The sequence below is a fragment of the Dipodomys spectabilis genome, unplaced genomic scaffold (genome assembly GCF_019054845.1).
Source record: "Dipodomys spectabilis isolate Male_0828 unplaced genomic scaffold, ASM1905484v1 ptg000069l, whole genome shotgun sequence".
Classification (NCBI taxonomy): domain Eukaryota; kingdom Metazoa; phylum Chordata; class Mammalia; order Rodentia; family Heteromyidae; genus Dipodomys; species Dipodomys spectabilis.
The window spans coordinates 1581867-1726045 of NW_024870746.1; the positions used below are offsets into that span (position 1 = coordinate 1581867).

The following is a 144179-nucleotide window of genomic DNA, read 5'->3' on the forward strand; positions in this document are numbered from 1 at the left end:
GAAGTGACTTATGATTTCTAAAAGTTTGGGGATGGAGTTTTTGGGATCGTGTAGGTATAGTACCATGTCGTCTGCAAAAAGGGATAGTTTAACTTCTTCTTTCCCTATGCGGATCCCTTTAATGTCTTTTTCTTGCCTTATTGCCCTGGCTAAGGGTTCTAGGACTATGTTTAAGAGGAGTGGAGACAGTGGGCATCCTTGCCTTGTTCCTGATTTTAGGAGGATTGGTTGTAGCTTTTCCCCAATAAGTATAATATTGGCTATTGGTCTGTCATAAATGGCTTTTATTGTTTTTAGAAATGTTCCTTCTATTCCTATTTTCTCCAGAGCTTTTAGCATGAATGAATGTTGAATTTTATCAAAGGCCTTTTCTGCATCTGTGGCGATAATCATGTGATTCTTGACCTTGGCTCTGTTGATATGCTGGATTACATTTATTGACTTACGTATGTTAAACCATCCCTGTGTCTCTGGGATGAAGCCTACCTGATCATAGTGTATTATATTTTTTATGTGTTTCTGGATTCTGTTAGCTAAAATCTTGTTAAGGATCTTTGCATCTGTATTCATCAAGGAAATTGGCCTGTAATTCTCCTTTTTGGTTGGGTCTTTGCCTGGTTTGGGGATGAGTGTGATATTGGCTTTGTAGAATGAGTTTGGGATAGCTCCCTCCTTCTCCGTTTCTCCGAAGAGCTTGAGGAGTATGGGTATTAGTTCTTGTTTAAAGGTCTTATAGAATTCTGCTGTGAATCCATCTGGTCCTGGGCTTTTTTTTGTTGGAAGACTTTTGATAGCTTCCTGTATCTCATTATAGGATATTGGCTTATTTAATTGGTTAACTTCTTCTTTGCTCAGTTTGGGTAACTTGTATTTCTCTAAAAATGCATCCATTTCCGCCAGATTTTCTTCCTTTAGAGAGTATAGCTTTTGAAAGTAGTCTGTTAGAATTGTTTGGATATCTTGGGTACGTGTTGTGATGTTTCCCGTGGCATCCCTAATCCTATTAATATGGGTTTCCTCTCTTCTTTTTTTAATTAATCTTGCCAACGGGCCATCAATTTTGTTTATTTTTTCAAAGAACCAGCTTTTTGTTTGGTTTATTTTGGTTATGGTTTTCTGATTTTCTAATTGGTTAATCTCTGCTCTCAATTTGGTTATCTGGCTTCGTCTAGTAGCTTTAGGTCCCATTTTTTCTTGTTTTTCTAGCTGTTTTAGTTGCAACATGAGATTATTTACTTGGTCTGTCTCCATTCTCTTGATGTGGGCACTGAGGGCAATAAATTTGCCCCTCAGGACTGCTTTTGCTGTGTCCCACAAGTTTCTTTGTGAGGTGTTTTCATTTTCATTGAGTTGTAGGAAATGCTTTATTTCTTCTCTGATCTCTTCTGTTACCCAGGCCTTGTTAAGGAGTGTGCTGTTCAATTTCCATGTATTAGAGAAATTTCTGCGGTATGCTTTGTTATTGAGAGCTAGCTTGATTCCACTGTGGTCAGATAGGATACAGGGGATTATGTCGATCCCTTTGTATTTGCTTAAGTTCCTTGCATGAACTATGATATGATCTATTTTGGAGAAAGTTCCATGAGCTGCTGAGAAGAATGTGTACTGTGTTGTTTTAGGGTGAAATACTCAGTAGATGTCAGTTAATTCCGCTTGAAGTATGGCCTCACTTAAGTTGGTAGCTTCTTTGCCAATCCTCTGGTTGGTAGACCTGTCCTTTGGTGAGAGTGGGGTGTTAAAGTCTCCTAGTATTATCGTATTGGGATCTATTTTATTCTGTAAGTTTGAGAGCATTTGTTTGACATATCTGGGTGCACCAATATTTGGGGCATATAAGTTGATGATGGTTATATCCTCCTCTTGGATTGTTCCCTTTATTAATATGTAGTGTCCGTCCTTGTCTTTCTGTACTGATTTTAATGAAAAGTTTATTTTGTCAGATATCAGGATAGCTACACCTGCTTTCTTACTGGGGGCATTTGATTGGTAGATCCTTTTCCACCCCTTCACTCTGAGTTTGTTTGTATGTTTGGCTGAGAGGTGGGTCTCCTGAAGGCAACAGATGGATGGGTCTTGTTTTCTGATCCAGTCCTCAGTTCATTTTCTTTTAATTGGCGAATTCAGCCCATTTATATTAAGAGAAAGTATAGAGAGATGCATTGTTATCCCTGCCATTCCGTTTTCCTAAGTTTTTCTTCTTTCCTTTCCTCCTGTGCTTGCTCAGTTAGATTTTGAGTAATGCCTGTTTGGGGCAGGTCCCAGCTCCTGGTTGCTTTCTTCAGGTTGTGTCCCCCCTCTTAGAATTCTTTGTAATGCTGGCTTAATGTTTATGTATTCATTTAGTTTTTCTTTGCTATTAAAAGTTTTCAGTTCTCCATCGAATGTGAATGCTAGCTTTGCCGGGTATATCAGTCTGGGTTGGCAGTTATTGGCTCTCAGGGCTCATATGGTGCTTTCCCAGGCTTTTCTTGCATTCATTGTTTGTGTGGAGAGATCTGCAGTGATTCTAATTTTTTTCCCGTTGTAGTATAGCTCCTTCCTCATTTTTGCTGCATGCAGGATTGTTTCCTTATTATTCAGATCTATCATTTTTACTATAATGTGTCTAGAAGTGTTTCTCCTGGGATCTTGCTTGTTGGGTGTTCGATAAGCTTTTGTGATGTAGTTAAGATGGTCGTTTTTGAGGTGGGGAAAATTTTCATTGATTATCTTGTTAAATAGGTGTTGCATTCCCTTGCTCTGGAATTCCTCACCTTCGTCCACTCCAATTATGCGAAGGTTAAATTTTTTAGCATTATCTGCTTGCTCTTGAATTTCCCTTTGGTTTAATTTGAGTGATTTTTCCATATCTGTCACTTTTTGGTCCAGTTGGTGTATTCTGTCTTCTGTATCTGACACTCTACCTTCCATTTCATTCACTCTGTTGACCGAGCTTCTATTGTGGTTTGCATGGTGGAAATGGATCCCTTTATGGATTCAATGTTGGTTCTCAGAGTACTGATCTCACCTCTCAACGAGGTGAGATCAGTATGCATTACCTCTAATTTGGCATTTATCTCACTTCTTACTGAGGTTTGTGCAGCTTCTATTTTTGCATCCAACTTTTGTTTGATATCCTGTATCTCTTTTGATAGTTCATCCTTGTGCTCTTTCAATTTCTGATCCATTTCTCGCTTTATTTCTTGAGTCATTGCCTCCAGCAACCCTTGGATGTAGCTTTTGTCTTCCATTCCTGCTTTGCTCCCACTGGGGCTCTCCCCTGCGTGGCTACTGGCTTTTGAGGTGAGCTTGCTGTCCTGGGTGGTGGTAAACCTTGTGATTTTTCTCTGTGATTTTCGCATGGGGGTTCAGGAGACTGCTCTTCAATTTTGTTTTGGTGTGTCTGTCTTTGCTTGGTTGCTGATTCTGTATTGGTAGAGAGAGTCTGTGCCTGATCTGGGTTCTGTTGGGAGCCTATTTCCAGCTGCTATTCTGACTTACTTAGGATTCTCAGCTCTCTGCTGTAGATTGCTGGCAATTCCCGCCTTTGGAAGGGTTGAGCAGCCTAGACTGCTTGTGTTTGCTCCTACGGGTGCTCTTGGGAAGATCAGATGCTCTGGATGCACTCTCACAAATACTGGAGTCTGCTATGGGCTCCTGATGTGTTTTTGTTTGTTTGTTTTGGGCTGGTTGTGGGCTTGAACTCTAGGTTTGGGTGCTGTCCCTCAGCTCTTCAGCTCAAAGCTGGCACCCTACCATTTGAGCCACAGCACCACTTCTGTCCCTTTTTGCTTTTGTGATGCTGAGGAATCAGATCCAGGGCCTCATACATCCAAGACTATCACTCTATTGCTGAGCCGCCTTATCAGCCTGAGCTCCTGCTTACTATCAGGTGCTGGCAGCCTGTGTTGCCCAATTCCCAGCCTAGGGTATATGGGTGGAGTTTTGGTGGGGTTTGGGCTTCTCTTGTCCTGAGCCTCCAGGTCTTTTGTTGTCACAGGCGTGCTTCCCGGGGAGTGTTGTTTCCTGGTTTTCTCCCCTCTGTTGAGGCTTTTTACTTCAGTTGGGAGGAGTTGGTTGTGTTGTTCAGGCGCCGGATCCCCGGGCCTGGTTCCGGCCCCAGCCTGGAGCGAGCTCGTTAGGCCTGTGCTGATGTGTATACCACCTAGGTTATGCAGCCTGGAGGACACAGTTCAAATTTCTTCTACTGTTGGTAGTCTTGACCCAGGGGCGCTGTTCCTGGCTTGGGCATTTAAGCTCCCTTCCAGGGGTGCTCTTGCTCTGGCCTGGCCAGCAGAGTGTGCTCCACCGGCTGGTGGAGCTCTCGAACAGTTCCCAGTTTTAGTGGGTCCTGTGGTCCGGGTGTTGGGGTAGGGAGTCTAGGTCAGGGTCTGGGGATTCCCTCCAGCTCTGGTCTCCCTTGAGGGATACACTGTCCCCTGTGGGGTACTCACTCTGGAGCTGGTTGTTTCTGTGTGGTGTAGGTCGTCAGTTGTTGCAATCCGGTTCAGTTGGGATGGTTGCGGGCTGGGTTGGGCAGCCCCCGCCGGGTCGTTGCGATCGCGATTGGGCGGGTGGTCTGCCGACAGGTCCCTTTGTCGAACTGCTGGTGCCGGGCGGCTTTGGCGGGATGGAGCCTCTCCACTCCGGTGGAGAGTGAGGGGTGGGGGTGGGATCCTCGTGGAGACTCCCGGCTGGTAGGTTTCTCTGTTCCTGGCGATCCGCTGTTCTGCAATCCGGTACCTGGTGATCTGCAAGCGGCCCCCTGTGTCTCTGTGGCTCCGGCAGCCCCCGCCGGGCCGGCTGGCCAGCGGCTTGGCGCACTGCCGCGCGGCCAGTAAAGGTTGGGGGAGGGGTCTTCGCTCTTCTCTGTTCTAAAATTCTTCTTTTCCTCTCTTTCTTTTTTTGTTATTTTCCACCTCTGGTTTTTCTCTGAGTGTTCGTCTTTTTGTTGTTGTCGGTCTCTTGGGGAGATTAAGCGTTGGAACTCGAACTCTCTTTTTGGTTGGAGAGAACTATGGCATTTCCCTACTGCCCCGTCGCCATCTTGGTCCCCCCTGTCTCTCATAGTTTTTAGCCCACTTTTTAATGGGGTGATTGTTTCTTTTGAGGTTTATTTTTGGGGAATTTATTTTCTTGAGCTGTAGGTATATTTTAGATATGAGGTCCTTGTCGGTTGTATGAGAAGCCACATTTTGAAAAGTCAAATTGGGAGTCTTTATTGGTGAGCTGGCAACTGTAGGTAGACTTTTGTCATAAAGATCTGCAGTTCAGCACAGAGCTTGCACAAAGTTTTTAACACAAAAACATGTTTGAGGTGGAGATCCAATTCCAACAGAAGCAGACTGTAAAGGGAAAACTCAGGGACAAGCAAAACTTTCCTAAGGCTAAACAGCATGACATCTATATATTCTCTGAAGCAGAGCTCTCCTAACTCTCCTGGAACTAAGCATCTGCAATTCAAAGAATGGCTTGTCTCACCTCTAGGCTTTTGATGCTGGGTGAAAAGCCCTCACCACCCAGCCAGACACAAGATGGTGTGAGGACAAGGCTTGTTGCTTAGACCCAGTATCCTTATTTCAGTTAATTTGTGAGCCCAAGTAAAGAGTCAGTACTTTTTAGCAAGAGCAATAAGTATCTGTCATGTTGTTATCTGTCCATCTCTCATCTTCTCGCACCTTTAACTATATTCCATTCCATCCTGCTGACACATTTCATTGGTTCATTGACCACTTATGCTGCTTCTTTTTTTTTCTTTTTTCTCCTTCCTTCCTTCCTTCCTTCCTTCCTTCCTTCCTTCCTTCCTTTCTTTCTTTCTTTCTTTCTTTCTTTCTTTCTTTCTTTCTTTCTTTCTTTCTTTCTTTCTTTCTTTCTTTCTTTCTTTCTTTCTTTCTTTTGGCTTGGCCTCTGATGCTCCAGCTGGGATTTGCACAGAACCTGCTAAGTGGTGCCTTGGTTGGCTCCTTTCCTCCCTTATTAAAATAGAAAATAAGTCTACCTGATAAGTGTCTCCCAATGACCTCTTGAATCCTAGGCCCAGCTCATGCAAAGGCTTCTAAGGAACACATTGGTTTGGTCTCTGGACACATGTTTACAACAGAATTCCTGAATGGACTTTCCTTAATGTCTCATTACCTAGAGCTAGAATAAAGAGATTTCACATTGTAAAGAGAACTACAAACTAATTGGGGATACAATCAGCTCTAAGACCTAGTGAAAGATGACTAAATTGGTTTAGTCACTTTTCATCCCACTCCATATAAACAGAGGACTAAGTTCAGAGGACAAGAAAGGAATCTGCAAAATAAATTTCTAGAGTAAGGAGAGTCCTGTAACTTCTTTCTGCTCTCCCCATGGGTAAGGAGGAGTGCCACTTGAGATGTTCAAGGTATGCCAAAGAAGGGGAGGCTAACACCTTATTTCCTGCTCAGGCAATGGATCTATTGATCTTCTCCATGGTAGAAACATGGCATCAGAGGAAGATGTGACACAGTCTGTACAACCACTGTTTAGCAGGGTAAGGATGCAGGAGTACACATAGTGGACACCATCTTGCTACTCAAACTACTAGGTAAGCAGATCCTTGCAGGAAGAGGTTGTGTAGTACATTGTCAGTGGGAGCCAAGTGAGAGGAAGACTCATATCAGCATACTTTTCAATGGAAAGTTCCCTACCCCCATGCCCATCCCCTTTCAGAAACCCCTGTATCACTCCCTTTCATGCTTTATTAATAAGACCATGCTTAGATGCCTGCCACAGACAGCACCCACAGACCAGCATTTTCTAGAGAAATGGAGACAATCCTCACAGCCAGGTAACTAAGAAATAGTTTGGCCTTAATAGCCCTACACTGTATGGTTTGAGAAGCTGCAATTTGATGAGGTAAATAAGGAGGGAAAACATCAGACCATACTTTCTTCCTTATTACAGAGTTTTAAACCATAAAACTGAAGTGACAGGAAGAGGCACAAGGGGAGTTTTACAGTGAACTGTACTGTTAAATTACTGGAAGTGATAAAAATGAAACCGAAGGATTTGCCTGAGACATCCTTATGTGATAATGGAAGGCAGATCTGACTTTGTTCTCATTGTGAATAGGAGGTTGAGGAGGGGAGACTCTAAGGTTAGTTCACAACCAACCAGGTTCAGAAACGTGATTTCAAAAAAACTAGTTTTATGTGTTTACTGAGCAGCTGCTGAGTTAGGCACCATTCTTAATTTAATACAGAAAGTAGCACCATTCTTGTCTTCATGCAGATTACATTCTAGACTGTAAGATAGCCATAAGGAAAATTACGAACTTAATTTCAATTCCATCAACAGATATGTGTGTCAAACATGACTTATCAGAACTATTGAGAACTGAGAAAAAGGAAATCATAAGGAATAGCTCTAGTTTTGAGGGCCAAAGAACACTTTCTATTGGAATCTAAGACTGAAAAAATTGAGAGGTGTTAGCCAAGGGAGTGTGTGTGGAGGAATCTCAAGGAAGAGAAAGGAGGGTTGATGCAGGGATGCCCTGGGAACAAAACACCAACCCAACTGCTAGACAGAGTTAGAGTAAAAAGGTTATCTAAATAAAACTACTGCCTTATTGGCTGAGTGCTAGTGGCTCACACCTATAATCCTAGCTACTCAAGATGCTAAGATCTGAGGTATGGGGTTCAAAGACAGTCCAGGCAAGAAAGTCCATGAGACTCTTATCTCCAATCAATCATCAGAAAACAGGAAGTGGAGCTGTGGTTCAAAGTGATAAAGTTCTAGCATGGAGCAAAAGAGCTCAGGGACAGTTCCCCAGCCCTGAGTTTAAGCATCATAACGGTAAAAACATATATACATACATACATACAAACATACATACATACATATTGCTTTATTTACAGATGGCAAGTAGAACCAGCTTGAGTGGTGACTCTTTATAAGTAGACTAGATTTTAAAGGAGCTAATTTGTTCCTTAAGTATAATCATTCTGAGATCATAATTTTACTAGTCAGCATCATATCAATAAGAGAACCCTCATTTCTAATGAGACAGAAGCCTGCTTATTTCTTTGAAAAAGTAGTGAGAAAATCAGTTACAAGATCTAACCGATAAGGTATTCAGCTAGATTGGAGTGGACCTACTCTTTTAGACTGGGTTACCTGTCCCCACTCCGGAACCAACTTTGATGAAGCAAGAGGGTATTCCAGTTAACATCTGGATAAACAAGTGGCATTTCACATTTGCAAAAGATAAGGATAAAAAGGACTGTACCCTGTGCCAATATCAACTGGTCACATGCAAAATATACACAGACAAAATGTGAGGAGCCTGTTACCTGTGCTCGTGCCTGTAATCCTCAGTAGGCTGAGATCTGAGGATTGCAGTTTAAAGCCAGCCCAGGCAGGAAAGTCCATGAGACTCTTATCTCCAATAAACTACTCAGAAAAAGCCAGAAGTGGCACTATGGGTTACATGGTAGCACTAGCTGTGAGCACAAAGAGATGCAGGAACAAAGCCCAAGCCCTGAGGTGAAGCCCCAAGACCAGAAAAAAAAAGTGAGTGAGAATTTTACTGAAAGATTTGTGAAGTAACTTGAAGAATTAGAGGAAAAGCAAAACACAGTCTGTCTAGCTAGCAACATTTAATGGGTTAGCTTCTAGACTTCTCCACAAAGATGAATTAGGTCTAATAATTTTCCAGTCTTGTGATACTCTGATTCATGTAAAAATTCCTACAATTATTCCTTCTACAGTTTCTCAGACTCCTAGCCAGAGTAACTTCATCTCAGAGCAAGCTACCTTTTAACCACTCTACATCCCAGACAGGAGCAAAACAAACCATCCTTCTTATGGTTGGACAGTGTTTGCTAAGATTGGTAGAATCCCTGATAAGAGCAGGAACATAATCTAATCTTCCCAGAATCTAATCGATGTTATCTGAGCCTATATTCACCTCTCATAGGTAACAGTCTGAGCCTGTCCAGGTTCACATTAATTCTGCTGCATATTTAGAGCCATATGAAATAGGAATTTAATAGGCAGGGATCAGCAACTTGAGATGAATACAATTAATCACCTACCACTCTGCGAATGACCTTAAATAAACTCGTTCCCAGTAATCCATTTTTAAGAGCAGAGGGAAAGGTGAGGGAAAATCAAACCATTCTATTGTAAATTTCCTAGAAGAGAAGAGGAAAGAAAAAGAAAAGGAAGCCAAGTACTGGTGCCTCACCCCTGTAATCTTAGCTACGTAGGAGGCAGAGATCTGAGGATTGCAGTTTGAAGCCAGATAGGGCAAGAAAGTCCATGCGATTCTTATCTTCAGTTAACCACCAGAAAACCAGAATTGGCACTGTAGCTCAAAGTGGTAGAGCACTAGTCTTGAGTGAAAAAGCTCAGAAACAGCACCCAGACCCAAGCTTTGAGTTCAAGCCCCACCCATGACCAACTAAAAAAAGAAAAAAAAAAAACCAGAAAAGGACAAGAAGTTAACAGAAAAAAATAAAAACAAAATTAGATAGCTTCTGTACAATAACAGATAGTAGCTATAAGTTGATATTGGCTATGGCTCTGTCCCACTTCTCTTTGCATTTTTGGATGAAAGCTTCTCTCTCCACCTTGCTATCTCTAAGAGAGAAAAAACACAAAGCAAAAGGATATTTTTGTTTTGGTATGTATGTCAGTCCTGGGTCTTGAACTCAGGGCCTGAGTACTATTTCTGAGTTGTTGGGTTCCCCACTGCCCCCTCAAGGCTAGCACTCTACCACTTGAGCCACAGCTCTGCTTCCGGATCTTTGGTGGTTAATTGGAGATGAGTCTCATGGACTCTACTGCCCCTGCTGGCTTGGAACTACAATCCTCAGATCTCAGCCTCCTGAATAGCTAGGATTACAGGTGTGAACCACTGGTGCCTGACCTGCAGGAGGCTCTTTATATTACTTAATATATATTGTAGTGATGGGGATTGAACTCAGTGCCTTGCTAGGTGTGGGCCACACCTCCAAGCCCCCAGAAAGATCTTTTTAAAATATAAACTTGCTGACTACATTCCCATGATTAAAACCTTGAAAGATAGAGCTCTTAAAGAGACTAAGTCTACTATGGATCCTTACATGACTTAGTTCCTTGTATTTCTCGTGTTGTTTTTCTAAATTAGTCCTTCATTTTACCAAATGCTCCACCCTTCCCATATTTGCAGTTCCCTGGAACTCAGTGCCTTTATTTAAGCTTTTACACTTACCAGAATTCTCCTCCCTCATCTAACTGACCTTACAAACTCTAACTTGTTACGACTCAAACCAATTGTTCACTCTTTTCAGGAGTAGGATATTCTCCCTCCTCCATGCAACAAATCTTCCCATCCACTATGTATGTGATAGAAATGATGTTATGGAAAAGATTTTGAATCATCAACAGCGAAGTCTACAAAATCTTCATTTCCCTATTTTCTTCAGTCTTAGAAAAACAAGAGAGGGAAGTAGTCTCTCAAGATCATTTGGCTGGTTACCAGCAAACCTGAAGCTGGAAGTCAAAGACAATTTCTCTTTCTACTGGATACCCCTTATGGTTTGAGCCATTGTGTATCTTCTTCCTGAGAGTGTCTAGAATTCTCCCAAACTATAGACCATTGAACTGTGCAGGCCCCTGTCAGCATGGGCAAGATTGGTGGCTTATTAGCTCTGGGAGAGTGTGCTGGAATGAACATTTAGGTCTTCAGGTCTATTATGTAATAGGCCTGAAACCACCCTTAGAAGATTACATATTATAAGGGAAAGAACATGTTCTTTGAAGTTATATAGTTGGGTTTTGTGTCCCAAAACAAACCATTTACCAGCTTTAAAACTTTGGAAAAGTAAACTTTTTAAGGCTAAGTTTCCTTGGGTTAAAAATGTAAACATTTTTAAAAATCAATTTTGAGATGATTTCAGTAAATCATTCAACACAGTCTGGTATACAGTAGGTAGGTGCCTTCTTTGGTCCTATACTACTTTCTCAGGACTCAACTTTGATTAAATCATGACAAGATCTCTTAGCCTTTCTCCAAGTTTACAATATGATAGAATTGATAACAGTTTCTGTGTCTCAAATAGTATCTTCTTTCTACTTTTGCTTTTATCACTCTTCCTAGTCAGAAGTGTATACTTAACACAAAGCCTGCCCCTGGGTCTGACCTGAACAACAGAGGCTCTGCTCTTAGAGGAAATGAGAAGTTAGAAGTTAATTGGGGAAATGTAAATTTAGTGGCTAAATTGGACTTCCCTGGGTCTGATGACTTCCAAAATGCCTCTGAAATATAATTCCAGTGACTATGTAGAGATGTACTGTAATTAGTATATTCATTCTATACACACTAACTGTATGTCAAGCATTGTTAGCTTAGGGAACATGAAGATTAATAGACCATAATGACACTCACTCAGGAGATGAGTATAGTAGCCTTAGCCCAAAGAGATCTTGTTTCTTTTTTTTTCTTATTGTGAAAATACTGTACAGAGGGGTTACAATTACATGGGCAAGATAGTGAGTACATTTCTTATCAAGCATTGTTGCCTCCTCCTTTGTTTCCCCTTCCCATCCCCATCTCCACCCTCCTCCCACCCCCGAGATCTTGTTTCTAGTTATGACTTTGTCAAGACTGGCCTCTTGGCAAGTCCTTCAAGGGTGTGAGCTTCTAAGTCTCAAGAAGAAGGAGTTTAAGGGATGAATTCTGAGTCTGTTTGTTGTGTTTTTTTGTTTGTTGCCTCTAAATTATTCCTTTCCTCATAGATCCATTCCATTCAAATACTCCCTAGAAATCTTCATTTATGGATAAATCATAAATGTTTCCACTGAATATATCCCAAATAAACAAAACTTATATTCCTTGCTTCCAGTTTTGCTCTAAATTTTCTCTACTTCCTGTGACACCTTTCTCAGAGAAGGGCATTGTCAACTTCCAGTAGACTAGACCACAAGTCTAAAGGCCATAATATATGAGGCATTCTCCTTCATCTCTTATTTAGACACAAAACCCTGCCAAATCTACCAATGGAATAACAGCTGCCAGTGTTGCAGCTCCACTGTCATCTGCTGCTGTTGCTGCCGCTGTAGCATCCCAGGGTTCTTGTCTCAGGAATTGAACAAATTTCAGGACAAGGGAGAATGAATGTGAAGAACTTTATTCAGAAGAGGACTGTCCATTTGTGTGTGTAGGGGGGAGTGCTTGTGTGTTCTACTATTGTGTGTTCTAGTATCTCTGTCTGTTCTCCTATTTTCTTCTTTCACATGGCTGACCTAGAGGTTTTTATTTCAGGCTAAGCTTTGATTGGTGGCCCTTAGTAATTAGGTGTTTGGTAAAGGTCCTACAACATTCTGATTGCTTCTCAATTCTTAATCAGCTTCCTTTTGTAAATCTCCCAAGGGTTGTGGGAAAGTTATTGGAACTAGAAGACACTAAGGATGGGAAGAGGCATGCTGCTTTGAAACAATGGGTGTCCTAACTAACACACTTTCAACTCTGGGTGGGTAAAATGTGTGAGACTCACCCAAAACACAGGAAACCTTCAGGACTTCCTTTTGCCAGACATTGATTTATTCCATCTCTATCAATTTAGAAAGAGTTCTTAGATTTTTATCATTTCAAGGGATAAGATAGATTTAGATGGTCCCTATAAGAGTTCAAAGTAGAAGGCATCACTTACATAGCCCCTCTTATACCTCCTAACCTTCTAGCTTAACGTGGAAAAAGAGGGATGGTTCTAGGGGAGTTTATCAGCCTTTTCACTGTAATTCCTGGTTTAACTTCAGAATCTTGCTCTTTTGGTATTTGTTGAAAGTAATATAATTGCACTGTCTCCTCACCTATCTATCCTGCTTCAAGTCACTTCTGGTATTGAGGAAAGGTTGCTTTGGTCCTGGGAGAGGGAGATCTGAACATCAGCACATTGGGAAATAGAGAGGAAAAGGGAGGGAATAGGAAAGCCAGTGAAATGTTAAGATAAACCCTTTACAGAATGACCCCTCAGAGAGCCAAAGAGAGCTCTATTAAAGCATGTACTAAAGAAGACAGCCATGAAAATTATACCAATAACATCAATGATGTTAAATGATAATATGCCCTTTTTTCACCCTCTGCCTGTTTGTGGTCACATAGCAAAAGATAGGAACCATTAGATAAGACTAACAACTGGAAACCTCAGGCAAGACTATGAGTGTAGTTTAAAAAAACAAAAACAAGTCTTTCCATTTCCTTACAAATGACGAGGTGTCATTCCTTCTGATGTAAGCATAGAATTCCATTATATATAAGATGATACTAACCTGAAAAAGGAAATTAAAGCAGAACTTAAGAAGTGGAAAAAGCTCCCATGCTCCTGGATTGGGAGGATTAACATCATGAAAATAGCAATACTTCCAAAGGCTATCTACAAACTCAATGCAATACCTATCAATATTCCAACCTCATTCTTCAAGGAAATAGAAGAGGCAATCCAAAAATTCATATAGAACAATAAAAGACCCCAAATAGCAAAAACAATCCTTGGCAGAAAGAACAATGCTGGAGGAATATCAATACCAAATTTCAAACTCTACTACAAAGCCATAGTCATCAAAACAGCTTGGTACTGGCACAAGAACAGACCTGTGGACCAATGGAATGGAACTGAAGACCCAGAAATGAACCTACAGACCTATAGCCACCTAATCTTCAATAAGGGAGCTAAAAAAAATAGAATGGAAGAAAGACAGTCTCTTCAATAAATGATGCTGGAAAAACTGGTTTAATACCTATAGAAAACTAAAGCTAGATCCTTTTATTTTAAATCCGTTTTTTATTGTGAAAATACTGTACAGAGGAGTTACAGTCACATGAACAAGTAATGAGTACATTTTTTATCAAGCATTGTTACCTCCTCCTTTGTTTTCCCCCTACCATCCCTGTCCTCCTCTCTCCACAACTACATTCCCCCCACCCACCTAAATTGTGAAATTCGTTTTTCAACATAGTGTCTTGTACTTCTCATTGTTGCAAAGGGTCAACCTGTATCCCTATTTAAACAATTTGTTTTTTCCCTTCTGCTCCCCAAATTATACCAACACCAAATACAGTGAAAACAAGGGTTATACCATGGGGGAAGAATATACAAAGCAACAACAACATCACAAGATACTTTATAAATACGTTAGAAACAATAGCAAGAAAGAAAAAATCACTTGTGTCCTTATCTTGGGGTTCATTTCGCTTAACATCATCTTATCTGACCTTTTCTGCTTGTCTCAGATATTTACTAGTTATTGCAAATAAGGGAAACCATGGGACCTGTGTTTCTTTGCACCTGGCTTACTTCATTTAATATAATTTTTTCCAAGTCTTTCCATTTCCTAACAAATGGGGCAATGTCATTCTTTCTGCTAGAAGCATAGAATTCCATTGTGTATATATACCACATTTTTCTTGATCCATTCATCTACTGAGGGGCATCTGGGTTGGTTCCATATCTTAGCTATGAAATAATGAAAAGCTAGATCCTTATATATCACCTTGCACCAGAATCAACTCCAAATGGATCAAAGACCTTGAAGTCAAAGCAAACATCCTGAAAACATTACAGGAAGGAATAGGAGAAATTCTAGGGCTCCTTGGCACAGGTCAAAATTTTCTTAATAAAGACCCAGAAACACAACAAATCAAAGAAAAGTTGGACAAATGGGATTACATGAAACTGCAGAGCTTCTGCATGGCAAAGGACATAGTAGCAAGATCAATAGAAAGCCCACGGATAGGGAGAAGATCTTCACTAGCCATACAATGGACAAGGGTCTCATATCTAAAATATACTTAGAACTCAAAAACTTAAAACCTCCAAGAACAAATCCTCAAAGAAACAACTGCCCGATAAATAAGTGAGCTAAAGACTTAAAGAGAAACTTCTCTGAAGAGGAAATAAGAATGGCCAATAGCCACATGAAGAAATGCTCAACTTCTCTAGTCATAAAAGAAATGCAAATCAAAACAACATTGAGATTCCACCTTACCCCAGTTAGAAGGCTATAATCAAGAAATCTAATAACAACAGATGCTGGAGGGGATGTGGCCAAAAGAGAACCCTACTGCATTGTTGGGGGAGTGTAAACTTGTTCAACCACTTTGGAAAGCAGTATGGAGTTTCCTCAAAAGAGTCCACATAGGGCCCCCCTATGACCCAGCAATCCCACTTTTGGGCATTTACCCAAATGATCACAAAGAAGACCATACTAAAGCTACCAGCACAACTATGTTTATTGCAGCATTATTTACGATAGCTAAGATATGGAACCAACCCAGATGCCCCTCAGTAGATGAATGGATCAAGAAAATGTGGTATATATACACAATGGAATTCTATGTCTCCATCAGAAAGAATGACATCACCTCATTTGTAAGGAAATAGAAAGACTTGGAAAAAAAATATATGAAGTGAAGTAAACCAGGCCTAAAGAAACATAGGTCCCATGGTTTCCCTTATTCTCAATAACTAGTATATGTCTAGGACAAGCAGAGGAGGTCAAAAGCTATGTACATATGACCATATAAGATGATGTTAGGAGAAATGAACCCAAAGATAGGAACACAAGTGTTTTTATTTCTTTCTTGCTATTGTTTTTAACGTATTTATAATGTACTATGTGATTTTTTTTGTTTCTTTTGTATGTTCTTCTTCCATGGTACAACCCTTATTTTCACTGTATTTGATTCCGGTGCCCTTCATCTTGTATATACATTTTTCTAATTTGGGGAAGAGAAGGGAAATAACAAAATGCTGAAATAAGGGCACAGGTTGACCCATTGTAACAATGAGATGTACAAGACACTATGTTGAAAATGAACTTTACAACTTGTGGGGGCGGGGGAGTTGGAGAGATGGAGAGGGAAGGGATAGTAGGCAAAAAACAAAGGAGGAGGTAACAATGCTCAATAGGAAATGTACTCATTACCTTACTCAAGTAACTGTAACCCCACTGTACAGTCTTTTTACAATTAAAACATATAAAAAATAAGCAAAACAAAAAAAGATGATGCTAAACAAAATGAACTCTAAGACATGGACACAAGAGGTTTTTCTTTGTTGTTGTTGTTTTTAATTACTATGTGATTTCTTGTTTCTTTTGTGTGTTTTCCCCCCTATGGGTTAGCCCCTGTTGTATTGACTTTGATTTTGATACCCTGGGTATGATATCTATGTTTATCTGAATTAGGGAAGAGAAGGGGAACAACAAAATGGTGAGACAAAGGATAAAGGGGGAGCCAATGCAACAGCAATATTCACAACACAACATGTTGGAAATGATCTGTACAACTGATGGGGAGGGAATTGTGGGGAGGGAAAATGGGAAAAAGAGAAAAAATGAGGGAGGGGATAACAAGAAATGTACTCACTACCTTACTTATGTAACTGTAACTCCTCTGTACATCACCTTGACAATAAAATAAGACAAAACAAAAAAAAAAAAGGAAAAAAGAAAAAGGAATAAAGGATTGGCCAGATAGTCAGTACAACAAAAATCAAGATAGATCAAAACCCAAGAATATAGCATTTACACATACACACTTTTCAAATATATACTTACTATTCTTGCTGAATAATAAATCTGTTGAAATCCAACATTTGAATTATCCTTAAATTCTTTTCTGTGATGAAGTCAATACCTCTCTTGGCCTGATAACCCCCTCTGTTCCCCAAGGGACCTGTTCTGAACCCCATAATCACAGTGATGTCACTATATAAGGTAACTTGCGTTGCACTGTTTTATAGATCAGAAAACCAAGTTTCACCAAGTTTCACACCATGACTTATCTTAGGTCATAATTGAGTGCCTACGGGTCTAGTCCTTATTCACCTACATTCTTCTTTGGCTACATTGACTTCATCAACTTCATTGGTATTAAATTTTCAGTAGCGTAAAGACAAATTGGAACTCCTGGGTCCTTTGAAAGCTCTCACAAACATTAATCATTCAAGGAATAACTAGAGATGTATCTAAGTTCCCAAATAGAGATTTATGCAAACAGACAAAGGAAGTGTCAGCCTGTGGAGCTTCGATGTATAACTCAGAATAAAGAGAGCAGGGCCATGCTTCTGGCAGCTCAAGATGTGTCTTCATAGAAGACTGCCAGATCTGCAGATTAGTCGGCAGTGACTAGAGACTTGGGCCATTGGCCAGAAATGACCTAGAAGATAGAGGGCTCAAAGGTAAAGGAAGATGGAGGACAGAGGTGGAAGAGAGGCTAAGATCAATACCAGGAAAGTTCCTAAGCAGATTGGAATGACTACAGGAGGTCAAGGATCAGAATATCCTACATGGATAGGACACAGGGTCTAAGTCCAGAAAGGGATGCTAGAGCAACACAGAATCACAGCTATTCTCTGACCTGGGTCTCTCCTAGTCCAGACTTTTTGCCTCTGGGTATTAAAGGCTGTAGAATGCTCAAATTATTCAGATCCCATGACATAGCACACGTGTGTGAGAAAGCTAAACTAAGGACTTGTAAGTTCATTTAAATAAAATAGGAAGCAACATGATTGCTTACCTTTTTCCTGGACTTCTGTCACGGAGTAGGGTTATATAATGGTGTGAGAGTCCTCTTAGGAGGAGAAGCACATGCTATGAGATACAGAAGGAATGTCTATGCAGAAATCCCTGCTGGATGCTTTCTGTTGGAGGCCAAGTCAAGTGTATAACTTGGTCTCAGGATGCCATCCAAGAGTGTGTTTTTATATTCTAGACACTTAGAGGGTAAATGAAATGAGGGCTCAACATTTTAGTGACCTTCATCTAGGTTTTGTCATTAGAAGTAGGAGCAGAGTCATCCTTCTAAAAGAAAACATAATAGAAATACAGGCCTCTTCTTAACTGATTATCTACTCCTAGAAAAATTTTTTAAGATGGGATCTACTTCCTATTGCTTTACTTTTATTATTTTGCTCAACAAAATTTAGAAACAGTAAAAGAAGGAAACATTTGTCTCTGAGTAGAAGACCTTCCTCTACCCAGTAGAATGTCTTCCTGTATTTGATATTTTAGTTAAGCTCATGATATTCATTTATTCTTTTTTCAAAGCAGGATTAAGAATATAATATTCTTTAAGAAATTTCTCTTCAGGCACTTGACTGCCCTCAATTTCCTCTGGGAAGTGAACTATGGAACTTGTGATCATTCTGTCTTTTTTAACATACAGCTTTACATAAAATAAAAAATTAAAACCTAGAAATTCCTCTTCATCAAACTAGGTGAAAGCATGTAATTTTTGTGTATCATGTTAAATAAAATAACACAAAGTTTGTGCATATATGTGATTTTAGATGCAAATGTAATACTAGAATGAGAAGCCCACTGATACAAAATAAACTTTATTTAAGATACTGCTCTGTAAGGTGCTCTGATTTCAATTCTCTACCCCTGCACTGGTTCAATGTCTGATTGTAATTATTATTTGAGATTAGTCTCAATATCATATGCTTACTTATGATGATACCCAGAGGCATTTTTTTGTCGGTTGTGGGGCCTGAACTCTGGGTCTGAGGAATCGAACCGAGGGCCTCATGCATGCAAGGCAAGCACTCTCCCACTGAGCCACCTTCCCAGCCCCTCAGAGGCATTTTTGGACTTGAAATTGCATGAATTCCAATGTTGGTTTTGGACCTGAATCTTCCAAAAGAATAAATGTAAGTGATGACACCCATCCTACACAAAAAGGACTCTATAGATGTTTTATACAGTCTAAATAAATAATGTTTGGAGGTTGAATCAAGTGTTGAAAGAGTAAATTAGTTAGGATCCAGGGCCCCTTGGATATCAGGTAGAAGGCAGATGCAAAAGAGACATAGTTTCAACACATTTTGCTTCAGCCACTCCCCAGTCTTTCTAGTTTCCATGGCCCTGGGGAAAGGATTTGCAGTGGGCACCTGATTAAGAATAAACAACCAATCCAAATGTTGTGGGACCTGACCAATAGAGTGTCACCTTCCAAAATATTGAATTATAATAGGGGTAACCAATCAGAGCACAGCCCAGGACATAAAATCCATTAGCCTCAGAGCTAAGAAGAAAAGGAGAGAGGGAAGGAAGGTGGGAAGGAGAGCCAGCCAAAGAGGGAGTCAGAAAGGAAGCCAGAAAAAAAGCCAGTGAGAGAGCCACCTGGGGAAGATGAAAGGATGGGTGAGCAGTGGCAGATATTTCTCTTTGCATGAAGTTCTTTACACTTACCCTTGGCTTTCCAGGACTTCGTTCCTCAAATTCCTGAGACAAGACCCAGAGGAGGCTACAGCATCAGCAGAGCTGATGGCAGTAGAGCTACAATACTGGCAGTCATTGTCTGCACTGAGCTGCAACACTAAACCCATCTGCTGAGCCCAGAGGGCTGTGGGCTCTGCCTTCTGAAATCAACAGAAAATTCTTCATCAGTGTGGTAAAAGGTTCAGTTCATATTTTCACTCTGCTTTACGTTCTTGGTTATGATTCTCATTTTATTTATTTTATCCCATGATTCCTGTTTTATATTATTTACTGCTATTTTTCTTTAAGAAATAGAATAGTATTGGCTAAAAATTTTCACTCTCTACGAAGATGACAGAAATATATTACTAGTAAGGTAGCATAAAACTGGGAGAAATAAAAGGGGAGAGAGAAAGCACCCCTTGGCATGCCCAGGGTAAGAGCTGAGACCTTTGAAGTTTTCAATTTTGTCTATTAGGAGCTTCAAATACTCAGGACCAAGCCAAGTGCTGGTGGCTCACACCTGTAATCCTAGCTACTGAGGAGGCTGAGATCTGAGGATTGCGGAGCCAGCCCGGGCAGGAAAGTCCGTGAGACTCTTATTTCCAATAAACCACTAGAAAACCGGAAGTGATGCTGTGGCTCAAGTGGTAGAGCGCTCGCCTTGAGCTGAAGAGCTGAGGGACAGTGCCCAAGCCCAGAGTTCAAACACCACAACCGAGAAAAAAAAATACTCAGGGCTTTAAGCATGCTAGGCAGGTACTCTACCACGTGAATCACACATCCCATCCTTTTTTTGCTTTAGTTATTTTTCAGATAGGGACTTGTATTTTTCCTGGGGCTGGTCTTGGACCTCAATCCTCCTTCCTCTGCTTCCTGTTTAGATTAGGCAAGGTGTATACCACTTTGCTGGGATTATTGGTTGAGAAAAGGGTCTTTGGCGACCTAAAACTAGTATCTGCCTCCAAAATAGTAGGAATGACAGGAATTTAAAACATGTATACATAAAACCCAGCTCTTGGGCTGGGAATGTGGCTTAGTGATAGAGTGCTTGCCTAGCATGCATGAAGCCCTGGGTTCAATTCCTCAGTACACAGAAAAAGCTAGAAGTGGCACTGTGGCTCAAGTGGTAGAGTGCTAACCTTGAGGAAAATAAGCTCAGGGACAGTGCTCAGACCCTGAGTTTAAGCCCCAGGACTGGCAAAAAACAAAAAAACAACAACAAAAAAAACCCAGCTCTTGTTTTTGATGGTTAAAAGTTCTTAAGATTTCAAAATGTGCTTCTGTCACCATGCCCACGGCCAGGAAACAACAAATATAGTGGATACCAAGTGTAAAACAGCTACTTCATACCAGACACTGTGCCACACACTTTACTTGCATTTTTATCATTTAGTTCTCCCAGCAGCTCTGAGATGGTTCCTCATCTTAACTCTATTACTCATGAGGAGAGAACAACTCAAAGATATTAAACAAGTTGCCTGAAGTGGATTTATAAGTATCAGAATATGAACTTGAACTCAGATCTCCATCTTAGGACTTGCACTCATGTTTGATCACTGAGCCAGAGTTCTAGACTAGTCTACCACACTGTTTAGAAAGAAAGATTTGGAAATTTGCAAACTTGGAAGCAAATATGACAGGCTTTATCTTATTTTACTTTATTTATTTCTTGGAACTGATGTTTAAATTCTGGGCCTTGCACCTGCTAGGCAGATACTCACTTAAGACAACGTCCCCAGCCATTTTTTGATTACTAATGATTTTTTGGATAGGGTCTTGTGATTTTTTTTTCTGAAGTTGGCTTAAGACAGAAATGTGATAAGATTAGAAAACTACAGTGGATTCTTTTTTTTTTTTTTTTTTTTTGGTCAGTCATGGGGCTTGAACTCTGGACTTGGGCACTGTCCCTACATTCTTCAGCTCAAGGTGAGCTCTCTACCACTTGAGCTACAGCGCCACTTCCGGTTTTCTGATGGTTTATTGGAGATAAGAGTTTCATGGACTTTCCTGCCCTGGCTGGCTTTGAACCACGATCCTCAGATCTCAGCCTCCTGAGTAGCTAGGATTACAGGCGTGAGCCATCAGCGCCTGGCAGTAGATTCTACTTCTTTTACATTCTTTTCTTTTTTCAATACTGGAGATTGAACCCAGGGCCTCATGAATATTCAGCAAGCACATTACTATTTAAACCACATCTCCAGCCCTGTATTTTCTAAGTCAATTAATTTAAAAAAAAAAAAAAACCCAGCATTTTTTGTCCCAGTCCCAGGGCTTGAACTCAGGACCTGGGTACTGTCCCTGAGTTTTTGTGCTCATGTCTAGTACTCTACCACCTTAAGCCACAGCACTATTTCTGGCTTTTTAGTAGTTAATTGGAGATATGAGATATGAGTCTCCTGACTGGCTTTAAACCATAATCCTCAGATCTCAGCCTCCTAAGTAGCTACAGGTGTGAACCACTGACGCCCAGCTTAAAATATTTTTTTTTTTTAAATTTTATTTTATTTTATTTGAGAACATACTGTACAGAGGGGTTACAATTACATGGGCAGGATAATGCATACATTTCTTACCAAGCATTGCATCCTCCTCCTTTGTTTACCCTTCACCTCCCTTCCCAGCCTCCCCCCTCCCTCCCACCCAATCATACCCCCCCTCCCCCCCCCCACCGACATTGTAAAGCTGGTTTTGACATGACATTTTGTACTTCTCATTGTTGCAACAGGTCCACCTGAATCCTTAAACGACTTGTTTGTCCCCGTCTCCTCCACATGTTATACTGACATCAAATATAGTGAAAGCAGGGGTTACACTGTGGGGGAGGGACATACAAAGCAACAAAGAAATAATCTTATAAATGCATTAGAAACACATGCATGAAAGAAACAAAAACATTAAAATACATATTTGAGGTTTTGTTTTCCTAACATCACATTATCTGACTTTTTCTGCTTGACTCATACCTATACTAGATATTGCAAATAAGGGAAACCATGGGACCTATGTTTCTTTGGGCCTGGCTTACTTCACTTAATATAATTTCTTAAAATATTTTTTAATTAACATACATCAATAAGTGTTTTGTTAAGATTCCACATGTATACACAGTGTGCTTTGAACATGATCACACTCCCTCCTTTATATTTTCTTTTGAACTTTTTTTTAAGCCAGGTACCAGTGTCTCTTGTATGTAATCCTAGCTATCTGATGATCCTGGCTTGAACCATCCTGAGTAGGAAAGTCCATGAGACTTTTCTCTAATTAATCACCAAAAAGCCAGAAGTGAAACTATGGTTCAAGTGGTAGAGTGCCAGCCTTGAGTGAAAAGCTAAGGGACAGTGCCTGGCCCTCAGTTCTAGCCCTGCTACTGCCACAATATGTATATACATACAAATAGGCATATATGCATACACAAAAGGAAAATAAAATTCTCTTTAATGTTATATTACACTTGCAACTTTAAAAAGAGGAAACATCCATTAGGATTCTGCTAAGAAAAACAATCTATAGTGTGTGTGTGTGTGTGTGTGTGTGTGTGTGTGTGTACACATACGTATGTCTGTACATATAAGCAGACTTATTATTAGGAACTGGCTCGTGTAATTGATTATGGAGACTTAGAAGGCCTTTGATTTACAATCTGCAAGTTAGGAAATCCAGCGGTATAATCCTAGTCTAGGTCTGAAGAGCAGAGAAACAGAGAAACAGTCCAAGGGCATGAGATAAATGAGATGTTCCAACTGAGGCAGTTAGTAAGAAGCTACGTAATAGAAGAACAAGGCTGAAAGTAGTTATCCAGATTTCTAGGGTACTTTGACAATTATTTATCTCTCTACCAATCTGCCTAAGAAGGTGGGTCAGGGTTGTGGGAGACAGTTTTGTGTGCACAGAAAAAGCCTGATGACTCAATAGCCACTGTCCCCAGTTCCTGAATGATGTTCCTTCCTAGTAGGAGCAGCATGACATGGGCATTTCCCTCTCTCTAGCAACAATGCCAGTACAAACTTCATGACTGAGGAGAACTAGGAAACACCCAACCCTACCAAGAATGCTTCTAAAGAGGCTGGGAAAGAGTATGAAGTAAGCGACACTCTCAGCTAGAGTTATTCTCTATGGTATGTGAAGAGTTGATCCAGGCTAACCTCAAAAGAAGTTAATGTGGTGTGGATTCCACACCTCTTTAGTTATGGGGTCTAGAAAGATGGCTGAGGCATCAGTAAAAATGAAAAGTGTTTGGAGAGGAAGTTTTCTGATGACATCTCTCTCTCTCATCTCCTCACTTCATTGACTCGAACTAAATCTATAGCTATGGAGAAGGTACTGTTGTGAGAGGCCTTGAACTGGGCAGTCTCAGCATTGTATATGTGATCAGGAACAGTGTTTTCAGTTCCTCTCCCAGAGCCTTTCAGCCCACCCATCTCCTCAAGCAGGTGACTGCCTGGCATGAACACTTAATGTAAAGGAACTGGGTAAAGTCTGTACTGTCTAATCTCTCCCCTACCCCTCACAGTCTTAGCTTCACAATAGGACTTTCTGGTGGACTGATCTGCTTAGCCTCCATGTCAGACACCTGGCCCATAGGCTTCTTCATCTCACCCTGTGGGGTGTACCCAAGGGTGTTTTTCACAGTGCTTTCCCCAGCCAGTTTTAGACTCTGCAATTAAATCTCCTAGGAGATGTTCCATTTGGGGGAATTTTATATTTATATTTTTGTGGGGTTTTTCTTTTTTTGTCCAGTTATAAGTGTGCTTATCATGAGACCCATGTGGCCAGGTAGACTGGCTTGCCCTCAGGAGCATTTGCCTGGAGGTCTGGCTCATGTAACATGTGACATCTGGTTAGAGGCCATGAGGAAGGCAATTATTTGCTAGGAATCCAAGATGTTCAAGGTCTGTCCAACCCAGACATTATCAGGCAGATCACTTTGCCACTAACCCTACAGTGCCAGGAAAGAAAGAATTTCTAATCTTAGAAGCCATCATACCTTCACTTTTAAGAGTTAGAGATGGCCTTATTTGAAAACCTGAGGTGGTTTGGGGAAAACTTTTTCTTACAGAAATATGGTCCTCCTTACTTCAGGCTGGGCTGTTGCATAGCCAAAGGGAAATGAGTGGTGTTATACCACAGATGATGGAGGCTAGTAGCAGAAAATGATGGTCACCAGGAGTCTCCTGCTGCCCATGCATTGGTCTATGCCAGAAGAAATGTTTTACAGATAATGGCCCATTGGCTATCATGTCTGAAGACTAAGGACCTTGCTCAGTATAATGGAAGCGGTATGGTGAATAGATTCAGTATAGACCCTGGAGTCGGATGATATACAATTTGAACTCCTGGCTGAGCACTGGTGGCTCATGCCTACAATCCTAGATACTCAGGAGCCTTGATCTGTGAATCCTGGTTCAAAGCCAGCCAGGCAGGAAACTTCATGACACTCTTCTCTCCAATTAACCACCAGAAAACTGGAAGTTGAGCTGTAGCTCAAAATTGTAGAACATTAGCCTTCAACATAAAAGAAGCTCAGGGACAGTACCCAAGCCCTGAGTTCAAGCTTCATTACTGACAAAATTATTAATTAATTAATTAATTAAGATTTGAACTTCCCACCCCCTTGCTAAACATTGAGTATAACAACTCTTATACCTATATCTGTAAAATGGAGAAAATTGTGTCTACTTCTTACTATAACAAAGATAAATAGAATAACATATATGGAAACTCAAGACATTCAGGGATATTAATTAATGAATTTTCTCTCCTCTATGCTCTTGGGCAGTTATGAGGATAAGGAGTACATTACAGCAAAGGGAAGAGTTTCTGACCCAGATCCCAGAGTCAGGATTTTCCAACCTCTGCTTTATAACACTAATAGCTTTGCCTGTTTCGTAGGGCTGTTATGAAGATCAAATAAGGTAGTAAATGTGAAGACTTTTGAAAAATGGCTTCTCAAACACAAGACATCATCACTCTCGTATCTTTTATTGTTGGCCTGTCAATGTCTTCTCTTTATAGCTGAAAGAAGCAGCTTGATATAACCAGTTTATGATGTTGGCAAATCTTGTTAGTCATATTGCCTAAGTCCTACATCCATTTCTAGTAAGTGGTTGTAAAAAAAATTAGCAAAAGCATGAGAACCTCTGTGAGAGCAAACCATTCTCTTATAGTTTTGGAGGCTGGAAACACAAATCTAAAGCATCTGTAGGGCTAGAATCTCTAGAAATTTTCTAAGGGAGAAGACTGTCTTATCTCTTGCAATTTTGGATGTTCTCAGCTATTACTTGGACTGTAGCTGCACAAATCCAATCTCTGTTTCTGTCTTTACACAGTCTTTTTGTTTTGTCTGTCTGTGTTCTTCTCTATCTCTTCCAAAGATCTTCTCCTTGAATTCAGGGACCACCCTAATCAGGTGCATATGGTCTCATCTCAATCCTTATCTTAATTATATCTAGAAGACCTAATTCAAGTCAGCCCACATTCTAAGGTTCCAGGTAAATAAGAATTTGAGACACTGTTCAATCTACTAAAGGGTCTCTGTCCCTATATTTAAAACACCTCTAGCCTTCACTCAATGTATACGTTTACTGGGTTTTAGGTTGAGCTAAAAAGTAAGTGCCCTCAGACTAATGCTCAGAGGGTATCAAGGGTAATGGAAATTACATACCATTTTTTTTAAACAGTACCAGAGTTTGAACTCAGGGCCAAGCATTTGGTAGGCTGGTGCTCTAGCACTTTGAGCTACACTTCTATCAATATTTTTCACTGATTATTTTTCAGATAGATTCTCTAGAACTTTTCTGCCTAGACTGGCCTCAAACTGTCATCTTTCTACTGTCCAAGTAGCTAGGATTATAAACATGAGCAACCAGCACCTGGCTATGGCAGTTTTTGGTTTTTGGTTTTGGTTTTTGGTTTTGGATTTTTGTTTGTTTGTTTGTTTTTTGTCAGTCATGGGCTTGACCAGAGCCTGAGCACTGTCCTTAAGCGTTTGTGCTCAAAGCTAACACTCTACCACTGAGAGCCATAGAGCCACTTCTGGTTTTCTGAAGGTTAAGAATCCCACAGAGGGGGCTGGGAAGGTGGCTCAGTGGTAGAGCGCTTGCCTTGCATGCTGGAGGCCCTGGGTTTGATTCTTCAGCACCACGTAAGCAAAAAGAAAAAAGCCAGAAGTGGTGCTGTGGCTCAAGTGGTAGAGGGCTAGCCTTGATCTGAAGAGCTGAGGGACAGCGCCCAGGCCCAGAGTTCAGGCCCCATGACTGGACCCCCCCCAAAAAAAGTCTCACAGTTTCCTGCCTGGCAGGCTTTGAACCATGATCCTCAGATCTCAGCCTCCTGAGTTGCTAGGATTATAAATATGAGCCACTAACATCTGGCTATGACACTTTTAAGTTTAATCCATGTTAGTATGTTTTTTTCATCACTTTTTCACATTCCAAGCAATCAATAAAGCAATAAATTGAAGCTCTGATTTTCAAATTTCCATGCTGATTTAAAATTTCCATGCTAGTTTCAAACTCTCAGTGTGATGTCACTGAATGGAGAAGTATGAAGAGAGGCGCCACAGTACTGATGATCTAATATTTCATTTCTTACCACAGAGATTCAATGACTTAAGAGCATGAATCAGTAACACCATAAAATAGTACAAAGTAATGAGATATGAAGTTTCATTTTCTTTTCTATTCTTTCTTTCTTTCTTTCTTTCTTTCTTTCTTTCTTTCTTTCTTTCTTTCTTTCTCTCTTTCTTTCTTTCTTTCTTCCTTCCTTCCTTCCTTCCTTCCTTTCTTTCTTTTTTGGTTGGTCGGGGGGCTTGAACTCGAGCCTGGGAGCTGTTCCTGAGCTATTTTGCTCAAAGCTAGTGCTCTACCTCTCAGCCACAGCATCACTTCTGGCTTTCTGGTTAATTGGTGATGGAAGTCTCATAGACTTTCCTGCCCAGGCTGGCTTTAAACTGGGATCCTCAGATCTCAGCCTCTTGAGTAGTTAGGATTACAGGCATAAGCTACCAGCACCCTGCTCATTTTCTTACTTTTAAGTATAATTCAATTGTAATTTATATAAATGCATATAAATACAATTTGATATAAATGTGTATAATTGAATAATGATTCTGTTTATCAATCAGCTCAGAAGAGACTTCAAAATTGGCTCACATGCAGTCCATCCTACCATGGTGTAGTTGAGCATGAGGGAGGGAGAAGAAGAGAGGGAAACAGTGAGGAAAAAATTCCGTTCACCTTTATTGTCATCTTTGTTATCCTGATGCCTTTGCCTCTGACTTGTTCCATTGAATGAAAACACTAGTCTGAGTCAGGCATGGTAGTGGACATACCTACAAACTCAACACTTGAGAAACTAAGGCAGGAAGAATAACAATAAGAATCAGCCTGGGCCATATAAGAGATACTGCCATAAACAAAACAAAAAATAAAGACAAAAAACACTAGCCTGGCCTTTCACAGTTTCCTGGTGAGGACTGGTCATGCATTTTCTGGTGTTCTGTTCTTTTAGAAGAGTCTTTCTTCTGTCAATTTCTAATACCTCTCCTCAACACATAGATGCTCTAAAATAAAAGCCCCTCCTCAAAGCACAGTCTGTGTATTACACAGTTCTGCTACACTGTTGCCAGTAAGGAAATGGGATTTTGAACAATGGTCCTAATTCGCTCATCCCTTCTCTCTGTGACTTTGGTACCAAGACCTGATTTCACATTAAGTTATTCTCTGAAATCATAGAAACAATCTAAAGAAGGTCAGGTATAGTATCTCATTAGAAGAGTGATCTAAGTGCATCTTTGAACTCCTGAATTTGTAGATTGGTCTGACTCAAATCCAGCTTTTCTTTAGCACTGTAAGAATAGTGAACAAAGAGAACTGCTCAGAGAAACTGTGACAACCATTTCCTGAAAACAGTTCAGAAAAGAAGGAAGGGAGCAGCACATTTCTGCCCTAAATCAGAGTTTGACCGAGGTGACTACACAGCTTCTTTCCCAGCTTTCATGGCCTAAAAGCGCCTGACACATAAGCATTTCTTGAAAACAATAAAGTGACTGAAGTCTGAGGAGAAATGAGCAATTCCCAAGACAGGGGCAGAAAAAGCCCCAGTGAGACAGGAAGCTGCTTCAGAAGACTATTGGTTCCTGCTGGGTAAACTCAACAGCAGAGGCAGTAGAGACAGCACTGTCTGATCCGAACTTGATTCTGTTGGGGCACCTGTGAGCAGCTGGCAGGCTCCTGGCCAGGCCCCCTTCCTTCTCCTCTCTTGCCTGATGGATCCTAAGTGGCTCCTTTCCTTGAGCCTCCTGCTGTTATTTTCCCTGGCTTTTGAACTGAGCTACGGAACAGGTGAGTGTTGATCTGTTTGCCGGTCAGACTCCTGTGATTAGGTGCCAGGAAAGGACATAGCCTCCCAGATGGAGAAAGACATCAGGGCTCAGAATGACAGTTCCATTGGCTATTCCTTGGGGACTGGCTCTGAGTTTCTTCTGTTTCTTGCAAAGAGGAAGGAACATTAAGAGTTCCTAGGCCTGTGGGTTTCAAGGCTCAGTTCTCCCAATCCTAGTTTTCAAGGCAACCAGAAGCCACAGGCACCTGTTAGATCACCAAAGTTTGTTGTCAAAGTCCTAGTTGAATGGTCTTCTGGCAAATGGAACTCTAGAAGATTTGTTCTGTGCCCCCCTGCCTTGGAGGCAGACCCTCATGAACATACTAGAAGACAAATTGGAACATTATCCAGTATAAAGCCAGGGCGACTGTGGGAAGAGAAGGTAGAAGTAAAAACCACAGGCCTTTGGCTGACAACAGACAGTGGCTACAGTATGGTCATACTAATGGCTATCTTCTTGGAAGAAAAGGTTCCAAGGCCAAAAAAGGAAGGAGAGGTTTGGATTTTTAGAACATAGGGTTGGTTACAGAATGTGGGAAATGCAAATCAGGAACTCCCAAGGCCAAAGCAACTCCTGCGTTAGAACCAACAGGCAGCAGCGGTTGTGGAGATAGGTTTTGCTCCTGTTTCCCTGGTTCACTTTTCTCCCATAGCAAACTATGGTTTTCTATTTATTAATATCAGAGCTATGAGAAAAAGCATTTGAAAATGAGAATACCAAGTGAGAAGTGGATATTGGGCTGATTGTGTGAGAAGAGCAAAAATTTATCTCCGTTTACATGTCTTGGAACTTTGGTTAGACTGTGGCAGGCAGAGTGGAGTAAGAGAAGTCATGAAGGACATGGGGGGAAATCCTGAGCTTCAGGGTGTTTTGGGCTTGTGGTTTGCAAGACTGTAAATCCATTATGGATTTTTCTGTATCTCGGGGAAGCCCTACAATATGCCAGGGATATGGGGGTTCTGTATATGGGGCTATCTCTTGCCAGATTCTCCGATGAAGAGGCCCCTACAGCCTCATTTCCTTCAGTCTTAGCAGGCTCATGGCTCTTACTTCCTGAGATCTAGGAGAAGAAATGAATTCGGGGCTTAGAAAGCCAAATTGAACCATTTCAAATAGTCACAGAAAAAGCCAAGCTTTCCTTGCTTGCCCCTTGCTTGCACTCCATTTTTGGCTTGCTTCTTGGTAACTGTAAGGCATGAAAGGGCTGAACTAAGAGCTAGATTTTTTCTAAGTCTCTGGCTTGCCTGACTCCTGGCCTTGTTTCTGGCTGCTCAGGTGCAGCTGGCAGTGGAGGCTTCGGAAGTCACCGGTTAGAAAGAGCTCAGCCACAGAAGGCCCAACTAGTGGCTGCTTCTTCCGCACATGCCATTTTCTGAAATAAGTTCAAATTTTTTCAGTGTTTTCATTTTTAAATATGTGTTCTTTTGTGGAAGACCAATAAAATCTAAATGGAAACCCTCTGTAAACGAGACAGGTCAACCATGACATATTTATCCAACCAAGAAGCTTGATGCTTGTAAAATCAGTACCCACTTCCTGTCTATCTCTACTTAGCTCATTCTCCAATTTCCAGTCCAACTTATAAAAGTTTAAAAGTCCATATGTTCTTTCCTTCAATATGGTGAGTTCATTTGACCCTACTCTTAAAAAAAACAGGCTTTAAAAAATGTACTGTTATTATAAAAGTGATGTGCAGAGGGTTTACAATTCAGACTTTACTTTTTAGAGCAATTTTAGGTCCATTGCAATATTTTGTGGAAGATACAGGTATTTCCTATATCCCCTGCTACCACAGATGCATAGCCTCCCCCATTACCAGTATCCTCTACTACAGCAATACCTTTGTATGATTAATGAGCCTACACTAATGAGAATTTCCCTCACAGAGAGGGTCCAATCTTGTGTGTTCACTGGTCCTGTGTGTGCCAAATGTCAATCCAGCCACCTCTATTTCTCAAAAGCTTTAATACTGTGGTATGATTCTCTCTTCATTGTCTCTAGACAACTGGAATCAGAACATCAAGGCTCTTTTTAGTTCATATTGACTTTTGGTGATTCCATTCAGGAAGAATTTATTAAAAACATATGGTGTGACGGGCACTATGAAAGATGAACAGCCATAGTCTCTCTCCTACCCCTGACACAGTGTCTGGTATACAACAGCCCATCCTCAAATGTTGGTTGAATGAATAATAGGAGTGCTACTGCATACTTGATATAAACCTGGAACTGCACATGCTAAGTGCTTTGTGTGTATCAGTCATTTAATTTTCATGCCACAACGTTTTGTTTTATTATTATTATCATTACAACTTCATAAATGAGGAGAGGCACAGTGTAGTCTAGTAATTTCTTTGTGCTCTCATAGCTTGACTTTATCCAATTTCATTTGTGAACCAATATTCAAGAAGCAAGAGGGATAGTTAAGTCTGAACCTAGGCCCCACTATAAAAACTAAACTATGTTGGCTATGATTGAAGTATATGAATTGAAATTCAAGAACAGAACATTTTAATGGTCAGACTCATGAAATCATAGAATATAAAAGGCATGTAAGAAGCATTTGATTTGAAATTTGGAAAGAAGATAGGAACTGTTTTCATCAGGCAGGTTTACGCTTAAATCTTTTATGAACTAGTCTGTTTGTTGGAAGAAAATCCCATGTATGTCTCTAAAGCTTCCACAATACAAAAAGGAATAAGAGTGGAGACTAACCAGACTTCCACAGCCATTGCTGAAACTATTATTATTGTTTTCTTTGTATCTTCCAAATATGTACACACACTAACATACACACACGTGTGTTATACATGCTCAGGAAATGACAAGGAGTATGTTGTTCCTTAGATCAAGGGTTAATAACTGAAGCCCTTCATCTCTTAATCTAGAAAATGAGACAAAAGTTCCCATCATTTCTCCCATATTATACTGTTTATGAATATTATGAAGATAAAGTAAAGCAGAGTACTTTCTGACTGTAAAAAGAAAAATTAGGTTCTGTGTTGTCATTTGTTCATGCACTCATTTGTTTATTCATCCCATTCTATTTTATTCATTTATTTGAGCAGTAAGGATTTCCTAAGCTCCCATTATGTCTCAGATGTTAGGGATAAAACAAATGAATTAAACAAAGTCCCTACCTCTGGAACATGATAAACTGAGTAAGAATGGCAGATGGTGAACCAGTTATAAATGTGATGAGTGATACAAAGGATAGATGCAAAGGCCATTGAAAGCATGTGGCAGGAAAACCTAACCTAAGCTAGGAGCTAGGGAAGTCTCCCTCAAGAAGAGATGTCAAGATAGGGACATGAAAGAAAGCAGGAATTAGCCAGGCTAGCAGTGTGTAATAGGCTTAAAATCTAAGGAATGGCAAGGGCAAACAGGCTAATAAAGACCTAGCATTTTCAGTACTATCAAGCAATCGGAGATTGAGTGATGGTTATGTTTAAAAAGCATTCTTGGGGCTGGGAAGGTGGCTCAGTGGTAGAGTGCTTGCCTTGCATGCATGAGGCCCTGGGTTCAGTTCCTCATACTACATAAGCAGAAAAAGCCAGAATGGTGCTATGGCTCAAGTGGTAGAGCGTTAGCCTTGAGCTGAAGAGATGAGGGACAGCGCCCAGGCCCAGAGTTCAGGCCACATGACCAGACCCAAAAAAAAGCATTCTCAAATTATCATTTCTTTCTCAGTCAAAATTTACCACAAGAAGCATAGGACCAATATGTTCTGACTTTTATCTACCTGAAAAATAGCATTATTATATGTTAATATATATAATATCTTATGCATAATATATTATCAGCATATGTACGCTGAAAGTACATCAGAAATATCTGGACAAAAAAAAAAAGAGGTGAGAGGGGCTGGGAAGGTGGATCAGTGGTAGAGTGCTTGCCTTGCATGCATGAGGCCCTAGGTTCGATTCCTCAGCACCATATAAGCAGAAAAAGCCAGAAGTGGTGCTGTGGCTCAAGTGGTAGAGCGCTAGCCTTGAGCTGAAGAGCTGAGGGACAGCACCCAGGCCCAGAATTCAGGCCACATGACCAGACCCCCCCCAAAAAAAGCATTCTCAAATTATCATTTCTTTCTCAGCTGAAATTTACCTCAAGAATCATAGGACCAATATGTTCTGCCTTTTATCTACCTGAAAATAACATTAATTATTATATGTTAATATATAACATATTATGCATAAAAAGAGGTGAGAGAAAAAGAGAAAGAGAGAGGTAGAAAGAATAAAGAGAGGAAAGGAAAGGAGAAAAAAGAGAAAGAGAAAATAGAAGAAGGAAAGAAAGGTAATATTGGTACAATCCTATGTTGTAAAATGGTTGGCTAAATCCTACAAATTCCAAGCCACTATACATGGGCCCCTGTGAATCACTCTAATTTCAAATTTGAATTTCCCATGAAGGAAAGTGAGTTGGTGTTTCCTCCTAGACTCTCTTGGTAAATAGGGCTGACTGAATCACAGGCCCGTTGGAAAACACTCATGAGACAGTAGGGAGTTGGGACTCCACTTGAAGGGTTTTACAAACCACTTTAAAGCAGCACTTGTGTTTCCACTTGTGCTTGGGTAGATGATCTCAAACACCCCCTCCAGGCCCAGCCATTCACAGGCACTGGCATTACATCATCATTCTTCACGTGGGTTGTGTTAGGGTCTCTTCCCAATGAAGTTTTGATTCCATTTCCTATTTGTGTAAATCACTCACCCTGTCCTCATCGGCTCCTTTTCTTTTCCTATTCACCCCCTTATTTTATTTTTTTTCTTTAATATTTTTGTGTGATTTTCCCCTAGCTTATCTTAAATTTCCTCTTTCTCCTTCCTTACCAAGCCCACACTCTGAAAGCAAATAAATGTTGGTGAAGGGGTGCTTAGAGACATTTGGGAGAGTAAAGGTTTATAGTCTATACTTTCCATTTTTTGGACTAAAAATTCAGCACTGTCATAATGACTACTAATTTTTTTTTAATTTTTATTTTTTGTGAACATACTGTACAGAGGGGTTACAATTACATGGACAGGATAATACGTACATTTCTTCTCAAGCATTGCAGCCTCCTCCTTTGTTTACCCTTCACATCCCTTCCCAGCCTCCCCCCCCAATCATCCCCCCCCACCAACGTTGTAAAGCTCGTTTTCCACATGACAACTTGTACTTCTCATTGTTGCAACAGGTCCACCTGTATCCTTAAACGACTTGTTTTTCCCCATCTCCTCCACAAATTATACCGACATCAAATATAGTGAAAGCAGGGGTTATACTGTGGGGGAAGGACATACAAAGCAACAAAGAAATAATCTTATAAATGCGTTAGAAACAAAAGCATGAAAGAAAAAAAAACATTAAAATACATATCTAAGGGTTCATTTTCCTAACATCACATTATCTGACCTTTTCTGCTTGACTCATACATATACTAGATATTGCAAATAAGGGAAACCATGGAACCTATGTTTCTTTGGGCCTGGCTTACTTCACTTAATATAATTTTTTCTAAGTCTTTCCATCTCCTAATAAATGGGGCAAGGTCATTCTTTCTGATGGAGGCATAGAATTCCATTGTGTATATATACCACATTTTCTTGATCCATTCATCTACTGAGGGGCATCTGGGTTGGTTCCATATCTTAGCTATGGTAAATAATGCTGCAATAAACATAGTTTGTGTGGTAGTTTTATTATGATCTTCTTTGTGATCATTTGGGTAAATGCCCAAAAGTGGGATTGCTGGGTCAATGGGGAGCTCTATGTGAAGTCTTTTGAGGAACCTCCATACTGCTTTCCAAAGTGGTTGAACAAGTTTACACTCCCACCAACAATGAAGTAAGGTTCCCTTCTGTCCACATCCCCTCCAGCATCTGTTGTTGTTAGAGTTCTTGATTTTTGCCATTCTAACTAGAGTGAGGTGGTATCTCAATGTTGTTTTGATTTGCATTTCTTTTATGGCTAGGGATGTTGAGCATTTCTTCATGTGTCTATTGGCCATCCTTCTTTCTTCTTCAGAGAAGTTTCTCTTTAAGTCTTTAGCCCACTTATTTATTGGGCAGTTGTTTCTTTGAGGATTTGTTGTTGGGGGATTTAATTTTTTGAGTTCCAAGTATATTTTAGATATGAGACCCTTGTCCATTGTATGGCTAGTGAAGATCTTCTCCCTATCCGTGGGCTTTCTATTGATCTTGCTAGCTATGTCCTTTGCCATGCAGAAGCTCTGCAACTTCATGCAATCCCATTTGTCCAACCTTTCTTTGATTTGTTGTGTTTCTGGGTCTTTATTAAGAAAATTTTGGCCTGTGCCAAGGAGCCCTAGGGTTTCTCCTATTCCATCCTGTAATGTTTTCAGAGTGTCTGCTTTGACTCTGAGGTCTTTGATCCATTTGTAGTTGATTCTGGTGCAAGATGATATATAAGGATCTAGCTTTAGTTTTCTACAAGTAGTTAACCAATATTGCCAGCACCATTTACTGAAGAGGCTGTCTTTCTTCCATTCTATTTTTTTAGCTCATTTCTGGGTTTTCAATTCTATTCCATTGATGACTACTAATTTTTAAATCCCAGAAAAATCTACATACCTTTATCTACATTCTTATTGAAAGCAAGTTCAAGACCCCATACTTGAACCTGGATAGCTCTCAATTTTCTCTCATTCCTTTACATATATAGAAATTTTGGTTCAGAATTCAAGAAGTAACTGCTAAGTACTGTTCATCCTATCATTTAGGAATGAGGCCATCTGGATAGTCAAGCATTCCTAAGTATAGTATGTATCTGGATGTATTGATGTAAAATCACCACCAACAACCATAATAACAGTAACATCTCTCATCCCATCAAGCAAATGGGTGAACATTGTTTTAAGGGTTAATATAGTAGTAATATTAAAAAGAACAAATGCCTAATCACCTTTCTCATTTTCCACAATAATTATGTTCCTTGACCACACTGATCCTGATTTTGGTCCAGGGAGACCACCTAGACACAAATTTCTAATATCAGTGGGGTACTTACTGGAATGGGGGGATTTCAGGGCATTTTGGTATCAAGAACATTTTGGCCAGTTTACTCAATTTTCTAAAAGCTCATCTTCACCAGAGCTGAACTGTCTTTTCTAGGTAGACCCATGATTGAGGCAGACAGTTTTATTTTACTCTTCTGAATTTCTTATCAACTAGTATCATCTATGTTCTCTGAGTCACATACTCCTGTCATGAACACTGACTTATGATTAAATTCAGTTACTTACATCTTAGGTAAAGCCAAATAAGAGATTTGTCAAATAGGTTTTTCACATTTGTAAGTTAAATAGGTATTTATTAAAATTTTCCTATGTGCCAAATGTTTCATTAGAATCAAGGCCCAGAACAGTACTGGATGAAGTTCTTCTGGAGGGGAATTGGTTCAGTGGGGTAAACAACAATAAAATGAACAAATACCATAACATAAGGCAGTGGTAAGAGCACAGTGGTGCTATTTGAGATACATGAACAGAGAAGGCATTTCAGAGACTTTTTTAAAAAGCAGAAACCTAAAATCAACCAAGAGAATGAATCAAGCAAGAGAATGCGCTATTGAAGTACCTACCGGGAGAAATGGCATGTGCAAGTGCTGAGACAAGATTGTTTTCTGTGAGTTTACAGAACAGCCAGAAGCTGAGTCTTCACCAAAGTGCCATGATTGCTGAAGAGAGGGCAGGAAATGGAATTGGAATGATACCAGGGATGATTTATGAAGAGTCTTTGAAGGTATATCAGTGTAGGAATGTGAGCATTGTTCTGTGAGTGCTAAAAATCCCAGGAAATTTAACAGCAGTAGAGACACAGAATGGGACATGGCTTTAAAGGATTACTCTGTGCACTGTACTGGATGCTCCGGAGATCAGTTGGAGACAATGGCCATCCTAGGCCTGTGATGGTAGGAATGAAGGAGAGCTGAAGTGCTCAAATGTGAGCCATACTTTGAAATTAGAGACAAGAGAATTTTCGGTTAGACTGAACATGTAGTGTGAGGAAGAAATAAGTCAAGAATGTTTCAGTTCATTGGTCTGAGAAATTGGGTGAAATGTGATGTTTGCCAAAGGAACTACAATGGAGAGTTGACAAATTTGAGAGGGCCTTTAAACCTCCACAAACTGTTCTGTGTAGGCAGTTGAGAGTAAAGTGAAAGGGTTAGCTGGAAGATCTAACTATAAGCATTGCAGAAATAGGTCCAACTATGTGACTGGATGGGTGTAGATAAAGAAGAGAAGAAATTGGAACGTTGAGCCCTAGGTATTCCAATCTTTAAAAGTTTGAAAGAGGCAGAAGTTTCCCCAAGGAGATCATGAAGGATAAACCAATGAAAGAAAAGTGAAGTTAGGAAAGTATGGTGTCTAGAGACCAAATGCAGACAGTATTTCTAAGGTAAGGTGTAATGAACCTTGAAAAGTGCTCCTTGAATCTAGCGAAGATATGATGGAGCAACAGGGACTTTGGCAAAGGCAGGTCCAGTGAATGAAGGGTAAAAACATGTTGGAACGGGTATATATAGGAAATATTGGGTCAGGGACTGGCATAGAAAACACTGAAGGGCATATTAAAGGACCTTGTGTAAAGGATGCTTATGCATGTTGATGAAACTAATTCAGATGATCCATACACTGGGAAAGAAGAGGTTATGGAGGCAAGTGGAGAAGAAGGTGACTCTTCTATCGGGGCAGAAACACGGGCCATTCATCAGGTAGGAAGGCTGATTTAGGACCATAATAAAATGCATGTTCTGTTTCTATTTCTTCTATTTTGTTTCACTGAAACAAAATGCAAGCACAGGAGGGAGAAAAAGCTTCACTGAAACAAAAAGCTAAGGTCGGAGGGAGGAAGGCAAGTTGTGGGTTTAGCAGGGACGAGGTGTTAAATAATCAGCAGGAGGATCACTTTTAGTGGTTTGAAAAGTTATGAGATTTTGAGTCTTTTTTCTTGTTAATTGACTTAGTTTTTCTTCAAAAAGGGAAATAAAAGAATATGTCATCCTTAGCACTAATAAGTTTCTCAGATGTGTTTAGAGGAGTCCAGTTTGAGCATTAGGCTTACCACCTCCCTGAAATCAATTCCTCAGATTTTGCAGTTTTTCTCATTACCAGACATATTCCCGTATGAAATCAGAATTAACTTCTATAAATCCAACAGTGGCAAGAGCCCCAGCAGATAGATTCTATTCCTAACCTGGCCACTTTACTCATGTGACTTTAGAGAAGCTCTATACCTTGTTTGAGCTCTGTGTATCTTAATTAAACATCTAGTTGGTAGAAACCCAGTGTTGTAGTTAGTCTGCACAGCTCCATTGGGAAATTTTGAGAGTTCTGTTGAGATTTTTGAACTACCGAGGATATGGTAGGGACCCATGTGGCAGTCCTTACAGACCTAGCAACTCCAAAACTAGCTGCAAGAGGAGGAGGAGAGTCAGCCTGCCATTTGTAACCTAACACATGATGCGTTTTCCCCAAGTCTCTAATGTAAGGAATTCTCTTCTTCCACAGGTGGAGGTGATATGAACTGCCCAAAGATTCTCCAGCGATTGGGAAGTAACACATTGCTGCCGCTAACACATGAACAGATAAACAAGAGCATGAACAAAAGCATCCGCATCATTGTCACAATGGCAAAATCTCGTGAGAGCAGCACCAAGACGATAATTGTGTCTCTCCACACGTCTAATAGGGACTCTCCTTACCTGAAAGTTGGATATCAGTTTCACCTGGAAAACCTGACCCTGCAGATCCTGAGAAGTAGGAAGGAGAATGAGGGGTGGTACTTTATTTCCCTGGAGGAAAATGTGTCAGTCAAGCAGTATTGTGTGGAGCTGAAGCTTTATGGTAATAATGGGGGTTTCTCTACTCCATACAACAGGGCCAAGATGGTCTCTTGCCCAGGAATTCAGTCCTTTCACATCAGCGAATGATATTTGGAACTGGAAGCAACTTGAAAGATCATCCAATCCAAGGAGTACTTAAACTGTGCTTCATGGAAAGGGTCTTTTCCCCTTCAAGTTACTCACTATGGTAGCTGATTCGCTGTAGCTACTCATCCTTTCAAAAGAAAAGTTCAGTTGCTCATGAGCTGAAGGGTATAGAGTCCCAAGAGTCTTCATTTGAAAATGAGATTTTGTTGGAAAAAAAAAGAATAATTTCCTGGTTTTTAAACAGTTTAAACACCACCTAACCTCTCATAGGTGAGAGGAGACTGAAATGCAGAGAGAAGTGATTTGTGTATGCTTCAGCATGCACTTGCTTACTTTCGTGGAGGTAGTATACTACACTGGGGTTTCTGGGCAGAAAGACCTGAAATTCCACCCACACACCACTCAGCCAGCCCGGAAACCTGGCTGAGGATCACACCTACCTGGTGGAAGAACATTTTTATTTTCTGTCATTTAAACAAAAGCTCCATTTACTGTTACAGCTAGTTAGTTACAGTTCTCAGTTCTTAAACTAGAACCTGCATCCACCCAAGTCCAAAGCCAATACTCTTTTGAGCTTCTTTAACTGCCATCTCTCCTTTAATATCTCCAGAGTCTGTGCCTTGGGCCCAAAGGCTTATCTGAATTATCATGTATTCTGGCAGCCTTATGGAGCTTTCCTGATTTTTCAAAGTGACTTCCTTATATATGGGAATAGAACAGGAAGTCCTATCCCTCAGCATGCCTTTGAAATCCTTAGGTATCTAGAGGAGGGACAGAAATAAGCTCCCTGTCCCTCTCCTTTCATAGCATTCCCATTTCTGCAAATAAGACAAACAGAATTCTCACAAACCTCTACTAGTCCCTAGGAGTCTTGAACAAGGTTGCTATGAATGTGGAAGCCTCACACCATGCGTTTTTCAAAATAATGTATATATTCTGTGCTTTTGTTCGTACAAGTTAACTGCCTTTGTCACACCTGTCACACTTTCAAAAGTGTGATGTGTGCAGCCATGGTTTTCTTCTCAAGTCAAAGAAAGAGACCAGAATTTGAGTCAGATGGACTGAGGTTCTGATCTCAGTTTGGCCAACTCAAAAGTTGTGTACAACTATGTAAGACATCCCATATCTCTCTGACTTGATTTCTTTATCTATAAAGTGGGAGTAATTATAGCTAGTTATAATTTCTGAGAAAATTAAAAAGATGGCAGGTCCACAAGTCTAGCACTGTGTTTGTCCTATTGAAGTTGTAAATAAACAAGATTGTCCCTTTGGGGTTGGAAGAGTGGTTTAGTTGGTAGAGCATTAGCCAATGAGCAAAAGTGGCAGATATAGAGTTCAAATCCTGGTCTTGGACCTAAACAAAATGAAGACTGCCCCTTTTAACTTGCACATTTCATGACAGTAGAATAGGTAGTAGAATAGGTTGATGGCTATGATTAAAAATATATCTCTAGCCAGGCACCAGTGGCTCACGCCTGTAATCCTAGCTACTCAGGAGGCTGAGATCTGAGGATCACAGTTCAAAGCCAGCCCAGGCAGGAAAGTCCATGAGACTCTTATCTCCAATAAGCCACTAGAAAACCAGAAGTGGCGCTGTGGCTCAAGCAGTAGAGTGCTTGCCTTGAGCTGACAAGCATAGGGACAGCACCCAAGCCCAGAGTTCAAGTCCCACGACCAACAACAATAACAACAACAACAAAAATATATATATGTATATATGTACCTAGATCCTCAAAAGCACTTGTTACACACGCACACACATACACACACAAACACACCACACACACACACACACAAACATGCACACATTGTGTATGGAATCCTACCACTGAAAACTCTGGCTTTGGAGTCTATGAAGTCATACGTTAAGCCAATTACAACCCACTTCACTTTGATGGAATAGAGGAGAACTAGAATGACAACACCAGGAAGGGTAAGGGTAGTCCTAACAGTACTGACAGAGGAGAAATAGAAAACAGAATTCTTCTGTGTTCCCTTTCAAGAGGAACCTGAAAAGAGAATAGTGAGAGATGGTATGAAACAACCATTCCCAATTAAAGATAATTCACACTGAGGCCCCTTTAGGAAGGGAAAATGCCATTTGGCTGCATTTTGTTTTGGCAGAAGGTCAAGGGTGAATTCCACAGGGCTCCTTTTGGTAATGGCTCTCTTTCTCCTCCTCCTGACAGAACAGGTCTCCACTCCAGAAATTAAAGTTCTAAACAGAACCCAGGAGAGTGAGAATGGGACCTGTCGCTTGATGCTAGCCTGCATGGTGGAAAAGGGGGACCATGTGGTTTACAACTGGACTGATGAGGGAGGCACCCACTTGGAGAGTCCCAACAATAATTCCCACTTCCTATACATCACCATTGGCCCCCAACATGCTGACACTATTTACATCTGCAATGCGAGCAACCCTGTCAGCAATGGCATCAAGACCTTCAACCCATCATATTTGTGCAGGTCAGACTCCTCCGGTGAGTATCCTGGTGGCAGATAGAGTGCCACAGCAATGAGTAAGGGCAATGGCTCTATTTCCATAGCCAAGGTCTTCACCTTGGCAACAGCACTTTACATCATCTTTATAATGCAAGAGCCTCTGGCGAGCATTCAATGAGCATGCACTCAGTGATTCTCATGTTAGCCCTGGGAGGTGTTTTGTTTTGTTTTGTTTGTTTGTTGGTCCTGGAAGTTGAACTCTGGGCCTGGGCACTGTCCCTCAGCTCTTCAGCTCAAGGCTAGTGCCCTACCACTTGAACCACAGCACCACTTCCAGCTTTTTTCTAATTATGTGGTGCTGAGGAATCCAACCCAGGGCCTCATGCATGCAAGGCAAGCGCTCTACCACTGAGCCGCCTTCCCAGCCCCCCTGGGAGGTTTTATATGTTCAGCTCAGAACCAAGGGGAAAAATGCAGAGCCAGACTCAGAGGTCAGGTCTCCAAGGTGTGATCTTTCTTCCCTTTCCCTAGCTCCAACCTGCAAGAATGGCTGGGTGGAAGGAGTACAGGCAGCAGAATCTGACTCCCAAGTTCATGTTATGTGAATGGTGAACAGCTTTACACTACCAATAAGTATTTATTGATCACCCATGCTGTTAAAGACTGGGAGTAGATATGATATGTAGTCTCTTCTCTTGAGCAATACATGATAAAGATATGAAACATTTTCTAGATAATGAAACAGAGGATATAATGAAGAGCTTCATTTTATAGAACCAATTGTGAATCTCATAACAGGCTCAAGGCCAGAAGAATCAGAGAGGTAAAACTAAGACCTGGGATGTGAAAGTGGAGGAATAAGGACTATTGTGTCTCACTTTGTTGTTGGCAAAGGACTTTGAACTGTGTAATCTCTTTAGATTCTCACAACTTCTTGCCACACAGGTGCTTTCATTAGACTCATTTTACAGTTGAAGAACTTGGAAGTTCATGCATTGGACTATTGTCTTCAAGCTCCTTTAACCTGTGGATAATGGAAGTAGCATGGAAACCTTGATCTTTTCACTAAGATTTTTTCTTTTTCCTCAAAGAAAGCATCATAGTTCTGTTAGAAGAGAAATCTGATTAAGTAAGCCCAATGAGGAACAGGACAGAACACTACCCCCTGCACCAAGGTTCCTGAGTCCCTACTCCAGACAGTTCTGAGGACAGAAGGACCAGGCTGCTGAGTCTGTGAGGCATTGCTTAGGCTTCAATATTTTCCTCTTTGTACCCACTGGGAGAAAATAAGTCACTCCATGGAGATTTCTGCCTGCAGTTGACTTGGTGTCAAACCTTTCTTAGATGACTGGGAATGGCAGAGGCAAGAATTTAGCTAGGTTACACCCTCAGCATAATGCCTCCTACAGTTGAAACCTTTGGAGGATTCTCAGATGGAAAAACACACCTTGATGTTGGGCATGTGCCTCAGAGTTCTTCTGTGAACCTAATGCATTGGACTAGATTCCAGTTATTTTATGGCAATGGTCAACCATTTGTCCATTTTCTGAATGTGTCTGAATGCTTGCCACAAATCATTTTCAGAGAGGCTAATCTCAATCCAGATGTCTCTCCCTGCCCACAGAATTCAGAAAATGCTAGCAGAATCAAGAAAACAGTGTTACAAAGGAGGAAACATTTCAGAATGGCATCCTAGCAGTTTTAGATGCAATGTTGCCCATTCTAGTTACAAGGATAAATCATCCAATCTCTCAGACACAGTATCTCGGACACAGGTGCTTATCTATAAATAAGCACACTGTCAGATCTTGCAATGCTGGGGCTTTAACTCAGGATCTCATGTTTGCTAGTCAGGCATTCTATGACTTGAGCACTCAGCTCAAAAATGGGCAGGCCTTGATTGTGTATTATATGCCAATTATATCACATCTTATTTAATTCTCACAGTCACAAATAATATACATGTTATTAATATCTCCTATTTTATAGATGAGAAAACAGAGTAATAAAAAGATTAAATGGAATAAAAACACAGAAAACATGTTATGGAGACCCTGGAATCCTTATAGGCATTAGTAGAAGAGAAAATGTACTTCAAATGCCTCATCAGCCATAATGAAAAGGCCGTGTTTCCTTGAGTGGAGGTAGAAGTAGCTGTTGCCCTTGCATAGCCCTCTTTGCTTATAGCAACCCAATTAAAGAAAAGGCACTGGAATTTTTACCTTGGCCTATCCCCAAAATGGGAGAGATGATTCCTTTTATGCTCCATAAGAATCTAATGTATAACGAAGTCTTGATATGCCATAAAGCTTACACTAAGATACATTGACTCTAGACATTCTAAGACAGCACATGAGGATGCTTCACCCATATAACACTTTGAAGACTAAGCAGACAGTAGTATGAACCATACTATTGGGTTTGTAGTAAACTCTTATAAGTGTGGTGAGCAAGAGAAACATGGTGCTATGGGTAGACCTCTGTCAGGACCTCAACCAGTTGGTAAGAGAACTACAGACACCAGGAAGTCATTACCCTCTCTCTAGCCACTGTTTCATCAACAATAAGGGAAAAAAGAGTGAACTATTACGTTTCCTTCTAGAGGCAATAGTCTGAGATTCAGTTCATGTCTATATCAGCAAGAACTTATTCATTAAGTTTGCCATGGTGTCTTTGCTAGTTTGCCTGTCAAAATAAAAGGCCACAGACCAAATGGCTTAAACTGTTAAAGTTTATTGGAGGCAAGAAGTCCAAGGTCAAGGTATTACAAATTTGGATTCATACCTTCCTTCCTTCCTTCCTTCCTTCCTTCCTTCCTTCCTTCCTTCCTTCCTTCCTTCCTTCCTTCCTTCCTCCCTCCCTCCCTCCTTCCCTCCCTCCCTTTCTGTCTCTCTCTGTCTCTCTGTCTCTGTCTGTCTGTCTCTGTCTGTCTGTCTGTCTCTCTCTCTCTCTCTCCCCCCCCCTCCTTTGGCAGTACCAGGGTTTGAACTAAGGGCTAGGTAGGCACTCTACCACTTGAGTTGCTTCCCTAGCCCTTTCTCTTTTCGTAACTTTTTTGAAGAGGGTCTTACTTTTTGTCAGTGCAGCTTAGACCAAGATCCTCCTATTGATGCTTCCCTAAGAGCAGAATGACAGGCACATACCACCGTACCCAGCTTTTTACAGGCTGAGATGGAGTGTTGCAAACTTTTTGCCTAGACTGGTCTCTGAATGTGATTATTCCAATCTCAGACTTCCAAGTAGCCAGGATTACAGGCATGTGCCTCCAAGATCAGCTCAGATTTAGAGTCTTCTAAGTCTTCTTCTTGGTTTGCCTAGGCCACCTTCTCACCCTTTGCCCCTGTGGTCTTTCCTTTCTACATGCACATCCCTGCTGTCTCCTTGTGTGTCCAGATTTCCTCTTCTTAAAAGCACAGCAGTCAGATTAGATTAGGGCTCACACTAATGAGTTCATCTTAACTTAATTATCTCTAAAATGACCTTTTCTCCAAATTCAGCCACATTCTGAATTACTGAGGGTTAGGGTTTCAACATATGAGTTGAGGAGCAGGCACAATTAAATCCATTACAACACCCTGATTAGACTAATTATATAATCTAATTATCTCCGTAAAGACCCTTTCTCCAAAGGAAGTCCCATACTAGGACTTTGACATATGGATTCTAAGGGAATACAATTCAACCCATAATACAAGCAGAGATCCTGCCACCTGCCCCACTCCCAGACATGGAGGACTCTGCCACATCCAAACCAGATCACACAAAGCTGTTTGCAGCATGTCCTTCCCACTATACCATATTGCCTAAATCACTGAAAACAGAGAATTACTTTATTTGTATTTGCAAATGAAGCTACTAATTTTCAAGCCACTAAGCTTAGTTTGGCAAGACATTTATTGAGGTGTTAGTATATTTGTAGATTGTGCCAGATGCTGAGTACACATGATCCTTGTTGGTAAGGAAAGCAATAGTTCTATAATTAAATAATTATCCTATATAACATTGTGGTCTGAGTCACAAAACAGAAGCATGTACAAAGTAACAAAGAGCCAGAAATGGACAATACTGTCTCAAGGAATCAGAGTGGGATCATCACAGGGTTTGAAGAATAGAAATTATCCAAGCTGACAAAAGACATTCCACATAAAGGGAAAAGAAGATACAGCCAGGGCTTATTCTGTATTATCCTGGTGGGTGATAAGAACAAATAGAGGTTTAAATAGAAAAGTAGTTCCCTCTGTTTTACATTTCAAAGAGAAAATTCAGTGCTATAGAGAATAAACTGGGGAAGGGTAGGGAGGAGGCAGAAGACAAAGAAACTACCTATGAGAAGTAATGACTACAGTAATCAATCAAGAGATGATTGAGTCAAAGCAGCAACTGTTACCTTAACAAAGACTTATTTCATTCTCTGTAGAAAGGGAAATCTTAGCCTTGCAATGGAGTGGTGGGATCTGAGGGTTTATTAGAGGTTGCTAGCTAATAAATTAGGGTATCAAAAGGTTTGGCTGTCAGTGTCAGGACTCAGTAAGACTAAACCACTCAGGAGTATATGTGTATTATGAAAAATATGTATAATGGCATTTTTCCAAGCTTTCAGTCGTATGTTTGTCCTTGCTCCCACAGGTATTTCCGTGTCTTATTGTCTCTTTAATATGTATCATAATGAAGCATTTACTCCATAAAGTCTCAAGTCTTGGGTGCCACAAAAGTCTCTATCGAGGTCATGTGAAGCATGTTGATATAGCCCAATGGTAGACAGTGTGTGACCCACTGCTGTCCTTAATCACTACGTTTTAAAATAGTCACATTTGTGCTAAGAGAGTTGATATAAAACCTTAAATTATCCAAGTACCTGGGAAGCTCCTCTTGAAAGGGTAGCCATTTTTAGGAAATTAGAAAAAATACTGGCTCAACAAGTCTACCCTGGCTCAATGGAAGAAAAAGCTGGTACTTTCCAGCAAACCCCAGAGGGTCGCTCTGTCTAATAAGAACATGTCCCCAAACGGTCAGTACCCATTTTTCCTAGTCACCTACAAGTTCCATGTCCATAGTAAGTTCCTTCCTGTACTCTTTCCAATTTTGTAATGGTTGCCAGTGGTTGGACAGTGACTAGAAGCTAGGCACATTTGTGGGCTTTAGAACCTTCTCATATGGCCATACTTGCCACAAGGAAAGCTGAGAAGTATAGTTCTTAGCTGAGGAGCCATGTGACTTGGTAAGATTCTTTCTTACCAAGAAAGAATGGGAGAAATGGCCCCTGGGGACACAACTAGTTTTCTCTGCAATTCAATCTGGTTAGGAAAGGCAGATTTGTCCTGAAGCTGAAGATTCCACAAAAATGTTCACTAGGATGGTCCCAGTCCTGACATTAATATGTCATTTGTAAGTGTCCTTTCCTACCCTCCAGTTCTGAGTGGAAACTGCCACCAAAGAGTAGGTGTCTCTTGTAGCTGGTTGGTGTCTTCAAGGAGCTGTGCTCCACGCAGCAATGTTACAAACCACATGAAAGGCAGGAAAGAGATCCGGTATTCTCAGACCGTTACAGGAGCACTTCAGTGTCTCTTGGGGTCAGTTACATTTGTCTCTTGGATTCTTTTTTATTTTCTTTTTTATCTTCCTTTAAAAAAATCTTGACTTTTAAAATGGGGTTTAGGGATTTGAGAAGAGAGTGAAAGAAGCTGTTTTTGTTTCTATGACAACAGTATTTCAGAGACAAAAAAATAAAAGAGGAGGAGGGAAGCATGTGACATTTTCCTTGGAGGTATGGCTATGTGCCAAGTTCTCTTGATTAAACCACAAGCAATAGTGGAGAGAATGAGAGGGTGGAGACATCATAAAAGGTACAGAAGTTCTCAGTCAGTCTGCTCAGCTGCCTCTAAGAGATTCCAGAAAAAGAAGCCCATAACTTTTGGTTCAAGAGTATTCAGGTAGTATTTCTTTGTGAACAGAGGGCTTTTATGGATCCTAAAAATAACTCTTATCTAAATTCTGAGATTCACAGTACTGACAGGCTTCACTACATAACTGAGCAAAAAAAGAGGGAGAACTGGAGCTTCCGGTTTGAAAATGGGAGCACAGGTGTTGTATTGAGGGCGCAGATACACACTTTCCTTCTGGCTCCACTTTGTTGTTACTAAGCATATACTAAGTAGGTCATTGCTCTTTCCCTTCAACTGATGCCTTGGGGGTATTGAGAAGGTGACCCTGGATCCCTTCTGAGACCTTCTTGTATTTAGCATTGTTAATTTTTAACAAAAGAGTTATAACAGATTTTTCCCAGACCCATTCTTAGGACCTTAAATTTAATTCAACTTCAGTTAGTCAAATACATGGAATTTCTTCCTGTCCTACCTTAGTGTATATGGAACAAAGATACAAAAAGGAACAAGGCATGGAGTTCCCTTTATAGAACTTCACTCCAAGTATGACTTTTCTACTTTATAAGATGGAAAAACATTGTCATATTGAAGAGACTTCTACTAAAATACCTTTTTGAAAACAAACTAATTATTTAGAGTAGTACTTGAATCAATACTGGAAGGCAGAAAACGAGACTCCAGATGAAGATTGGATGGCTCTGTATGAGAAAGGAGGAGATGTTTCTGATACAGAAATAAGAAGAGAAGCTAAGCAAGGTGGTACATTCTTTTTTTTTGGGGGGGGGGTCCAATAGTGGGGCCTGAACTCTGGGCCTGGGCGCTGTCCCTCAGCTCTTCAGCTCAAGGCTAGCGCTCTACCACTTGAGTCACAGTGCCACCTCTGGCTTTTTTTCTTTTTTGCTTATGTGGTGCTGAGGAATCGAACCCAGGGCCTCAGGCATGCAAGGCAAGCACTCTACCACTGAGCCATCTTCCCAAGCCCCAAGGTGGTACATTCTTAGAATCTCTACAATTGGGAGCTTGACACAGGAGGATTCCAAGTTCAAAACTATCCTGAACCACATAGTGAGTACCAGGCCAATCTGAGCAACAGAGGGAGGCCTTGTCTCAAAATCAAAAACAAAGAAACCCAAGAAGACAAGATAAAACAGAGTAAGAAAAGAAATACGAAGCGGGGAGAGCCTGAGCTTATCAGATGGTAAAGGCTGCCTGGAAGAGTTGACCCACCCTTAAGATCTTCAGTAGAGGATCAAAACCCACAAATCCTGAGCAGAGGATTTTTGTTTGTTGTGGAAACCAATGAGGGGATGGAACCTTGTATCCATGGCAGTGCAGAGAAGAAATACGGTGATGAAGATGCAAAGACTTAGAGGACCCTGAAGGCACTATTTCCAGAAGTTACAGAATTCATGAGAGGCTTGACTTCTAACAAACTAGAAAAGCAACAGCTTGCTCACATGTATCCGAATGCCTGAGGACACTAAGTCCCTAACATTTAACTCTCATTTAAATACTCAAATTAGAAAGTAGTACCAAATGGATGAACAGTATAGAAATACTTGGATCTGATATACAGAGAGGAAGACTAAGTTATAAGCAAAGAATTGGATAAGATATTACTATCGCACATCTGGACATCAGTGAAGAAACACCTTTTGTATTTTGGTGCTTCCAATCAACTAACAAGAATTTACCAAGTACTGAGAATGCTACAAAAGAGTACTGGGTAAGAGATGGTTTGGGATCTTCAAGAACTTAGCAACTGTTTGGAGCAATTGAGGAAGATGACATTTATTTACCACATCATAATTCTAGATATTGTTGTGAACACTTTTTTGTTTGCCTTGGTTCATCAGAGCAAGTCCGTGAATGGAATATTGTTATGCTCATTTTACAGATGAGAAAACAGGCTTCAGAAGGTATGATAGTTCTCTGAGGCACATAACAATTAAATGATATACTCAGTATTTTACTATCTGTCTTTATCCCAAATACCAGCAGTTAACATGGTCTCCATGGCATTGGTGGCTCACACCTGTAAGTTTAGTTCCATGAAAGGCTGAGAACAGGAAGATCATTGTTCAATGCCAGCCTAGGCAGAGAAGTTTACTAGACACCCCCAACACATAACTGGGTGTGGTTGTGCACATCTGTTAGCCTAGCTTCATAACAGTCTAAGATTGGAAGGATAGTGGTTGCACACTAATCCTGGGCAGAAAAGTCCACAAGACTGGAGACTCTATCTCAATGGAAGAAACTGTGCATAGTTGCAAGTACCTATGATCACAGCTATAATGGCAAACCTAAAATAGGTGGATGAGGATTCCTCCTGGGCATCCTATCTCAAGAAATAAATGCATTAAAAGGGGCTGGAGATACAATCTAGCAGCAGAGTTGTTTACGTCACAAGTCCAAGATTCTTTAGTTCAAACCCTAGTACTAACAAAAGAAAATTGGCAAAGGCAATGCTTAAAAACACAGGTTCTAAGATAAACTGCATCAATCACAGTTGCTTTAGGAGAAGTAAGAGCTAGGAAGGAAGAGTAGTCTGAGCGTCAAAGTTGGAGGCATGGTGGATAGCTGAATACATTGGGAAGGAGAGTACTGGATGGAGCACCTTTGGATGGAGCATGGTAGGGATGTATTAGCTACCTCAAGTGACTTTGACTCCAGGAGCCTGCCACTGCCCCTAATGTGGACCCAATGTGGTCCTTATCTCAGAGATAAAGTACAAACGACTGCCACTTCCTAGAACTTTAGGTATATGCATCCCAGCTTCAGTTTCCTCCATATAAAATTGAGTAAGTACTATAAGTCTTTTAAGGATTTTATAAGCCTGTGGTTCTATAACTTAAATTCCCCAATAGATCTACATTGATATCCAAAGATCTGGAGAAAAGTTAAGAGTTGCTTAGATATTCTTCAGGATTATGGCTGGGCTGTCTCTCAGACCTGAATGAACTGACAGAAGCTGGTTGTTTATGTCATAGTACCAGGGTAGAAGATGAATTTTTTCTGCTACAGGCTTGTCATGTATTACTTTCCAGTTTTAGAACAGCCACCTTGTTTTTCTGTTTTTATTATTTTTTAATCACAAATGAAATTTGGGGAAAATAGCTTTTTAAATTCATGGCAATGGTTGAGATGTTTGCTCTCAAATTAACTGCTATTTTAGATGTTCCTAAATTAAGGATTAGAGGTGTATAGCTCAAGTGGTAGAGCGCTTGAGTTCAATCCCCTGCCATACCCCTTTACAAAATAGAAGCACCCAAAATAAATACAATAAAAAAGAGGAAATGGTTTCAAAATAGTCCTTTTGTTGGAGCAGTTCAATGGCTGATGAAATAAGCTGAGGCTGCTAGTTCTGCTCCTCAGCTTAGCATTAGAAGGCTTCTTTATGGCTGTGGTAGTTGATGAACTGTGAACCCATGAGATTCTCTCTCCCTTTCTCTCTCTTTGGTCACACACATATCCCTGTGTATACAGAGGATCCTCTCTAGCCACCATAAGTCATTCCAAGTGAGCAGCTCACAGGCACTCCAGCCTTGGCAGCAATTCAGAATACTGTCATGCTCTATCCTAACTCAGAGGCCACCTTATAACCCTCAGCTTATCCTTGTTTACTTTTGGAACTGTTTATGTTGAACTTGAATTCTCAGGCTTCTGCTTCTCCTCCTAGATGCTGGGATTATAGGCATGAACTACCACATCCATCTCCCTTGGCTTTTTTGATCAAGATTATATGACTGTTAAAGATTGTACTTGGCAGTGTTAAAACATGCTTAATTTATGGAAGAGAATCACTGGTCAAAGTCTGCTCAGTGAGTTCCTTACAATGACTTAATGCATGAAAATTCTAGAAAGAAAAAGAATCTTCTCAAACTCAGAAGCAAACTTCTGGGTAGCCATCAGGCTGGAGGCCCTCTTGGACCTTGATGGGAGGCCTTTTACCAATTCAATGAGGTTTCACTCCATAGTTTAGTTACTTCTATGAATATTTGTATTGTGCCTGCAATTACTCTGTTCCTTTGTAACAGTACAACCACAAGCAAACTTTCCTCCAAAAACATCCTCACAAGCTAGACTAACACATTAAAGTTAATATCTGATGCTTCACTACTTAGAAGATTACTACTGTTAGAACCTTGGTGCTTCAGGATTTTTCTTAGCATTCTGCCATGTTTCTCCTCAGCTCAAGCTCTAGTTCTTACAGTTCTCCAACCTTACTTCCTTACCTATAAAACAGGACAATGGGAGTATCTGTCTCATAGGTTGTGAGGATTAAATACACTGATGTACTATGTACTAGTATATCAATACTTTATGTGCCCTGTGTTGATGCACTACCAAAATGTCTGGCCTATTTTAAGCACTCAGTAATTAACTATATCTTATTGAGTTATATGTCTTACTTATTGTATCAGCAGGGCTCATTCACTACTTACAGTGTTGTCTCTGGTTAAAAAGATTTGGTAAATGGGCTAAAGGAGAGCAAGTTACATATGTTGGTTTTCTGATTTTGAGCTTGGGTAGTTTTAAATAGGACACTGATTTAGAGGAACTACATGCTTCTGTTTCCGTTCAGGTCTGGTAGATTCAACATAATTATTTACATGGAAGGATGATAATAGCACTATTATGCTTATGTTGAAAAGAAAAGCAGATTGCTTCCTCCCAGTGTCTCATGAGAATGGCATGGAGATATCAGGACAGCATGTGGAAACCCCATGTTCATTTTATTCAAAATAGATTGAGGACATGCTTAGAAGTTAAAAATAGAAGAAGCCAGAGAGATTGGATTTAGGAGATAAAAATTTACATTTAATTTTAGGTATTTTTATGTATTAGCTGAAGTGATAATAAAGTATTTTTAATAGAAAAGAAACCTTTATGGAAGTTAGAAGTATGAACACCAAACACAGTGAGCCAAGTTAGGATTGGAAAACAAAAGATAGAAATGTTCAGTGGTCTAAATCTGATCTCCAAAATGGCACAGATGAGTATTTCCCTGGGAAGATGGTGGAGAAGCAGAAGTGCTTCTAGGTAGACTGTTTTTAAACTCCCAGTGCTGCTGAGATTGACCTTTGACTTTCTTTTCAGAATCAAGACAATGGACACTGTCTGCTGGACTGTTCTTAGGGGGCTTTGTGGGTTTCATCACAATTCTTATCATGGTGATCCAACTGTTAAGGAGAAGAGGTAGGTATCTGACAATAACAACTTTTTACTAGATTCCCTGTGGCAAAGCAAAGGAGTTCATCCGCAAGTTCAGGCTTGGTCTCACCATTTTACCTTTCTGCTTGAGCCACCTTTGAAAAATACTAAATAACTCTATCCTGACTCCTTGCCCAACTAAATGTAATGCAACCTATCTTCCTCCCTTATGCCGGGCTAAGGGAAAAGAGAAAAGAGTCACAAATGTCTAACGTAGGACACATTATGCAGAATATGTCAACTCAGCACTACAGTAGCGCTATACAGGATGCTTAGGGAGGAGACTTCAGAGAATTCTTGCATCTTCTACAAAAAGTCTCCCAGGATAAATGGAAACCAGTAAGGCTTGGTGATTCCCCTATAGTTTAAGTGGTAAAAGGAAGTATCTCCTCACCTCTCCTTCCAATTGTCCTATGATTCAATATCTCAGGGCAATGAACCCTCTTAGCCACATTAACTATAATCTACCCACCATGGAGTCAGAATGTCCTGGACATTCTGGACATTAAGACCAGGACAGTGGCTCTGGTTGATCTCCTCGGGATAAGGATAAAACTTGCTATACCTAGCACAAAGCCTGTGGCTGATCTTATTCTCAAGTAGACCAATGTTATCAACATACAATCTTCTTAGAAAAGACCTTACCTCAGCATTCTGATGTTGGTTTTACTTATATAAGAACATTTACATCACAGCATAGATGCCGACTCTTATCTCATTCTTTCCATCTAAGAGTTCACCGAGCAGGAGTTGGGAGGGGTAGGTGATTCAGATAGAAAGTCTTTTGAGCTAAAGTGGTAAGAGGCAGTCTACCAGGTATGTGTGTGGGGCTCCCACACTGAGCTTCTATTATAAGAAAACAGTGAGATACTAAAGGTGAGAAAACCCTGCACCACATTAGCCTCGTTGGCCATAGTGCTGGGATTCTAACCTGTGTTCTTTCCTCTGCTACATTCTGCTTAGTACAAGGCTCACCCTTATCACACTTCCCTCCATCCTCATCTGCCATCAGCACTTATTACCGCAAACCTGGGGCATACATCTATATTTAAGTGCTATCCAATCCACCGAGATGATCTAATTTGCCTAGCACCTAGTAGCTAATGACGGCTAAAATAAGATACCCTAATATTAAGACCAAGATTTTCTTTCTTCATGAGATCCTACTAGCTTGCTGACTTTGAGAGGGTTCAGTTGGCCTCCAAAAACCTGTTCGTGCACTAAAGAAAATAGACAAGATTATCTTGATGGAGTGGTCTTGCTGAGCCAGCCTTACTATTTAATCTCACTGACCATTTAGGACTGTACACCCAATTTAAATTGCATCTTGAGCTGACCTGCAAGATCAAATCAAGGTCCTTCGAGACTGGAGTCTGTTATTCATACCCCAATAGTGCCTAGCAGAGTGCTGGGCAGGCATGTCTAACTGTTGCAAACACTCATGAACTGGAACTGAAAGGGTATATTTCACAGAACTACCCTGCAGCCCTCTATCTCCAACCGCTTTTGTGTCTATGTACACACACACACACACATATGCAGTGCACTTACACACGCATACAGCATGTCATGTCCATACCCACTCAGAGAAATCACACATCTTTAGAATTCTTTAATTACTCCAGTGGCTGTTCATCATCTCCTCCCTAAGATTCATACCCTCATACAACACATTCCACCATGCTTGCTACCCACACACTAGGCCTTTCCTTTCCAAGTGTAAGTATATTTCTTTTCAGTGTTATTTCTTCAAAGATATGCTCCCACCTTTATAGGTAGAATTTAATTGTGTTAAAATACATTTACCTTAAAGGCTGTAATTTCCATTGCCTCTGCCTAGACTTTGCAATAAGTCCCTGGAAGTCCTCCATGCTTCTGACTGTTTATTTTCCCTGTTGCATAATGTTTGAAAAGAATGCCATGCAATGTGAGAAAGATCAAATATTGTGAGAAAGATCAAATATATCTACTGCATAAACATGAAAAATTCCTTGAACACCTTTAGATGAAAAGATTAAATTATAGGGGAATGTGTATAAAATACATTTTTGTTAACAAAAAAATCTATGTAAGTATAGCAACTAGAGCCAGATAGGGGTAACTATTGACTTAACACATCAGTCATAGTGTCAGTGCTGTGTTGTCCCCTATCTGTGGCTTGTGACTGACTATGTTAAGAGTATTTAGATATGGAACCTTCCATTATTTCAGAAATACTGTATTGCACAGAGCTGGTCTAAAAAGACATGTTTCAGAGTGGTTACTTCTGAGAGTGAAATTGAGTTGGATACATTTTCTCTTATGTTTTTTGTGCATTTTCAGTTTTGCGATGGGAATGAATTACTCTTGAGATTAAAAAAAGAAAACTTTAAAAATTGGCTAAGAATTAAAATGTTTTGCAGCTTATGCATTTACAGAGACCTTAGGCCCTAAACAAAATTTTAGATAGTGAGCAATAAAATAGATAACACTTTTATTTTCCAACTAGTCCCAAATACATCACCAACAATCCTAAGATCACATGTGGATCATTCCTCCTACATACACACACACACACACACACACACACACACACACACACACACAGAAATCAAGAGATGGGCTCTCTGAAGGAAGCAACCTGCTTCCAGCTACAAAATACAAATGATCTATCCCTGGCCTCCAAGAACCCAGAATCCTCCTACAAGACCCAATATGCACATAAAACAATCGATTAAAATAAGTAGCACACCAGTGAGAATAGGACCCAACACATACTGGGCATTTATGATGTGCTAAGTGTGGTCTTAAACAGTTTAAAAGTAACATCTCATAATTAGCACAATGCCCTGTGAGAGAGGGTATTTCAGTTCCATTTGACAGGTAGGGTGATAGGCCTGGAGAGGGCAAATAAAACTAACCTCAATATGCAGGGGCCTTGGGACTCAGTGCTTTGCTCCTGTGGTGGTCTTGAGGAAAGTTAGGCATGCAATGGAGGGATGAAGACCTGACAGATCTGAGCAGGGGGATTATGTGGGGGATCAGAAGGAGGTAACCACTATGGTTTCTTTCCCCCAGGTAAAGAGAATCATTTTCAATCACCAATTAAGGAAGAAACTCTTACTATCTATGCCCAAGTCCAGCAACCAGGTGTAAGTTCTATGCTTTCTTTTGGACAGATATACCGTGTTTCCACAGGATTCCATGTTCCTTGCATGTCTGACATTCATGGTTCTACATGGGCTCTAGAGCAGATGAGATTAGGGAAGCAGGAATCAAGAACAAGAACTCTCCTAAAGGTCACAAAACCAGTGTCACGGGGGACTGTTGATTATTTGAAATAATGGGAAATATTTGGGTAATCTTCTGGACAACTATTTTTTCATTAAAAAAAGAATAAAGAGGAAGCTATAAACACATGACATCTGATGCTTTCCACCTCTGGCATTCTAGGAGTTTAAGGTCCCATGTTATTTAATTCCCTTCTCTAGGGAATTTGAGGAGAGGGGAAAGATGCAGAAAAGCTGTTGTGTGTTATGTGCAAAGTGCAAAGAAGACAAAGGAAGGAGTATCTTGAATTCTGGCTAGAGGATGATTGAGATGGAAGATGCATGTACACTGGAGATGGAAGAAAGCAAAGCTGTGGTAGCATGACCCTTAGACTAGGAAGAGAGTGATGAAGGCCAGGTTCATGCCTATAACCCCAGCTACTTAGGAGGTAGTGACTGATCATCCTACTTGCTCCCACCTCCTCCACCACCACCACCCCCCCCCCCCCCGCCAAAAAAGAAAGAAACTAGAGACCTTCATCTCAATAAACAAGTTATATATAGTGGTTCACAACTGTAATCTCACCTATACAGGATTGCAGCCTGAGGCCAGGCCTAGGCAAAAAGCATGAGGACCTATCTAAATTTAAAAAAAAAAAAAAAGAAAAAAAAGCTAAGGATGTACCTCAAATAGTAGCAAGCATACGGTCCTGAATTTAAAACTTCAATACCAATACCAAGCAAAAAACAAAAGAGAGTAACTTGAAAGATAATGGCTCTGAGGAGCAGAGACTCTAGAAATAAGAAATGGGGTTAGGAAGAGCAGGCTGAAAGCATTGAGGCTAGATATGGAGACATTGTGGTCTGTTGGACATGAAGATTTTGGTGATTTCCAGGTCACAATCTGCCCATTTGAGATATGGAGAAAGGCATATTCTTGAGAACAGGATATGGAGGTGGTGACAGCTTTGATTAGTACTTTGGATAAATGCTTCAGATGACAAAAAATTCATTTCCAAGATTGATTTTTAGACCAAGTTCTCGTTTCTGCTAACGCCTATCCTGGTAGTGAGACCATGTTCCAAAAAACCCTAACCAAAATATATGATGGGAATGTTAGGGCTAATAATGACATCTTTGTAAAGTTCCAAACAGAAGGAAAACTTTTCATATCTTACCATTGCATGTGATGTTTTTACTGAAGCTTCTTTTGTAGTGACATTTTTGCCACATTAAAAATATTTTCAAGTATCTGAGACTGTGAGATTATTGTAGACTATTGTGCACTCTTGTGGAAGTCAATAGCAACCAACATAAATGACAAACACAAATGCAGGACTGCTACTTCCCAGTGATAATTACACTTTTAGATAGCAACAAAGATTATGTCTCTGTTTGCCTATACAACAAAGATTATGTCACTGTTTGTCTATACAATATTTTCTTATTCTATAACATTCCTTGCAAAATGAGAACCAAAAATTAATTAAATAAAAATCAGAAAAGAATAATAATAATACTGTATTGTCAGGGGCTAGGAATGTAGCTCATTGGTACATTCTTCTAACACAGATAGCAAGCTGAGGAGACTCCCGAGTTTAATTCTAATACTGCAGGAAGAAAAACACATCACCTTCTATTCCTGGTTTGTTAGACATTTTATCATGCATTGGCATTGAAGTTTATTAACACTCTCTGCGATTGTCAAGACCATCTTCTGGCTGCTGTTTCTCATCTGTTGGCTGCTATAGAGAAACTATATTGATTTGCAAAATCAGACCTACTTGCTATTCCTAGAATAAAATCAATTTTCCCTGGTCCTTTAAAATATGATATTTGTTATTACATAATTTATTATATTTTTATGGTACTATTGAATTCGGGGCCTGGGCCAGGTCCCTTAGCTTTTATCCTTAAGATTAGAGTTCAAGCATTTGAACCAGAGCCCCATTTCTGGTTTTTTGGTGGTTAATTGGAGATCAGAGTCTCATGGACTTTCCTGTCCAGGCTGGTTTCAAACCAAGATCCTCATATCTCAGTCTCCTGAGTAGCTGGGATACACAGGTAGGCCACCAGCATTCCAGAGTCTGTGAGGTTTTGTTATCAAGATTATGCTAAACTCATACAGTGGGGTGTTTGTTATGTTCTAGGAGTGCCATCACAAACATTATAAACTTGAACACAACAGAAATTTGTTCTCTACCCATTCTGCAGGCCAGAAGTGCAACATCAAAGTGATCTTTACCTTTTGATTTTATTTTATTTCTCAGTATTGGAATTTGAACTCAGGTCCTTGCACTTGTTAGCATGTCCCCAGTCTCTCTTTGCCTCTTTCAGCAGCTCATGGCTGCTTGGCAGCCATTTTTGGCATCTCTTGGTTTATGACCACATGCTGTAATATCTGTCTTGGTTTCTACACAACTTCCCTGTCAATGCCTCTATATCTTCTCCTTTATCCATCTCTAAGAAGAAGGACAGGGTGACCTCATTGTGAAGCGCTTGCCATAATTACATTTGCAAAGACTTTCACTCCAAATGAAGACACATTTTGAGACTCTAGGTGGATATATCTTTTGGTCACCACGATTTGACCCATTACCACATCTATTTTCTTTTCTTTCTTTCTTTTTTTTTGGGGGGGATCCGGTCGTGGGGCCTGAACTCTGGGCCTGGGCGCTGTCCCTCAGCTCTTCAGCCCAAGGCTAGCACTCTACCACTCGAGCCACAGCGCCACTTCCGGCTTTTTTCTTATGTGGTGCTGAGGAATCGAACCCAGGGCCTCGAGCATGCAAGGCAAGTGCTCTACCACTGAGCCACCTTCCCAGCCCTACCACATCTATTTTCTTTCTATAATTCTCTGGAAATGTTGGATAGGAGTGATCAATATTATTTCTCTTCTTACAAATTTGGAAGAGCTTACTGCTAAAGGACTTCCAAACTGTGTTTCTTTGGTGGAGATTTGTTGTTGTTGATGGTGGTGGTGGTCGTAGGGCTTGAACTTAATTGCCTGAGCACTGTCCATGAGCTATTTTGCTCAAGGCTAATACTTTACCACTTGGAGCCACAGTTCCACTTCCAGTTTTTGTGTGGTCAATTGGAGATAAGAGTCTCATGGGGACTTTTTTGCATAGGCTGGCTTTGAACTGTAATCCTCAGGTCTCAGCCTCTTGTATAGCTAGGAGTAACAGGAATGAGCCACTAGTGCCCAGCAAGAATTTTTTAAACTATATATTTATTATTCCATCTTATGTTCTATTATATTAGCAATTTAAGAACTCTCTCCTGTTCTTAACTGGCTATCCTAGAAATTATAAAATGCATTCCTCACATATTAGTATTTTCTCCTTTAGTACTGTATATTACACTATACTGTATTCCCTTTATATTACATATTCCATTTACATTGCAGTTGTAACTTCACCTTCATATATGTATGTTATGATGTTATTATTTTAATTTATGTATAAATATATAAAACAGAATTATTATTGTTTTATATATCAATATAAACATAGTCAGCCATATCCTTATAATTTCTTTTGTTTATAGTTAAATGCTTACATTAGAAGAGAGACTACAACAATCATTTAAAAATTAGCATTCGTTTGCTCCTCCTAATAATAGGTATATAATAATATATGATATGTAATAATATAATAAAGGATATTGTAGATTGGAAAATTATTCAAATGTTTACTGTCTGCTAGGTTACTTAGGTTAGGTTACTGCCCTAGTTACTGACTTAGGTTCTGCACAAAGGGGCCACCACATGTAGAAACAATGTTCCTACAGTTTCTTGTATGTGAAAGTACTTCAGCTTTTTGAGCTTTAGTTTCTTCATCTGTAAAGTGTGAGTTATAACATTTGGCCTTATGGTGATTGTAAGGCAATTAAGAAGATATGTTAGGTTGAGGAATAGCCAGAACTGCAAAAACCTGGAGTGCTGCTTTCTAAGGAAGTGATGAGAGAATTCTGTGGAAAGAAGGTTGGAACAAATGACTCAAGGAACTAGCTTTTTTGCTCAGCTAATTGGCTTTATTTTCCTTGCATCTTTTACAGACAACATCTGCATCTCTTCCACATCAGGATCCCTGCACAACAATCTATATGGCTGCCACAAAGCCTGTCCCTGAGTCTGTCCAGGTGAGGCATCCCTCTGTATCCCCACATGTCACAATGGATAGGTGGAGGAAGATTTTTTATTTTGTTACGTTTTTGGTAGGGACGACATGAAATGGACTGATGAGTACTGGACTTGAAAGGTAGTCCATAGCAAGCAGGCACCAAGGAGTAGCTGCCAAAGCACAGGTTTGGTTTGGGACTTCATAAAACCCACATGCCCGCTCAGAATAAGCTGTGGTTTACGCCCTTTTGTCTGTGTTTCGCTGAGAACTGTCTAAAGACATCAGAATCAACTAGAATAATTGTTAGAAATCAAATTTCCTGGGGCCTCCCACCTAGGACTCTACTAAACCAAAACATATATGCAGAGTGCCCAGGGATCTGCATACTCCAGCACAGCATCTGCCAGGTGATGCTGCTGCACACTCAAGTTTGGGGATTGCACTCAAATGCAATTGCACTCAAATGTGTTGTCAGCTCTACCTGCTGACCAGAGTCGCTAGGGAGCTTTGTGAAAATGCTCATGCTTTAGGTTGGAGCATCACGCTGTACCCCACTAATAAGGACAATTATTACCTGTTAATCGAAAAATTAAATTTGGTTTTAGAATTGTTCTATAATTATTTAACACTTCTCATGTCTAGAATTTTTTTGTCAGTCATGAGGTCTGGGAGTTGTCCTTGAGCTCTCTTGCTCAAAGTTAGCACTCTACCACTTTGAGCCACGGCTCCACTTCCAGTTTTTGAGTGGTTAATTGGAGATAAGAGTCTCATGGGAGCTTGCCTACTTGGGCTATCTTCAAACCATGATCCTCAGATCTCAGCCTTCTGAATAGCTAGGATTACAGGTATGAGCCACCGGCCCCCCAGCTTCTAGAGGTTTATACCCTCCATTTAATCAGAAGATTTAGGGTGGGGGAGAGCTTCTGCATTCATGCCAAGACAAGAAGAGAAGATGATATGCAAACAAGAATGGGAGACTTGCCTAGAGCCAGATTGGTGGTAGGGGTTGGGGGGCGGGGGAGACCCAGGAGGAACCAGGGCTTGCACTCAAGAGGGGTATCTCAAGCTTCCCGTGATTGAGTGTTATCAGTGAGCCATACCACCAGCCCTGTTTCTCAGGGGTTATTTTTAGGATAGAATCTTATTTCCTATTTAGGCGTGTGCTTGAGCCAGAATCAACCTACCTTAGGCCTATCATCACTGGGATCAGAGGCATGTGCCACTACATCCAGTCTCCCTTCCGTGGAGATGGCGTCTCAGGGACTTTTCTACTTACGCTGGCCTCAAATTGTGATACTCTCATTCTCAGCATCCAAGTATAGACTTGAACCACTAGCTGCTGGCTTTCTTCTGATAGGAATCTTTACTAAATGACCAGTAACAACATATTTTGAACTGAAATCTTGGCTCCATTTGGGTCATGTTACCAAGCATTCTAGAAGAGAGGTCAGGTTTACAGAGGCACGACAGAGGTTTACAGGTCATTGAAATACTACATCTATCCCTCTCCTTCAGGGCTCCTCTTGCTCAGGCACACTTTCAAATAAGCCTGGGCCAGTGCCCTATTTCAAATAGACCTTCACCTTGAGATCTAGTTTCTTGGGACCTTGTTATATTTAACAAAGAACAAAAATACAAATCTGACTTCAAAAGCCTGAAAAAATAATGTTGAGGTTTTAAATGAAGTTTAGGAAAGGAAAACTGGACATTTCACATCTGCAACGAATCCACTTTACTTTCCCATTCTCTTCCTTTTCCTTGATCTATAGGAAGTCTTTTTTTTAATTTTATTGTCAAGGTGATGTACAGAGGGGTTACAGTTACATAAGTAAAGTAGTGAGAACATTTCAGGTCAAACTAGTTACCCCCTCCCTCATTTCCCTCAACTTTGCCTCCCCTAACCCCCTCTCCTCCAATTGTACAGATCATTTCCAACATATTGCTTTGTGAGTATCGCTGTTGCATTAGTTCTACCTTTATCCTTTGTCTCACCGTTTTGTTGTTCCCCTTCCCTTCCCTAATTCAGATAACAATACCCAGGGTACCAAAAACAAATACAGTGACAACAGGGAATATACCATGGGAGGGGAACACAAAAGAAAAAAGAAACCACGTAGTACATTAAAAAAACAACAACAACCAAGAAAAATATCTTATGTCCATGTCTTGGAGTTGGTTTCTCTTAGCATCATCTTATATGGTCATACAAACATAGCTATTGAGCTGTTCTGCTCATCTAATAGTATTATCCTAGACATAAACTAATTATTACAAATGAGGGAAACCATGGGACCTATATTTCTTTGGGTCCGGCTTACTTCACTTAATATGATTTTTTTCCAAGTCTTTCCATATCCTTACAAATGGGGTGGTGTCACTCTTTCTGATGGAAGCATCTGGGTTGGTTCCATATCTTAGCTATGTTAAATAATGCTGTGATAAAATAGTTGTGCTGGTAGCTTTAGTATGGCCTTGTTTGTGGTCATTTGGGTAAATGCCCAGAAGTGGGATTGCTGGACCATAAGGGAGCTCTATATTCAGTCTTTTGACTGCTTTCCAGAGTGATTGAAAAAGTTTACACTCCCATCAACAGTGTAGTAGCATTCCCTTTTGGCCACATCCCTGCCAGCATCTGTTGTTATTAGATTTCTTGATTATAGCCATTCTTATTGGGGTGAGGTGGAATCTCAATGTTGTTTTAATTGCCATTTCTTTTATGGCCAAAGATATTGAGTATTTCTTAATGTGTCTATTGGCCATTCTTACTTCCTTTAGAGAAGTCCCTCTTTAAGTCTTTAGCCTTATTAATGGGATGGTTGTTTCTTTGAGAATTTTTTTTTGAAAATTTTAATTTTTTGAGTCCTAAGTATATTTTAGATATGAGGCCTTTGTCTGTTGTATGCCTAGTGAAGATCTTCTCCCAGTCTGTGGGCTTTCCATTGATCTTGCTAGCTATGTCTTTTGCCATGCAGAAGCTCTGCTGTTTAATACAATCCCATTTGTCTAACCTTTCTTTGAAAATTTCAGACTGTAGCAAGGAGCCCTAGACTTTCTGTTATACCTACAATCCTCTCCTCCCCTCTCTTTGCCCACTTCTTTCCCTCTTGTACTACTTTTTCCTTTGGGTCTTGCTGGCCATTTTTAAAGTGGAATAATTTTAAATGTTCTGGGCTTCTCTAAACTCTCCATACCTTTCTTACAAGAGAAAGGAAGAAGCCGGGAGCTGGTGGCTCATGCCTGTAATCCTACCTACTCAGGAGGCTGAGATCTGAGGATTATGGTTCAAAGCCAGCCCAGTCTCCATGAGACTCTTATCTCCAATAAACCACCAGAAAACTGGACCTGCAGTGGTGCTGTGGCTCAAGTGGTAGAGTGCTCGCCTTGAGCTGAAGAGCGCAGGGACAGCGTCGAAGCCCAGAGTTCAAGCCCCATGACCAACCAAGAGACAGAGAGAGAGAGAAAGACAGGGAGGAAGGTAGGGGGTATCCCAGTTCCCCAATGGCATGTTCGTGCCTGGAAGGAAGCTGTAGCTCTACTTACAGGAGACCTGAGCACTGCCACTGGCAATTCCCCATCTATGATAGACTCTGAGCAAGTATCTCTGCTACGTGATCTTAGAGACTCTTTCCTTTCCTGTGTAATGTTACTACATTCAAAGCCTGTAAGGCTAGCACATTGTCCCTCCACTCACAGGTTCCTTCTGCTTTGCCCACAGGAACCCAATCTCATCACAGTCTATGCCAGTGTGACACTTCCAGAAAGCTGACACCAGAGACATAGCCAAGAGACTTTCTGAAGAAAGATGGAAGAACCAAAATAAGCACTGAATGTGGCCCAGATTCACAGGTTCTCAAGGCAGACACTCTGCACATCTGTATGCTTCTCAGATCAACTCCTTGGTGATGCTTCTCCACATACACCTGTGAAATGAGCAAGAAAGCAAGGCTTTCCAAAGCTTCTATCTGTCCTTCAGCCAGCACAGACACAGAACAGAGAGCTCCTTGCTTGATACAGTGATCCACCTTTGCAGTATCTCAGATGCAATGAATACTGGGAGTCCAGACCAGAACACCTCATTCTTGGCTAGAAAGGATAATAAAGGCCAAAGACAGAAAGCCGAGACATCTTTTGCCTATCTCAGACAGATGGCCACTGGTCACCAAATCTGAAAAAGTTTACATTTTGACTGTCTGCGCTTTGTTCAGACAGCTGAGCCTGATGACCTGTGGACCTGATCAAGGCCCCGTGCCTCAGTTTCTCTCTCTGGACAAGGGTGAAGGGCGAATTCTTTATTATATGTAAAACACTGATGTTATTCTATAAAAGAAGCTAAGATAATCAGTATTTTATCTGTAAAATTCATGCTAAACTGAAAATGACTTTGGGGTTTGTAAGCTTCAAACAGTAGAATGGAAGCTTGAAAATAGAGATTAAAATAGAGATTTGGGGAGCCTCAAAGGACTTTGTCCCAGAGAGAATTTTCAGTTCTCAAAGTATGTGCTGAATGTTAGTTCTCTGTGGATTCCCTGGCTGACAAACCTAGCATCTTAGATAAGACTCCATCCTGGTTCTGATCCTACTTCATATCCCAGATCTTCTGTGGAGCTTCAGGCCAAGGCACTTCTTACTTCAAATCACACTTCTCTGTATGGAATTTATCTCCATGTAAAAAATTAAATTATTTTGACCCAACAGTTTCGAATGATTGAATCACTTATATTACAAACTGCAGGTAGAATCTCTTTTAATAAAGTTCTGTTTATTTTCTATCCTTTGCTTTTAGAAAGGCTATCTTTCCATTTATGTTCTTCTTTTTCCTTGTTCTTGTATAACTTCTGTGAATACTTCAGGAAATAACTATTGCACCATTACCTAACAAGGAACACCAATTCTCCAGCTCAAAATCTAGAGTCCTGTCACCTTACATCTTCTCTCTGTTTAGCCAGTTCACACATTTAGGTTCTCTCATGCTAGTACAAACTTTTGTAGCAGGAGTCATATTTGCAGCCAATAGCACTGACTTTGGATATTTGAATGTACAAAGTGAACCCACTGAAAAGATATCAGTTCTTTCAACTGTTTTCTACAAAAACATCTTTGAAAGGGAGCAAGATAAAGGAAGGGTAGGCTGTGATTAGGACCACAGCCAAAGTTACAAAGCAAATCCAAGAGTGAAGATGCTAAGCACCATAGTTTCATAGCTACCGTCCCCATTTCTAGACACACATTCCATCACTGCCTCACTTGAATCTGCTGGACTTACAAATAGCATTAACTTTTGCATTGTCTGCAACCAAAACAAGTACTCTAAGGCCCCTTCTTCGTCTTTTCATACCGGCTTCCAAAATCTGAGACTTGGGAGTGGCCAATCCTAGGTCACACATCTATGTCCTACCTCCAAGTAATGCTGAGAATGGGCTACCTGGCATATTTTTACTTTTTTAGTGGTTGATTGTCTCTGCCTTTTATGAATCAGAGAGTTCCTCCGACAGAAAAAGTGATGGTTAGGGTTCAGGTGCTGGACAGGAAAAAAGAAAAAGCCTACAAAATTATTCTTGTTTAAGTTTTGGTTCATTTGCTGTCTATCTTTTTTTTTTTATTGTTCATAGATCGTGAATTCAGGGCATTGGTACTGTCCCTGAGCTTTTTCACTCAAGGCTAGAGCTCTAACTCTTTGAATCAGGTCACCACTTGCATTTTCTGGTATGGTAATTGAAAATAAGAGTCTCATGGACTTTCCTACCCGGGATGGCTTCAAACCCTGGTCCTCAGATCTCAGCTTCCTGAGTAGCTAGGATTACTGGCTTAGCTGTCTAATTCTTAAAACTATGGGGCAACAAACAGGGATCTGTAAACCCTGAGCTATACGTGCTCATTCCTCTACTACAATTTAGATTTCTCTAGAAACTCAGCTTCTGACACAAGGGTTTTTTTTTTTTTCCTTCTTTTTGTTTTTGTTTTGCTTTGTTCTTGGTACCAGTTCTTTGGCTCGAACTCGGGCCTTCATGCTCTTTCTTGGCATTTTTACTCATGGCTGATACTCTGCCATTGGAGCCATACCACTGCTTCTAGCTTTTTGATGGTTTATTAAAGATAAGAGTCTCTCAGATTTGCCTTCTTGGGCTGGTTTCAAACCTGGATCCCCAGATATCACCCTCCTCAATGACGAGGATTTTAGTTGTGAGTATCCAGCAGCCAGCACCACTGCGTTGTTTTCTGTGGCTGAATTCTACCAGATGAAAGTGCAGAAACAAACAGGAGAAGCTATTCCCTCATAATTCCTGAATCCCCTAGGCTCCAAACCCTACTGGGGAAGGGTGGTTGTGTCTTCAAAGGAATACTTTGGGCCATTTATCCAACAATACTTGCACGATGCCACAACCCCAGGCCTGGGTCACAGGTAAGAATGAAATGAACCCCTTTCAGAGATGTTCTTGCCCTTCACCAGTCTTCCCCATAATTCCCTGCATGAGTCAGCACTTGCTTTTTCCTCAGGCTTTAACGGTAAAGAACGAAGTTGAGTCTTTAGAGTCAGAATTCCCCGCATTGCTACGCACGTTTTCTTTTGACCATGCCCATCTGAATTCTGGAGAAGTGAGGAGGAACCAGCCTACTCTCAGTCGTAAGGAATTTATGTTGTGAGACACACCTAAACTACACAAGTCCCAGGCTTCTACTTGTCACACAGGGAGTATGTGATGGTTATAGCACACACATGTTGATGGAAAATAAGTTTTCTGAAGCTTCTATTTCTACCCTTTTTCTTTTTTAAGATAGGCTCTTATTTTGTAGCCATAGACTGTCCTTGAATTTGTGATCCTCCTCCTGCAGCCTCTCAAATACTGGCATTAAAGATGTGTGCCACCATGCCTGGCTTACAGTTCTACCCTTCGGAAATAGAGAAAATAGAGTCATTTCACTAAGAAAATAGTACTTTGGTCTTACAGTTCCCAGCTGATTTATTAAGATAGAAGTATGGCTGTTTCATGGATTGGGCTTCTACCACTTCAGTTATGAGCACTGAGGGTGGTTCCTTTTTTTTGTCAGCCATTGGACCTGAACTCTGGGCCTGGGTGCTGTCCCTGAGCTCTTCAGCTCAAGGTGAGCGCTCTACCACTTGAGCTACAACACCACCTCCGGCTTTCTGGTGGTTAGTTGGAAATAAGAATCTCATGGACTTTCTTGTCTGGGCTGGCTTTGAACTGCACACTATCCTCAGATCTCAGCCCGTCCAGCAGTGGTGGCTCTTTTGATTGTTTGAGTTGTGAGATTTGTCTTTCTTAAGGGATGAACGTGAGTTAACTCACACCCATTCCACCAGCGCAGGAACCACTCTCTTACAAAGCATATAATTGTGTTTAAAGAGCATTTAATATTTTCATTGCCCAAATAATCCCCTCTCTAAACCACCCCGAATTCCACTTGTGGAGAAATCTAGAGCCAGACTTCCCAACAATGTCAACAGTGAAACAGTTGGCATTTGCGGCTGGATAGATTTTTGTCCTAAGGTGTTGCTCTGCTCACTGAAGGATGTTTAGTAGAATCCTTGGTCTTTACTTCCCAGATGCTAAGTAACACATCCCCTATCACTGATCATGACAATGAAAAGTGCATCTGTGGGCTGGGGGTATAGCTCAGTGAGAGTGCTTGGCTGGCTTGTGCAAGGCCTGGAGTTCAGTTCTCAACACTGGGGGAAAATGTGTCTTTAGACATTGTAAAATGTTCTCTGGTAGGCAAAACATTCCTCAGGTAAGGACCCCTGATGGAGAGCTATCTTGGTCCCTTGTCAGCTTTGAGTAGACTAGATACATGTCTATGTAACAAGAAGTAGGTCTTTCTAAAATCTTAATTTGGAAGCTGCCACCTGGGTCCCTTGAAGAATGGCTCAAACTGCCAAGTATGGTGGCTCATACCTGTAATCCTAGGTATTCAGGAGGCTGAGTCCATGAGACTCTGACAGGAAAGTTCCTGAGACTCTGATCTCCAGTAGTCCACCAAAAAGCCAGAAATAACTGCGGCTCAAGTGGTAGACTGCTAGCCTTGAGCCAAAAAAGCTCAGGGACAGTGACCAGGCCCTGAGTTCAAGTCCCAGGCTGGAACACACACATATACACAGAATGCCCCAAACCTGTCATTGTCCCAAAGTTATGCAAATACTAGAATTGCCTTAGAGGCTTTTAAAAAATATTTCTCACCACCCCACGCCAGATGAATTCTACACACTAGCCACAAGAGGGTGGTGTGACATTATAATCTACCCTACCTCAATATCACCACAACAGTGTCCTTCATATCTAAAAGATGTAAACTTAGCCATATACTCCTAAAACAGTAATTAGATTTCCATCGGCTTAGGACACTGTCAGGCCAGAGAGAGAGCTGCTCCTAGATAAGAAGGGCTACTGTGGATTGAAGACAGACTCTAATCACAGTTAACTACAATAAGGTTATTTCACCTTGAACTTTAACGAATAGTTTCTTAGTTCCTATGAAGTGTTAGAATTTGTTATCCAGTGGGAATTATAAAGACATGGGTAATTAAAACACAGTCATGTGTCACTTAACAATGAGTCCTTAAAAACTGCAGTTAGGCAATTCCATCGGTGAATAGCCATTACAGAGCATATTCATTCAAGCCTAGCTGGCATAGCTGACTAAATATTTACGCTATATAATATATGCATATCGGTATACATACATATATACATACATATTTGTGTCTATATTCATGTAGCAGGTGCTTATGTGTGTGTGTGGTCTATTGCTCCATGCTGATCAAAACAACATGAGTTTAAAATCAAGCACAAGAGAAACCCATGCAACCAAGATACATAGAAGCATATGTACATATAATATGCATACTGTTTTGCAGCAAACATTTTTCAGTAAGTAAAAGTGAGCAACCTAAAATAGTGATTTAGAAGCACATGAGCTACTGACATAGTCATTCATTATCATTATCAAGTATTACATACTGTACATAATTGCAATGCTATATTTATATATGTATCACAACAAATGTGATTTACGCATTATGCTACTGCTTAGGACTGCTACAACCTCATTAGGTGACGGGAATTTTTTTCAGCTCTGTTACAATCTTAAGGAGCCACTCTTGTGTGTGCAGTCTGTTGTTGACTCAAACTTCATTCTGTAGTACATATCTGTAGTACATACTTATTAGTAGGTAACTCTGTGATCTACTGGGATCAATTTGCAAATTGATTCCAAATTCTACTAATAATTACACTGGGGTAATTACAAGAACGTGTGATCACTTCAAAGATAGAGGAAGTGAGGGGTCCTCAACACAGAAGAGGTGCAGCCACCTTAAACTTCGGGAGTAAGGAAGGTAAGTTTATTAGAACAAAGTTTGAAGCAATGGAAATAGAGTAGAAAATTTCCATGAGGTCATCAAAGATGAGGCACTGTGTCTCAGAATTAAAATAGAATTGATATATATGAGCAATGCCTTCATGGAAGTCACACTTCGAAGGTGAGATTAGGAAGACAACAAAAAAAGGCAGGCCACAGATGCTACACCCACATTTAAAGGGCAGAGAAAATTAAAACACAGCCAATGATGCAAATAAGAATACAAGAGCAGAATACAAGAGCAGAAAATCTAAGGAAAACACAGCAATCACCTGCATCAGACACTGTTGTCAAAGAGAGCTTGGAAAAGGCCAGAGGATTTGGCAGCAGATTAGAGAAAGAAGGGGATATGTGAGGTAATTTAGAAAACAAGGAAGTAAAATAAGATACCTAAAATCCAGCAAAGATTGCTGTGCTTTCCCTCTTTTTTTTGTCAGTCATGGGGCTTGAACTCTGGGCCTGGGTGCTGTCGCTAAGCTCTTCAGCTCAAGGCTAGCGCTTTACCATTTGAGCCACAGTGCCACTTCTGGCCTTTTCTGTCTATGTGGTGCTGAGAAATAGAACCCAGGGCCTCATGCATGTGAGGCAAGCACTCTACCACTGAGCCACCTTCCCAGCCCCCCCAACAAAGATTGTTAAGTGCAATAAGCAGTGGTATTGTTTTCATTACCATTTTTTGCCCTACCCTAATCTTTTGGGGTCATAAAGCAGACACTTCTATTCAGAAGATGTGGATAGTTTGTGTTGGATGAGATCATGATGGCAATCAGTGCAATCCATACATTGGTCAAATTCAGAATCTACTAACACATCATAGTTCATGTGTCACAGCCTCAGGGAGTGAGGCAATGATGAGACTTCTGACAACTCAGAGTGCAACTTTGTTGTATAACAGAATATGGTGGCTTCACCTCTTGATGAATGCAAAGCCAATAAGCACACCAGGAGATAAAAGAGTGGAGAGTGGTTACTACTTAAAGAAAGTAACCAGAGCATTTACTTGCTAGAGATAATTCTTTTTTTTCTTTTTTTTTTTTCTTTTTCTGTGTGTGTGTGTGTGTGTGTGTGTGTGTGTGTGTGTGTCTATCATGGACTTGACCTCTGGGCCTAGGTGCTATCCCTGAGCTTTTTAGCTCAAGGCAAACACTCTACCACATGAGCTAGAACGCCACTTCCGGTTTTCTGGTGGTTAATTGGAGATAAGAGTCTCATGGACTACCCTGCCCAGGCTGGCTCTGAACCATGATTCTCAGATCTCAGGCTCCTTAGTAGCTAGGATTACAAGTATGAGCCACCAGCTCCTGGTGAGATTATTCTTTTATTTGGGGAAACTTTGACATGTCCATGCAGGAAAGACTTATCACATGTACAAGTGGGCACATTTCTAAGCATGCTGCTTGAGGTCATATATAACATATTCCAAAAAATAGTAGAAATGAATACCTCCAGGCAGAGAATTTAGTATTGTAACAAGAATATTTTTCTCTAGATTATCTAAATAGAATGACTTGAAATAACTAGCAATTTTGGTTACTTGTTTCAAGTTTTTTTGAAGGGCTTTATCTCACACAGACAAAAGACTAAAATAAAAACAACTCTGAAGTCACAATAAGAAACTTTTGGGAGGATTTTTTGGTGTTGGTCCTGGGCTTGAACTCAGGCCTGGAAGTATTCCCTGTGCTTTTTTGCTCAAGGCTAGCATTCTATCTCTTAAGCCACAGCTCCATTTCCAGCTTTTTGGTGATTAATTGGAGAGAAGAGTCTCATATACTTTTCTCCCCAGACTGGCTTTGAACTGTGATCCTCAGATCTCAGCCTCTGAACAGGTAGGGTTATAGGTATGAGCCACCAGCACATGGCACAGTAACAGAGTTTAAATGGGACAGTATCACCATCACCAACACCACACCCCGCCCCAGGTGATTACCCCTAGAAGAACCTGCCTACTGGCTACGTTGTTAGAAATTTCTTTAAATGGATGAAGCATCCATCCTTCTATTCTTCTCTCTACTCACCTCTTATATCAATAAAAGACTCAGACTCAGTTTCTCCTATAAAATATACCCAACACAAATCACTTCTGTAAACTCTCAAAGTGTGAGGATCCTCCCCATTGAGAAGCAAATGAGCAGTACTACAGTGGACATCTAGTAGACATCCTCTAACTAAATTCCAACAGTATCTACCTAGAAATAGCACCAGAGATTGACGGTTTAGTCCCTAAGATTGTGCCCTCACACTCTAAATGCCACTCAAAAGCCCCAGGATATTTTACCTGTGCTTCTGATGAACTGGTGATAAGCCAATCCCTTCGTGTCTTCAAATAATTTACTTGAGCAGCTTATGAAACTCAGAGAAATACACTCACCAATTTATTGTAACAAATATTATAAAGGTTGAAGATGAAATGATAGAGGTATGAGGTAAAGCTGGAGAGCTTCCATATCCTGTGAGCACCACTGTCAATGCTTAACCCCTACATAAACCTCTCCAAACTATGCCTCTGGTGTTACTGTGGAGCTCTCAATGCTAGCAAGCTTGAAGCAGAGACAACTATGAAGACAGGTTACTGGACAAAATGTTTAGGATCTAGTGCTAATAGACCAAGTGTGCAATCCTTGGCTTTTCTGTGCAGCATTCCTTTCATGAAATGGTCTATGATCAGATAACGTAGATCAGAGAGTTTCTTTCTGGCTCCAAGGGAGGGGAAAAAATAAGAGTTTTAGTTCTATGATCCATTTAGAGGAAGAGAAATTCTAGTTACTGTGGTCTGACTTGGGTAGAATTTATTGAGCAGAGCTATGCTAGTAACAGATTGACACATTTGTGTCTTTCCACAATGTCAAAATGTATTGAGCAACTTTACCAAGTATTTACAGTTTCACTTGGTAGTCATGATCCAAAGTCACAAGTACTCTATTCAATTCCAGTCTTATTACTAATATCTATAACACTCAGATCACACATAACACTTTACAGAATGATATATATTATAGAAGGGCTGAGAAAGAATTAAGGCAACAGAATTTACAGACAGCAAAAGAAAGATACAAAGTCATTTAGGGGTTTGAACAAAGCAGATCTAGAGGGCTTTGAAGTAGGCAGCATTATGTTAGAAAACATGGTATTGAAACATGGTATTGAAAATGTGGTATATATACGCAATGGAATTCTGTGCTTCCATCAGAAAGAATTACATTGCCACATTGGTAAGGAAATGGAAATACTTAGAAAAAAATTACATTAAGTGAAGTAAGCCAGATCCAAAGAAACATAGTCTGCATAGTTTCCCTCATTTGTAATAACTAGAATATGTTTATAAATCTGCAAGTTAATTCAATGAATAGTAAAAGACAAATGATTATACTTGGACATGATTAATTAAACAGTACTCTAAGCATCACACAGTGAAAACAAAGGAGGATGTTCTTAGGAGAGGATCATAATGGCTCAAAAGCTATGTGCATATGACCATATGAAATGATGCTTATCAAAATGAATGTCAAGAAACGGAAACAAGAGGTTTATCTAGTGTGCTGTTTACAATTTCCTTTTTATTTCTTTTTTTTCCTTTGGTTTTTTCCTGTTGTCACTGTTTTTTATTTCTATACCCTTTGTCTTGTATACATTTACTGATTTGAGGAAGGGAAGGGGAATCACAGAAATGGTAAGACAAAATGGTGAACCAATGCAACAGCGATACTCAATAGACACTACATTAGACTTTACAACTTGTGGGGGGGGGGATCAGAGAGTTGGGGAAGTGGAAGAAAATGAGAGAGGAGATAACATTGTTCAAAAAGAACTGTACTCATTACCTTACTTATGTAACTGTAATCCCACTGTATATCACCTTTACAATAAAATTTAAATTTAAAAATGGTATTGAGCTGAATGAATGTAGGGAAAGAGTCTAAGTTTATAACCATGGTTATGATAGATATACTGGATGGCCCAGGACAAGAGAGAAAGCTGATTGTCTTACCTCTACTTTTTCAGGTGAATGGTTTGCACTATCCATTGCTCTTTTGTTTTCTATAAGCTCTCAGGCTTATAGAAGCCATATCTTTGATATGGTATGATAAGGCCATGTGCCTATGTACCCCTGATTTAATTCAGTAAGTTTATAGATGGTAATTTTATTAGCATGAATAAGTTATTTGTCAGCCACATTACACTTATTCTGTATAGACAGTGGTTGTTCTTTTTTTATATAAGTTCTGTGTTGTCTGCATGTGGAGGTTATCTACTTGTCCAGACAAGAAGCTAAGTCATTCTGCCTTAGCACTTGAACTGAAAATAGAATATTCCAAGGAACATTGCTGTTTTATAAAATAGAGTAACTCAGGGAAAGTCACAGCATGAAATCTGATCTTTTTTTTTTTTTTGGGGGTCCGGTCATGGGGCCTGAACTCTGGGCCTGGGCGCTGTCCCTCAGTGTTTCAGCTCAACGCTAGTGCTCTACCACTTGAGCCACAGTGCCACCTCTGGCTTTTTTCTTTTTGCTTATGTGGTGCTGAGAAATTGAACCCAAGGCCTCAGGCATGCAAGGCAAGCGCTCTACCACTGAGCCAACTTCCCAGCCCTGAAATCTGATCTTCTATACAATAGTAATTTAGGGAAGAAAGACCCTGCTCTACAGAGGAAAAAGTAGCAAGTAAAAGAAGAAAGACAAGAGAAGGTCACAGAGCTAGAAAGACCTGGCTTTCTGATTGCTGATTCTGAGGGCTAAAGCACTCCGAGATTATAGGAAATATCAAGTCAGAAACAATGGAAAAAATCACAATCTCTCACAAGTACTAGTCTCATTCTTCTCTTTGAAGTTGAGTAAAATAAAATCTAATCTTTTTATCTTAAAACTCTTTGAACATTGGTTCCATAATTTCTACTCCTAACAATCTGTAATTATCTAATAAACAAAATTATCCTCTTGTTTTTACCACTTATTTTGCCAGACATTTGTATGTAAATTAGGATTGGGGGGTTCCGCCACTGCTTAACAGAAAAGACAAGGAAAGTCAGGGGAGGTTTTAAAGTAGTTTTTGTTGCTGTGCTCTTCCATCTTGGCATAGAATCTATTGAAGGCCTGTATATAGTAACAAGATTCCTTATGACATTCCCACATGCATACAGTATACTTGGACCACAATCACCCCTCCATTGCTCTTATCTACCTCTTCTTCCCCACTTGAGCCACAGCGCCACTTGCGGTTTTCTAGTGGTTTATTGGAGATAAGAGTCTCACAGACTTTCCTACCTGGGCTGGCTTTGAACTGTGATCCTCAGATCTCAGCCTCCTGAGTAGCTAGGATTACAGGCGTGAGCCACCGGCGCCTGGCTTCAAGACCTTTTCTTTTCTCTTTTTCATTCTCTCTTTCTTTCTCAGCTTCCACATATGAGAGAAAACATTCAATTCTTCCTTTTGTGGGATTGGCTTATTTCACTTAATATGATGCTCTCTCATTCCCTCTATTTTCCAGCAAACAACATAATTTCATTCTTAATGATTGAGTAAAACTCTATTGTGTATATAGACTTTTTAAATCCATTTATCCACTGATGGATACCTAGACTATCTCCACATATCTGATCAGCAGTGCCAGAATAAAATGAGTATTCAGGTATTACTACAGGGAGCTGACTTTGCTTCTTTGGGGTATGTACCTAGAAGTGGTATTACTATATCATATGAGAGTTCTATTTTCTTTTCTCTCTCTCTCTCTCTCTCTCTCTCTCTCTCTCTCTCTCTTTTATTGTGAAAATACTATACAGAAGGGTTACAATTACATGGGCAAGATAATGAGTACATTTCTTATCAAGCATTGTAGCCTCCTGTTTTGTTTCCCCTTCCCATCCTTTCCCATCCTCCCCCCCACCCCCCACCCCCAGTTCTATTTTCTTAAAGGAACCTCCATACTAATTTCTGTAGTGGCTGCACTAGTTTATATTTCTAACAACTGTGTATCCTTTCCCTTCTCTTTTTGCAGGTATTCACTGTTGTTTGTTTTCTTGATAATAGCCATTCTGACTGGAGTTTGAATTTCAGAGTAGGAGTTTGAATTTCACATATACACAAGAACAGAAGTTTATATGCATACATACATATCCACATATTTCATTTGGGAACTTTAGATCTATTTTTTTATTACAAGTAGATACAAAGTGCCTAAGGGTATACAAAACAAAACTAAATTTAAAAAAAAAGAACCTCGGGGAAGGGAGGGAGGGAGGGGATGGTAGGGGGAAAACAATGGAGGGGGTAACAATGTTCAAGAGGAAGTGTACTCATAACCTCACTCATGTAACTGTAACCCTCTGTATAGTAGCTTTACAATAAAAAAAAAAAATAAAAAAAATAAAAAAACTAAATTTAAGCTTTTTTACACAAGTGAAAAGCCAGGGAAATAAAATGTATGGCTGTATATTTTTAAATATACATATTATTGTTAACTCTATCTGGTGTTGAAACTTAATAGTTTACCAAAAATTGTATCTGATCCAACTACATGTTAGGATTATGGTGGACAAAACTGATGGAATCCTAATCAACAACCTGTAACAAGAAAGTATTATAAAATTCCTATGATCTTCAACTAAGTACTCTTGCTATAACTTTTTTCATTAAAACTCTTAGGGAATAAAACAGACTTTACCACTATTTCAACAAAGAATTCATAAACATTTATAATTTAATCTTCAAGTTCAACAGTGAAAACTTAAAGCTCTAAGTATTTCTTCTGCTCTGAAACTATCTTTGGTTATGACTAACTTTTAAAACTTATTAAAGACAATCAATGTAATTTCAGGTTGTTTTTGTCTTCAGAGCACTCATGTTTTTCATCCCATTTCAAAGCAGTAAGGCAAGAGGAGTGGCGGAGGGGTGGAGCTTTTTGTTTTGTCTCCCATGCCATATCTACCCAGACCACTTTCAAAGGTTTTTATCTTGCCACTTTATCATTCTAGTCTCCAGCATTCTCTTGGTTCTTTTTTCTTCCTGATCACCACTGAAACACTAGTGTGTGCTTGGGGTGGCTTTGTTTTTTCCTTTCTCTCATCTCAATTGCCCAACCCTTTGCTGTTGAATGTGCTCTGTCAGGCTGAGCTCTCTGCCTGCCACTAGCTGTCCACCAGCGTTTCCTCTGTTAAGCTAACACCATCCTTTTTAAAATATGGTTCTAGCTATTTGCTACTGAAACTTAAGTACATCCCACTCTCACCTACTTTGAAAACTGGCTGTCCCTCACAATGTTCCTGGTCAATTCCCCAGACCCACTAGGAATGGGCGAATGTTATCAATCTGCCTTCTCAACTAATTCCTTTCCCTTCTTTCATTAAATGCATGTGTATGTGTGTGAATGCATATAGGAGAACCTTACTGTTTTTATAGCTTTCTCCAAGCAACTTGAGAAAATACAAGTCATCCTCAGCTGCTGTTACATCTTTCTGATCAACTGGTAAGAACACAACCTTTTCTGTGTTCTCATAACCCCAAAATAGGTTGCCACAGGTTGATATTTTTAATGCTTATTTTCTTCAGTTCCACTTGCATGCGGAGATCAAAATTTTTTGCAGAGTTTTTCCCTTCCCTCACTGATATTAATCTTTTTGGCTATCCCTCATGATGCTGCTGGTGGTATTTTAAAGCCACCATCTATTAGATAAGCAACATCTAAGCTTATAGCCCTGCAACTGGGTGTTTGGCAAGATTTCATAAGAAGTAAACAGAATTAAAATTTTTTATTTCAGAACATTCAAGGTTCAAGCACATAGTGAGAAATTCATATAGTAACACACATATCAGAGGTCCATGCAGTCTTGCTTAGACTCTCCTGTCTTTTGTAAATTGAATACAGTAAGAGGGAGAAATCATGCAGAACTAATGTCTGCTTCCTGGAATATCATTCCTTGTGACTTGTGGAGACCTTGACTAATAGCTGCTGCATTTCCAGTCACTGGCCCTAATTATTATGTTGTTCCTTTGCTGCCTTTATCCCAGACCCTTTTCCAAGTTTTCTCTTCCTAAGCTAATTATCACCAATTCCTAAACAATTTCTCATTCAGAAATGTTTAATATCATTCTGAAAATGAACTTGTGCACTCAATCGATAATAGTCATGTGTCTCTTGTGTTCTGTGCCTGATCTTTTATCATCACTTACCACTTTTCCAGATCATCAGTGTTTAAATGTTACTTATTAGTAACAGTAAGGTTAAAAAACACTAGTATTAGTGAAAGCACTTCAAATATTTTTACTGAGTCTCCAAAATAAATGTAAGAAACTATTTTGATTATCTTTATTTTATAGATGAAGAAACAGACTTAGAGCACTTAAGAAATCTGAGCTTGGTAAGACAGCAGAGGGCAGGGTCAGAGCCCTCCATAGCCCCTTCCACACCTCCATCTACTTTCATCACACACAAGTATAAAGCGCCTTTCCTTGTTGCCCTTATAAAGTACGACTTCCTCATTTCACTCTCCTCTTGACAGTTTTATCATAAACTTCAATGAATAAGAAATGTACTCATTATCTTGTCCATGTAATTGTAACTCCTCTGTACAATATTTTCACAATAAAAAATAAAATAATTTAAAAAAAAACTTCGATGAAATGACCACATAGGTAAAATTTTAGAGTCTGTTTATGCTATTTTGTTTAGGGTTGATTACTTAACTCAAATTCTAATTTTTGCTTAACACTATAAAAACTGTAAAGACTCTCATTTCCCTTTTGGTTATTTGCAGAATTAAAAATGTCTCAATAGTCTTCTCTTACTTAAATGCTTCCTTGTTTGGATTTCATGATACTGCTTTAACAGTTCTTCCTTTGTTTGCTTTTCTTTCACTCAGTTACTGCCCACAAGGTTTTGTCCTTAGTTTTTATTTTTTTCATGTACACTTTCTTCAATGTATTCAATGTAGAGAATTCTTCAATGTAGAATTGAAGGTGTTCACAAAACAAGACTCAAATGCAACTGAGAGAATGAAGAGAAGATCTAAAAATGAAAACTTACTACCAAAATTTAAAATTCAAGTAAATAGCTAAAAAAAAAAAAGCATAATGGACATACCTGAAAGATCATGTTAAGAAGTCAACATAAGGAATTCCAATTCCATATGGAATTCCATTAAGAACTCTATCCAAATGCAAAGCAAAAATTTTAAAAATTAAAAAAAAACAAAGTTGGGAGGTATTAATTCAGCAATGTGAAGCATTAGAAATTAAAATTAAAGAAATTACATTAAAACTTAGAATCTCCAGCTGAACACAAGTCAGCAAAGAAGCAAAAATCAAGGAACTAGAAGAAACTGTCCTGTGCCAAAGATACACTTAGACCATCAGACTGCAAATAAAGAAAATGCAGGAATATTTAAAGAAAGCACATCAGGATCCATCCTGGTAGAAAGAAAATAATAAATATTTCTTGACAGAAAGATTAAACAATAAGAATCAAGATGGTAAATCTTGTTTGTAAATCTAAATTAAAATAATTACTATTTAAGAAAATATATTTTCATGAACTCAGATATATACCAGCCAGGTATACTTTTAAAAATTTATTTGAGGGGAACTTTTTCTCAAGGGCCTCTTAAATGTTCTGAAATTTTATTAGTCTCTCAAGATGATCTCTCTCTTTCCTGGACATATATGGCAAAAAGATGTATAATCCCACTTGAATAGTTTGTTTCTTGTCATGCCAATGTGATTGTGTCCAAGTTCTTAACTGTCATAATGAATATGTGCAGTTATAAAAGAAGCCTAGTAAATTGACTCAACCCCATATTTACTATTGGGAGACTGAGACCTGAGGATCCAGTTACAAAACCAGTCCAGGCAGGCAGGAAGTTTGTGAAGCTCTTTATCTCTAATTAAATACAAAGAGTTTTCACTGGAGCATTTTTTTCATGCTTCTCCATAATGTGGCAATGTCAGGTCCCTCAGTGCTGGATTACTTTTTGCAAACTGGCATCAGACTGCCATCCTCCTAATTTCCACCTCCTGAGAAGCCCTTGTCAGCAACCTTTCACTGAAATCCTCCTCTTTAGAAGAAAACCAGCTGCTCACCTTGAGCAGCTTCTGTGGGTTTCATATCCAGTGCCATTTGAGTTCTGAGGCTTAAGGTGTGATTCCCTCTGCTTTGTTTTCTGGCTCTGTCTCTTTCCTGCACAATTCAGGCTGAGGATGACCACAAGTCGGAGGTACACCTGCTCATCCCTCAAGCTGGTCTGGGAAGTGATACTCAAGAGACAAAGTGACTTGTTCTATCCTTGAATATACAATGTGCTGGGCTTCCTCCCCTCTCATTCTTCCCCTCCCCAGTTCCAGTGCCACTGTGGGCAGGAAGCATCTCCACATCCCCACCTCCATGGTACCACTGCAGAAGATCCAGGAGAGCAAAGAGAATAGGTACTGTGCCACGGGGCATGAGGAGGGACTGCCTTCCGCTGAGCCTGAGCTCAGGGAATACAAAACTGTGGCTAAGGATGGGAAGTTTTTCTGTTTCCTTATTTTTATTTTATTGTTATTGTAGAGTTGGTATACAGAAGAGTTACAATCTAGTGAATCAGGTAATGAGCACAATTCATTTTGAACCATGTCTCCCCTTCCCTTTCTCTCTCCCAGTTTTTCCATCCCATCCCCACAGTTCATTTTCCACATAGTGTCCAGTGAGTGCCACTGTTGTATTTGTTTCCCCTTTGTTCCACCTCTTCTGTGCCCTTCTTACCCTTCCAAATACAGACAAGACAAAAGGAAAAGAAACAAAACAGCAACAACAGCAACTAAAACATATCTCATGATTCCTTTTCTTGGAGTTCATTTCACAAAATATTATTTTATATGGTCATATGCAAATAGCTATTGAGCCTTTGTCAACCATTCCTATGCATATTCTCCTTTAGCTCCCAGTGTGTGAATGTCTAGAGTCCTATATAATTTATCATGTCCCAGTGTGTGTATATATACATATATATATATATGATAGATGGGATTTCATCAAACTGAAGAACTTCTGCATGGCTAAGAACATAGCTAGCAAGTTAAATAGAAAGTCCACTGAATGGGAGAAGATCTCAACTAGTTATACATCAGACAAGGGCCCCATATCTACAATATACTCAGAGCTCAAAAAATTAAACCCCTCAAAAATAAACCCTCAAAAACTCAACAACCCAGTCAATAAATTAGCCAAAGACTTAAAGAGAGACTTCTCAGAGGAAGAAGTAAAAATGGCCAATAGACACATGAAGAAATGTTCAGCATCTCTGGCCATAAAGAAACACAAATCAAAACAACATTGAGATTCCATTTCACCCCAGTTAGAATGGCCATTATCAAGAAAACTATAACAAATTCTGACGGGGATGCAGCAATAAGGGAACTCTATTACACTATTGGTGGGAATGTAAACTTGTTCAACTACTCTGCAAAGCAGGATGGGGGTTCTTCCAAAGACTAAACAGAGTTTCCCCAATCCCACTCCTTGGCATTTATCCCACAGAACACTAACAAAGCCACACTAAAGCTACCAGCTCAACTATGTTCATTGCCAAGATATGGAATCAATCCAGCTGCCCTTCAGTGGACGAATAAATCAAGAATGTGGTAGTATATATACACAATGGAATTCTACTCATCCATCAGAAAGAACAATATTGTACTATACATAAGGAAATGGAAAGACAGAAAAAATTACATTAAGTGAGGCAAGCCAGAGCCAGAGAAACATAGGTTGCATGGTTTCCTTCATTTGTGGTAACTAGAATGCACTTATAATTCTACAAGTACACGCCCTGAACTCTTTTTTGCTCAAGGCTAGCACTCTACTGCTTAAGCCACAGTACCACTTCCAGCTTTTTCTGTGATTGATTGGAGATAAGAGTTTCATGGAATTTCCTGCCTGGGCTGGATTCCATCCATGACCCTCAGATCTGTCTCCTGAGTAGCTAGGATTACAGGCATGAGCTACCAGCACCCAGCAGGAATTTATTTATTTATTTATTTACAGTATTGGGGTTTGAAGTCAAGGCCTTGCACTTGGTAAGGAGACACTCCACCAACACCTTTTTGTGTTGGTTATTTTCAAGATAAATAAGGGCTTCCTTTAAGCCAATTCAGCCTAGACTATGATGCTCCTAATTGTGCTTTCCTTTGTCATTAGAATGACAGGCACACACCACATAGCCAGTCCTTGTGCTTACTCCATAACTTGGGATGACAGGCATTCACCACCCTGTCTAGCCATTAACTGAGATGAAATTTTGCAAAGTTTAATGGCTTCAAACTCAATCCCACATCTCAACCTACCACGTAGCTAGTAGTTACAGGCTTGGGCCACCATCAACGCCTCTAATTGAAGATTGCTAAAAACATAGCCAAAAATTTCACAGAAATAGAGGAAGGCACAAGCCAGCAGGGAAGGGAGAGAAAAGAAATTGGATACAAAATCAGGCTTTCAGTTCCTACACCTTCACGTTTTTCTCTTTTTCTTCTATATGCAACTAATACAAAATATATGCATGGTTTTGTACATATAGACACATATTTCAAGAAGATACATTTGCTAATATATGAAAGCAATATGATTTATTCTTGTGAAACACAATATAACTAAATTGGGAAACGGCATTTTTATTTCCAGGCATTCTTTAGTCCCAAGCAGCTGCCCAGTTCACTATATCTTCATAGAGACAGCTGTTTAATATAAAGCAACCATATATGGGAAATGACCCTTCAAAGGCACACCCCCAGGGATCTGCTTTCTCCAATAGGCCCTACCTCCTAGTAATCCATTCAGACCGCAACCCCTCAATAGTGCCACCTGCTACGGAACCTCTGAAAAGGTTGTATGTACGTATGTATGTGTGTATATATGTATGTGTGTATGCATGTATGTATTTACTTGCTTGCTAATTACTTTTGGTAGTACTGGAGTTTGAACTCTGGGCCTGTGCTTGCTAGATAATATTGTTCTACCACTTCAGTCTACCACTCCAGTCTAAGAAGATTTTGTATCTAGATCATAACATCAGTCTTTCTCAATACTATACAAATCTGTTGAGCCCAGCTTCAAATTGCTTGCTTTCTGGCCCCAATAGTTATTCTCACTCATTACTACTCCCTGACATACACCCTCTTCACAAGGCTACTTTTCTGAGAAGGATGGGGACCCTCTACTAAAGAACAGTAGTGTGTTATATCTAGGTCAGTCACAGTTAAGCTTACCTCTGTACGCTTACCATCTCTTATCTTCATGAGCTTCAGTCTACACCAGTGTTGACATCTGCCAGCTTTTACCCCAGAATTCACTGTATAATCTTGGGAAAAATCACTTCTGCTCTGCTGAGCCTGATTCCTAGCTACAAAATAGATTAAGTAGTCTAAAAGTCCCTGTTAACTTCAAATTTTATAAAATGCTTATTATGTCCCTAATTAAAGGTCTAATCATAATCATAATATTTAATTATAATAACATACATAAGCCGGGTGCTGGTGGCTCACACCTGTAATCCTAGCTACTCAAGAGGCTGAGATCTGAGGTTCAAAGTCAGCCCAGGCAGGAAAGTCCGTGAGACTCTTATCTCCAATAAACCACTAGAAAACCGGAAGTGGCACTTTGGCTCAAGTGGTAGAGTGCTAGCCTTGAGCTGAAGAGCTGAGAGACAACACCCAAGCCCAGAGTTCAAGCCCCACGACCAAACAAAACAAAACAAAAAGTAATAATATACATAAAATAAGTATATAGACCAGCCCCTGGTGTCTCATGCCTGCAATCCTAGCTACTCAGGAGGCTGAGATCTGAGGATTGCAGTTGAAAGCCAGCCTAAGCAGGAAAGTCTGTGAGACCCTTATTTCCAAATAACCACTGGAAAACTGGAAATGGAGCTGAGCTCAGGGACAGTGCTCAGGCCCTGAGTTCAAGTCCTGTGACTGACGAAAAATAAAAATAATTATTATTATTTTATAATGTCATTAGTTACTTATGGAATTACATATGTAGTAGTTATATGCAGAATTATATAACTCTTAGCGTATATTTTCTTTCTTTTTTTTTTTGGGGGGGGGTCTGGTCATGGGGCCTGAACTCTGGGTCTGGGCGCTGTCCCTCAGCTCTTCAGCTCAAAGCCAGCGCTCTACCACTTGAGCCACAGCGCCACTTCTGGCTTTTTTCTTTTTGCTTATGTGATGCTGAGGAATCAAACCCAGGGCCTCGAGCATACAAGGCAAGCGCTCTACCACTGGGCCACCTTCCCAGCCCATCTTAGCGTATATTTTCTAAGATGATATATATATGATATTATATCATATATTAATGTAATAATAATACAATTTAATTATATAATTGTATATTGTATCATAACCATGAAGGAATTTATAGGCTAATTATTAATTAATGATCTGATAACTCAACTATTTTATATATGATTATAATTGTATAATAATTGCTACCACTTATTAAACTTGTATTAAGTGTCAAGATAGTCTAAGTCTTTCCTGTACTCTATCATCTTTTGCCCAATAATGCTAATTCACTCTGCAGATCTGTCTCAGCTTGTTGTGAGTTCCTTTCAGGAAACCTCCAACTCACCCTGGCCTGGGTGAGAGGCCACACTCTAAGGGCTCCCTATATTCCTGCTGCGACACATAGCTCTTTTGGAAATTCCTATACAATTGTTGATCATTCTTAAAAGAATATTAACTCCACAAAAGGTATGAAATTACTTGTTGCTCTAGCTATTACCAGCAGCACCAGGAATAGTGCTGGGCACATAGTAGACACTCAGTAAATATTCATTGAATGAATAATTAACTCATGCTGAGTACTTCATGCTATATAACTGGAAACTACTAGTAAGTAATTCAAAAGCCAATGCTTCCTAAATCAGTTACCTCATACTTCCTTTCTTAAACGTGACTATAAAAAGAAGCAAGAAAACTCAAGTGAAACAGACTGTATTAGGGGAGTGCTGTCCTACAGAAGATTAGACCTGGAAGAAGATGGCTTTGTTTTACCTGTGGATCTTGCTCCTTTGCCTGCAAACTTGTGAGTTCTGACTCTTGCTGAATTTCTACCCTACTTTTACATAAAATTTAGAAATTGCTTTTTAGGAAGACATTGATGTGTCCCTTTGATCTGTTTTCAACAGAACACCCAGGGTCTCAGTATATGTTGTATTCAAAAGGGATCCAACTGGTAGGAGAGAGACTTAAGGTGTCACCTGTATGTTTCTATACTTTGGAGTTAATATTTCTAAATTCTATCTATCTCCAAAGGATCTGAACAAAAACCTCTCTCTCTCTCAAAAGTGTCAGCACTTGGTAGACTTACTCATACAGCCCAGCAAAAAAGTAAATTATCCAAAACCTTGGATGAATTAAAAGCAGTTTCCTTAGGGCATTAGAATGTATTATGCAGTTTTTAAGAGATATATGACCTTCTTCATTATTTCATTGCTCTCTGAAGTTAGAATGATGCAGCAATCTTTGTTATCATGATAAAAATTTCCTCTCTGTAAGCTTTTTTTATTTTAAAAGATATGACTTTTTTCTCCCCAAAACTCTAAAATAAATATGGGAAATTTTTGATTATCCATTTTTAACAAATGTCAAAATAGAGGTGGAGAACTTGAATTAAAAACCCCTGTTCCAGTGGCTTATACCTGTAACCCTAACTACTCAGGAGGCTGAGCTCTGAGGATCATGGTTCAAAGCCAGCCTGGGCAGGAATGTCCATGAGACTCTTATCTTCAATTAACCACCAGAAAACCGGAAGTGGTGCTGTGGCTCAAGTGGTAGAGTGCCAGACTTGAGCTGAAGAGTTAGAAACAGTGCCCAGGCCCAGAGTTCAAGCTCCACAACTGACAAAAACAAAAACAAACAAAAAAACTCTGTTTATTTTTTACTATGGCTTGATAGAAAACTACAAAGGATGAATGAATATTTTTGTTATTTGTACCAAAAAACTGGGAACCTTGAGTGATTTGTCATTGAACATAGTTTTGCTTTAATTCCAAAGAACTGTTATCTCCTTATAGAAACTGTCTATGCTTATAATTTCTAAGTCTATTTCTAGCATCCCTTACCAGCTTCAAAGATACATTGGTAAACTTTTGGCCTCAGTCAGAATCTAAGGAAGATAGTGGATTATGAGTTTCTGGAAAGTCAACATCAGTGCCCTATGATCTCTCTGGTTCCCTTGAAATTTGAAAGCTGAGGATCTTTTAAGTTGAACTTTGTGGAGATTATAGCCACTAGGCCGGTCAATCTGTTGTAGCCTCTGCTGGTCATCCTAAGACAAAGACCAAAACTATAAATAGATGAGATTAGGGCTGTACTTAATCTTCCACATAAAATATTACTTAATTTTAAAAGCATTATACAATTTTTCTGCCTACTTTTTTTTTGGTGTGTGTATGTATGCTAGTACTATGGCTTAAATTTAGGAGCTAGTCACTGTCCCTTAACTTTTTCACTCAAAGCTGGCACTCTACTACTTGAGTCATCACTCCACTTCCTTTGCCTACTTTTTATGTTATTCATGCCTAAGCTGTTTAAATAGGTGAGGGTCATATTATTAATTCTATTCTGCAAAAAAAGGAGTAAATCAAGATTCAAAGGTTAAATAATTCATCCGAAGTTCCACGATCTGAAATGGATAGAACTAGAAATTCACATTAGTTCTTCTAATTCAAAGGTTACTTTTGCTCTCTCTGCCCTCCTACTTCATTAAGCTTGCAAAACTTTGATGATCTTCAATGGACAAAACACTAGGATAGCAGCTCTAAGATACATTTCTCTCATCTATTCAAACTGAAATTTAAGGTGTCAAATCATTAGTCACAGTGAACTGTTCTCCCAGTAGCTTTGTGATGCTAGGGCAGTTATTGAAGTTGACTCTGATGTTTTGGCTTCAAAATGAGGAAACTGTTAACACAATAGAACAATTTTTGAAAATTAAAAATTATCATTTACATACAACACTTGGCATAGTATCTGAATATAGTAAGTGCTTAACCAATGTTAGCTCATGATGTTATAGATCTTTATACAAATTTTTCATGCTTTATTAGGAAGGGTCCTGCCTTCCTTCCTGGGAAGGGAAAGCAAGGTCTCCTCTGTTTGGGATGGTTCAAAGAAATATGAGCAGGCAAAAATAGTATGAGCTTAGGTATGTACTGTCAGTGTTCTGGGAAAAGAAACCAGTATGAGATATTCATTTTGTAAGGAACCTCTCACAGAAGGTGGAAGCCTGTTTTCATAGAAGTAAAACCAGAAGCACCTTCATGTATGTTTCTTTTTTCAGAATTATTCCACAAATATTACATTTATTTCTGATATAACTGATTCCTTTATTCAAGATTGGGCAAAGCAGTTATTACTGATGCATCTCCCAGAATTCAAAGTAACCAAAACAGCTGAGAAGCTATGGTGAGATGAAGGTAGAAATTATCAATTTTGCCCTGAAATCACTGACAGGAGGGAAGTTGGTGAACTCATAACTGCTTCATCTGGGAAAAGATTTCTCCAAGAATCAAGATTCACAGTCTTACGCTCTGATCTTGAGTTTCTCATCATGACTTTGGGAGCATGGTGACTGACTGTCCTTCCACACCTCACACTTTCCAATCACTCCCAGGGAGTAGGAAGCAGAAAAGTACACCACTTTTCCTCTCTGCCCACCCCTTCAAATGTTCTCTCTTCTACTACTTAAGTCTTCTCCTCCCATCTACTTCTTCTGCCCCTCTCTTTGCTTCTGTCTCCTGTCTCCCATCAATAATAAAGATAAGTAAACATGTCTGACAATCACATGTGTGACATTACTAAGTTGTCTACAGTTATTATTTTGTTCAATCCTCACTTACAATACCCTATGAGATGGATACCATCAATATACTCATTTACAGTTAAAAATGTTGCTACACAGAAAGTCAAGATTCATCTAGTCAAAAAGTAGGGGAATTAAAACCCCCAGTGTCTTTAGACTTAACAACTGAATTATGTTACCTCCGCTTATCTTGATGTCAAAGGGGATCAAAATGCCGTCCCCACTTTGAATGGTTATCAGATTTGGATTTCTGTCAGAGAAGAGTGAAAATTCATTGATTCCTACTTGTTGGATTATTTAGGTCTGTACCCATTCTGTAGAGAGGAGTGGGGATGATGGTTAGGCCCTTGCCAATAACGGAAGATTAGGCAGGTCAGCAAAGCCAAATGTTTGAGCAAACAGCCATTTTTCAGATACTGCTTAAAGACCATTCACTTCAATGTGATTTAAGTTAACTTGAATTAGATTCTTCAAAATTAACAGAAGTCCAGTGCTCACTTGGTCTTGATGCCCCCATTGAGTCTAAAGGACATCATGAATTATTCCAGCCAAAACTTGAAAGCCCAAGAAGTAAGCAGCCCACCTGCATATCTGCCCATGGTGCACTAGACTCCAACCATCATTTGGTATAAGAGAGTCAGAGGCAGGATGAAGGCCTGTGGAAAAGAACTGACAAGAACCAATCTGTCCTGGACTGAAGTCCTTGCAAAGTGGGACTTTCAAGACAAAGACAAGGCCTCAGTTCTAAGTAGAGATTTGAGCAGATATTCAGAAAGAGCTCAAAAGGAGAAGCTCAATTGTAGAAAAGGAAATATATATTATAGATGGGGTAAATTAAGTTTCAGACTTATGCTTAAAACCAGTTTCCAAAGTTGGCTAGAACAAGACTCCAGTGAGGGTGGAATAAAGGCTTACCTTGTACACCAGATCTTCTGTAGCTGCCCTGGCTATCAATATGGTAGACAACAAGGTATTTGGGCACCCTCACAATAGGGGCCCCATGGTCAGTGCCAGGCCATTCAGTAGTTCTGAATCAAATCTTCCAGTCTTGGACCTTGAAGAAGAATGAATCTGAGAGCTTGGCACTAACTATACAAATCCATGTGGAACTAAAGGGTAAAAAAGAGATATGATAAATCCATTGGGAGGATTGAAATTGCAAGAGCTGCCCAGGCTTCCATATTTCCTTTGTTTCATTTAATGGGCATATTAGCAGAGGAAGCACTGAATAAACAATGGATGGAGATTTTTGAGATCTTTCATGGATAGCCTGTGCTTGGATTTTTGTCTTTGCGGAAACTGATTCAAATTATCTAAAATCTTAAGGAGGATGATAAAAAGTACAAAAATATCCTGGTGGAAAAGTAGCATGCTTTTGTGTGGGGGACAGTAGGTTCCCTTTTTTTTTAAGCTTGTGACCAAGAACTTCCCATCATTATAGAGAATGACACCATATTTCTGCTGCCCGACTTTTTGCTTCCTCTTTCCCTCTCTTGCTTTTTTTTTTTTTTTTTTGCCAGTTTTAACTATTTTGGGGTCCCATGTGATCAAGCTGTCTCTTATCACCCCCTTTTGTCCTGCAATATACAGGGAGCATCTCCCCTTATTGTTGACTCTGGAGACAGAGAATGGAGAAGAAAAGAGGCAGTTGAGTTGCTGCCAAAAAGGAGAGTTAAGAAATGCTTATCTAAAGGATACCAAAGAATCAAAGAGTCCGTTAAGCAACAATACAGTCTTCGCCAGTTCCTTTTTTTCACTAAAGACTTTGTCCAGTATCTCCCCAATACCCCAAACCTCTTTTTTCCTTCAAAGTTGGATATGGTGTTAATTTAGTTTCTGCAACAAGACTTACTTGCTTTATATAATAAACACATACAATGGTCAGGCTATGCCATGTGCTGTTTAAAGAAGTTTACAAATGTAAATTTATTTAACCCTCATAACACTTCTGTGAGTCTAGTATCACTGCAATCTTCATTTTAAAGCTGAGGAAACTAACCTTCCTCAGGGCTGATGGCCAGGACCTAGACAAAACCAGGATTCCTGTGCCAATTCTTGAGTCCTTAATTACTAAACCATATTTCCTTACACAAGGGCAGGCAGAGGATTCTCAAAGCAAAGGCTCTAAGGATATCTATACTTGTCACCTTTGTATACACATTTGAGAGAATTTTCATGCCATTGAATCTTCACAATGTTGCCAAGTGGCAGGAAAGCTCTATTTAATTTCATTTACCAACTAGAATCCTGAGACTTAGTACGTAGGTGACATTCACAGACATTTGCTAATTTTCAGTAGTCTTCAGACTAGAACATATTTCTGGATCTCTAGTTCAAGATATTTTCATTGTTGTGGATCTCCAGTCTACAGATCTATAGAAATTTTCTTTTTTTTTGGGCGGGAGGTCCTGTCATGGGGCCTGAACTCTGGGCCTGGGCACTGTCCCTCAGCTCTTCAGCTCAAGGCTAGCGCTCTACCACTTGAGCCACAGCACCACTTCCAGCTTTTTTTTTTCTTTTTGCTTATATGGCGCTGAGAATCAAACCCAGGACCTCGTGCATGCAAGGCAAGCGCTCTACCACCGAGCTACAAGTTCCAGGCCTGGCACTGGTGGGTTCACACTTATAAACCTAGCTGCTTGGGAGGATAATGGTTTAGAGATCGCCCAGGCAGAAAAAAAAAGCCCATTTAACTCCATCTCTAACCAGCAAAAATCTGGGCAGGAGGTATGGCTCAGGTAGTAGAGCACCAGCAGGTTGAGCCAGCCCAAAGCCATGAGTTCAAAACCTTGTACCCAAAAGGTGAGGGTAAAAACAGCCAATTGTTTCTTATTAATCAGTTTAAACCCCTGAACTTTCACACCAAGACCTAGAACTACTAATGGAAAGTTTTCTCTGGCTCATACTCTTTGATTTGTGCTAGATTTTTCTGCCTTCCTTTTCTTTTTGGATTTGGTTTGTTTTAATTGCTGGATAAAGGATAATTGAGTCTACATAATTGACTCTATTCATTGCTTATTCAATATTAATAAATATTTAATAACCATTCACTAGTTGTTGGAGATACAGTAGTGACTGAAACAAAGACTACATTCTTGGTAATTAGAGAAGGGTTGAGTTGGGGGTGGGGGAAGGCGGGGAACACTAAATCAATATGCAGTAGTAGTGGATAGTACTGGTAACTGACATTAAAAAAAAGGGAAATGGACCAAGGCAATGGAGAGCGACAGTGGGGACCATGGTGTTAGCTTGGTGACCGGGAAAGGTCTTTCTGATGGCATGACATTAAAGCATCCACCATAAAAACAAAGATGAGGGAGTGCTGCAAAGCATATGGAAAGAAAGGAGGGAAAGAGTAAGCACAAAGCTCTGAGGCAAAGGGCTGGAATGACATAGTACAGGCAACATAGGAGGCAAAGCAGAATGGTCAGACCCAGCAGAAGATGGTAAAATGTTTCAAAGAAGACTAAGGCAACCCTCCCCCCGCCCACCCCACTCCCCACACCAATTCCCAAGGGCACAGTGTCTTTGTTTTTAGTAGGCTCTAAGGAGACCTACAAGACTTTAAGACTAAATGCCTTTTCCGTAGTCATCAACAATGATATTTCAAAATAATGGTGGGATCCATCCAACACTAGTTTCTCTTTTTTTAGAGCAGATTTTCCTCTATTTACTTAAAAGCCAACAAGTTTTCTAAGCCAGATGGAGTGTATTATTCTCTTTTGGTTGTTCTTGTTTTTGTTTTTGTTTTTCTCCCACTATCTGTTTCTTGCCATTCTAGTTTCCTTCTTCTAGACAGTGGTTTTTGGCAGCTATTTAAGCATGAGACGTGCATTTTGTAAGGTGCATTCACACTGATGGGATATATCTAGAACAGAAATTAACACCTAATATATGGCAAGATGTACTGAGCCAGGAAGAACCCCCTGGGCTAAACAAGAGGGAAAGGCTACCTCCAATGAACAGCCTACCCAGAGTGCTCTCTGTTCAAAAAGGTGTCATCTTGTCCTCTGGATTCTTTCTTCATCAAAGCTACCTAATGATCACAGCAAACAGATGTTACCATCTGTTATGGTTTAGGTATGAAGGGTCCCTCCAGAAGACTTAGGTGTTCAATGTGTGGTTGCTGACTAAGGGACTTTTGGAAATATAAAAGCTCTAACCTCATTAATGGATCAATCCACTGGTGGATCCACAATCTGATAGCATTATTGGGAAGTGAGGGAAACTAGGAGATAGGGTCTAGCTGGAGGAAGTAGGTCTCTGGCAGCAGGAGGGGTGAAGAACTATGCTTTAGACAGGTATACTTTGTCCCTGACCTCCTTTGCCCTCTCTGATCCTTGGCCACCAGAAGGGGAGGAGCTCTGCTCTGCCTCATGCTCCCTGCCATGATGTTCTACCTCGCCTCAGGTCTATAGCAATGGAACCAACTGACCATGGACTGAAACCTCTGAAACCATGAACCAAAATACATCTTTAATCTCTTTAAGTTATCTCTATCAGTTATTTTGTCACAATAATGATGTCACCAACATATCATCGAAGCCTACGCCTGGTGTTTAGCCTATTCTTGTCTTTGCTTCTCCTCTAGGAGTATTGCCTTCCTCTCAGCCTTCCTGACTGTGGAGTAGCATGTGGAAATCAGGAAATCTCACTTTTTTTTTTAATTTAATTTAATTTTATTTGTGAACATACTGTACAGAGGGGTTACAATTACATGGGCAGGATAAGGAAATCTCACTTTTAAGCAGAAGTTATAAGCATGAATTTCCTCTCTTCTTAACTGGACTCACAAGTTTACCTAGCAATCATTTAATCTCCCTCATCAATCTCTTGTTGACCTAGAGGAGCATTTCTCAGGGGTTTTTTTGCATTCATCAAATAATAATAGAACTACCAACTAAATATGTGCCAAACATTGTGTGACAAGTTTTTTTGTGTGTGTGACAAGTTTTTTAACTTCAAAAATTATATAATAAACACTTTTTAGAGACAAAGAACTGAAAATTGGTGAGTTTCAATGATTTCCTCAAGATAATACAACTATGTTCATATATGCCAAATTCTAACACCCCAAGATACCCTTGTCCCTTCAGTTCTCCCTACTTCAGATGAAGGTGTGATCCTACTTGAAAATGTTCATTTCTGCTGCCTTTTTCCTTCTAACCTTTGTTACACAGCAAGCACTAGAAGCTTGACTATCTTGTACTGAGTTTGTGACTAGGGATTGTTGTCAAGGTCCCCAGACATAGGGGATTCAGTGTCCAGGACACAAACTCACGGATCCACAAATGGCAAGCGTTGTGAGGGGAACATCAAGCTCCCAAGAGCCTATGTGTAAGAGCATCTAACCTAGAGGAGGTCCATCCAAGAAATCTCACTCTGTTCACCTACACCAATCTCTTCTATTTGAAACCAAAATCAAATAAATTAGTTTCACTTGGCCTTTGAGCTACTGTTCTGTCTTTGTCTCCTCCCCTTCACTGCCAGGCTTCTTTTATTCTCTTACCACCTACCCTGTACTCAACTTCTTGTACTCTGGCCTTGCAATGAATTGTCATACCTGCTCTGTAGTCCAAATGGCCATCAGTAATCTCCTATGACACAAATACAGGAAACATTTTATGTTTGCATCCAACCTGAACATATCCAGTCATTAGAAATCAGTGGCGGTCCCCTATCTTGAGACTCTTTTGGGTTCCTTGGTATTGTCTACCAGAAAGTGTGACTCTTGGCACTTGATCTATTGGTTTTTTTTTTTTTTAATCAATGTGAGGGCTGTTCACAAGGTTCAGTCTTGGACTTCAGTCTTATTCTTCCTGAAAAATCTCTCCTCTGTTTAAGTCATCCTTTGTCTGTGGATGATTCCTAAAGCATTTGAGTTTCAGTTTGACAATAAGTAATAAAGCCAAGGAGATGAGAATAGCTTAAGGAAGAAGGAAGATTATTTCTGGCTCATGTGCAAAGTCCAGAGTTGGCTGCTCCCAGTTGGTAGACTAGTTCACAAGGTCATCAAGAACCCAGACTTCCTCTGTTTGTCTGCTCCACCAACCTCAGTTCTTGATTTTCTCCTTTTGATCCCTACCATCTGCCTGGGATCCATCTGTCACAGCATTCCAGCCTAAAAGAAATAAGGGAGAAGCTGGGTGCCTATAATCCTAGCTACTCAGGTGGCTGAGATCTGAGGATCGTGGTTCAAAGCCAGCCTGGACAGGAAAGTCCATGAGACTCTTACCTTCAATTAACCACCAGAAAACCGGAAGTGGCACTGTGGCTCAAGTGGTAGAGTGCTATCCTTGAACTGAAGAACTCAGGCACAGTGCCCAGGCTCATAGTTCAAGCCCCAGGACCAACCAAAAACAGATAAAAAAGAAATAAGGGGAAGAAAGAATGAATGATAACTTTATGTAGTGATATGATCACGCTTAGCTAGCAGAAAGCAGGGCAATGTAGTCTTTATTCTGGGTGGTAATCCCTAAAATGAAGGAGAGAACCAACACTGGGAAACAGCAAGCAAACTGTCCTGTAGCTTTCCCCTGCTCCAGCAATACATGAAGTACATCCTCTCTCCTTAACATCTGTTCCCAGCTGCTTGCTCAATATCAAGTTCAATATTTCTAACACCAAGTTTGTCTTTCCCCTTTGGCTCCATTCCACCATAAATGTTACCCATTTTTTACTATTAGTTATTCCCTGACACAAAATAGAACATCTAGATATTTTGTTGGGAAAGCTAAACCAAACTAATAGAATTATTTCTTGCCTGCTTATTTTCCCTATCTTCAAACCCAGCCCTTCCTTTCTATCCCATTATCTCTGCCTGCTCTATGCCCAGATGGGCACAGTAGCCTTCTAACTTCACTCTCCAGCTCTTCTTCTCTGTCCTCTTATTCTTCCTATACATCATCACTAGAGTATACTGATACTAAGACATTATTTTAATCTTGATCCTTAAAAACCTCCTCAGTACGGGGAGGGATAGTGGGAGAAATCCAAGGGAAGGGGTAACAATGTTCAACAAGAAATGTATTCATTACCTTGCTTATGTAACTGTAACCCCTCTGTACATCACCTCTACCACAAAATAAAATTAAATAGTTTTTTTAAATCTACTCAGTTTATGGGCTACACCTCAAATTTGAAGCTGTTACAAATCTAAATCTAGTGTTTCTGACTTTACCTTTCACTACTCTGTTTTGCAAATCTATACCCATCCAATTGGATACCAAAATTTCCATTCTAGCTTTCATTTAGAACCTGAGTACCCTTTTATCTAGTAAAAATCTATTTCAAGATTATTCTCAGATTCTATTCTTTCCAAGTTTTCTTTAACCATTACAACTCATATGATTTCTCACTTCTTTGAATTCTTACTGAACTGCTATCTATACTATTCTTTTTAATTTATCAAAGTCATATGCACATGTAATACCTAACCAGGTTTTAAATTATCCCCAAAAGACATGACTAGTATAGTACAATTCATGATAAATCCTCAAGACACTTGTGTGTGTGTGTGAGTGTGAGTGTATGTACATACACACATGCTGGGAATCTACTCCAGGGTCTTGTACATGGATAAGCATATGCTGTACTACTGCATTTCACCCTCAGCCCCCTCTCAAGACACTTTATGCCACAGTTGTCTTTGAAGTAGGATTCTTCTAAGGTTTCTTCCGGTGAAATATAGTTGTTGAGTCCCTTTAGCACACAGGAAAAATAAATATTGGAGTTGATTGATAATAGATTCTTTACTTTTAAACCTGAAGTGTTTTAAGATCAGAACAAAGTCCACAAATATTACCTAAAGGCCAAGCATAGTGATTCATGCCTAAAATCCCAGCAATTCAGGTGGAGGGGAAGATCAGAAAAACAGGAACTTGAGGACAGACTAGGCAAAAAGTTAGCAAGACTGCATCTCAACAAATAAACTAAGCAAGGTGGCATACACTTGTGATTCTCCTTCAAAGGAAGCCATAGCTAGGAAGACTGTGGTCTGATGAAGGCTGGCCCCTAACAAAACATGAGACTCAGTTGAAAAAGTAACTGGAGCAAAGAAGAGCCTGGGCGCATGACTCAAGTGGCAGAGTGCCTGCTGGACAATCGCGATGCCCTAAGTTCAAAACCCAGTGTTTTATTGCAAACCACAACAACCAAATGTACCTGAAACCCGACTTGTTTGAATCAGCCCATTAAAAATGGCTTAAAAATGACTCTGATGTGGTCCTGGCATTACCGAAGCTAACACAGGCACAATCAATAGAAACGGTAAAGGACATTGTCAATTAATTATTAACTCCCAAATAACTGTGACTTTTATTTGATAATTAACAAAGCACTTCTACTCATATCACATCATTTGCTAGCCACTAAGTAGATTATAGTTATTAAAACCTCAGAAAGTTTTTATGGCTTTAGTGAGGTTGCTCAGTTTGTAAGTAGATGCCCAGGCATCCCTATCTTTCCAGTCCATGCTATGGTTTGCAGCTGCCTCACTCAGACAACAAGAGTTAGGAAAGTTTACAAGTGGCAGAATATCTCATGCACACCTTTTGCCTTTTCTCAGCAAGCTTAGGCTTCTACTCAACAATACCAGCAATGCAAAAAGCCGCAGGACTTCCCCAGCTGTGCTTCCCATCACCCCCACTTCCTGTTTGCCCTCTGGTAGCACAGCATCACTAATGGGACATGAGATACTTTTAAAACCACCACACGCCAGCCACTTGTCCTTCACCATGACCTCACCCTTATCAAGCCAAAATGTGACAAGGGCATCTACTAGAATTACAAGTCCTGTGCCCTGTGTATCTTCTCATCTCTAACCCACATCCAAACAGCAGAATAACTATTAGGCACTAGGGCCTAATGTCAGAAATACCTTAACAATTTCAGGACTCTGCAAAGCGTTAATGTGATCTGCTTTCTTCAAATAGTATGATGACTTTTGAGGTGGAATAGTAGCCATAGACCAAGTTCAGGTTCCTTCTGAGCTAAGGCTTTGTACAATTGCACAGCTCTGTGCAATTCACAACTGGGACATCAGGGATTCAAGTGCCCTCTGTCAAACCTCAGCAGTCCCAGTAGAATGGTTTATCTGGGGGCAATTAATCTTTAAGGATTTTACAACATATGATTGCTACCACCAATGGCAGCACCTAGCCTAGTACTCTGTTTCCTCCAATTGCATTTTCCATTGTTGCTCAACAATTATATTGACACATTATTTTTTGTATACATATCTGTCTTGTTTCCTGAGCTGTAAGCTCCTTGGGGACTGAAATTATGTCAGATGACACATCTGAAGTATACTTAGCATTTCATAAATGTCTATAGATAGGTGTTTCTACTTTCTCTAAATCCTTCCTTTCCCCTTTAGAGGCCTGTGACATCTTCTTCGTTTGTCTGCCTCTGGCATATTTCTTGAGGGAAAATCACCATTGATCTGAAAATACAGAGTTTAATATCAGCAGTTCTGGGTTTCCTGCAGGAGTTACTGAGCTGAAGCGTAAGTGAAGGTAGGCATAGGAAGACAATAACATTAGGTTAAAAACAATCCCTTAATACGTTTTGGCACTTTAAGATGATGTGTATTTGCAGTGTTTTTCTTGCTCTCTGTATGCCAAGCCCTGGTGTATTCATCAGTCTGTAAGCACCTTCTTATGTAGAAAATGTATTCAGGCCTTCAGGACCTACATGCAGCCAGTACCCATCAGAGTCCAGCAGCCTAAATGTTCAGATCTCTTTTCTCAAACTCTTCAACCACTTGGCAGTAGGATCTTGGCAAAGGAAACATGCTAGCTATTTTGTACCTCATAGTCTTCATCTCTCACATGCTTCTGGCTTTCAGAATCTGTACACCTTGATAATCATGCTTTAATGATATGGATCCCTAGAAACTCATTGAGATATTCAGTTTTTGAATGAGAATCCTTTAGAAAAATTTCATTATCATAAAATATTAAATATACCGAGAAGAGAATGAAGAGGAAAAAAAATCCTCAAGAAACTAGATGAGCTGTATCCTTGCAAGCTGCCCAGAGAGACAGATGCAGAAAACAAGGAACTCTAAATGGTGAGACAGTCAGATGGTTACAGTTTTCTATTTATGTTCTCAGGGCCAGAAGCAGCTGGAAGAGACGCGGATGTGCACATAGTGAATGGGATTCTTGAAGAATCAGTTACTTTCCCCTTAAATATCCAAGAATTGCAGCAATTGACAAGCATTGTTTGGGCTTCTAAAACATCTGTTGCTTTCATAAAACCAGAAGACTCAGGAAAAACACCTATGGTTACAGTGACCCACAAAAATTATTATAACCGAATAGAAGTCATAGCTCAGAACTATGACCTGGTTATTAATGATCTGAAGATGGAAGATGCAGGAGAGTACAAAGCAGACATAAGCACAAAGAAAGACACCACCACCCGGCTCTACCACCTGCAAGTATACCGTAAGGCATGGGAGGAGAGAGGACTTGGTTCTTACCTTTGCTTTGAAGTTAATATCTAAAGAACCCCTGTATTTCTGACAACTGGGTTTCCTAAGCCTCTTTATACTTATAATTCTATAAATACATCCATACTTTAAAGATGTATATAATTATAGTCATTAGCTTGTCAGATTTTAGCCATGCTTTTCTATCAGCACTTTGTCCTCTGAACATTGTTTTATCTTTTCCTTCTTTTTGTGAAAATATCTTTAAGTATTGTACAAAGGAGTTTCAATTCAACATGTCAGTTTACAGAGTACAATGTCTCTTGATCAGTGTCATCCCTTCCTTCATTCTTCCTCGTCTGTCTCAGCCTCACCTATGCCCTTGTTTTTCTTTTTTAAAAATCATCAACCAGCATACTACCCAAGAACAATCCAGAAAGACAGCAATCACAATATAAATTTTTTAAAGAATTTTCTATTTTGAAATAATGACAGATACATAGGAAGCTGCAAAGAAATGCACAGCTTGGCTCTGTGTGCCCTCTGTGCTACCTACCACCTTACATAACTGTAGCTCGGCATGCTGTCTCAAAACAGGAAATAGACACTGACACAATTTCTACAATTTATTTAGAATTCACCAGCTATGCCTGAACTCATTTATGTGTGTAAGCATGCATGCAGTATTGTGGAATTTCATCACATGTGAACTCTACCACAATCAAGAAAACTATCACATCCCTAGATTCCCATATGTTATCTCTTCAAAGCTAAGTACTCCCTCACCCTGGCCAACCCTACAAGTTACTAATCTGTTCCTGTCTATAATTATATTACTTCATAAATGTCATGTCGATAGAATTATACCACATGTATATATCCTTTAAAGATTGGGATTTTTCACTTAGCATAATTTCTTTGAGACTCATCCAAACTATAACATGTATCATTCGTTATATACTTTTAATTCTTGGATAATATTCCATGGTACAAATGTACTAGTTCACTTAACCATTCTTCTATTGAAAGACATTTCAGTTGTTTCTAGTTCATGTATAAGTTCCTGCATAAGATACATTATCATTTCTCTAAATGTCCCAAAATGAAATCAGATGGCAAATCTATTTCTGGTTTGAAAAGAAACTGTCAAACTATTTTACATTTTACATTCCCACCAGGGATATATGAGTGAACAGTATCTCTGTATCTTCACTGGTATTTGGTGAGGATTTCTTTTTTCTGTGCAAGGCAAAGTTTACTTCTGCAGAAGGATGTACCATCAGCCAAAAATCTGGCAAGCTAGAACATAGAGCAAGCAGGCTGCTCCTAATTTATCCCCAACACAGCAAGCCCTGCCTCTCTGCTTAAATTGGCCATGCTCAGGTTCACAATCTGCTCACAATTGGCTAGTTTGAAGAGGGTAATATATATTTACACAAAATGAGCATTAAAAGACTGAGATAAGGCTCACCAGTAGCTCCCAGCTATAATCCTAGCTACTCTGGAAGCTGAGATCTGAGGATCACAGTTCAAAGCCAGCCCAGGCAGGAAAGTCTGTGAGACTCTTATCTCCAATAAACTACTAGAAAATCTGAAGTGGTGCTGTGGCTCAAGCAGTAGAGCACTCGCCTTGAGCTGAAGAGCACAGGGATAGCACCCAGGCCCTTGACTGACAAAAAAAAAAAAAAAAAGATTGAGATAAGATTAATAGTACACAAGAAACCTCAAAACATACACATATCCTCTACTATTTTCTTGTAGAAATAGTGATTCGTCTTAGTTCCTCTTCTATCCCAGGACAATCAGTTAAGTCAAAACCTTATATCAAAGGTACTTCTTTATCCCAAAGCATTTCCTCTTTTCCTTTCTTTACTGGCTGCTATTGTCTTAGCAAAATAATCAACAAGCGCCAAGCCACCAGGCCAAAGCAAGAACTTTTAGGTGACCCACTTTCATAGAAAAGACAGCTTTTCTCACAAAAACTATTCTTTTCTTCAAACTCTTTTAACATTATTTGACTATCTCAGCCAGACTTAACAATTAGTATGATATGGAAGTTTGGATAGAGTGATCTCTATGAATCTATGAATTAGTATCTGTATGAATGAGTATCACAATACCTAATGGAAGCTATTGTCCCAATTGCAACAATGAGGGACATTAAAATTGAGGTCAACTCCCCTCCATTTTCTTTTTTTTTTTTTTTTTTGGTTCCGGTCGTGGGGCCTGAACTCTGGGCCTGGGCGCTGTCCCTTGGCTCTTCAGCTCAAGGCTAGCGCTCTACCACTTGAGCCACAGCACCACTTCCAGCTTTTTTCTTTTTGCTTATGTGGTGCTGAGGAATCAAACCCAGGGCCTCAGGCATGCAAGGCAAGTGCTCTACCACTGAGCCACCTTCCCAGCCCCCTCCCCTCCATTTTCTAGTGAGGGAGTCATTTACCAGTGAAGAAGGTTTTTGTGTGTGTCATTTTGGACAGTGAGTAGTGATATCTTATTTAATTTTAATGTCAGACTCTATAGTAACTAATACAAAGTTATTTTTATCCTGTCTGTTGGGTGGGCTTTGCAGGTGCTAAGCAGATGCTCTACTAATTGAGCCATGCTTCCAGCTCTTGTTCTTTGTTTTTGATATAATTTATTTGGCTGTGAATTTTGAAAAATTAACTTTAATGGTACCTGCATTTAACAACTATCTAGTTCTAAATTTCTACTAATTTTACAATTGGTTCTCACAAGCTGCTATGAGTCAACCAGCTCACCAGTGCCTCCTGTGTTTTCCTCTCTTAGGTCGGCTTGGGAAACCAAAAATTACACAGAGTTTAATGACATCTATAAATAATACCTGTAACGTCACCCTGATATGCTCTGTAGAGAAAGGACAAAAGAATGTCACGTACAGTTGGAGTCCCCTGGGAGAAGAAGGCAATGTCCTTCAAGTCTTTCAGACTCCCGCAGACAAACAACAGACTTACACTTGTACAGCCTGGAACCCTGTCAGTAACAATTCTGACTCTATCTCCGGCCACCAGCTCTGTGCAGGTGAGTAGCTCTTTTCATCTCTCCCCAGAAGTCTCAAAAACCACTTGAAAGAGCTTCAAAGCCTAAACTTTGGCCCTATCTCCAGCAGAGTATGTCTCCTTTTTTGGTGAACCTGGTCCTGGGGGCATCTCCTCCCAGGAGGGCCACTGGGAAAGAGGTCAAAGCTTTCAAATCTCTCAGGGTGTTTTGAAGCAGCCTCTGCTTGACTTGCTGACTTATTCCTGACTTTTAATCTCAGAAAGTAGTTTCCTTAGGAGCTTTGGCACTCAAGTTGGGGATGGGGTGGTCCTGAATGTGGGCAAGCTTGGCCCACCTCCTGGGCCTGTTTCCTGAGAGTCAAGACTCATTGCATTTTCTGTTCCCAGACATCACCAGGGGTTTGCAAACTCGCCACAGTGGGTTGCTGAGTATGCTGGCCGTGTTAATTCTGGCTGTCTTCATTCTAAGTTCAGTGCTTCTGCTCCGTTGGTACAAGAGAAGGCAAGGTAGGATTTTCTCAGAAGATTAAATATTAAAATGTACCTTTTTTTCTCCCAGGGTATAAAGCCATTTGTCTAAGGTAGACTAGAAAGGACTTTTGTTCAGCCTTTCTACAATCCCCAATACCTTACCAACTACCAGGATGATGGGCCTGAACACTGTATGATTTTACTCTGGTCTTCCAAGTTTCTTCCTGGGGTCACTATTACCTTAAAAGTCCAAGTTTAGCACTGCCACTGACAAATTGTAATTAGTTACACTAGTGTGTTCAGGTCTCTAGTCCTCACTAAACCTGTGGAGTCTCCAGGATTGCTCCCAACTTCATTGTATTTTAACAATAACCTTTGGAGAGTCCTTGAGGGAGATGTACTGATAGGTCTGGTTGTCACTAGATTCCTGTGGTTCTATCGGGATCTTGCTGTAATCGTGTCCATCTCAATTCAGAAAGCGTAATCATCTGGGCATAGTGGAGAGTTCCTACAGACCCAGCTACCCAAGAGACTGAAGCAGGGGAATTATTTGATCCTAGGAGTCTGAAGCTAGCTTGATCCTGTAGTTTCAGACCTCATCAGGAAGGAAGAGCAGACAGAAGGAAAGAAAGAAGGGAGAGAGGAAGGGAAGAGAGGGAAAGAGGGAGGGAGGGAGAGAGAAGAAGAGGGAGGAAACAATCTTAGATTCCTAAATCATCATTCTAGTGACCAATTCCTCTTTTCCCACCCATCATAACAAACATCATACAATTTCTGTGTCCTAACTCTTCTTTGTCTCTTCTTCCTCAGGTTCCCACTTGAAGGCCTTCACTAAGAGTTCTGGTATGGCAGCATGTTCCCTGAATAAACAACTGGGAGGGATGGGAGTTCTCAGCAGAGCGGTTCAGACTAAGTATGTGCTTCAGAGCACTTCACTGCAGGTGAAGTCTCACTTTGACCATTGATCAGCTGCCAGTTATTTTGTCACCATAAACTTTCGTCTTCTCAGTTGTACAATATCCATTATAATAGGGTTTACTGCACGTGCTTATTAAGTGGATTAAGTGGAATTGCACATATGGATACTTGGCCTGCTTCCTGGTACCTAGTGAGTACTCAGTAAATGTTAACTACTGTTTTTATATTTGACAGGCCTGAGCATGGTACCAAGGGACAGGGGTTTGTAGTATGCATCATAACTCAAGTGTCTTCACAAAGAAAAGTCATAGCCTCTCAGAACCCTGGGTGATTAAACTTCAAAATGTTAGAGCTCTGTGATACTGCTCAGATCAGACTCATTATTTGTGAATATATGTTGGTGCCCTGAAATACAAAGATCCAAAATTCTGGCTCTTTACAACTTACCCTAAAAGGTTTTATGTTGTTATCAAAAAGAGAATGTTTGTGACACTCCAGTAACATATGAACCAGAATAATGTCACAGCATATAATTAGAGAGAATCAGTCAAATTAAACAACTAAGACACTGCCATGAAAAGCAAACTAGTCATGTAAGGTCATCAATGCTAAGGGCAAAGGAAACTGAAGAAGAGCTTCCTTTGACTTCCGATAAGGAGATGGGGCCATCCTTTTTGTCCTAAGCTGACCTCTACAGTAGAAGAGCATTTCCCTCTGAGCCCTAGGTGAGACCAGAGCTAGATAACTCCCATCCATATGCAGTCTTTACGAAAGGAAAAGCCATCAGAGGATCCAAGTATCCATCTCAATAGGATGGGAGCCATTTAACTCTCGGAACTTTATTTCTTCATCACAAAAACAGAACACAAGACTCGATCATCTCTAAAAGCAAACCCAACTTTCACAGACTGTTTCTGTGTTTATTTGTGACAGATGATACCTCAAAGAAAACAATATATGCATACATCACAACTTCAGGGGACACCCAGCCAACAGAGGCCAGGATCTACGATGAAATCCCCCAGTTCAAGGTGAGCTGATATTACTCACAAATACCTCTACTGTCCCCCCATCACCACCACCAGGAAAGGAGTCATGACCAAGCATTGCTTTTGCTTGCTATTGCCTGGAACACATTTATAGTCAAGAGTCTGGAGTGACCCACCAGGTAACACCAAGTCAGAGCAATGATAGCAGGAGTCTCTCTCCATGGGGACAAGAAGCTTGGCAACTGTCACCCCATTGTAGCCTCTCATGGTTTGAGGCCATGAACTTCTGCTTGGAGGCCTAGCTCTGGGTTAGATGTGAGTTGTGACTAAGAACCACCACGCTGAGGAGATGAACAAGAAAGGAGCCACTCACATGAGATGAGCACTTGGAGTCCCTTACATGGTTGGCTCCAAGGGCACAGAACCAACAGGCAGACTCTCTTGGACTATTGGTTAAGCAATGGCAGTGGCTTGTTTTCCTCAGACTCTGAATCCTTCTATCACAGACCTGCTTCTCCTCCTACCTTTTACCTATCTGCTGGTCTCTCACCTTTACCTTTACACTGAAAGAGTGAGAGAGGAGACATATCTTCCTCGACTTCCTAGATCACTCTAGACTGTGGTTGGACTCATAGAGATGGGAGATCCATAAAGCCCACAGAAAGCAAAAGTCCTTAAGGAACAAGACTCAGTCTGAAGCAGGAAGACTCTTGGCCTCTGAGGCTTTTCTGCCCCAAAGCTCTGTCCAACTGCCACCCATTCCCTGTCACCCTTAATGTTGATTCCCTACAAAGTTGGATGGAAGAAGAGCCGAGGCCCAGAGAAGAAGCCACACAGTAAATGTGGGGCCAAGGAGGGCTAGAGGCAGAGTCAGAATTAGGAAGGGAAACTTATAAAGTTTGACCTTTTCACTCTCACTAAGGGGAAGGTGGGTGTTTTCCAGATGTTGCCCTCTAAGGAAGGGCCAGTGGACATGATTGACTCCACAGTGCAGTACGCCAAGAAGGTAAATCTCTGGTTTTTTGTCCTTGTTTTCCTATCTGGTGGGCCCATCCATCAGCACAGGAAGGCCATTTATGACATAAAATGATTAGACCATATGAGACATTCATGGTGACTAGAGGAAGTTACTTATCTCTGGGTATAAGTCAAAGTGAAATTATTGAGGAACAGACTAAAAAAACTAGAATTCAACTTGGAACAAAGAATACAGTATTGGCTGGATGTTGTCTCAAGCCTATAGTCATGACTGGTAGCAAATACCCCCACTCCTTCCTACTACTTGCTCTTTTTTGTTGGTGGTGGTCGTGGGACTTGAATTTGGGACCTGGGCATTGTCCCTAAGCTTCTTTGCTCAAGACTAGTTCTCTACCACTTTGAACCACAACACCACTTTCAGTTTTCTGGAGGTTAATTGGATATGAGTCTCATGGACTTTCTTGCTCCTGCTGGCTTTGAACTACAATCCTCAAATCTCAGCCTCCTGAGTAGCTAGGATTACAGGTATAAGCCACCAGCACTCTTAGCTGCTTGCTCTGTTCTGAGCTAAGAAGTTTCCAGGGGTTCCAAAGGATTTCTGGAGCCCCAACTAAGCAAAGAACTCAGTAAAGAAAAAGATCTCTTGGAGGTGGCTCAGTGGTAGAGAGCTTGCCTTGCATGCATGAGGCCCTGGGTTCAATTCTTCAGCACCACATAAGCAAAAAGAAAAAAAGCCAGAAGTGATGCTGTGGCTCAAGTGGTAGAGCACTAGCCTTGAGCTGAAGAGCTGAGGGATAGCGCCCAGGCCCAGAGTTCAGGCCCCACAACCGGACCCCACCCCCCCCCAAAAAAAAGAAAAGAAAAAGATCTCAAGCCTGGCCCCAGTGTTTCACACCTGTAATCCTAGCTACTCAGGAGGCTGAGATCTGAGGATCACAGTTCAAAGCCAGCCTAGGCATGAAAGTCCCTGAGACCCTTATCTCCAATAACCCACCAGAAAACCAGAAGTGGCGCTGTGGCTCAAGTGGTAGAGCGCTAGCCTTGAGCTGAAGAGCTGAGGGACAGCGCCCAGGCCCAGAGTTCAAGCACCACAACCAAGAAAGAAAGAGAAAGAAAGAGAGAGAGAAAGAGAAAAAGAGAAAGAAAGAAAGAGGAGCTGGGAAGTTGGCTCAGTGGTAGAGCGCTTGCCTCGCATGCCTGAGGCCCTGGGTTCCATTCCTCAGCACCACAAACAGAAAAAGCTGGAAGTGGGCTGGGAAGGTAGCTCAGTGGTAGAGCGCTTGCCTCGCATGCCTGAGGCCCTGGGTTCGATTCCTCAGCACCACATAAGCAAAAAGAAAAAAGCCGGAAGTGGTGCTGTGGCTCAAGTGGTAGAGTGCTCGCCTTGAGCTGAAGAGCTGAGGGACAGTGCCCAGGCCCAGAGTTCAAGCCCCATGACCGGACCCAAAAAAAAAAAAGAAAGAAAGAAAGAAAAAGATCCCATTACCCTATATTTCTCCAGCACGGCAGAACTCTAAGATATCTCCCTGGGTCATTTGCTTATCTCTCCTGAGTACCTCATGGGACTAGAGTTCCAAGCCAAACCTTTCCATTAATGTATTCTCACATTTTCCTTTCGTGCACAGGTTGGGGAGAGCAGCACCCAGAAGAGCAAACCTCCCAGGACTTCAGGCTATGAAATCGTCGTCTAGGCTGGCAAGCAGCGCCCTCCCTGCAGAAAATTAGATACAACCATTGATAGTGGAAGATGGGCCTGGATATAGACCTTCCATGTCCAGCTCTTATGGGGAGATTGGGAATCACCACATTCTAAAATGTAAGCAAAGTAGGCAGTTCTCTGCTGCTGGTCACAGCTTGTTCCCAGATAGACACATGGATATTCTAGACCTTTCTGCCTGGCTCCCTTCTGGATGAGTAACAAATTAAGTTTCCCCAGTAGGGTGCCTCTCAGAACTCCCCTTCATCAAAGCACCTGTAGAAAATAGTATTTTTTTAAATAATATACTTGGGCAAGCAAGGTTACCCCTCTTCTGGAGGGTGCACACAGCCAAAGGACTCACATTTGGAGGTGATGATCCTCTATCCAGCAGCTATGAGAAGAGAAGACCAATATTCTATACACCTTTACCATGCTATGAGGCATCAGCTAGGATGCTCTGCTGACATTCATCATACATAAGGAGTCCTGGTGCATGGCCACTACCAGTTCCTACAGCACCTTGAGCTAATTAGGAAAAGGTACCCTGCCCTTGAGGTGGATACAGCCTCCTCCATGAATGAAAGGCTTGGTGAGAAGTGTGTCAATCTTCCTTCATTCTTGTGATCGAGAACCTTTGTTCAGGACACCACTGTCTCCATTCACCCAAATGTAGAAGCTGTTGTTGCATGCGAGGCTGTGAGTTGTGGTGCTTAGCCATGCAGACACACTCTCTAAATGGATTTTTGTTTGTTTGATTGATTGATTGATTTTTGTCAGTCATGGGGCTTGAACTCAGAGCCTGGGTGCTGTCCTAGAGTTCTTTTGCTCTACCACTTTGAGCCGCAGCTCCACTTCCAATTTTCTGGTGATTAATTGAAAATAAGAGTCTCACGGACTTTCTTGCTTAGGCTGGCTTTGAACTACAATCCTCAGAGCTCTGCCTCCTGAGTAGTTACAATTACAGGCATGAGCCACCAGCACCAGGCTGTTTGCTCTTTTTATTTTATTTTTTACAAGGTCTCTCTGTAGGGACTAGCCTGCAGAGCACTTTCCTGTGGGCTCTACTGTAGAATCTGTTATAGGATTGTCTACTATAGAATTTTCTTTATGGTTAAGCTTTCCTTTGTGTCTCTTCAAGCAGACTCAGCAAAAAGAAGATACTTTGTTTAGTATCTCCACTCCCCCAAACTAACTGGTCAGCTTAATTTCTGACTGGGTGTAACACAGCCAGACAATAAAGGAACAGAGTCTTTCACCAGGGGGAACTTCAGTCATGATAGTACAGATAGTGAAACTGAATCCATCCCAGTTCCTAAGGCTCAGCTCAGTTCAAGCCAAGGTTAAGTGCCCTCACCCCAGTCCCCCCCACAAATTCACAGCCCACTGCCTACCCATGAGTTACTTCCAGCTGTTCGGCTGGAATCATGTGATTATTTGCAGAAAGTCTGTCTTTTGTGCTAGCAAAGCTAACCAGCTAAATGCTCAATCCCCATGAAAATGTCCAGCTTGGTCAGCAGAAATGAGCTGTATTTTGGTAGATTGAAATTGTCAGTCTCAGTGCTCTGACCCATAGAGCCTTCCAGCACCACTACTTCTAGGTCCAAAATTAACTCCCATTGTTAGGGCTACCAGGCCTCAAAGTATAAGGTGAGCATCATGTCTTGTCCTTGTTTAGCCAAAGAGGTAATTCCATTACTGAGTCCTGGAGTGCAGCTGAGAGGAGGGGCATGAACTAAAGCACTCAGAAAAGACCCAGTGGAGAGGCCTAGTGGGCCTCTAAGGACACAAGGGATTTGGATAAGGAAGAAATTTAGACAGGGGTCTCCAAATGAGGGAAACAGGAAAAATGAGCATCACATGGATAGAAAAAATCCATCACAAATAGCTCTGTGAGTTGTACTCGGTGCACCTCCCTGAATCCACTGCACATATTCCTTATTCCTTGCCTACACATATCATTCTGTCCACGTCCACATCCTCAAATGCCCATCCCAAATGGCACCTCCTCTATGAAGCCTTCCCTGGCACCACCAGGGAAGTTTAAACTAATCATGACTCTTTTTGCACTGTTTCTCCCCTCCCCTACTTAGCCATTCTAGTACTACCACTCATTTCATTCTGATTTGCAGCATCAACAACTATTTATTCCCCTCACATTGCACACTACTTAAAGACAAGATCTGACTTTTACTTACTCCTTTATTTCCCCTTATAGATACTACCATCCGACATAGAATGCCTTTTACATGAACAATAAATCCCATTGAACAGCATTCAAAGTAATCAGCCAGCTGGAAGAGATGGTACATATTGGACATAGGCATAGGGAAACCAAATTATTCCTTGATGATAAGGATGCCAGCCATCAGATGCTGCCTGATGTGTCGGGCTCTATGTCAAAGCATTTGGAGGGAAATGAACAACACAGAGGTCAGCTGACATACTGAACTGAGCACAAGGAGGACATCAAGGAATAAAGAGACCTGGTCATAAAGAATGGAGAAATTTCAAAATGACACTAAACGAGCTGGGTTTCTCCTAATATAAAATTGTTCCTTACCCTGAGGAGTCCTTCCTGAATACCCTCTTCAGCCTGTCTGTTCCTCTCCCTGAAGTACGCATTCAAATTCTTAGTGTCCCAGTACCTCAGTGTTATAAGGCAAAACTAAGGAGGAACCAAAGGCAAGAGTTTGAGGGCATTCCAGGAGATCAAACTTGCTATGGGGCCAGTGCACAGAAATTCTTAACGTGTCCATTGGTTCAAGACCATCCTGCTCTCATTCCTATGATTCTCCCAACTGGTAACAGAAGATATTACCCTCTTTCTTCTTCAATCCCTCCCTCCCATGACCTTTCTTCCTCCCTCCTTTCTCTATTCCCCCCTCCCTCCCCTCTTGGGGCTCAAATCTCAAATTCTCTTTCTGTAAAACCAGCAAGGTCTTATTTTCTCCTTCACAGCTTTCCCATGACCAATAGATATATAAAAGCAAAGCGATATTTCAGTGGACCCAGATCCTGTATCAGACTGAGACCTCCATTTTGAGTTTTTGTTGTTGTTTTGTTTTATATTTTTCTGTTTTGTTTTTCCAATGTGCATAGAAATTGAAATTTGAGGGACAGCACCCTCTCGTGGAAACACTGGACTTCACCAGACTCAGATAAAGAAATGAGAGTTATTGCAACTTATGCTCCTCCAAAGAAGAAAAAAGCTAATTTAAAGTGTTGCTTAAAAAAAAAAAAATCTACAGAATACTCAGTTCACAAGAGAAAAGCTTGATATAGGGCTGGGAAGGTGGCTTAGTGGTAGAGTGCTCGCCTAGCATGCGTGAAGCCCTGGGTTCCATTCCTCAGTACCACATACACAGAAAAAGCCAGAAGTAGCACTGTGGCTCAAAGGGTAGAGTGCTAGCCTTAAGCAAAAGAAGATCAGGGACAGTTCTCAGGCCCTGAGTTCAAGCCACAGGACTGTCCAAAAAAAAAGCTTGACATTTACAGGAAGAAGCCTAAATAGAATTGATTGTATAAGAGAAAGCAGGTCTTAACTCCCACCTAGAGACAAGAAATGGCTGGGTTGTCTTTTAATTCCAGTCTATTACTTTTTTCCTATTTGATGTTCCTTTAATTTCCCTTGATTTGTATGATTTTCTCAAGAATAACTAGTTGCAGTCTCTAAATGAAGCAATAGGAGGAAGTGCAATGAGTGGTCATAAACTTGGCCTCTGCCTGCTATGGTGGTGCACATCTGTAATCCCCACTACATAGGAAGCTAGAGAGAAGAAACTCAAGCTGCAGGGCACCTCAGGCAACGTTTTAGAGAAACAGCTTATTCCCACAATGAAATGCAAACAGAAAGGCTAGAGGTGTGGCTTGCACAGCATGCACAAAGCCATAAATCCCCTGTACCACAACATGGGCTCTGTTATTAGAGTGCTGGGGTCTAAGACCAGGTTTCTTAGTGACATGACCCTTGGCATGTAACTTTAACCTCCTGTTCCTTGGGTTGCCTATCTGTAAGATCAGAATAGTTAGTAGCACTACACTGCAATGGTATAAGCATTAAATTAGATCTTAATAGGAGAATATGCCTAACCATGGTAAAGTCCTGGGTTCTTTTAGAGGCTGTTCTTTCAGGTTCTGAAAGCTCCATAGGACACTACTCCAAAGTTACAAGAGAAGCTTCTGGAAGTAGAAAGGTAGCTAATATTATGCTATGTTAGTGTTGTATGGCAACGTTTTAATTCAGTCTTTATCATTCAGGTCCATGTTGTTATATCCACTGCCTGTTCCTTCAGTCATTTCTGCACCACTCTCTAATTACCTGTTACCATCCCTGCCTCTCTGAGGAGACTGAGAGGGCAGGTACTCTATCTCAATAATAATGAAATGAAGTAAGGCTCCTGAGGGCAGAATCCTGTAACTCAAGGTTTCCTTTGTATACCAACTGCTACACATTACATAATCATACATTGTTGTTAGCATAACAGCCCTGAAAAGTAGAAATTACTTATTTTAGTTTGCAATGGATAAACACCTTAGCAAGTCAGGAACCTTGGAAGTCAGGATTTGAACATGCGACTTCTTGTTTCTATACTCTACCCTACTACCTCCCTTCATCTGTTATGGATTGCCTTTCAGGTGTGCACACAGCACTTTCCTTGACACAAATTAGTGGATCACAGATGTCTGTCAAATAAATACCTGCACAGTCTAATATTTATTTCAAAGGTACTAAAAGCAGCTCAAAGTATTGACATTCATATATTAATCCCATTATGATCTGGAGGTGATCAACGTTCCCATTGGAAATTTTCACTAAATTCAAGAAGCTTTGATGATGCTCTCTATAAACATCCAGCTAAATAAGAAACCCAAACCATTTCCATTTCTGGTGAGTTGCTACAGAAGAATAATATAAATTCCTGCTGCTAATATCATTAAAATAATAGAGATAGAAGACAAAAGGATTATACAGCACTATTTAGTGGTTACTAAAATAGTGAATAACGACACATTTCTATTTTTTTATTATAAAAATACTATACAGAGGGGTTACAGTTACATGAGCAAGGTAATGAGTACATTTACTGTCGAGCATTGTTACCTCCTCTGTTTTTCCCCTACCATCCCTTCCATCCCACCTCCACAGCTACACTCCCCCCCACCCCCACCCTCCACCCCACCTAAATTGTAAAGTTCATTTTTCAACATAGTGTCTGGTACATCTCATTGTTACAATGGGTCAACCTGTATCCCTATTTAAGCATTTTTTTTCCCTTCCCTTCCCCAAATTAGAGAAGTGTATATACAAGATTCAGGGTACCGACATCAAATACAGTCAAAACAGGGGTTATACCGTGGGGGAGGAACATACAAAGAAACAAAAAATCACATGGTACATTATAAATGGCATTAGAAAAAAACAGCAAGAAAAAAAACACTTTTGTCCCTATCTTGGGGTTCATTTCACTTAACATTTTCTTATCTGGTCATATGTACATAGCTTTTGACCTTTTCTGCTTGTCCTAGACATATACTAGTTATTGCAAATAAGGGAAACCATAGACCTATGTTTCTTTGGGTCTGGCTTACTTCACTTAATATAATTTTTTCCAAGTCTTTCCATTTCCTAACAAATGAAGTGATGTCATTCTTTCTGATGGAGGCATAGAATTCATATATATATGAAAATGTGGTATATATATATTTTTTTCTTGATCCATTCATCTACTGAGGGTCATCTGGGTTGGTCCATATCTTAGCTATAGTAAATAATGTTGCAATAAACATAGTTGTGCAGCTAGCTTTAGTATGGCCTTGTTTGTGATCATTTGGGTAAATACCCAAAAGTGGGATTGCTGGGTCATAGGGGAGCTCTATGTGGAGTCTTTTGAGGAATCTCTATACTGCATTCCACACTGGTTGAACAAGTTTACACTCCCACCAACAATGCAGTAAGGTTCCCTTCTGTCCACATCCCCTCCAGCATCTGTTGTAGTTCTTGATTATAGCCATTCTAACTGGGGAGAGGTGGAATCTCACTGTTGTTTTGATTTGCATTTGTTTTATGGCTAGATAGGTTGAGCATTTTTTCATATGTCTGTTGGCCATTCTTAGTTCCTCTCCAGAGGAGTTTCTCTGTAAGTCTTTAGCCACTTATTTATTGGCCAGTTGTTTCTTTGAGGATTTGTTGTTGAGGGATTTAATTTTTTTGAGTTCCAAGTATTGTTTAAATATGAGACCCTTGTCCATTGTATGGCTAGTGAAGATCTTCTCCCAATCCGTGGGCTTTCTATTGATCTTGCTAGCTATGTTCTTTGCCATGCAGAAGCTCTGCAACTTCATGCTATCCCATTTGTCCAACCTTTCTTTGATTTGTTGTGTTTCTAGGTCTCTATTAAGAAAATTTCAACCTGTGCCAAGGAGACCCAGGGTTTCTCCTATTCCTTCCTGTAATGTTTGTTTTTTGGTTGGTTGTGGGGCCTGAACTCTGGGCCTGGGCACTGTCTCTCAGCTCTTCAGCTCAAAATGAGCGCTCTACCACTTCAGCCACAACTCCTCTTCCAAATTTTTCTGCTTATGTGTGCTGAGGAATCGAACCCAGGACCTCATGCATGCAAAGGCATGCATGCACTGAGGCTGCTTTTACTCCAAGGTATCTGATCCATTTGGAGTTGATTCTGGTGCAGGGTGATATATACAGATCTAGCTTTAGTTTTCTACAGGTGATTAACCAATTTTGCCAGCACCATTTATTGAAGAGGCTGTGTTTCTTCCATTCTATAAGCTCTGAGGGTTGTGCTTCAAAGTCAGTCAGTCTGGGCAGCAAAGTCTGTGAGACTCTCATCTCCAATGAATCACAAAAAAAGCTAAAAGTAGCAGTGTGGCTCTATTAACAAAGTGATGGCTATAGGTCTGTGGGTTTATTTCTGGGTTCTCAATTCTATTCCATTGGTCCTCTGGTTTGTTCTTGTGCCGGTACCAAGCTGTTTTGATTACTATGGCTTTGTAGTAGTTTGAAATTTGGCATTGTTTAATGAACCTTAGATCTTCAAAAAAGTGTGTTGATTTATTAATAATAACATGAGTATGTTAAATAATAAATAAATAACAAATCTGTTTCAGAAGTCAGATCTCATGCTTGTAACAGGATATTTGGGGGAGGGAGATTTGTTCTGTAGTAGTGGGATAGATATTACTAGAGTTTTAACTCAGGGCTTTGTACTGTAGGATAAAAAGCCAAAGACACATTTTAAAATGATCATTATCATAGTTACCTGTGAAATGGAACCTGTCATACCATTTCTTTAGCACTTGTAAAGGTTTATAGGCAATATTTTGTTTATAGCAGTTTACAAATGTATGAAGTAAAAGTTGATGTGCAGTAGATAAAATCTGTTACAAGCTTGGGGAGTGGCTCTAGTGGTAGAGAATCTGCTTAGTCAGTACAAAGCCTTGAGTTCAAACTCTAGTACTGAGAATGGGGCAAAAGATGTCTGAAATGAGACCTCTAGGGGGAGAGGGGACAGCTTCAAGTGGGGAAGACTAATACTACAAAGACGTTGGAGTGCAGCAGAAGTGTATGGGTAGATGAAAAGAGTTCTGCCCTGGCTAGCCTGCCAGCGAGGAAATTTTGCACTTCAATCTTGTGTTTTTGGAGCCTTACTTTGCTTTCACTCACAGTGCTGCATGGCAGAAGTCTATGCTTTGTACATCTTAATAAATAATTGTGGAGCCGAATTTGGATTGAGAAGGTCAGACCTTAGGAAAATGTTTTTAGAATCTGAGACTAGAGGAATAATGATAATCATGCTACCACCTGGAAGAGACAAAAAGGACTAGGTTAGTCAGATGCTGGTGGCTCATGCCTGTAATCCTAGCTACTCAGAGGCTAAGTTCTGAGGGTTGTGCTTCAAAGTCAGTCAGTCTGTGCAGCAAAGTCTGTGGGATTCTCATCTCCAATGAATCACCAAAAAGCTGAAAATAGCTCTATTAACAGAGTGCTAGCCTTGAGCAAAAAAGCTAAGGGACAGCAACCCAGTCCCTAGGTTCAGGCACCAGTACTAGCAAGCATGCACATGCGCGCGCACGCACACACACACACACACACACACACACACACACACCACAGACTAGGCTTTCAAATGAGGAATCTGTAACTTGAAGTATGATGCTTACAAAAGCAGAGGTTCAGGGCCTCAGGATGTTTTCTAACATTCAACCAGGAAGTCACTTGTGGAAAGTGATGTGTGCAACAACAAATGCAAGCTTACGTGTTTGAGAAAACCAACACTTCCTCCCACTGTCTGCTTCTGAGCACAGGGACCCAGACTCTCTCTGTACTGAGCTCCTCTTTGCAGGTGCACTTGCTTTCTCAGTATCCCCAATTATATTTCCATACTCTTTTTTTGTAGAGCTGAAATAGATGACTACTTTCCCAAATTTCAGAGCTCTTGTATAGAAATCCTACTGATAGAGCAACCACCTCAAAAGGGGTACACATTTTCTTGTTATTTCTCCAGCTCCTTCTAAGGTTTGGTTCATTTTATTTCCTTTAGCCCTAAGATGATTCTCTCTGTCTCTCTCTGTCATTCTCTGTCTCTGTCTCTGTCTCTCTGTCTCTGTCTCTGTCTGTCTCTGTCTCTCTCTGTCTCCCTCTGTCTCTCTGTCTCTGTCTCTCTGTCTCTCCTCTCTGTGTCTGTGTCTGTCTGTCTCTCTCTCTCTCTCTCTCCTGGAAATACCTTAACTGCCACTCCTTACCTCACCACCTCTAATATATAATTCACCCCATTAATGTGTACATTCATTTATTCCTCCGAGCTCAACTCAAATGTCCCTTCTCTCTTTCTCCATACCATATCTAATGTCCAAATTTCTCTTTTTTTCATAGCAGCCCCAATTTTTGTTTTTCAATATTTCCTTTTATTTCATTAACGTCTCCTTCTCCCCTGGACTATGAGTTCAATCAGGCTATAAACCATGTCTGGTTATCTCACTACTTCTAACAAGTGCCTAAGCTTGGACATGCTTCAGATTAAGCACCTGTATGTAAGAACTGTTTTATTAATCCTTGGTCTCAATGACAAAGATAGATACCACCCTATTTATGCCTAAAATACTTCCTTAATAGAGTCTACCAAACCATTGGTTGGAAATGCAGTGAAAAAATGTCAATGTTATCTCCTGTGCAGAAACATAGTTGTGTCAGAATACAGAGTTAGTATAACAGGTTTAAGAGTGTTATCCTTTGAGTATGAGACTGACACTGGCCACCACACCAAGCGAGTCATCAAGTATTATGCTTTGAAACATGTTCATGAGGCTGATTCTTGGTTAACATCTGAGAACTTGAACTTGGAAAGTTCCCTGCAATTCATTCCCTGAGAATAGCTCATACTGCATAAACTCTACAACTGCTTGGCTTGAATTCTGCTTCCTTCTTGAATTCTGGAATTTGGGTATATGACATGCAGATTCCTACTCACATGACTAGATAAATCCCTGGACCCCAAGGCTAAAGCAAGCTTGCCTGGCAGGTGGCATTTCAAAAATGCTGTGGAAGGAATTTAGCACATTCTGAATGACTGCACTTAAGGAGGACTGTTGGAAACTTGTACCTAATTTTCTCTTTCACTTTTGCTGAGTTTGCTTGTATCCAATCACTGTAATAAATCATAGCCACATACATGTTTGTATGCTGAGCCCTGTGTCTCTTGACTGAAGGTGGCTCTGAAAACACCTAGCCCCTTTCCAAAATGTTTCTACAACCTATCTACTTCTCTTCTTCATGACCACTCATAGTACTGTAAGTCATCATCACCTCCTACTCAGAAAATAGCACTTGGCCACCTGCAGTTACATGTGTGTGGTCCCACCCAGTCTCTACCACAGAACCAGAGGAACTTCTCCAAAATACAAATGTGGTCAGAGCATCTGGTGGTGGAATCAATGGCCTACTCAGGTGTAGGACTTTATCTCTGTGCTAATTCATAAACTCAAATTTCATAACTGGTAGAACTTCTTGAATTGGAGTATACAATGGAAAAAGTATTAAGTAACCTAATTCACCAAAAGTCCACCAAGCCTACATGGTCTTGAGCAAACCCTGTAATTATTCCCATATAATTTGAATTATCCTGAAGCATGGAAAACAGTGAAAAGCTTCCAAATTAATCCAATGCTGAACCCAAAGCCAGATCAAAATGACACCCCCCCACACACAAAGTGATATATAATCAATATATTTATACATATACATATATAATACACATATACATACAACCTACTATCCAATCTGGGCTTCCACCTAGTTTTATATGACCCAAGAGTGAAGAATAGTTTAAAAAAAATTAATGACTGGAAAAATGCAAAAGAAAAATAGTATTTTGTGATGTGTAAAAATTAAATAAAATTCAATTGCTGTGTCCATAAATAAGGTTTTCTTAGGATATAGTCAACACTCATTTGTATAAGTGCTGATTAGGTGTTCTTACAGGCTACAACAGCAGAGCTGATGAGTAGCAAAGTAGATAGAGTCTATAAAATCTAGAATATTCATTACCTGAACCTTCACAGCAAAAAAGTTTGCCACATCTTAATACAGACAAATCTCATTTATAAATGTTAGCAAACTTAATTTACATTTTAGCAAACTGGATCAAATGATGAATTAAAAGAAAAAATGTAGGATTTATCCTTAGGATGCAAGGAAGAGTTCTGTGAGAATCTTCTACTGTTACTTGCTACTTAAACAGCTCAAAGGAGAACCAAAAATATAAGCATCCTAACAGATTCCACAAGATAAATTGGTAAATGTCACAACTCATTATTGATTGAAGAAAATTAATTTCTTAATAAACTATAAACAAGGTGTTTCAATCAATTTCCAGTCAGGAAAAAAAATCTGGTGGTAAATATTGCAAATTCAGCAAGCTGACTATAGGAAATTGATTATGAAATGGATAGAAGAGTTTGAGGGGAAAGGAAAACAGCCAAGCTTATCAAGCAATAAATAATTCCAGGAAGCTAACTGGGTGCTGGTGGCTCACCCCTATAATCCTAGCTATTCAGGGAGCTGCTCTAAGGATCTTGGTTTGAAGCCAGCTCAAGCAGACAAATCCATGAGACTCTTGTCTCCAATTAACCAGAAAAAAAGTCAAAAGTGGGGCTGTGGCTGTAGGAGTAGAGTACCAGCCTTTGGTGTAAAAACTAAGGAACAGGAAGTGGCACTATGGCTCAAGTGGTAGAGCGCTAGCCTTGAGCTGAAGAGTGCAGGGATGCCCAAGTCCAGAGTTCAAGCCCCACGACCGACCAAAAAAAAAACAACTAAGGAACAGTACCCACTATCTCAGTTCAAGCCCCAGTACTGGCGGGGCATGCAAGCACACACATGTGCATACACACACACACACACACACACACACACACACACTCAATAAATAAACAAATAAATAAATATAGAAAGCTGCTAATACTTCCATGGAAATTTTGCCTTTTGAACTAGGACTGCCACTAGCTCTTAAAAGCCCATACTCTCATCAAAACTACAAGCTACTAGCCGGTGGCTCACAACTGTAATCCTAGCTACTCAAGAGGGTGAGATCTGAGGATCACAGGTCAAAGCCAGTCTGGGCAGGAAAGTCCATGAGACTCTTATCTCCAATAAACCACCAGAAAACCGAAGTGGCACAATGGCTCAAGTGGTAGAGCGCTAGCCTTGAGCTGAAGAGCTGAGGGACAGCACGCAGGCCCAGAGTTCAAGCCCATGACAAAAAAAAAATATCCTACAAGCTACTACACTGCAGCTGCTAATATCAAAGCCAGAGCCCAAACCTCCAAGAAAGAAAAAAGAAAAAAGCTTGAGCCATCCTGTGAGACTTCTGAAATGTTTACTTGAACAGCATTGCTAACCTGGGAACCTTGGAGCTATGCTGGTTTTCTGCTCCTATTGCCACTACTAGAGACATCACCAGCAACTGAAACCTGGGGATACACACACACACATATCTATATATGTATATCTTCCCTCTTCCCTGCTTTTGCCAGGACCTCTGTTGATAAAATATAATTGAAAACCATCTTACAAAGAGAAAGAGAAATGTAATTTTCAGGCTTCCAACCCTCTGAAAAATGAAGACAGCCACAGAAAGTGGGAATAGACCTGACAGCAAACAGACAAATGCCTGGTTTCGGTTAAACGTTTACAATTTTACATGATAGATAGATAGATAGATAGATAGATAGATAGATAGATAGATAGATAGATAGATAGATAGATAGATAGATAGATAGATAGATAGATAGATAGATAGATAGATAGATAGATAGATAGATAGATAGATAGATAGATAGATAGATAGATAGATAGATAGATAGATAGATTGGATGGATGGATAGAGAGAGAGAGAGAGAGAGAGAGAGATAAGCATTTGATAGAAACATTAGAAATACTCAGAAAACTGCATGTATGCAGTCATTGTTACTCTTTGACATTGTCCTGGAAATTCTTTTGAGCAAAATGAGTCAAGAAAAACATGTAAGAGATTGTCCCAGATCAGTCATTTCTGCAATGGGCATAAATGTATATTAATGGGGAAATCCATCAAGATCTGGGGTAATACTATTAATTTATAATTATTTAAGTAATATTTAAATGCATTTGTTTTTGCTTTGGGGGATTTTCGGTGGCAGTCCTGGGGCTTGAACTCAGATTCTGGGCACTGTCCCTGTGCTTTTCAAGACTAGCATCTACCACTTTGAGACACAGTTCCACTGCTGTCTCTTTTTATTTGGTGGTTAATTGGAGATAAGAGTTTCACTGACTTTCCTGCCCCAGCTGGCTGGCTTTGAAGCATGACCCTCAGATCTCAGCCTCCTGAGTGTCTAGGATTACAGGCATGCACTACTGATGCCATGCTAATAAGCATTTTTTAAAAAGGCAATGTGCAAATACAGAAAGAAAGAGAGAGAGCTGTCAGCAAAATTGTAGACAACAAAATTCCAAATTCTCATTCACCCCCAGAGCACTAAACAAGGCGCGTGCGCACACACACACACACACACACACACACACAGGCTGACTAAATATGTAGGCTCTTTAAAATAATAAGAGGTTTATAACAGCTAATCAAATGCCCAATCAAGGAAAAACCACCTTCAAAACTATACAAAAAATATTGTGGCGTTTTTAGTCATCCCTGTCACATATTCTTTCCAGTGCTCAGTGAACTTGGCTTAGAGAAGAGAGGGCTCAGTTTCCAGCTCCCCCTCTCTTGAACCAGAAGAAATAAAAAAGACTTCATTTGTGTTAACTTAAATTGGCCTAAGGCTGTCTCCATAACTATGTAAGGAACTGCAGTGTAACAGTATATACACAAACTGATAGCTTAATCCAGAAGTATATTTTTGTAACAAATACCTGAGTCACAGCAAGAAAACAGAGCTTCAGCCAATCACAGGCTGCTAGTTGATGTTCAGAGAAGTCAAATGACAAGCTGTGATTAATCTAGCTGTCTCTGCACATTATTTCTTCTGCCTACATTGAAACCCTGCCTACAGCAACATTGTGACCCCCAGCTTATTGAACTTTTGTTTGGAGGGGGAGGTAGCGGGGCTTGAACTCAGGGCCTACCTGCTGTCCCTGAGAACTTTTGCTCAAAGCTAACACTTTACCACTTTGAGCCACAGCTCCACTTCTTGTTTTTGCAACATTAATTGGAGATAGTCGCACGGGGACATTTCTGCCTGGGCTGGCTTCCAACCACGATCCTCAGATCTCAGCCTCCTGAATAGCTAGAAACCACCAGTGCCCAGCTTCATTGAAACTTTGCTGGTTCTTGACATTGCTTAATTTATGAATCATTCTCATCTGAGCTAAGTTCTATATGACGCAGTTTCTCAACCAGGTGCTGGTGGCTCACGCCTGTAACCTTAGCTACTTAGGAGGCTAAGATCTAAGGATGACAGTCTGAAGCCATCTGCAGTGATAAAGTCCATGAGACTCTTACACCAATTGATCACCAAAGAAGCCAGAAGTAGAGATGTGGAGCAAGTGGTAGAGCACTAGCTTTGAGCCAAAGAAGCTCAAGGACAGTGCCAGCTCCTGCCGCAGAACTGGCAACCCCTCCCCCGCAAAAAATAAAGATTAATTTTTTTAAGGTTTTCCTTTAGGCATTTGCAGTTTTAATCTGCCACAGAGCTGCATGAAGAGCTGACCTCCATTTGGCCCAATACATATCTAAGGTGGGAAACGGGCACACATTGCTGTGAGTGCTACAGAAAGACTATGGAGCCATAAAGGTCTGCACAAGGGGTTATGAGTAGCAACGTACCACAGACCCTCTATTCCCTTAAGAGAAATGTGTTTAAATTTAGACATTTAAAAACAGCTTGTCTGTATGGGGGAACTTAAAAAGCTACACATGAGCCCACACAAGGGGCACACTCAGAAAAGAGATGAGAAGACTTCCAGTTTCACTTCAGGCTGTGCATTCATCCATTTTCTGATGCTATAACAATATACTTGGATACTTTATTAAGTTTTTATTTGTTTGCTCGCTTGCTCACTTGGTTGCTTGTTTGCTTTTCAATGTTGGAGATCAGATACAGGGCTTCACACATGCTAGGCAAGTGCTCTGTTACTAAGCTACATCCCCATTTCAAAAAAGTTTTCTTGATCTCTCAGCACTGAAGGCTAAAAATCCAAGATTGGACAGTCTTGTCTTGGTCTAGATGAGGGCCTTATTAATGATGGTGTCAGAGTGTGGAAATGGTGAGTAGAAGGTAATTTCATGGTGAAACAGGGAACTAGGGGGATTCAGGAGGGGCCAACACACTTTTGTGGGAATGAACTGGAGTTCTTCAGGATACAGTTATCCCATCCAATGGCCTCATTACCTTTCACTAGGCTTCATGACCTCCAGGTTCCACATCCTCTCCACATCACCACACTGAAGACAAGGCTTTCAACATATGAACCTCTGAGGGACACATCCAAGCTACATCCAAACTCTAGCAGTGTGACACAAATAACCAGAGAAAGACCAGATAATAGGCAAGGGATAGCCCCATCACAGAACTAGTTTATTAACCCTGGAAATGATAGCTATTTTTAAAAATTGTAGCTCTTCCAATCTACAGATTTAAAAATTACAGAGTATACAAAATTTGAAAAATATAGCATATTCAAAGGAACAAAGTAAATGAACAGAAGTTGTCCCCCCAAAAGCCCAGACATCTAACTTATCAGACAAAGGCTTAAATATGCTGAAAGGAAGACAAAGAATTAAAGAAACTCAAGAAATAGAGGAATTGAACAACACTACAAACAAATAATCAGATCTAACAGACATGTGCAAGTACTCCACCCAACAACACAGAGCATTGTTAAGCTTAATAAATTTTTTAAGTTAAAATTATTTTCATGAGCAATTTAGTAATGAAATTCAAAATTGGTAGCAGAAGGAGTTTTAGTGTGAGGGAGGAGGAAGTCTCAGTAAGAAGTACTTTCAAGTTATGACAGAATAGCAGGAAGTTTTGATTGCCTCAAGATCACCAGTACCTGTCTCTACTTCTCAGAAGATGTTCTGGCTGCTTCCATCTCTCCCATTTGTCTTCTGCCTTGGTTCAGGTAAATGCCTATCCAAACCCACATAGCTGCTGCGGGACTCCTGCTTTGGTGCAGCCAGCTCAGTCTAAATTACAGCTGGCTGGCTGGCTCTCTGCTCAGGGATCTAGTAGGGATGGCAATGGTTCCTGATAAACTGCCACCTTTCTTCTTCCACTTTGAGTGCTGCAGACTGAGGTGGTTTGGGGATGGCTACTTTAACTGGATTTGCCTGTGAAGTACATGTTTTCTGGGACCTAAGAAATGAGATTCTGTAAGCCATGATGGTTTGGGGTTTATAACCAGCAGGTTGTTGTGTAAAGAGAACTCAGGTTAAGTAAAATGGTATACCATTTAGCTATTGTACTACTGTGTGACTTCTTCAATAGGTTGCTTACCCTTTCTGGACTTCCCGATGATAATCTAAATAAATAGGCCTCATGGTTTCCCTTATCTGCAATAACTAGTATATGTCTAGGACAAGCAGGAGAGGTCAAAAGCTATGTACCTATGACCATTTAAACTGATGCTAAGCGAAATGAGCCCCAAGATAGGGACATAAGAGGTTTTGTCTTTGTTGCTGTTCTTTTTAATGTACTTACAATGTACTGTGTGATTTTTTTTGTTGTTGATTCTTTGTTTCTCCCCCCATGGTATAACCCCTGTTCAGTCAATGTATTTGATTCTTTCTGGTGCCCTGCATCTTTTTTTTTTTTTTGGTCAGTCGCGGGGCCTGAACTCTGGGCCTGGGCGCTGTCCCTCAACTCTTCAGCTCAAGGCTAGCGCTCTACCACTTGAGCCACAGTGCCACTTCCGGTTTTCTGAGTGTTTATTGAAGATAAGAGTTTCACGGACTTTCCTGCTCGGGCTGTCTTTGAACCTCGATCCTCAGATCTCAGCCTCCTGAGTGGCAAGGATTACAGGTGTGAGCCACCGGCGCCCGGCATGCCCTGCATCTTGTATACATTTTTCTAATTTGGGGAGGGGAAGGGAAATAACAAAATGCTGAAATAAGGATACAGGATGACCCACTGTAACAATGAGACTTACAACACACTATGCTGAAAACTACAATTTTGCCGGGGGGGGGGGGGGGGGGGGGGGGGGGATGGTAAGAGGGAGTTGGGAGAGGGGAGAGAGGAGTTGGGGAGGTAGGGAGGAAAGAAGAGTGTAACAATGCTCAATAGGAAATGGACTCATTACCTTGCTCATGTAACTGTTACTCCTCTGTACACTATCTCTACAATAAAAAAATGTATATTTAAAAAAAGAAAGTCTATGGGGGGAAAAACAGAAAGCCTTTGGTTCAGTTTAGCCCAACTTTCTGGGGCCAAACCAAAGCACCAGAAATAAATAGTTCTGTTGTCTTTTGCCATGTGTAAAAAAGAAAAAGAAGTCTCCAGCTCCAACTGGATTTGATATAAACCAAATGCTTAGTCCAGCTATGCTTTATACAGCAATCAAAAAGGAACTGACTGATGTAGATTGTTTCTTATTCCTGACTGCCTGCTACATAGAGAAAAGTGAAGTTTTATGTCTTTTGGGAACCCAAAACTTGTCCATTTGGGCTGAAGTATAGTCTTAGGGAGAGTAGTCCTGAACAACAGAAGTAGCTCAGAGCTAGCATAGAGAAAGTTAATTTTTTAATGGCATTTATTGAATGTTTATCTATTTCAGATTCTGAGCCCAGTGCTAAGCATACATTATGTTTAGAAGTCTCGACAATTCTTTGAGTTTAAACTATTAATATGTCCACTTTAACAGGAAAAACAGAGGCTAAGATTATTTAAATAACTTGCCCAAATTACACTAGCCAGCATGTGACAAACTCTTGAAGAGTCTGAGAAATAAGGCCAGTTGAACAAACCTGTCAGCTGCACAAGAGAAAACAGAGATAGTCATAGCTGTTGAATTAACTAGCTGGTTAATTTAGAGGAGTTTGAGGAAAGGAGGATTTCATTAAGTTACTCCATAAATAATTATCTAATGCCTACAGAAAGTGTGGCTGGCATTGTAATATTTTGAGGGCATATATTGTAAGCAATACTAACCCAGTTTATGTTCTTGGGAAGTTAGGATTTTAGCAGGAATCATACCTATAAGCAAGTAAAATTGTACATTAGGTAGTGACAGAAAATAAGATGAATATAATCAGGGGAAATGCATGTGAAATGTAGGGAGGAGAGCAACCACATCTCAGAGAAGGCAGTCAAGGTGGCAATGTTGTAGAGGAGCAGACATGGGAGGAAAGCAGGTTCGATTTAGGACCTGTTAGTTTTAAGATATCAGGCTGACATTCACAAGGAGGTTTCTTTCTTTTTTTTAAGCAGGCAGAGCAAGTTTATTTGAAAGCAAAACAAGAGTATAAAATCTCCATAGAGCAGGATCTCAGAGCTGGGAGTCTTATGGATTCCTCTTGGAGGATGTACCTCACAAGATGTCCTGAAAGCAGGGCTAAGGAGACTTGAGAGTCATTGGCATAGAAACAATCAATGAAGCTAAGGAGGAAATAGCATGAGGACAGAATCTCGGGGAATATGGTATAAGTAAAATGCAAAAAGAGAAGGGAATTCTTCCATTCATTCCAGAGCCATTTCAAAACTTGCCGGAAACGGGTGGCTTGAGTTTTTAACCTCCTTGTAAAGCGAAACCTCCTCTACAATTATTCTGAATGTCTTCGTGTTGAAATTACTCTCTCCCCATTGCTGTGGGATTTTTCTTAATATTCTACAGAATATGCACTGTTCCAGTCCCAACTTCACAAATGAGGGGGAAAAAAGTAACAAAATGCCTAAGCAACCAGCTTAATGCTAGTTACATAGTTGGGGATGGGGAGGGTAGAAAGAGAAACACACTTGACTATGTCTGAGAAGATAGGGATTCCATAGCCCAGCTGGAGAGCAGGTATTTCCAGGGCTGAAATGGGGAGGTGTCCTACCTCTGTGATCTGTGTTCAGGCCCCCTTCACGATGTTGCTTAGCTGACACATAGTTTTATATATTCACATGCACACACACACACACACACACACACACACACACTACTACTACTACTACTACTACTACTACTACTACACAGTATGGTACTAAGAAAAAATGAAGCTAGCTGTCATGATAAAGGAAACCCAGGGGACCATCTCCGGATAGGTTTGGTAAGGAATAGACTTTCTGGAAAAGCAAGATCTCTGAGATTTAAGGGGTTAAAAGAGAGGAGTCAGATTAGGCAGGGGGAATTGTACATGTAAAGGTCCAGAAGAGTTTGGAGAGACTGAAGACAGGAAAAGATCACAGTGGCAAGAGTGTGGGACAAATTAAATTTTTCTCCGGAAGAAGCTTGAAGGGAAATTAGTCATTTCATGTTCTCAAATAGGAAATGTAGTTAAAAGACAAATACAAACTATGCTGCGAAATAATCTCACTTCCTTTAGCTCAAGCCTTGGCAAAATGAACAGAACAAAGCCAGGTTTGGTAGTACAATCTGGTAGCCCCAGGATGTGGAAGGCAGAAGCATGAGAATCTCTACTTTGAGGCTAGCCTGAGCTATAGAGTGGGATCCTGTCTCAAAAAAAAAAAAAAAAAGTTTTGTGCCTGTCCTGGTGCTTGCACGTAGGCCTGGGTGATGTTCCTGAGCATCTTTTGCTCAAGGCTAGTGTTCTACCACTTGAGCCACAGTGCCACTTCCAGCTTTTTTGGAACCATTTATTGGAGATAAGAGCCTCAGACAGGACTTTTCTGTCCCCACTCAAAAAAAAAACTTTTTAATTAAAAAATTTAAGAAAGAGAATTCAAATCCTAACACAAATGGAGGGGAGGAACTAACAGGACCAAACAGTTGTTAGAAACAAAATCAACCATCTTGAGGTCCTGGAGAAAATGAATCTCATCTCCGTATCCATTTTGTTCTTTGTAGATGGGAACTTGTCAGATTTTAATGAGTATATAACTGAATTGATAATTTTACTAGAATGTTGATTCTAGGTTGAGGGTTAACATGGACCACTCTGAGTAGCAAGGTTCTAAATTCTAGTCATATGGAGATTGGGTGGTAGGGAAAAATTAAAAACTATTTCTATCTTTCAAGAAGTATATATGAGTGTTCTGAGATTCAGGTGAGAAGACTGGTTAGAAAGGTAAAGTGGTCTAGTTCTGAGATTTTATTTTATTTTTATTTTTTACTTCCTTATTTTTGTGGTGCTATAGACCAAGTATGTACTTTCCCGCTGAGCTATATCTTCAGCCCCGTTCTGAGATCCGGAGTTAAAACTGTACAAGCCTCTGCAGCTAAATGATTAGAAACTGATAGCCCCCCACCCCTGAGCAGTGAAGTCTACTTTTTACCAACCATTCACACCTTCAGATGGTTATTTTTGCTCATTACAAGAAGAGAGTCATTTTATGTATGAATATACCTATGTCTTTCCACCTCTCAGAATCTTGTGGTCTATCTCCACTGTGCTCTCGCTAGCCTTCTCTTTCAGTTTTTGTTTCTCATTCCAGATCAGTTGTATCTCTATCCACACTATTATTAAAGTGAAATTCCAATGAGACAAAATACTTTTTAAAGTGTACAGTCCCATGACATTTCACCTCCCATTTCTCCCTCTCCTCTCCCCAGCTCCTAGCAAACACCAATTTGCATTCTATCTCCATGGAGTTGCCTATTCCAAGTATTTCATATAAATGAAATCATACAATATATGATCTTTTGTGTCTGGCCTAACAAAATGTTAAGGCTTCGTTGATGAGATTGTGATCCAATGTCCTCTGATGTTTAAAAAAAGAGTTTTTATTTTGATCAAGTAGAACATATTTGTTCTTATGTTTGTGCTTGTGGTATCACATCTAAGAATTTATTGTCAAGTAGAAGAGCATGTGTATTTTCCCCTATGTTTGCTTCTAAGAGTTTTATGGTTTTCTCTCTTACGTTTAGTTGACTAATGCAGTTTGAGTTAATTTTTGTATATGGTAAAAGGTAAGGGTCCAACTTCATTCCTTCACACATGGATATATAATTGTCCAGCATCATTTACGGAAGAGAAAATTTTTTCTTTATTGAATGGTATTGGCATTCTTATTTCTGGACTTTCAATTCAATTCCATATAAATGCATAAATGTCTACTCTATGTCAATAGGACCTTTTGAATTTAAGGATTGACTCTTTTTTCTTTTTTCCAAACTGCTCTCTCCACCAATATAAGCAGAAACAAGCTCATCCTTACAAAGCAAATAGGAGCTTGTCACATAGAAAAGGTAAGGAAGAGCATTTTAGGTAGAGGGAGCCATAGTTAAAGCAGTAAAGAATGAGGACATTCTTGAAAGGTTACTAATTATAAAGTAATGGAGATTTCCTACCTATTATTCAGAATTCTCTTGTAACGTTATCTCTTTTTATTTGTTTTGTTTTTTGGGTCCAGTTGTGGGGCCTGAACTCTGGGCCTGGGCGCTGTCCCTCAGCTCTTCAGCTCAAGGCTTGCGCTCTACCACTTGAGCCACAGCGCCACTTCTGGCTTTTTTCTTTTTGCTTATGTGCTGCTGAGGAATGGAACCCAGGGCCTCAGGCATGCAAGGCACATGCTCTACCATTGAGCCACCTTCCCAGCCCCTAACGTTATCTCTTGTGAAGTACTTCCTGACCACACCCAACTATCCCTGTCTAACATTCTCCCTACATATTTTCCCACAGAGTACAATACCTCCATCATATCAATATTTAGTGTACTAAAATTGTGTTACATTATAGCAATACAGAAAAATAGGCATAATGTCTACTCTCAAGTTTAGAAAGAGGAAGGAAGTAATCTATAACAAAGAGAAAAAAAGCCTAGCACTGATGGTGCAGTAGTTGTACAAGGACAGTGCAGTAGTAATGTAAGGACAATACAGAGACAAGCCCCTCTCCTAGATAAGTGCTTAACCCATCACACCATAATAACTAGTCATTTACTTGTCAAGTTCCTCTACCAGGTGGCAAACCCAGAGAATCATGGGATTATAAATAGTAATATCTTAATTTTGTCTGATGCCCGGTATCCAGTCCAAGAACTGATACTTAAAGATAACCAAAAAATATAGTCTGAATGCCATGGTTTCTAATTTTTTGTTCATTGATCAACATGGAATTGGACAAATAGTAAAATAAATGACTTATTAAGTAAACTAACAAATCAGGAGTGGTATTACATAATGATAATAATCCCAGCCCTTGAGAAGTGAAGATAGGATCATGAGTTTGAGGCCAACCTAGGGCTACATAGTAAGTCCAAGCCACTAGGCAACATAGCAAGACCCTATCTGAAAACAAAACAAACTACAAATAACCCTAATAATTGCAATTTTATCAAAGCAAGAGAAATAAGAAAAGTGCTAAGCAAGAGAGGATCGGTATCTGGCAAATCTTTGAACCACTGTGTAAGAAGAATTGAAAAAGAACCAAGAAAACAAAGTTATAAAATTACAAAGTATGTCAGATGATGAACAGTACAGAAAAAAATAAGTCCAAAGGCAGCTGGATATGCAGGGCTGGGTGCAGGTTGGTAGACAAAAGAGTGAAAAAGTCTTCTTCTACTAGAAATGTATTATTTACTTTTTTTCTGTTGGTCTTGAGGCTTGAACTCAAGTCCTAGGCATTGTCCTTGAGCTTTTTTGCTCAAGGCTAATGCTCTACTACTTGGAGCCACAGCTCTACTTCCAGTTTTCTGGTAGTTAATTGGAGATAAAAAGCCTCACAGACTTTCCTACATGGGCTGGTTTCAAACTTTGATCCTCAGATCTCAGCCTCCTGAGTAGCTAGAATTACAAGTATAAGCCAACAGTGCCTGGCTATCATTTGCTTTAAAAGTGTGAGCTACAGGAAGACCTGGAGGGAATGGGAATGGCAAGTGCACAAGTCCTGGTCTGTTCAAGGAAAACTCAGGTGGTCTGGAGCAAAGTAAACAAAGAGACACAGTTAGGAATGAGATGAGTGAAAAAATACAAAAGTCAGATCATTTTGGTCTTTATATACCATATAAAGATTTTTTTGTTTTGCCTTTATTGTTTTAATTTTTATTCTAAGTACAAAAAGAAAAGCACAAAATAGTTAAGTATGAGCTCCATGGATTATCAGGTAATGTCTATGCAGCCAAATGTGGGTAAAGACATGGAACATAGACATCAGCACCCCCAGATTCCCACGTAAGGCTCTTTCTGCTCTTACCTCTCCCTCCTTCCCTAAGATAACCATCTTTCTGACTTCTATCAGCAAAGATTTAGATGGCCTGTCGTATTTGTTTTCAACTTTAGGTAAGTGAAATTATAACATTGTGTTTCCTTTTGTGTCTGGAGTTTTGGGCTCAAGATTTTGCTTATAATATTTACCCATTTAATTCTGAAAGGGAAAGGGGGCCAAGATCACAAATAAAAGTATGTCAAAATGCTGATGGGACAGACGCAGTACAGCAGGGAATTGAGGGTGGCAGTTTCATATGCCTGGAATCCATATGACAGTTAGGGAAAGAAAGAGGAAGTATAAGATCCCTAAATGCCAAGTGGATTATCTAGACACCAGAAGGCATATGACCCTACACTCACACACACACACACACACACACACACACACTTCCTTTCCTGGAAAATAAAAAGTTCCGATAAAGTTGATATCATGGTTATAGCTATTTATTCATGTGTTAGACACAATACAGAGTGCTGACATGCAAGGATAACCAAGGCATAGTCAGACAGATGGCCAAGTAAACAGAGAGCAAGAAAATAGTACAAGTGCTAAGAACTTGACAAAAGATACTAAAGAAGCATCTCTGTCAGCATACTTCTGTAAGATCACAGAAGCATCTACTGGGATCATTTTACCTTTTTTGCTCAAACACTGAAGGCTCTAAATAGAGTCATGAGAATGCAGCCATTATGTATTACTTTGAGCATTAATGCATCATGAAAACAGCAAAAAGTATTTCTAGTCAAAATTCCTGGGTTCAACTTGTGACTCTGCTATTCTTTAGTTGTGCAGCCTGGGGAAAGTTAGTTCACATCTGTGTCTCTGTACCTTTAGGAGCTATAAATGTAGATAATAATACCCATCATGTCTATCTCAAAGAACTGTTGTCAGCGGCAAATAAAATAATGCATGAGAATAATTGTGTAGGTAGTAAATCTCTGTTATTGGTCCTCTAAAGCACACAGTCCTACTTTTGTGACACATAGTAGGTAATCAGTAAATGCCTTCATTTACTACAAGTCTTCTGACTTGCAATTTGGAGAATCTATGTCAAAAGTTGATATAGTTCCTTGTCCCTTACCACCTGATGCCCAAAGAAATCAAAGGCTAGCAGATCACAAAGTATAGTCATGATCCCCAAGTAACCACACCAGCAGAGCACTGAGCTCTGAGATAGGGTCATATGGACCAATTACTCAATTTAGCCATGAATGCTAGACATTTTGTTGGAGATGGAGCCATTGGGTATGGTTGTCCATTGCAACGCTTCTAATGATTTCTCTCTTCATCACATCTTTTAGGTTTGTTTCAGAGAGCTTTGACAAACTGACAGAGTTCAGGGAAATGGTGAAAGAACTGGGGCTAGAGTGATTGTCAGGGGCAGTTTTACAGCCTTTTCCTTCTGTGTTTCCAGGAAATCCAGTGTCGCAAGGCAATTCGACCTCTCTGGTGGTAAATGGGGTTCTAGGGGGGTCAGTAATCCTCCCCGTGAAGCTTCCTGCAGAAGTGGATGTATCGATCATCACCTGGCATTACAATGGAACAGCTATTGTCACCATAGATCTAAAACATGAGTTTAAAATGGTGCTAAATCCAAGGTGGGGAGAGCGGCTAAACTTCATCCAGATGTATTCCTTGAATCTCAGCAACCTGATGATGGCAGACACAGGACATTACAGCATCCAGTTCACCACGAAAACGACCACTATAGTGCCTTCTGGTTATACTTTGAGGATTTTCAGTGAGTCTAAATGTGAGATTTAATTATGTAAGGGCAAAAAACAAATTGCATATTTTAAACATATATGATTACAAGTGTGCACTGGCATCTAGTATAATGTGGATGGCATTGAGAGTCACCATGAGGTTCCACAGTAAAACAACTCAATGACATGACACAGTCAAATGGTGGCAGAGTTGAGAATAGAAGAACCTGTCTTGTGGTTCTCTACCAAGAATCCAGTATATCACCTCACTAGAATCAGAATCCTGAATCACTCTACCTCACCCAGTAAAATAGTCCCTTGCAACCAGCAATCTAATAGAATTAATGGAAGTGGAATATTAATGACACTGTTAACATGTGTATCACGTGTCTATCATCTAATCCTCACAAGGCTCCATGAGATAGATATAATCTTATGTCTAGACCCAACCTCGTCACAGTCACAAATGTCAAGTGATTGTCCTTCCCATATGATTTATGTACAGTTGAGGCTGGGAAGGTGGCTCAGTGGTAGAGCGCTTGCCTTGCATGCCAGAGGCCCTGGGTTCGACTCCTCAGCACCACATAAGCAAAAAGAAAAAAGCCGGAAGTGGCGCTGTGGCTCAAGTGGTAGAGCGCAAGCCTTGAGCTGAAGAGCTGAGGGATGGAGCCCAGGCCCAGAGTTCAGGCCCCACGACTGGACCCCCCAAAAAATAATAATAATAATTTATGTATAGCACAGTGCGTATAGCAAAGTGTTCTATGCTAGTGAGCCAACAGAGAAAAAATTCTACTGTCAAGGTCGATATCTAACAATAGTTTCCTTCAATGGCTCATGTTAGTCATCACTCAAAAGTCTGCCTACCCTAGCTAGCCCACACTTGTAATCCTAGCACTTGGGGATTGAGACAGAAAAGTGGTACTTCAGAGGCCAGTATGGCCTATGTAGTGAGACTGTCTAAAAACAAAAACAAAAAAGGACTGTCTGGGCTAGGAAGGTAGCCCAGTGGTAGAGTGCTTGCCTTGCATGCATGAGGCCCTGGGTTCGATTCCTCAGTACCACATAAGCAGAAAAAATCCAGAAGTGGCGCTGTGGCTCAAGTGGTAGGGTGCTAGCCTTGAGCTGAAGAGCTGAGGGACAGCGCCCAGGCCCAGAATTGAGGCCCCACGACTGGCAAAAAAAAAAAAGACTGTCTTCCCAAGATAAACAGATGAAAATTTCCTCATTATACAATTATGGAAACTAAGAAAATTTATGAATTTATATCATAAAAAAGCAGAGATGTCCTAAGAGGCTTTATGATAATTGCTTAGCAGGAATGTTTCATAGGAGATTCAAGCATTAAGTTGGTCACCAGACTAGACAACTTTAACTTTTTTGTTTTTGTTTTTTGTTTTTGTGCTGGTCCTCTGGCTTGAATTCGGCGCCTGGGTTTCATCCCTTAGCTTCTGTGCTCACAGCTAATGTCCTACCTCTTGAGCTACAGCTCTACTTCAAGCTTTTTGATAGATCCTTAGTGGAGATAAGAGTCTCACAGACTTTCCTGCTAGTCAATTTTAAAGACCACTGAGATTCTGAAATGTCAGAATGTAAGACCTAGAATCCTTTTGAAGGCCTTTGGTTTAAGATAATTTTAAGGTACAAATAAATTACTTGCTAATCTTTAGTATCTTCTCATATTTGATGAGTGTGCCACTTTAATCAAAATCATGTCCTTGAAAGAATGTGACACAGATTAGACAAGTGTCTCAGGGTAAAACGGATATTTGGAAAAGTTCTGAGCAGGAAATTCAAAATAAAGGAGTGAAACAGCCCCAGGGCAGCAGATTCATTTCCTGAGGCTGTCAAAACAAAACAAAATGCCACAGCTCATGGCCTAAACAACAGAAAAGTATTCTTACAAAGCCCTGGAGACTGGAAGTCCAAAATCAAGGTATATACAGGGCTATGTTATTTTGGGAGGCCCCAGAAGACCATCTATTCTTGTTTCTTCTAGCTTCCTTCTGGGAGGCCCTAGAAAGACCAGCTTATCTTTAGCTCTCCCAGCTTCTGCTTGTTATCTGCATTCCTTAGTGTTCCTTGACTTATGGCTGTATCGTTCCAATCCCTTCCTCTGTGATCACAATTCTTCTCCTCTTTTCTGTTTTCTCCTCTTTTCTCTTATAAGGACATTACTCATTATATTTAGGGCCTACACAGATAATCCAAGATGCTCTCCTCATGTAATTTAATTTCATTTGCAAAGACCATTCATCTAGAAGGTATTATTGACAGATTCTCAGAAGTAGGACACTGTGGGCTGGGAAGTTGGCTCAGTGGTAGAGCGCTTGCCTTGCATGCCTGAAGCCCTGGGTTCGATTCCTCAGCACTATATAAGCAAAAAGAAAAAAAAGCTGGAAGTGGCACTGTGGCTCAAGTGGTAGAGCACTAGCCTTGAGCTGAAGAGCTGAGGGACAGTGCTCAGGCCCAGAGTTCAGGCCCCACGACTGGACTCAAAAAAAAAAGTAGGACACTGTTGTTTCTTTGGGAGATCATTATTCAAACCACTACCAGCAGGATCACCCTGTCTGATCAGTGATCATCAAGACAATGCTAGACCCATGGGAAGAAGGGAAACATAGACAGTGGAAAGCCTGAGAACAGATGCCATACCAGGCTCTATCACATTGCTGAGACAATATTTTTCAGAAACTATTGGAAAAAACAAACAAATGGCTTCAAGAACAACAATGTTCCTAGAGCTCAATTCATGCTCAGGAATTTTGGAGTATTTTTTATTAAAAGGTAAACACACAAAGAAATAATGTATAACATCTACCAACTGTTTCATAGCACTGCAAAGAAATTTCAAAGGATAGATGTGATTTGCTTCAAACATTAGCCAATTATTCTCTATGTACCAAGATACAGATGGAGAAAGTGTGATCTTATAAACAAATTATCAATTAATTAAGAATAATTGACTAGATTACAGTGTTAAGGAAAACATTTGAAGAATTTGAAGATATTAAAATTATGTTTACTTGTTGCATAGACAATATTTGTTGGCCAAGGTGCTCTTCTAGAATATGTCATGGAGCTGGCATTCTGGTTGGAGAGTAGAAGCAGGTAATAATACACATTGTTTATAAACAAATAATATGGTGTCTAAGGGAGCTATGAGTGTTAATAACAACACTATAGTGAATAACAGGAGTACCATGGAGCAGGGAGCAGGGATCATTTTTTTCTAGCAATGCTGAGAATGGAATCTAGAACCTTGGTTAAAAAGTAATAAAATAAGCTGGGTGCTGGTGACTCAAGCCTGTAATCCTAGCTAGTCAGGAAACTGAGATCTGAGGATCATGGTTTGAAGTTAGCCTGGGCAGAAAAGTCCTTGAAACTCTTATCTCCAATTTAAAAAAAAAAGCCAGAAGTGGTGCTGTGGCTCAAGTGGTAGAGTGCTAGCCTTGAAAACAAAGAGGCTCAGGGACAGTTCCCAGGCCCTTACTTCAAGCCCTGGGATTGGCAAAAAAAAAAAAAAAACAAGTAATAAAATAGATTTGTCAGGTTAGATATGGACACAGGATGAGATGTGACATTCATGGCAAATAATTGCCAGCCCTGTGCATCCTCATAATTACTTGAAAAGTAGGTATTGTTGCCTGATTTTTCCAGATGACAAAAGTTATTAATAATTAATAGGATGTATCTATGGTTATATAGTCAATAAATGATAAAGCCATGATCCTACCCCACATTTCCTGATTCAAAGCCAGTACTCCTCCTATACACAAAGTTCAATTCTAAGATCATATATATACATATATAATCTTCACAACTCCTACTCAGCTAATGAAGATTGTTCAGCTTCTTCTAATCTTCTGATCCATTCTTTGTTGAATCCTCTTTTCTTCAAGCCTGCAGCCAAGAGCAGGTCAGGAGATTTTTCTTGACTTTCTGTCTTTCTAGTCCTTGATCTCAGAAATTTCTGCATCTCATACCCCCTCAAATGACTGAATATATTGCATTCTGTGCTCTCTGGAATGCCTGCTTACTCTTACCTCAGGACCCTGAATTTAGTCTCCAAATTGGTTACAAAAGGTATAATCCAAGGCCTAGAAGCAGCACAAGTGATTACCTGGAACCAGGTCATATGAACAGCCCCAAATTACTCAGCTAGTTGATGGCAACCTTAGTCTCCTTTCCCATTCTTCTTATTGGTTATTTGGTCTTATATTGATGTCTCTTTCATTTGATCATCCTAGACCTTGCTATTATCAATTAGGTAATCCCAACAGAATCTTTTACAGAGTAAACAGACTATAGCACACATCAGAGATGGGATTTCAAAAAAAAAGAAGAAGAAAAAGGAGAAGAAGAAAGGTAAAGATTCTTTCACAGGGAACTGAGTCGAGCAATTTGTCCTTAACCTAGGTCTTTTCTCTGTCCATAGGACAATTGAGAAACTTAAAAGTTATCAACCATGTTCAACTGTCTGAGAACGAGACCTGTGAAATCCACCTGATCTGTGCTGTGGAAAATGCAGACGATACAGCCTCATTCTGGTGGCAGGACTCAAGAAACATCTGCCTCAATGGAACAAACTTTACTACCTCCTGGGACCCCAAGAATTCCAGTGGACAGAACTATACCTGCATAGCTAAGAATCCAGTCACCAAATTATCTCTGTCTGTCACTGCCCAGAGTCTCTGCGAAGGTAACAGTCTACCCTGGGTCACTCTGAGAGCCTTGAGCAGCTGTAGCATGTAGCATATCCTCATATGCTGCATGATCTCCAAGATAGTAGCAGTGGGAAGCAGCCAAACAGCAGCTGGAAGGGGACATGCCTCTCACCCATGCCCCTTTCTATCTCTCCCCAAGCACTCCTCTGAGAGCAAAGGTCTCAGGTAGGCAGGATTGCTTTCTCCCCCATCTCCACCAGGCCCTCTGTCACATGGACTCCCATTTCCCAGAAGGCCTGCCAGAGTTCCAGAGCTCTAATATAGATGAATACACCCAGCCCCTGCAGAGAGCCTAGCAGAGACCCCATAGAGGCACTGACACCAACACTCTGGGCCCTACTAAATGTGTCTCAAGACACACTTGAGTGGTTTTTTTTCTTTTTCCAGGTGTCTTAACTAAGGAAAATCTATACCAAGGAGGTACATGGATTATAACTACGTTTGTTGTCGCCATACTTATAATCATCCTTGTGTGCATACTTGTTTGGAGGAAAAGAAGAGGCAGGTTTTCTTCTGAATTTTCTCTCCAAGGGTGCAGGTATTTAGAGTCTGCAGTCTCTCATTGCCAACGATCTCTTGTGAAGGACAGTTGAATGGGGTGGGGTGAGGGATGCAAACCCTTGCTCAGCTAGCCCACTGGCATGACTATACACCTGCTAATATCCTGAAGGAGGTGTCCTATTGGGAAAAGCAAGACTCAGCCTCAGAGTCCATCTGCCCACTTGCTCTATCTTTTGGACACATCTACTGACTCCTATTGGGAGAAGAGTAAGAAGGCTTTTCTCACTGCTGTCACTAGTTTCAATTTCCAGTTATGTTTTTTTTTTCAGATTCTTTTCATGTTTCTTCTGAGCAACCTCAGCATCCTGGTAAGCATCAGACTGTTAACTGCCAATCATAAAGTAGACAGGAAGCAATGCATGAAGAGGTCTAGTCAAGGGGCTGAATAATAAAAGAGGAGGAAATCAGGACATCACTGTTTAGACAGACCTTATAGTATAAGGAGAGATAACTAGACATGAGACACCCCCAGCGTCCCTCACAAGCAAGTGAGGAATTTCATGGTTTCCTAGAGCAAGATTAGGGTCACTACCAGGGTCACCAGAATAAAAAAGTGCCAGTGAAATTATTTGTGGCCTATCCATTGTCACAAAAAAAAATCCAACTCAGAGACAGCTTGAGCCTCAAAAAAGTAAAACCAGACTGCCTATGATTCTGTCATTTCTGTTCAGCCAGGGCATGGGTAGTATACAGATAGAGTTGAAAAAGAAAATATGATTTAGGGATGGAAATGCAGACTCTGGAGTGGGGTTGGCTTTGAATCTCATCCCATGAGTGAGAGTTAGGAGACACATTGTTGCGGAGGGAATACCAGGTCTGAGTCAGAAGATCTACATTTGAGTTCCTATTTCATCAATCAGTACCTATGTGACTTTACACAAGTCAGTTTGCAGTTCTTCATCTCTACAATGGTCAAATCCAAGTACAAAGCCTCAGAGGGCAGCATTTCCAGTTCTTCCCTAGGCAGTGTCACTCAATCTTGCACGTATCTGAGGGAGACACTGAAGCACAAGGGCACAAGACCACCTCTCACCCAAGAGATGAGATCAGATGAGAACCATATGACTGAAAAGGTTCTGCTTTAACCCAGAAATCCAAAGACTGTCAAAAATGAATGAACCCTAAAGGCAAGGCCTAGAACAACTAATTTGGGGGAAACAGAAAATGCTCTGGAAAAAGCTAGGCCCTGGGGACAACAGCCAAATCCTTGTACCACTAATGTTGACTTTTTTGTGTTAACAGTACAGTCCTTGCAAAACTCAGCAAACACCTTAGTTTCTCCAGGAAGTACTGTGTATGCGCAGATCACTCATCCAAGACAGGTGAGTCCATTCAGCCTGGTGTTCCATAATTGTGGCTGTTTGTTGTTGTTGTTGTTATTGTCATTCTTTAACAATGACTAACTACAAACCATCACCACAATTATCTGACTGATCCAAATGGTATTCACCACTGAGGGGAGAAGATAGCAACAGGAACAGCAAAGTTATATGAAAAACCATTCCGGAGTCTGACAGTCTTTCCCCTAAAAGAACGTTTACTCCTACCTTGTTTTCCACTGGTTTCTAACGGCTTGATGCATTAGTACATCTTTTTTATTTGGTGTAGTTACAAGCTGTCTGAAGTACAAATTAGATCTTCCTCTTATAGCCTGGAGAATTTGGTGAATACTTGCTGAACCTGTGCTGGTGGCTAATAACTATAATCCTAGCTACTCAAGAGGGTGAGATCTGAGGGTCACAGTTTGAAGTCAGTCTAAGAAGGAAAATCCCTGAAACTCTTGCCTTTGGTTAACCAATAAAAGGCCAGAAGTGGAGTGTGGTTCAAGTAGTAGAGTACCAGCCTTGAGCACAAAAGCTAAGGGTCAATGCCCAGGCTCAGGAGTTCAGGCCCCACACCATACCAACACAATATATATATATATATATATATATACATACATACACACATACATATATTCATACACACATATATACATACACACATATATACATACACACATATATACATACACACATATATACATACATACATACATACAAACGAGGAGATCAGGGTTGCACTAAGCTAGGGTTTCCAAAGCAAACTACTGCAAGCTTCTCACCCTGGATGTAATAGGCACATTAGGGGAGTTAAGAAATGATCCCTAAGGCTGGGAAGGTGGCTCAGTGGTAGAGTACTTGCCTATCATGCATGAGGCCCTGGGTTCCATTCCTCATCACCACATAAGCAGAAAAATAAAGCCAGAATTGTCCCCGTGGCTCAAGTGGTACAGCACTCGCCTTGAGCTGAAGAGCTGATGAAGGACAGTGCCCAGACCCAGAGTTCAGACCCCATAACTGACACACACACAAAAAAAGAAATGATCCCTAAAGAGAGGAGGGGCAAGAATTTGCAACTCCTCCATAGTAAGAGATTTTAATTATATGGGCAGCCCTCATTCCTCCTCTCCCCTTTAGCAACATAATAGGATGGCTGTAGCCAAGCATCAAAAATTTCCGTCACTCTTCTGTCCCCACCACACACAAAGCACCTGCAGTGGCATGTTTCTAAATAATACTATACATCCTGAAAGTCCAGTCTTATGCCCTTGAAAAACAGTCAAAATAAAACTTGGCATTCTGAAGTTGGTGAAAACAATGGCCAGATAGAAGTCATGGATTTCCTAAGCAAATCTCAGGTATTTGTGAAGTCAGATCCTTGAAGAGAGGGAACAAGAAAGGCTAATTGTACTTGCCCCATTTGCCTTTCCTAATTCCTGTTGAGGGCAAGCTGAAAACAGTCTCCATCAAACCAGAAACACTAATCTCCAGTCAACTTGTTAGCTGCCCCTTTCCGGGGGGCCGAGGTGGGGGGACCGGAATAAGTTCTCTGCAGAGGTCTTGATAATTGTCTAAATACTCCCAAATGTCAGAAATTGTGAAGAAATCTACAAGACACATGGGGCTGTTACTACTACAGCATATATTCCAGGCAAAGCCATTCTTAAGATCAAGGTGTTCCTGGTCTGCCAGTGCCTAATATTTTAGGAGACCACTACAACATGGTGCCCAGGTCTTTAAAAAGACAGGGATAAATAGAGCAAGCAAAACATGCAGCTACAGTCATTGCTAACAAAAAAATTCAGACAAAAGATATAATGTAATAATCATCGGGTATATAATTTCACACAGCCTTGCTGGGGTGCTGCTATTTTGTTTGAGACCCAAGATATACCCCTAAAACCTCACAGGTCTGAGCTGTTGGTGCTTGGTCTTCTACTCCTCTTTATTTTGACAGTACTAGGGCTTGAACTCATGGCCTGAATGCAATCCTGAGCTTTTCTGCTCAAGGCTAGTACTCTATCACTTTGAGCCACAGCTCCACTTCTGGTCTTCTGGTGGTTAATTGGAGATAAGCGTCGCATGGACTTTTCTGCCAAGGCTGGCTTTGAATTGTGATTCTCAGATTTCAGCCTCCTGAGTAGCTAGAATTATAGGTGTGAGCCACTGGCGCCCAGTTTAAGGCCTCATTTTTGCTAGACAGGCTGCAATTTAAGTCATACCCCAGCCCTTTGCTAGTCCTCTTGCTAAACATTTCTTGGTTTTGTCATACTGCCTTTCCCAAGAATGGGAAATGCATGGATCTCTTTGTCTCTTTGTGATCCAAAAAAATATGTTTCTTTTTACAGGAAATGGAAATCCCAACACTAAAGAAAAATGATGATTCATTAACAATTTACTCCATCATTAATCATTCCAGGGAGGTAAAGTCATGATCAATCCCTATTTTTCATATTCTTATCCTTCTCCTCAGTCTTCTGATTTTCACAATAAAATAAATGTAAAAGGGCGATTTTACAGATGCCCAAATACCCACTGGCTGTCAAAATCCTCAGGACATCACCAAAATGAAGTTATTTTGTGTTTAGGGTCAATACATATAACTGAGTTTTCAACAATCTTGGGTTGTTTTGTTTTTGTTCACTTAATCCTGCTTCATGCCATCAGTATCCCTACTATCTAACTGTCAGGGCTGTCTTGCCTGGTCTAGTCTGGCAGGCTACTGTTCTGATGTCTATTAACCTATATCATTTTCCTCTTTTTTCCTGTAGAGAAAGCCCTTTTCTCCCAGGGCAACTGGCCTTAATGACATCAAGTAAGTTGCTGAAAGACCTCAGCATATTTCAGGAATGACCCATCTCCTGATCCTAAAAAGGAAAGCTTGGTTTTTGGTTTTCTTCTTGGCAACAGAATCTGAATACCTAGGATTCTTGCTTCCCAGTCCTTCAGACTTGATCCTGCTTACCTAAGTCATACACCTAAGAAGTGACAACATCTCCAGCCTGTAATCCAAATAATGCTTTTCAATCCAGTCCAGGCAAAACCTATTTCCATTAACACTCCTGCTTACTGACTTTCTCTATGAAGCTAAATAAGCAGAGTTTATGTTTGACAGGTTATAAATTCAGCAGGTGATCACGTCTCTCCTTTCAGAAAGCAACAGGATCTGACTATTAGAAATAGAATATAGTATTTTGGCTAGGTGTGCAGCACCTGGAGTTGGATGGCATGGCATGCATATCCTGAAACATCATTTACTAGACATACCTCCTACAATGTGTTTCCTAATCTCTTGGAACATTAGTCTTAAAAACTGAAGGCTGGGAAGGTGGCTCAGTGGTAGAGTGCTTGCCTTGCATGCATAAGGCCCTGGGTTTGATTCCTCAGCACCGCATAAGCAGAAAAAGCCAGAAGTGATGCTGTGGCTCAAGTGGTAGAGCGCTAGCCTTGAGCTGAAGAGCTGAGGGACAATGTCCAGGCCCAGAGTTTAGGCCCCATGACCGACAATGACAACAACAACAAAAACAAAAAACTTGAAGAAACAAAAAGGGTGGCAATACATCAACTCTACTGCTCAAACCAGGAATCGAAGTCATCCTTGACTACAGCTTTCAATCACCAAATGCTTTGAAATCTACTTCCAAATTTATCTTGAATCCATTCACTTTTCTCCAGTGACCAACCTATAATCAACTTTCACCACTTCTACCTGGAATACTTCAATAGCCTCTGAACAACTCTCCTGATTTTGCCCTTGTAGCTTCCAACCCATTCTCTACAAGAAAGCTAGCATACATAAATCAAATCCTTCCCTTGCCTGTTTACAACCACACAGGCTTCCCATTGCACTTGGAAAGAGATCCAGTCTCCATGATCCTGGGTGGTCTGGCTTAGACTTAGGTAGCATAACTCTTCTCCTGGCCCCTCTATTCACCCTTCCTGACCATTCAGCTTCACTGACAGAGGAAGAGGTCCTCTCTGTTATTTACAACTCTTTTATTGGTCATGGGGCTTGAACTCATTATTTACATCTTTTTCAAGGTCCTTCCTCTGTCTGCTGGGTTCTTCCTATACTTTAGGTCTCACTTTAAGAACTTCCCAGAAGTAGATTGCCTTTTATTGTTACACCTTCCATGTTCATCATTCATCCTATGTATTTATTTTTATTTGTTTAGGTATATTTCTCCCATCCAGAGGTGAGGATTTTTTCTTCTGCCAGGGGCCATTTGGATATTTATAAAATCTTATATGCGCTTAGACATATGAGAAGCATACTTGTCTGTTCCACCATGTATCAAGTGATTTTGAGGGCCTTACACAACACACTGGCCAAATATTCCTCACCCCTGGATGATTATAAGAAGTAGAGATAATAACTATTTTGACAGAAACCCTAACATCTATATTGTGTTTAAGTGACTATCCAATGTGGTTGTATGAGAATTAAATAAGACAATTCAATGGGCCCACTAACTGTATACTGCCTGTGTATTCAAACAAACTTGGGCTGAAAATATTTGGGGAAAAAAATATCATTACTAAAAATGTGTACTTTTTTCTTGTCATTATTCCCTAAATAATATAATAAGGAAATTGTTTATACTGTATTGAGTTGTGAATAATATAGATATTATTTACAGTAGACAAAACGATATGCTCAAGTTATACACAAGTACTACATCGTCATAAAGAACTGGTGTGAAAGGTTGGGGGGTATCTTAGAATCAATCTCCAAGGGATTCCAAGGGCTGAATGAATACTTGCAGCCTTTATCATAGCACCTGGATAACGCTGATGTCACTCTTCCTTGCCAATGCTGTTATTTATGTTATTATTAAATTTCATTCCCCAGAACTCACAGAATCTCATAAACTTTTGGCATAATAAGAAAAGAGAAAAGTTACTGCTTGTCCTGCTTCTACGTCACTTCTTGTCTTGACTCCATTTTTTAATTCTTTCTTTTGTTGGGAAGTATTTTCCAGCTTGTTCGGTGGGTCTGTAGAGTTTTTGCTTGTTTCAAGTACTGGAGATTGAACTCCAGAATGTAAGCTTGCTCTTTAATAATCTCATAGTAGCAGGAATTAATTCCCATCAGATTTGTCTTGATTGGCTAACCTAGGAAAGTACTGAAAAGGAAAAACAAGTCCTCCCTACTTTTAAGTAGTCCTCAATCATACCACAAAGTGATCACAAACTCTGCGTGTGTGTGTGTGTGTGTGTGTGTGTGTGTGTGTGTGTGTGTGTGTGTGTCCCTGCACACGCCATCCTGGAGCTTGAACTCAGGACCTGTCCACTGTCCCTGACCTGTTTTTTGCTCAAGACTAGCATTCCACCACTTGAGCCACAGTTCCATTTTTTGGCGCATTTTTTTGGTGGTTTATTAAAAATAAAATAGTCTCAAACTTTCCTGTCTAGGCTGACTTCAAACTGTGATCCTCAAATCTCAGCCTCCTGAGTAGCTAGGAATATAGGTGAGCCACCAGCACCCAGCTATGGTCATACATTTTTGGTCAGGTCTGAAGATCACTGTTCATATCTGTGCTACTTCTTTCATGGCAAACTAGACTTTCTGGTCCTTACTCAGCTCCCAGAATGTTCCAAACTCCCTTTTCTGCTTCTATGCTTTAGCACATTCAATTCCAATTCCTTCTGGAACATGTACAGAGAGAGAGAGAGAGAGTTTATCTCTGTGCATTCCTCAGGACCTAGCCTCTGTATCATTTCTCTGTATCATTTCCTTGGCATACTCCCCCTCCACCTCAACCAGATCGGACTTTCCAGTTATATATTCTCATAGATTTCTATATTTCTCCAGACAGTTATGAAAATGTTAATTTTGAAGCTGAATGCTGATGGCTCATGCCTATAATCCTAGCAACACAGGAGGCTGAGATCTGAAGATCACAATTGGAACCTAGCAGGAAACTCAGTGAGACTCTTATTTCCAATTAACTGTTAAAAAGCCAGAAGTAGATCTGTGGCTCAAGTGATAGAGTGCTAGCCTTGATCATAAACGCTCAGAGACAGTGCCCAGTCCCTGAGTTCAAGCTCCAGGACTGGTTCCAAAAAAAGTTCGTTTTATAAGCACATATGGAATTGTGCATGTGTGTGTATGTTATAGTTACAGATATGAATGTCTCTGTTGGACTCTTAAGTTCCTAGAGAATAAAGGTTGTGTCACCAAAACCTAAATATTGTTGAGTGAATGAACAAATACAACACCAGGGTACAGATGAATGGGATAACATTGTTAGTCTATAACCAACGTTGGCCAATGCAATGAACATCAGAAGAGATTCTTAGGTACATAAGACAGGTCTTTGAGGGAGTCACACCAGATGACAAGCCCCAAACTTTCTAGTTACAATGGCCTAAACTGCTGCTGAAAAGTCAAATTAGATATGAACCCTCTCTTTTTCTTCCTTCCCCACTAGTGTTTCCTCCATTAGCCCACATCTGACTACCTTTAATTCCTTTTTCGCCAGATCAATACAGTAATTAGTACTCTAGGAACGCTTTTTCTTAGTTTCCATTCTGCAGGGCCATTATCCAGTCCAGAGGATCCTGATCCCCCGTCCTAATTTCACAGTCTCAATCCAGACAGCCTATAAGCCACAGAACCATGGAGCATACCACAGTCCCATTCTAATGCTCTTTGGCCCTTCGTGCCATTCATTGATACTTTCACTACTCCAGGAAGAATTCCAGATTTTTACATGCTTTACATGTTCTTATCCATACCAGCCTATTACCTATATAGTGGTCCTTAGCTCCTTGGCTGTTCATTAGAGTCATCTGTGAAGCAGTTGAAACTGCAGTGACAGAGTCCATCCTCTAGAGAGATGGATTTGATCAGTCTAGGCTGGGAGTCAGATAATAGTATTATCTAAGCCCCTGAGGGATTCAAGTATATGTGATAGGAAAAACATGTTACTTACTTTTTTATTTTCCAGTTTTTTGAGATAGGGTATCACTATGTAGTCTAAGCTGGCTACAAAGTCCAAATCCTATTGTCTCAGTCTCCTGGGTGCTGAGATTACAGGCCTGTGCCACCATGCACAGATAGAAGCATTCCTATTTATATTCAGGTTATATAAGGATGGGTTTTAAATGGAAATTAATTTTCTCAGTGAGGTTCTGTGTTTGCCCTCGGGTGCTTTAAAACTGATGGCATCCTTGTGGATCTGAGAAACTAAACTAGGGTTGAAATATCTCCCAGCATCCCCAGTCACAGTAGAAGGCATTGCCCATCTGTCTTCTTTCCTCAGAGCCAGCAAACAAGGAACCAGGAGAAAACTATCCAAGCTCAATGAATGCCAAGGAAAGGAGGGCAGGGATAACAGGAAGGAAATGTTGCGGGAATGGGGAGGGGTGGCAAGTAATGCATGGAGAAATGCTGGCAGTGTGGCTCAGTGGCGGATCATTTATGCAAAGCCCTGGCTCAGTCACCAGATCTGCAAAAGAAATGAAGGAGTTATTTCCCTTCATACTTCATTAACTCACAAAGTGATAGCTGGAGACCAGAGTCCTAGTTATAGATGTTTTGTCTCCCACATCTACTTTTTATTACCAACCTGAAAAACATGGAAATCAGTTTCTGATTTCCTACTTCTCTTTAGCACACTGGAACCATATTCCTTCAGGAAAACAGCTGAGCAATATGTGTTCTAAGTTCTATTCTATTCCATTTCATCCTTAACCTGCCCTGCCTTTGCCACTTGTGGTATCTGCCTGATCCCTAAAAAATATATTTAAGTTTTATAAGCCATGAATCTTTACCTTATACTATATTGGTCAAAGCAGCACACAGCTAGTTCCAAAGAAACAGTATCTGGTCTCCCCTTGTTTATTCCCCCATCCCACCGCCAAACACACATCTAGAGTCTTTGTGGCTTTCAGACACTGGCCTGAAGTTCCTAGTGACGA

At 40.4% G+C, this 144179-nt stretch overlaps 3 protein-coding genes across 7 annotated transcripts; all 3 read left to right on the plus strand.

Moving 5' to 3' along the window:
• The first annotated feature begins 28158 nt into the window (after positions 1–28158).
• On the plus strand, positions 28159–64198 carry Slamf1 (signaling lymphocytic activation molecule family member 1). Its single transcript, XM_042681864.1, has 7 exons — positions 28159–28538; positions 38094–38429; positions 40705–40995; positions 51940–52038; positions 55111–55184; positions 59361–59444; positions 63141–64198. Exons 1-7 carry the CDS (start codon positions 28463–28465, stop codon positions 63189–63191), a joined length of 1011 nt encoding a protein of 336 aa, XP_042537798.1. The 5' UTR covers positions 28159–28462; the 3' UTR covers positions 63192–64198.
• A 19477-nt stretch (positions 64199–83675) lies between these two features.
• On the plus strand, positions 83676–105725 carry Cd84 (CD84 molecule). Of its 3 annotated transcripts, XM_042682171.1 has the most exons (8): positions 83676–83841; positions 96738–97073; positions 99845–100096; positions 100462–100581; positions 101356–101388; positions 102397–102494; positions 103396–103458; positions 105056–105725. In XM_042682171.1, exons 1-8 carry the CDS (start codon positions 83796–83798, stop codon positions 105119–105121), a joined length of 1014 nt encoding a protein of 337 aa, XP_042538105.1. In that variant the 5' UTR covers positions 83676–83795; the 3' UTR covers positions 105122–105725. The 3 variants fall into 3 exon arrangements, with proteins under 3 accessions (XP_042538105.1, XP_042538106.1, XP_042538107.1); XM_042682172.1 differs by lacking the exon at positions 103396–103458; XM_042682173.1 differs by lacking the exon at positions 96738–97073.
• A 14800-nt stretch (positions 105726–120525) lies between these two features.
• Positions 120526–139640, plus strand: Slamf6 (SLAM family member 6). Of its 3 annotated transcripts, none has more exons than XM_042682100.1 (8): positions 120526–120754; positions 129355–129681; positions 134082–134345; positions 134758–134790; positions 135201–135239; positions 136174–136253; positions 138602–138676; positions 139025–139640. In XM_042682100.1, the coding sequence occupies exons 1-8, from the start codon at positions 120706–120708 to the stop codon at positions 139070–139072; spliced, it is 915 nt and encodes a 304-aa protein (XP_042538034.1). In that variant the 5' UTR covers positions 120526–120705; the 3' UTR covers positions 139073–139640. The 3 variants fall into 3 exon arrangements, with proteins under 3 accessions (XP_042538034.1, XP_042538035.1, XP_042538031.1); XM_042682097.1 differs by having other exon boundaries at positions 120529–120754; positions 134758–134871; XM_042682101.1 differs by lacking the exons at positions 138602–138676; positions 139025–139640 and having other exon boundaries at positions 134758–134908.
• The last annotated feature ends 4539 nt before the right edge of the window (positions 139641–144179 follow it).

Coding starts and splice junctions, on each gene's coding strand:
- Slamf1 (XM_042681864.1), top strand. CDS start 28,463: ATGGATCCTAAGTGGCTCCTTTCCTTGAGCCTCCTGCTGTTATTTTCC. Junction 28,539..38,093: donor TGAACTGAGCTACGGAACAG/GTGAGTGTTGAT, acceptor CTTCTTCCACAG/GTGGAGGTGATATGAACTGC. Junction 59,445..63,140: donor CTGTCCCTGAGTCTGTCCAG/GTGAGGCATCCC, acceptor CTTTGCCCACAG/GAACCCAATCTCATCACAGT.
- Cd84 (XM_042682171.1), top strand. CDS start 83,796: ATGGCTTTGTTTTACCTGTGGATCTTGCTCCTTTGCCTGCAAACTT. Junction 100,097..100,461: donor CGGCCACCAGCTCTGTGCAG/GTGAGTAGCTCT, acceptor TTCTGTTCCCAG/ACATCACCAGGGGTTTGCAA. Junction 102,495..103,395: donor ATGAAATCCCCCAGTTCAAG/GTGAGCTGATAT, acceptor GGTGTTTTCCAG/ATGTTGCCCTCTAAGGAAGG.
- Slamf6 (XM_042682097.1), top strand. CDS start 120,706: ATGTTCTGGCTGCTTCCATCTCTCCCATTTGTCTTCTGCCTTGGTTCA. Junction 129,682..134,081: donor TTATACTTTGAGGATTTTCA/GTGAGTCTAAAT, acceptor CTCTGTCCATAG/GACAATTGAGAAACTTAAAA. Junction 136,254..138,601: donor AGATCACTCATCCAAGACAG/GTGAGTCCATTC, acceptor TTCTTTTTACAG/GAAATGGAAATCCCAACACT.